The 144,179-nt window shown below is 47.4% G+C and overlaps 1 protein-coding gene and 1 pseudogene across 3 annotated transcripts; one reads left to right on the top strand and one right to left on the bottom strand.

Moving 5' to 3' along the window:
- Positions 1 to 27,312: 27,312 nt before the first annotated feature.
- Positions 27,313 to 132,844, bottom strand: ADAM33 (ADAM metallopeptidase domain 33). 2 transcript variants are annotated; one of them, XM_082236364.1, is made up of 24 exons: positions 132,477 to 132,844; positions 118,591 to 118,673; positions 102,100 to 102,176; positions 83,788 to 83,866; positions 75,094 to 75,170; positions 68,331 to 68,520; positions 67,236 to 67,301; positions 65,420 to 65,491; positions 62,685 to 62,851; positions 61,562 to 61,646; positions 59,537 to 59,679; positions 57,051 to 57,228; positions 55,601 to 55,690; positions 54,770 to 54,965; positions 50,911 to 51,019; positions 49,222 to 49,426; positions 46,847 to 46,924; positions 46,172 to 46,280; positions 42,375 to 42,522; positions 40,923 to 41,040; positions 39,334 to 39,585; positions 35,085 to 35,248; positions 33,601 to 33,618; positions 27,313 to 31,216 (listed from the first exon to the last, which is right to left on the bottom strand). In XM_082236364.1, exons 1-24 carry the CDS (start codon positions 132,607 to 132,609, stop codon positions 31,165 to 31,167), a joined length of 2,889 nt encoding a protein of 962 aa, XP_082092490.1. In that variant the 5' UTR covers positions 132,610 to 132,844; the 3' UTR covers positions 27,313 to 31,164. The 2 variants fall into 2 exon arrangements, with proteins under 2 accessions (XP_082092490.1, XP_082092491.1); XM_082236365.1 differs by having other exon boundaries at positions 83,788 to 83,863.
- LOC309540127 (small nuclear ribonucleoprotein E pseudogene) lies at positions 114,328 to 115,056 on the top strand (annotated as a pseudogene). The gene has a single exon. The product of its transcript is annotated as a small nuclear ribonucleoprotein E pseudogene (transcript).
- Positions 132,845 to 144,179: the final 11,335 nt, after the last annotated feature.

Here is a 144,179-nt window from a genome sequence, read left to right as displayed (position 1 = left end):
AAATCAGCCCTGAGTGCTCACTGGAAGGACAGATCGTGAAGCTGAGGCTCCAATACCTTGGCCACCTCATGAGAAGAGAAGACTCCCTGGAAAAGACCCTGATGTTGGGAAAGATGGAGGGCACAAGGAGAAGGGGACGACAGAGGACGAGATGGTTGGATGGTGTTCTCGAAGCTACCAGCATGAGTTTGACCAAACTGCGGGAGGCAGTGGAAGACAGGAGTGCCTGGCGTTCTCTGGTCCATGGGGTCACGAAGAGTCGGACACGACTAAATGACTAAACAACAACAACAACTTTATTTACATATAAACACACACGGAGCACTGCAACACGGCTCCCTCTCTCTCCAGCATCAGACAGCAAAGAGAAAAAGAACAAAGGACAATAGTCCCACTTAATGGAACACAGGAACACAAACATCCTGCCTCCGTCACTTCCCACTCTGCGGAGTCAAAACATATACCGTCATGTGATAGACAACAATCCCATCACTGCAATCATGGAACAGGAATTGGAACAGCTTCATGGGACTAAATGATCCTCGGGCTCCCTTCCAACTCTATGGTTCTATGAGTCTATGACTCCATTGCCCAAAAGTTCATGAGGTCCAACCCTTTTCAAGGCAGCAAGTGCAGTTAAGAAACCGTAACTGAATTCTGCCTGATGGTTTTCCATGGAGTCTGCAGAACACCTGAATAAGGGTCCATTCACATGTTTGCTTGATCCGTATTTCGACCGTACAATCCCCCCGGTCCAAGATGTTTTCTCGTTGTTCCGTGGCTGTGCCTTGAGAAAATTCTATCTTGCCTGCCGAATCAGATCTCACCAGATGTTCAGGAAATCCAGTGAGAGGTTTTGCTTAGCTTCGATGCAGCAGGTTACAAACAGATTCTTGGAAGACCCAGCTGTGGGCCAATGAAAAATGCTCTCAGATCCTGGGGGAATGAATCGGTACATAATACAATCAAGTAAAACTGTGGATGAGCCTTGTGGCTATTACTGAACAGGAATTAGAATTGATATTCTGTTTTATTGACAGTATTCCTTAAAAACACACACACACAACATCCGCCCTAATGCAAGGAGATTGGGATGCTTGGTAAAAGCTCAGCTTCTGCTGCAGTTGGGGGCATGGCCCAGGAAGTGTCTGCAAATATTAGTTTATCCGTCTCTCTTCCAGAGGCGTCCGCAAGCAGAATCCCATTTTTAAAGTGTTTTAAAGTGTTTGCTGACCCTCCACCCTCCTCTCAAGTGCTGTCTTTGTTCTGCATCCCTTCGCCTCCCATCTCCTCAGCCTCTCTCTCATCTTGGCAGAGCATATAATTTCCTCGAGACTTTCCCGTCCCCCACATTTATTTGAGTTCCCCTCGTTCTCCGTCTCTCTGTTTCCCAGCTCCTGCTCCCTTGGTTTTTGCTCTGCTCAGCTAAAACCAAACCCTTCACAGGTGGTATCCCCTCTCCCACAAGGTCAAACTTTGGGATAAAATTTCCCCTGGAACTGAAAGGAACTCAAGAGAGAGGCGGCTCCTCAGAATTTCAAGGGGAATCAGAACTGTCTGGATAAAACCGATGCGTTTCTGAGGTTCCTCCTCAGGAGAAGGTCTGAGGGATTCTGATGAAAGCCAAAATGAAGGAAGAAGGAAGGAATAAGATGAAGGGAAGGGATGCCAGCTTCACCTCCTCACCTTGGCCTTCCAGAATCCCAAGAACCTTGTTATGTACTGAGTTGAATAGGATCCAAAATGCAGCAGTCTGATTGGTCCTAGAACAATAGGATTCAGAATGCAGCAGTCTGATTGGTCCTAGAACAATAGAATCCAGAATGCAGCAGTCTGATTGGTCCACAGGAGCCACCCAATCCAGCTCCAGGTGGATGTGAATCCGCAACCTGATTGGCCTACAGGAGAATCACGGAAGTAGCCAATCACGTGGGGCCCATTGTGTAAATAATGTATATACATTCTGGGGGAACTTCCATTCCTCCTCACCGCTATGAGCTGAATAAAGAGTATGAAATCCACTCTCAACTCCGAGTATATTTCAAACCTGATCAAGTAGTGCTGGTTTTAGATTTTTATTTTTCTGTATTGATTTATTTCCAGGATTGGTTTTTGGGTGTATATTGTTTTGGGGTACCATGCTCCAGTAGATGCTCTCAAAGTTTCACTGCCTCCAACACTGCCTCCAACACCACTCGCCCGTGGCTGTCTCAATCACTGGCAGAATCCGTCAGTGGGCGTTTCTTGAACTTCTTTCTGCAAAGAAGTTCTTTGATGCCTAGTCTCCGCATAGTCTCCCTGCGCGGAAGCCTTCTGCGCAGGGAGGGTGTGGGCAGCGGAGGACCTGTGCTCTCCCCGCTGGTCCCCGCTGGTCCCCGGTGAAGAGTCATGGAGCCTCCTCGCCGATTCCCCCTTCTCCACTGGTGCTACGCTGATTTCCTTCCCCAGAAGTTGTGCTGCTTCTCTCCCTCCCGGGACGCTCTCCGAAACCCCTCTGGAGCCCTCTCTCTCCCTCTGGCTCCGATGGCAGTTCCCTGACAGGCTCGAACCACCAACCTTCTGGTTAACGCCGATCCATTGTGCCGCCAGAGGGCTTCATCGTGCCATAGGGTCACAGCGTGCGATGGGCAGACACGGCCCTTCCACAAGCCAGGCACCTAATCTAAGACACGACACAGTCCTGGGCCCCATTTGCCCTCCCCGGGGTGGCGAAACCAAATCTGCCCCCCATCTTCCATCAGAGTCTGACAGCTGCCTTGTGGAGTCAGCTCACCATTGGTCCCCTCCTCTCAACTATCATATCCCCATAATTGTTCCAGTTGCCCTTTTCTGAACCTGTCTCAGCTGCTGAAGTGAAGGACATGAGGCAGGAGTTGGTAATGCAGGTGTGGACAGGCAAGCTGCCGGCCAGCTCTGCTGAAGCTCCTTTTATTGGCACAATATGCAAAACCAGAGAGATACATTTTGGACTGTGACCTTTACACATCTTCCAGTCCCAAGATCGTGGGGGTGGTACAAAGTTATTTTGGCACCTGTTTCCACCGCGTCATTTCCCCCTTGAACCATGTATGACGAAGGAGACAAAGGTCACAGACAGGGCATGGCAGACCACTAAGAGAGCAAAAGGTTAGACAGAGGGCAAGATGTTCAGACAGCTGAAAACACAAGAATTACCAACGGTAGAAGAATGGTTGATGAAGATGATGCAGCTTATGGAGCTGGCTGATCTCACCGGGAGAATCCGCGACCGGAAAGAAGAGGAATATCAAGAAGACTGGAAGAAATTTAAAGACTATTTGAATAAATATTGTAATATTAAAGATTTGTAATTACTTGAAAGAACTAATTAGGCCTAGGATTAAATCAGGATTAAATAAATAAATAAGAAATAGTAGGTTAAGAAAAGTTAGGAAAATGGATTATAACTCAAATATTGTTATATGGAATAATGATATTGGAAACTGCTACATTCAATTACAAGGAAATTCAGTTGGAAGAGATTAGAGGAAGTCAAGTAATATGTTTATGAAGTTGGAGTTTAACCAATTAACTAAGTCTTATTTATGTATATGTAGGGTTTGTAGTATTTTATTATCTTCATTTTCTTTTTTCTTTTTTTATTATTGTTTTTTTTCTTTCTTTATTATGTCAAAGTTATGTCTTTGTATGAAACTCAATAAATATCATTGGAAAAAAGATGTTCAGACAGCTGTGGCTTTGTCTGTGGCAGGGAGTGTGCTCCGCACCCGAAAGTCACACGTGCAGACAGCTAAGGCTGCCCGCGGGCAGAAGTGTGCTCCACACCCAGCAATCATTCCTACAAGCTGCTACCTTGACCTTTCTCCACAAATGCTTGTATTGGCTATTGTTTCCAAAAGCCCAACCAACACCACTTTCCCGGCCTCCTCGTCCCCATACGGGTTACACTTATTAGCCTCCAATTTATCTCCATTTGTTCTGGAGCGCGCAGTCTTATTTAACTCAAACAAGGCGCCAAACGTCTCTGAAGCGAAGCCAAGCCAACTTTCCTCCCCCCTCGTCCTCCTTCCTCGTCATCCGCGCCTGCCCTGCCCTTGCATTGGTCACACTTTTTTAAAAAAATGCTTTTTATTGAGTTTTAAAATTATTATTCCTATACATGCTCTATTAATTCTTCAACATATATTGTACACATATATCAGGCATAGGCAAACTCGACCCTCCAGATGTTTCGGGACTACAACTCCCATCATCCCACTGGTCCTGCTAGCTAGGGATCATGGGAGTTGTAGTCCCAAAACGGAGGGCCTAGTTTGCCTAGGCCTGACATATATAAACCAAACAATAACAATATTTCTTCACAAGTGACTTCTCACCACCTCAATGCAACATATTTCTTCCTTCTCTTTTCAACTGTGTTGTTTCTCCTTATTACCCTTCTCTTACACACTTATCTATCTGTTCTTTACTTTGCAAAATTTAGTTGAAACATATCGAGGATTTTATCTGAGAACAATGTTTCCCCATATAATCTTTTACACAATCCCACCCACTCCTTTTTAATTTTTTTGGTTTGGTTGGTTCCTAATTGCCTCTGTCATTTTTGTTGATTCGAAATACTCACACAATTTCATTTGCCATTCTTCCTTTGTCGTGATTAACATTCCTGCTGCTGTTGTAGCATATAAGAACACCCCTTTTTATCATTTGAAATATCAATTCTCATAATGCCCAGAAGAAAGGCTTCAAGCTTCTTCTCAAATGTTTCTCTGAACATTTTTTTGAAACTTGTCATAGACAGTATTCCACACACACACCCCGAACCCTACCACATGTGGTACATCGTTCCTTGCTTTGCTCACACTTTATCCCCTCAGCATCCTGGATAAAGCTGCAGAGATGCTCATAGGAATATCCCATCATGCCTTGAGCCAGACTCTCCTGCCCCCACCAAAGAGAAAGCAGCGAGGAGCTGTAGAACTTGGGGAATTCTCTGCGGGAGGCAAACATTTATCTTCATGCTTGTTTATATAGCTGTTTCAAGTTTAAGAGGGTGTAAAGTACTTCTCAGGTATTCATAAACCTTACACGTGATGCTCTAAGAAAGTTCTGGCCTTCCTTCTTATTATTCCTACATTGCAGAGGCAAGAGGTGACGCTGGAATGGAGAGAGGAAGGTTTAATCCAAGAGTTTGTATTTGTGGCAGAAGGTGAAGGAGGAACTACTTCTGTGCTCGGAGCCTGCAAACACACAACATTTTATTCTAGAATCTGTGGTGACTGTGTGCCTGGCAGTTTTTTCCTTCATAGTCTCTCTACGCAAAATCTAGATTTACTTGCACATATTTTGCCCCTGATGGGCTGCTCCCAGAAACAGGGTTTGCTGATGTTGTTTCCAGTCCACAAATGAGACATCATCAACGACTTTCCAATCGGTTGCATTGTGTTTCCTTTAAATAAAAATAAATTGTGTGGAATAGTATAACAACATCATTCTGGGCACCACAGTTTAAGAAGGATGTTGACAAGCTGGGACATTGGGCAGAGGAGGGCGACCGAGATGATCAAGGGTTTGGAAACCAAGCCTGATGAGGAGTGGTTGAAGGAGCTTGGTATGTTTAGCCTGGAAAAGAAGAGACTGAGAGTATATATGATAATCATCTTCAAATATCTCCAGGTCTGTCACATGGAAGAGGGAACAAGCTTATTTTCTCCTGCTCCAGTTACAAGGAAGGAGATTCCAACTAAACTTCAGGTGATGGATCACATGGTTTTCCTTCCATTGCACAATTTTTCTGCTATGTTGCAGGAAAAAACCCAAGCTCTTCAAGGATAGGGGGGCAGGTTGAGAAGGATCATGCTGGTTTCCAAAGTACCCCCTTACCACTGCAAACCTTCCTTCAATGCTCCTTAGCTTTAAAAACATAGAATTGTAGAGTAGGAAGCAACCCCCGCAAGGGTAAACTAGTCCAACCCCCCGCTATGCAGAAATCTCAACTGAAGCATCCATGACAGATGGCCATCCAATCTCTGCTTAAAAACCTCCATGGAAGGAGAGTTCATCACCTCCCAAGGGAGACTGTTCCACTGTTGGACAGCTCTTACTGTCAGAAAGTTCTTCCTGATGCTTAGTCGGAATCTCCCTTCTTGTCACTTCAAGCCATGGGTTCGAGTCCTACCCCTCCAGAGCAGGAGAAAACAAGCTTGCTTCCTCTTCCATGTGACAGCTCTTCAGATATTTGAAGACAGCTATCAAATCTCTTTATGGTGCTGGAGGAGACTCTGGAAAGTCCCATGGACTGCAAGAAGATCAAACCTAACCATTCTTAAGGAAATCAGCCCTGGGTGCTCACTGGAAGGACAGATCCTGAAGCTGAGGCTCCAAGACATTGGCCACCTCATGAGAAGAGAAGACTCCCTGGAAAAGACCCTGATGTTGGGAAAGATGGAGGGCGCAAGGAGAAGGGGACGGCAGAGGACGAGATGGTTGGACAGTGTTCTCGAAGCTACCAGCATGAGCTTGACCAAACTGCGGGAGGCAGTGGAAGACAGGAGTGCCTGGAGTGCTCTGGTCCATGGGGTCACAAAGAGTCGGACACGACTAAATGACTAAACAACAACAACAACAACATATCTCTTCCCAGTCTTCTCTCATCCAGGCTAAACCAGGCCTCAACCATTCCTCATAAGTCTCAGTTTCCGGACCCTTGATCATCTCAGTTGCCTTCTTCTGCACACCTTCCAGGCTGTCAACATCCTTCTTAATTTGAGGTGTCCAGAATCAAGAACTGTTTGCCCACGTGAAAGCGCAACTTGCCCGCCACGAGGGCTAGGAGCTTGTTTCCAAACGGAAGTTCTCAGGCCATGGAATCCTTCAGCGAAAGTCATCTTTAAAGACTGTTGCATGCGTTCTCCCGGCCCAGCTCTGCACAAAAGCAGCTGATGATCCAGCGAGGTCCGGCGTATCCCAGACGCCAAAGCAAGCGTCCGATTTCCTTTCCGAGAATACCAATTGTGATTATTATACGCTCTGCCAACATGACTTCAAGATAATGGGGGCAGCTGATGGTTCTTTGGGTATCGCCTGTCACTTAACATTCTGCTACGTTTCCCTCCTGTCATTTCTGCCGCGCTAATGGCTCTCCTGCGATTGGCTGCGTCGCGTGACCCCAAGGATGTGCTGCAGCGCTTAATGGAAGGCTTTGTTTTAATAGAATCTAAATGACACCTCTCTGGTTAAGACGAGGAAGGAATTAGACAGGAGGAGAATGGAACCTGTGCATGCCTCAGACATGTTTTTCTGAGTCCTCCCGAAAAGAAAGGTGACCTCTTTTGTCCTTCTGCAGAGATGCATTGCCGCTGGAGATGAGGAGCCATCAAAGCCGAGGCATTCTAGGGTGGGGGATGAGCCTCAAAAAGTTCCCATGTGTGTCGTTTCCTCTAAATTTCTTCTGTGGGTTTGCATTTCTGCACCAAGAAGCTGTGGGGTGTGAAACACAAGAGCAGTCAAGTACAACATTCCTAGAGTGAACATGTTTACACATGGGGAGGAATGTTTGTCCAGCCAACAGGTCAACTTCCTGTTCCCTTCTGGGCTGGGACAGACTTCCTCTGCATGTTACTAGAGGTGGGCGTGGCCTCACCTGTGCAGGTAACAACAAAAGCACAGGGCAGAGCAACGATCTCTCTCTTTGACTACATGCATCGAAGAAGCAACATCTGCTTAGCCAAAGATGCTCTCTTGGCCTCCAGCCAAGAGAGGACAAAGGGACTGTCTCCTTATGAGATAGTTTCCAGGTGTATGTTACTTTTCTAAGCTAAGTCTGCCTTCTGGGATCCAATTGTGAACAGAATGGTGTGCGAGTAAACCTTTTTATGCTTTTATAGAAGACTGTGTCGTGTCTTATCTTTTATGAGGGAATAAGGGGGAAATACCAGAACAGTTATTATAGAGGCTTTAGCGAGCCTGAGCAAATGCATCCTCTGTGAGTTTAAAAGGGGAATGTTACTCTGCTAGATTGTGAAACTTGTTAACACAAGTTGGAAAGGCTATAATCAAATATCCTCTCCTGCATCCCTGAACATTCCCACAGAAGCCAGGCATTTTGGTTTGCGATCTAATCACAAAATGTGCCTTCTCTGCAGATGAAAAGTGGGAACAATCTAATACCTGGGAGTCATGAGTAGGAGCAAAATTCTCCCTGGTTGACAAGCTTGGTTGACAGAAGGGAGAGAAGACGGGATCAATTTCCATTCCAGGAGTCTTCGCTGTTTCTGTTCCTCCGCAGTTTGGCTTCGCTATTCGTCTCATTGGAGGAATTGATATAATTCATAGACTCACAGAATCATCGAGTTGGAAGGGATTTCAAGGGTCTTTTCTTTCTTAAGAATTTTTATTAATATTTTCACATAACAAATTATTTCAACAATTTCAACAATTATATTCCCCCCATTTCCCCCCTCCCACCCCACAAACCCCCCCTCCCCTATGACTTCCCTCAGCTCCTCTCTCTGATTTATCAACACATATTGTTCTCTGCATATTGTCAAAATGTAAAGATCTCTAAAATATCCATCTATTATGTTAACAAATAAATTTATGTATGTTTATTCAAAGCCTGCCAAGGTGTCCAATTCGTTTTGTTGTTTCTTTAAGTACTTTGTAAAGGGTTCCCATTCTTCTTTAAAGTCACAGTTGTCCTTGTCCCATAGTTTATGCATCAATTTAGCCAGTTCCGCATAGCCCATCAATTTTCCTTGCCACTGTTCTTTCATTGGGGTTTCTTCACTCTTCCATCCTTGTGCTATTAAGACTCTTGCTGCCATTGTTGCATACATAAGTATATTTTTCATTTTCCTTGGCAGGTCTTTTCCTACAACAGAAATGCTTCGGGCTTTTTTACAAAAGTTAATTGGAACATTTTCTTCAACTCGTTGTATATCATTTCCCTTTTTTAAAATTTCTCTACAATCCCACCACATATGATAAAAAGTCCCTTCTTTTTCCTTACATTTCCAACATATATTTGAGCCAGTTTTATACATTCTTGCTATCTGTACTGGTGTTATATACCACTAAGGGAGCTGGGCATGTTTAGCCTGGAGAAGAGGAGGTTAAGGGGTGATATGATAGCCATGTTCAAATATATAAAAGGATGTCACATAAAGGAGGGAGAAAGGTTGTTTTCTGCTGCTCCAGAGAAGCGGACACGGAGCAATGGATCCAAACTACAAGAAAGAAGATTCCACCTAAACATTAGGAAGAACTTCCTGACAGTAAGAGCTGTTTGACAGTGGAATTTGCTGCCAAGGAGTGTGGTGGAGTCTCCTACTTTGGAGGTCTTTAAGCAGAGGCTTGACAACCATATGTCAGGAGTGCTCTGATGGTGTTTCCTGCTTGGCAGGGGGTTGGACTCGATGGCCCTTGTGGTCTCTTCCAACTCTATGATTCTATGATTCTGTCTATACCTCATTTTCATGTAATTTTCTTTCTGCAAGGAAGGGGATTTCAAGGGTCTTAAAGGTCAAACAAATGAAGCATCCATGACAGATGGCCATCCAACCTCTGCTTAAAAGCCTGCGATGAAGCACCTCCTGAGTGAGTCTATTTCACTGTCAAACAGCTCTTACCACCAGAACGTTCTTCCTGGTGTTTAGATGAAATCTCCTTCCTTGTAACTTGAAGCCATTGGTTTGAGTCCTACCCTCCAGAGCAGGAGAAAACAAGCATGATCGCTCCTCCTTGTGACAGCCCTTAACATATTTGAAGATGGCTCTCATATTTGATATCAGTCTTCTCTTTCCCAGGCTAAACATACCCAACACTCCTTCAACCATTCCTCATAAGGCTTCATCTCCAGACCCTTGATCATCTTGGTTGCCCTCCTCTGCACACATTCCAGCTTGTCAATATCTTTTTTTAAATTGCGGTGACCACAACTGGGACCCAGTATTCCAGGTGTGGGCTGACTTGCCCCCTTTAAAAAGTGCAGCCCGAAATTGCATGAGATTTTGGCCTCTGTCCTCTCGCATGAAAAAATGGGATGTCCGTTTTCTCTGGTGCAGTTGATGGTCATGGCATAGGCATCCTGGCTGGTAACTGTTAATAGTCTGTCTTCCACAAATTTGTCTAATCCAGGGGTTGGCAAACTTTTTCAGCAGGGGGCCGGTCCACTGTCCCTCAGACCTTGTGGAGGGCCAGACTATATTTTGAAGGGGAAAAAATGAATTCCTATGGCCCACAAATAACCCAGAGTTGCATTTTAAATAAAAGGACATATTCTACTCATGTAAAAACACACTGATTCCTGGACCGTCCGTGGGCCGGATTGAGAAGGTGATTGGGCCGGATCCGGCCCCTGGGCCTTAGTTTGCCTATCCTTGGCACAAGCCCAAGAGACTCAGTGGCTTAGACCACAGCGCCACCTGCATCAACAGACGTTAAATAGACAATAAAACCACAATCAGATCCAACAGAATTTCCAAGGATACATAAAATAGAGGGGAGTTGCATATGGATTGTGCAAGTTGCAGCTCAAAGTCCTATCACCTTGGATGACTTTAAGAGAGGATTGGGCAAATCTATGGCTACATACCCTCCAACATTTAGAATCATAGAATCATAGAGTTGGAAGAGACCACAAGGGCCATCGAGTCCAACCCCCTGCCAAGCAGGAAACACCATCAGAGCACTCCTGACATATGGTTGTCAAGCCTCTGCTTAAAGACCTCCAAAGTAGGAGACTCCACCACACTCCTTAGCAGCAAATTCCACTGTCGAACAGCTCTTACTGTCAGGAAGTTCTTCCTAATGTTTAGGTGGAATCTTCTTTCTTGTAGTTTGGATCCATTGCTCCGTGTCCGCTTCTCTGGAGCAGCAGAAAACAACCTTTCTCCCTCCTCTATGTGACATCCTTTTATATATTTGAACATGGCTATCATATCACCCCTTAACCTCCTCTTCTCCAATGGAAACAGGGATTTCCTATTCCATTATTATTATTATTATTATTATTATTATTATTATTATTATTATTATACACTGCCCATCTGACTGGGTTGCCCCAGCCACCTGGGTGGCTTCCAACACCGGACCATCCACAGGCCGAATTTAGAAGGCAATTGGGCCGGATCTGGCTCCCGGGCCTTAGTTTGCCTACCCATGCTCTAAGCCTTTTTTAAAGCCATCCAAGCTGGCGGTGGCTCATCGAAAGAACGGCAAACTGTCCCCGGTAATGAAGAGCACATTTTGAAAATTAATGAAGCAACAGCTTCCCAATTGATTGTTTGCGACTCCGGGCAGCGGGGCCGACAGCATGTCTGAACCAATAAGTGGTTTTCCAGATGGCTGAGCGGTTCTTTGCGGCGGCCGTGATTTTGCGGTGCGACGTCAAGGCCCGCAGAAGTGATGGCGGGTGAGGCGAAGGTCGAGGAGGAAGGGAACCGAAAGGGCTTGCAAACTGTGCCGTTCATCAGCGCCTCTTCTGATTAAAGACCGCTGGGCGGCCTTTTCCTTCCTCTTGTTTAACTTGATTTCTTTCCGCTTCGTTCCGAGGGAGGCAGAAGAAAAATACAACTCTTTCCGAGCGAGCGCCAAAGATGGCCGAGACTTCGCCTTTCCCCCCTTTTTTTCCCACTCCCCCCACGGTCGTCATTAAAATGAAAAAGTAGCTGTGCGTGTGAGTGCGAGAGGGAAATAGAGTGCCAATAAAACCGCAGGCTAAATGGCTCTGTAGAGACCAGCCTGAGCTTTACCTGTATATCTGTAATAGTAGAGTTCCCAGCTGAGAAATCATACAGGGAGGTAAAGACCCATTTGCAGGCCAATCCTTAGAGCTTGTGGGGCGAGAGGAGGAAATTGCTCCAGCACTACCTGAATCCCGAACAATAACTCAACTCTCATCTTCCGGCGTTGGCTTTCCTTTATTTTCTTCCGGGGGGGAACCAAAAATAGAAGCTGCTATTGCAACGTTCAGGCCCAGTGGAAAATGAGCCCATTTACCAAATTATTGTTCATTTTATATCCATTAAGCCCAACCTCGTGTAGAAAAGCCCCACATGCACTCACCTTGGTGGGAGCCAAATTAAGATCTCTGTTTTCATGCCAAGAGCTGCAGCCACGTTCTTCCCACGGAGGGAGCCGACTCGCCTCTGGGACAACGTGCTGCTACAGGGCCAGCAGTGACACACAGGACCAGATTTTCTTCCAAATAAACAAAAAGCCATCTGCACAGAAAGTTATCATGACATAAGAACACAGGAAGAGCCTGCTGGGTCAAAGCCCAGGACATGTCTTATCTAGCATTCGGGTCTCACATGGATGATAATAATAATAATAATAATAATAATAATAATAATAATAATAATTGTCAGAGCTGCCCGAGGTCCCAGCTCACAAAGGACCAACGCCAGTCCGTTATTATATACAAAAGTCTTTATTGAAGTTCAGTTTCTCTTTCACATCAGCAGCGCGCAGCTCTACGTCTGAGACTCTAGACCGCTGAAGCTCCGTCTGAGTCTCCGCCCCCCATACACCAGTTTAAGACCCTAGCCTTGCTCCACCTCTTCCTTTGCTCTTTCCTCCTCTGGGTCCGCCTGTCAGCTGGGGTCTCGCCCTTCCTAGACTCTTCTGACGCTGAGTCCCCTGAGTCTTCCCCCTGCCTCCGGCGGGCTTTAGGACCTGGTTCCCGATCCGGGCTTTCTGCTGTCCCGCGCGCCTGTACATTTGAACTTGGCGCGCGCGCCCAGCCGGTGACCTTCCTCCTGACCGTTACACTGCTCCTGTCACTGCTTCCCCCTTCGGGGGGGCTAGCTGGACCTGACACCTGAGACTCTTCCCCCCCACTCTGCTCTGGTGGGGAAGCTGGTCCTGATCTCCAGCTGCTGCTTTGGGAGTCCCCGCTGGCCCCCTGTTTCTGGTGTGTCCCCCCTGGGACCCCCCTCGCCCTGACCATCGGCGCCTCCTTCTGGGAATCTTCTGATTCGCTGGAGAAGCTCATGGAATCTCTCGGGTCACTGTCATACTCCCCTATGCTGCCCTCAGATCCCTCCCCTTCGCTCTCCATCTCCTCTCTCCCCTGTGCCTCTGTCCCTGAACCCCTGACAATAATAATAATATTTTTTATTATTTATACCCTGCCCATCTGGCTGGGTTTCCCCAGCCACTCTGGGCAGCTTCCAACAAAAGATTAAAAATACATTAAAACATCAGTCATTAAAAACTTCCCTAAACAGGGCTGCATTCAGATGTCTTCTAAAAGTCAGGTAGTTGTTTATTTCCTTGACATCTGATGGGAGGGTGTTCCACAGGGCAGGAACCACCACCGAGAAGGCCCTCTGCCTGTAAACTCACTTCTCACAGGGAGGGAACTATCAGAAGGCCCTCGGAGCTGGACCTCAGTGTCCAGGCAGAACGATGTGGAGATGCTCCTTCAGGTATACTGGATCGAGGCCATTTAGGGTTTTAAAGGTCAGCACCAACACTTTCAATTGTGCTCGGAAACGTTCTGGGAGCCAATGTAGGTCTTTCAAGACCGATGTTATGTGGTCTTGGCTGCAGCTCCCAGTCACCAGTCTGGCTGCCACATTCTGAATTAGTTGTAGTTTCCGGGTCAACTTCAAAGGTAGCTCCACATACAGCACATTGCAGTAGTCCAAGCGGGAGATAACCAGAGCATGCACCACTCTGGCAAGACAGTCTGCAGGCAGGGAGGGTCTCATCCTGTGTACCAGATGGAGCTGGGAGACAGCTGCCCTAGACTCAGAACTGACCTGCACCTCCATGGACAGCTGTGAGTCCAAAATGACTCCCAGGCTGCGCACCTGGTCCTTCAGGTGCACAGTTACCCCATTCAGGACCAGGGAGTCCTCCACACCTGTCCACTTCCTGTCCCTGAAAAACAGTACTTCTGTCTTGTCAGGATTCAAGCTTCAGTTGAGATTCCTGGATTGCAGGGGGTAGGACTAGATGTCCCTAGGGGGCCCTTCCGACTCTACACTTCTATGATTCTACGAACCAGATGGACCACATGAATCCCAGGACTCTAGCACAAAGCAATTCTTCTCCTATGTTTCTTGTTATTTCTAGTCTTGCATTGTAAGATGCTTTGAGCCACTTTCATGTGAAAAAGAGCAATGATCATAATTGTAATAAAGCTGAGATGATCCAGGGAATTATATTGGCTGAGGACTTCTTTGATTAGGGTCTCCCAGGCTACCTGACTTTCCTAACTCAAGCGATGCTGACACAGCAGGTGATTGCAAACCCAATTTTACCATGCAATGTAGTCAAGAGCTACTTTTCCAAGACCAGGTGGCCATGTTTGGCTAGCTGATTGCAGATGGGGACCTCAAAATACAGCAACAGCTGGCTTTGCGACTTTGGGGGTGCAGGAATATATTTGCAAAAAGCTTTGAGATCTCGATCAGCATGGATAGGTCTATCTCGGTAGTTTTGCCTGACAGACTAATGGGCAGCCGGGGACTTGACAAAGGAATATTAATGGTCCTTAATGATGAGGAATGCTTTCCTTAATGGCCTGGAAATCTCTCTCCCTTGTCTCCTGAATGTGGCATGTTCAACGCTGCTGGGAGGGCCAAGAGAGAGAGTTTGCAGCAAGCTGGAGCACAGAGAAAAGTTTCTCAAACTTTTTTAAAACAACTCTGGGGGAAGTGGGTGTTGGCAAAGTCATTTAGTGATGCAGATGGAGTCCAGAGAGAAAAGTAAGTCCTGATAATACAGTCGTACCTTGGTTGTCGAATGCCCTGGAACTCAGACGTTTTGCTTCCCAAACACTGCAAACCTGGAAGTTACTGTTCCAGTTTGCAAACCCGAACATCCAACGGGGCTTCTGTGGCTTGTGATTGGCTGCAGGAGCTTGCTGCAGTCAATCAGAAGCTGCAATTTGGTTTTTGAATGTTTTGGAAGTAGAACAGACTTCCAGAATGGATTCTGTTCGACTTCAAAGGTATGACTATATGTTACTGAACAAAAACAGCAGTATAATTTGAAGAGTAAGGAACAGAGAGGGTTTTGTCTCTTAGGGGCAGGTCTTGTTGAGAACAGGGTTGCATATACAGCTAAGGGCTTGTCCACACTTCAGCTGGGGCCATGTCTAGAAAGCACGGGGCCTTGCGCCTATTCTTGCACCTCTCCAGAGTGTCTGGAGGCGGTTGGAGGATGGATGGCGGCTAACAGATTGAGGTTGAATCCTGACAAGACAGAAGTACTGTTTTTGGGGAACAGGAGGCGGGCAGGTGTGGAGGATTCCCTGGTCCTGAATGGGGTAACTGTGCCCCTGAAGGACCAGGTGCGCAGCCTGGGAGTCATTTTGGACTCACAGCTGTCCATGGAGGCACAGGTCAAATCTGTGTCCAGGGCAGCTGTCTACCAGCTCCATCTGGTACGTAGGTTGAGACCCTATCTGCCTGCGGACTGTCTCGCCAGAGTGGTGCATGCTCTGGTTATCTCCTGCTTGGACTACTGCAATGCACTCTACGTGGGGCTAGCTTTGAAGGTGATTCGGAAACTACAACTAATCCAGAATGCGGCAGCTAGACTAGTGACTGGGGGCGGCCGCCGAGACCATATAACACCGGTCTTGAAAGACCTGCATTGGCTCCCAGTACGTTTCCGAGCACAATTCAAAGTGTTGGTGCTGACCTTTAAAGCCCTAAACGGCCTCAGTCCAGTATACCTGAAGGAGCGTCTCCACCCCCATTGTTCTGCCCGGACACTGAGGTCCAGCGCCGAGGGCCTTCTGGCGGTTCCCTCATTGCGAGAGGCAAAGCTACAGGGAACCAGGCAGAGGGCCTTCTCGGTAGTGGCGCCCGCCCTGTGGAACGCCCTTCCAGCAGATGTCAAAGCGATAAACAACTACCTGACATTCAGGAGACATCTTAAGGCAGCCCTGTTCAGGGAAGTTTTTAACGTTTGATATTTTATTGTATTTTTGGTTTCTGTGGAAGCCGCCCAGAGTGGCTGGGGAGGCCCAGCCAGATGGGCGGGGTATAAATAAATTATTATTATTATTATTATTATTATTATTATTATTATTATTTCCAAGGGAAAATGCTCTCTTTAGTGATAGAACAAATGGCAATCTGGGGGGAACCCAAATTGCTCCAACTGAGTGCTAAAGAGCCATTTTCCATGGGGTCCACCCAAGTAGAGTCCACCCAAGTAGAAATGGAACCACCGCAAAGCGGTGTCACCCACCCCCAACTCAGACTGCTGCTCCAGAAGACTCTCTTGGTCAGTGGTATCGAAAGTCCCACTTATAAAATACTCTCCCCAGAGAGGCTTGCCTGGTACCTTCATTGCACATCTTTAGGGGCCAAGCAAAACCAGGCCATTTGCTGTTAAACAATCCATGGTCTTTTAAATGTATTTGTGGGAGGGAGGTTACATCTGCATGCAGAGGACCGGGAGGCCAGCTGGCTAGCCCTGGCTGGGCCGTTCCCTTCCAACCATTCCGCTGCGAGAACCATCGCCTCTGCTCCAGCCTAAATCAGCGACCCAGGCTTACTCAGCTAGGGCACACTATCAGCAGATGGAACTGCACACACAGAATAGGTGTGAGGCTTGTGGAAGCGTATTATAACTACAGATTTATTAATCATAAATCAGGACATGTCAACTCTCTCTCATGTTGTCTCAGAGAGAACAGCTAAAAGCAAAAGCTATACACACAACGGAAGTTCCCAGCATACTATGCTGGAATATAAACAGACATGTGACACATAACAATCCCATGTCTGTTCCTTAAGGTGGAATGGAAATGCCAACAGGTTATTGGTTTGGTTTTGGTTTGTTGGTTTTTGTTGGTTAGTAAAGGTTAAGGGACCCCTGACTGTTAGGTCCAGTCACGAACGAATCTGGGGTTGTGGCGCTCATCTCGCTTTATTGGCTGAGGGAGCTGGCGTACAGCTTCCAGGTCATGTGGCCAGCATGACTAAGCCGCTTCTGGCGAACCAGAGCAGTGCACAGAAACGCTGTTTACCTTCCTGCCAGAGCGGTACCTATTTATCTACTTGCACTTTGTGCTTTTGAACTGCTAGGTTGGCAGAGGCAGGGACCGAGCAACGGGAGCTCACCCGTCGCGGGGATTTGAACCACCGACCTTCCGATCAGCAAGCCGAAGAGCCTCAGTGGTTTAGACCACAACGCCACCCACTTCCCACAGCACCATGTAAGTGTTTGTTACATGTTCTCATTTTGCATTTCAATGCTGTGAACCACCCTGTGACATTTGGACGAAGGGCTTGATACAAATTTAACAAATAAAAATAATGACAAATAAATAAATGCAATTATCTCACCATTCTCCACAACAGAATGCTGTCATTGGAGATTCTGACACAGGCCAGCACTACTCTGCATGGCAGCTGAGATAAGATACTCGGAAGCTGCATTCTGGGAAAATAACTTTCCGTACCAACTTACAGAGAATTAACTCATTCCTTAGTACACATGTTATCCTTGAGAAGCCAAACCCCTACAACCTGAGCAACAGGGGAGGAAAAGTGGGAAAAAGCATTTCCTGCACTAATGCTCTCAAAAGGAAGCTATGCGCTAGTTCCCAAAACAAAATTTGGGGCCTTGTTCAGCCTGAGATCTGCATTTCTGTCTGAGCAACGGACTCCCTTGAAAGATGGCAGATTCTCCTTACTCAGAGAGGCTGGATGGCCACCTGCCATGGATGCTTTAGTTGTGATTCCTGCATTTCAGGGGGGTCAGACTAGAGAACCCTTGGGGTAGGGTTACCAGATGTCCCCGGTTCCCAGGGACAGCCCCCGGATTTGCAAATCTGACCCCGGACAAATTCCGTCCCCGCAGTGTCCCCAGATTTGCAAATCTGTCCCCAGGAAACGTGGCAGCGGCAGCCTCAGCAGCCCGCAGCCAGCCTGGTAGCGCAGTTGGCTCTGGCTGGCTTCAGGAGCTGCTTGCTGCCGCCGCCACTGTCGAAGGTGAACTGGGGACATCTGGTGGTACAGATCTCCTGGCCCCTTCCCCCTTTGTTTTGACAGATCGGGGGAGGCTCAGGAGCTGCGGCCGGCCAGCCAGCCGTTGCCCAGGAGGGGCGCAAGGCACACGGTTTCTCCGCCAGGCAAGGTGCAACGCCCTTCTTTTGCACCCTGTGAAACATAAACGGCCTCAGTCCTGTATACCTGAAGGAGTGTCTCCACCCCCATCATTCAGCCCGGACACTGAGATCCAGTGCCGAGGGCCTTCTGGCGGTTCCCTCCCTGCGAGAAGCAAAGTTACAGGGAACCAGGCAGAAGGCCTTCTCGGTAGTGGCGCCCGCCCTGTGGAACGCCCTCCCTTCAGATGTGAAGGAAATAAGCAGCTATCCTATCTTTAAAAGACATCTGAAGGCAGCCCTGTTCAGGGAAGTTTTTAATATTTAATGCTGTATTGTTTTTAACACTCGATTGGGAGCCGCCCAGAGTGGCTGGGGAAACTCAGCCAGATGGGCGGGGTATAAATAATAAATTATTATTATTATTATTATTATTATTATTATTATTATTATTATTATTATTACACAGTTTTTTTAAAAAAAAACTGGGCAATGGCAAGCCGCAACTCCCAAGCCTTTCCCGATCTGTCAAAACAAAGGGAGAAGTGGGCAGGAGATCAGGGAAGGCTTGGGAGTCACGGGCAGGCAGAGTACCGTTGCCCAGTTTTTAAAAAACTGCGCATTTATGTTTCACAGGGTGCGAAAGAAGGGCTTTGCACCTTCCTGATGCTGAGACTCCAATACTTTGGCTACCTCATGAGAAGAGAAGACTCCCTGGAAAAGACCCAGATGCTGGGAAAGATGGAGGGCACAAGGAGAAGGGGATGATGGAGGACGAGATGGTGGGACAGTGTTCTCGAAGCTACCAGCATGAGTTTGACCAAACTGCGGGAGGCAGTGGAAGACAGGATGGCCTGGCGTGCTCTGGTCCATGGGGTCACGAAGAGGCGGACACAACTAAATGACTAAACAACAAACAACAATGTGCATGTGTGCTTGGGCCCAGGGTCTTTTGCCTCACCATCCCCACTACTGACTCCCTGTTGCTACTCAGCTTCAAAAAAACAAAAACGAAGTGTCCCAGGATTCATAGAAAAAAATCTGGTAACCATACCTTGGGGTCCCCTCCAAGTCTGCGATTTTACAATCCTGAAGAAAAGGAGGAGGTAAAACTGTTTCACTCGGCAACCCTGCCATGCGCTCCAAACTTAATCGAGCCAAGGGGTTTCCATTTCCCACATCTCCCGCACATGCACGCACAGATACCTCATTCTGGCACCTCGCAGTGCTGCGAGTTGAAAGGCATTTATAGCATTTATATCTTTGCAATTCTCCCCTCCCGCCTCCTGCTCCCCCCAAGTTAAGGAGACAAGGAAGAAGCTTGAGGCAACACGGGGAGCGACAGCGGCGCTCCGGAGCCATATGTTTGGAGGGCCGTCGTATATTTATGTCTACACGTATATATATTATGTGTCCCTGTTTCCCGTATATTACTTTGAAGGCATGAATTAACTCAAGCTGCGCTTTCAATTCCACCCCCTCCTCTTCTTCAGTTAATGGCAAGCACTGGGGGTGCAGAAGCAGGGATTTTGCTGCTGCCAAAGTCTTTGAAAGAAGCCTGGAAAGCAATTGTACTGTGTGGGAATTTTGGGGTGGGTGGTTTTTGTTTTTTTTTAAAGAAAAGATAAAAAGTGATGAATGGATGAGACGCAGTTTCCTGCAGCAAATCTTTTCTCCATTACCACTTCCAAGCTCTCTGGACTCTTTTATAAGTGACTCTTTTTTTCTTCCCTTCCCTTGGTGGCAAAAAAAACACAAAACAATCGGGGTCTGCAACCAAATTTTGCAGTATGCAGGGCCCTTGGAAGATTCAGGACAGATATTCCTGCATTGCAAGGGGTTGGACTAGATGACTCTACCATAACATATAATTTCCAACAGTCATATAACGTAACTTCTTATCTTATACAACATTTTTGACTTCCGTCAACACCTCTGATGATTTTTCGTTCTTTATCACCTGGAGTACTGTGTCCAGTTCTGGGCACCACAGTTCAAGAAGGACACTGACAAACTGGAACGTGTCCAGAGGAGGGCAACCAAAATGGTCAAAGGCCTGGAAACGATGCCTTATGAGGAACGGCTAAGGGAGCTGGGCATGTTTAGCCTGGAGAAGAGGAGGTTAAGGGGTGATATGATAGCCATGTTCAAATATATAAAAGGATGTCACATAGAGGAGGGAGAAAGGTTGTTTTCTGCTGCTCCAGAGAAGCGGACACGGAGCAATGGATTCAAACTACAAGAAAGAAGATTCCACCTAAACATTAGGAAGAACTTCCTGACAGTAAGCTGTTGGACAGTGGAATTTGCTGCCAAGGAATGTGGTGGAGTCTCCTACTTTGGAGGTCTTTAAGCAGAGGCTTGACAACCATATGTCAGGAGTGCTCTGATGGTGTTTCCTGCTTGGCAGGGGGTTGGACTCGATGGCCCTTGTGGTCTCTTCCAACTCTATGATTCTATGATTCTATCACTTATTCTGCATTTCTTAATTTCCCATTACACTTAATTATCATTAACTAACCCACAAACCTGAGGTTAAGAATACCATGCTCTCCAGACTGAGCTATCCCATGGGGATAATAGTATCATTATCTTATTATCTTAATTGAACCAGATACAGTGGGAGCTCGGGTTGTGAACGGGATCCGTGTGGGATACACGTTCGCAACCTGCAGCATTATCAACCCGCAGCAGTGCATTTGTGCACACGCGGGTTGCGATACAGCGCTTCTGCGCATGCGCAAAGCGTGATTTAGCGCTTCTGTGCATGCATGACCGCCGAAACCCGGAAGTAACCCGTTCCAGTGTTTCCAGGTTTCGGCGCATCCATAACCTGAAAACCCACAACCTTAAGCGTCTCTAACCCGAAGTATGACTGTAGCCTTCAGGTAAATGGAGATGTGTTATTTACACATATCTACAACCTTAGCAGGATGTGGGTGGCGCTGTGGGTTAAACCACAGAGCCTAGGACTTACCGATCAGAAGGTCGGCGGTTCGAATCCCCGCGGCGGGGTGCGCTCCCGTTGCTCTGTCCCTGCTCCTGCCAACCTAGCAGTTCGAAAGCGCGTCAAAGTGCAAGTAGATAAATAGGTACCACTCCGGCGGGAAGGTAAACGGCGTTTCCGTGCGCTGCTCTGGTTCGCCAGAAGCGGCTTAGTCATGCTGGCCACATGACCTAGAAGCTGTACACCGGCTTCCTCGGCCAATAAAGTGAGATGAGCACCGCTACCTCTGAAAGTGGACTCCTGTCAGCAGATTTCTTGTGCCATTTAAGATGCCTCAAGACTCTTGACTGCTTTGGCAGCTGTAGACCAGCAGAGCTACCTTTCTGGAAAATGGGGGAAAGCAAAGTTCTCTTCTGGGGTGAGATGCAGTTGCGCTACTAGATAAGGAATGTGCAGATAGCTTTGACACTGGTAATCTTTGCTCCATCATGTTGTGCGGATGCCTGATTATTGTCTTCCAAAGCAACTACTCTATTCCGAACTTAAAAATGGAAAGAGAAATGCTGGTGGTCAACAAAAGAGGTTTAAAGACTGTCTCAAGACAAAACTTAAAAAATGTAGTATAAACAACAACAAGTGGGAAAGACTGGCCTGCGAGCGCTCCAGTTGGAGAACAGCCTTTACCAAAGGTGTCATGGACTTTGAAGACACTCAGGATGCAAGGGAGAAATGTGCTAACAGGAAGAGGGTTTGGCAAACCCTCACCATGATCAGCTCCCGCTCACAAACCCACTGTGGAATCATAGAATCATAGAGTTGGAAGAGACCACAAGGGCCATCGAGTCCAACCCCCTGCCAAGCAGGAAACACCCTCAGAGCACTCCTGACATATGGTTGTCAAGCCTCTGCTTAAAGACCCCCAAAGTAGGAGACTCCACCACACTCCTTGGCAGCAAATTCCACTGTCGAACAGCTCTTACTGTCAGGAAGCTCTTCCTAATGTTTAGGTGGAATCTTCTTTCATGTAGTTTGGATCCATTGCTCCGTGTCCACTTCTCTGGAGCAGCAGAAAACAACCTTTCTCCCTCCTCTATGTGACATCCTTTTATATATTTGATCATGGCTATCATATCACTCCTTAACCTCCTCTTCTCCAAAGGACGTGTGGAAGGACGTGTGGATCCAGAATTGGCCTCCACAGTCACTTAAAGGTAAAGGTAAAAGGACCCCTGACCATTAGGTCCAGTCATGGCCGACTCTGGGGTTGCGGCACTCATCTCGCTTTACTGGCCGAGGGAGCTGGCATACAGCTTCTGGGTCATGTGGCCAGCATGACTAAGCCGCTTCTGGCGAACCAGAGCAGCGCACGGAAACGCCGTTTACCTTCCCGCCAGAGCAGTACCTATTTATCTACTTGCACTTTGACGTGCTTTCGAACTGCTAAGTGGGCAGGAGCAGGGACCGAGCAACGGGAGCTCACCCCGTCGCGGGGATTTGAACCGCCAACCTTCTGATCGGCAAGTCCTAGGCTCTGTGGTTTAACCCACGGTGCCACCCGCATCCCACCACAGTCACTTACGGACTCACTATTAAAACCGTGTTCATGGAAGACAATCCTACTCGGCTACGAGTGATGGCCAAAGAAGAAAAAAGAAGAATCTGACCATCTTCTTCTCAGCACTTAGGGCCTGATCCAGCCCTGTCGATGGCTTCAGGGAAGAGGGCCAGGCATTTGCAGCACAAGACACAAACACAACTGCCCCTATATTGCTGTGACATCCGCCCGCCAGCTGCTTGGGGTTTTGTGCTGTGCTGCTGCAGCTACAGCCTGACCGCTGGGTGGAGGCCAGAAAGCGAACAATTGAAGGGTTTGGGGGGGAGGGTTGGCAACAGCGCTGGTGGTAATTACTTAATTGCTTAAGCACTGATTAATAAGCAAAACTTGTCTTTCCAGCAACATGCAAATCGCCTCTAATGGGAAATCCAGGAAAAGACTCAGCAGGAGGGCTCCCCTTTCTTTCTTTTTTTTAAGAAAAGGGGGGAATGGTTTATCAAGGAGCCAGACAGGACAGACAGAGGAGGAGGAAGCAAAAGAGCGAAAGGCATAGAATTGTAGAGTGGGAAGGGATATCCAAGAGTCATTTAGTTCAACCCACTGCAGGACATTGGGAGACAAGTCACAGGAGACAAGAGGAATGGAGCTACTCTGTCTCATCCTGATCCATTCCAGTCTACTCTACACATGAGTTCTTGTTGTCGTTAATTCTTTGGGAGCTGCCCAGAGTGGTGGGGGAAACCTAGCCAAATGGAAGGGATTTACATAAATTATTATTATTATTAGGGGTAGATTGAGGTTGAATCCTGATAAGACAGAAGTACTGTTTTGGGGGAACAGGGGGCAGGCAGGTGTGGAGGACTCCCTGATTCTGAATGGGGTCACTGTGCCCCTGAAAGACCAGGTGCGCAGCCTGGGAGTCATTTTGGACTCACAGCTGTCCATGGAGGCACAGGTTAATTCTGTGTCCAGGGCAGCTGTTTACCAGCCCCATCTGGTACGCAGGATGAGACCCTCCCTGCCTGCAGACTGTCTCTCCAGAGTGGTCCGTGCTCTGGTTATCTCGCACTTGGACTACTGAAATGCACTCTGTGTGGGGCTACCTTTGAAGGTGACTCGGAAACTCCAGAACGCGGCAGCTAGACTGGTGACTGGAAGTGGCCACCGAGACCCATATAACACCAGTCCTGAGAGATCTGCATTGGCTCCTAATACATTTCTGAGCACAATTCAAAGTGCTGGTGCTGACCTTTAAAGCCCTAAATGGTCTTGGCCCAGTATGCCTGAAGGAGCGTCTCCACTCCCATCGTTCAGCCCGGACACTGAGGACCAACTCCAAGATCCTTCTGGCGGTTCCCTCATTGCAAGAAGCGAAGTTGCAGGGAACATCTTCCTGCTGTTAGTTGGAATCTCCTTTCTTGTAACTTGAAGCCTTGGGTTCGAGTCTTACCCTCCGGAGCAAGAGAAAGCAGGCCTTGGGATTAATACCCTATTCAACTGTGTTGGGGGGGGGGTTATCGGGCTCTTCTTGTTTTTGTTTTTATTGTGTGTTTTTATATTGCGATTTTATGTTGTAGACCTCCCTGTGAGCTGCAGATATAGGGCGGAATACAAATTAAACAAGCAAACAAATAATGCAGCATTCAGAGGGCGTTGCCCTCATCAAAATGCCATCTCATATTGTGGAAATAATATTGTGGAAATAATAGTGCATTGGTTTTCAACCAGTGCGCTGTCGCACCCTGGGGTGCCTTGAATTCTGGTCAGGGGTGCCACAGGCAACACTCTTTCCTTCTCTCTCTGCTCTGATTTTCTCTCGCATCTCTGCCACCCCAAGGCTTGCACAGCTGTTTGTTGCAGCAGCCCTGGCCATAAGCTCCCCAGGTGAATGACATCTGGTGCTGGCCAGGGGGTGCTTCCCAGGCCCCAGCCCAGTATACCTGAAGGAGCGTCTCCACCCCCATCGTTCAGCCCAGACACTGAGGTCCAGCTCCGAGGGCCTTCTGGTGGTTCCTTCGCTGCGAGAAGGTTACAGAGAACCAGACAGAGGGTCTTCTTGGTGGTGGCGCCCGCCTTGTGGAACGTCCTCCCACCAGATGTCAAAGAGAAGAACAACTTCCAGACTTTTAGAAGACATCTGAAGGCAGCCCTCTTTAGGGAAGCTTTTAATGTTTAACAGACAACTGTATTTTAATAGTCTGTTGGAAGCCGCCCAGAGTGGCTGGGTATAAATAATAAATTCTATTCTATTCTATTCTGTTCTATTCACAAGGGAGGGTATTCAAAAAAGGGTGAGGGTGAGGGGCTGCCAGCTCCGCAGGCAAGGAGTGACCTGACTGGGCTCCTGAGCCCCACAGGGGTGCCACAGAAAGAATGTAGTTGGGCAAGGGAGCCGTGGACCCAAAACGGTTGTAAACCTCTGATCTGGGGCATTGTGCTGTCCCCTAGTGGTAGACAGCTCAAGATCAGCACCTACATTTCATGCAGTGGCAATAGGGCCCTTTGCCCCCTGTATAGGTTGACTCTGGTTGGGATCTGGTCTCCTCCTTTGTCCGCTTTGGGGCAGACAGGGAAGCGGACGCCCCACAGGAAATCTTTCAGCTGCAGCTCCAACCACGGCCTCTTTGTCTCCCTGCAGGCTTTGAAGAAAATTGACTCCGGAGACAGCGACGGTCTCCAGAACTCACCAGAGATGTTCGATTTGTTTCACAACAAAGACCATCTAAATAGGATTTGGAGATGAGACGGGTGGAAAACTGCACACAAAGGGAACCGAGTCCCCGAGGAAGGCTGGCAAACGCTTTGAGACCCAGCCACAGGTTTAAGCGCTCGGCTGGGACGATGGCACTCTGCTGCCATCTGGTGCCAGCTGCACATTAAGATAAGCAAGTGGACAGTGAACTGGACAGTGATCTGGCCGGCCAGGATAGAATCTTAGAATTGTAGACTTGTACATCAGGGGTATGGGAAGTGGGTATTGCTGTGGGTTAAACCACAGAGCCTAGGGCTTGCCGATCAGAAAGTCGGCGGTTTGAATCCCCACTACGGGGTGAGCTCCCGTTGCTCGGTCCCTGCTCCTGCCAACCTAGCAGTTTGAAAGCACGTCAAAGTGCAAGTAGATAAATAGGTACCGCTCTGGCGGGAAGGTAAACGGCATTTCCGTGCGCTGCTCTGGTTCGCCAGAAGCGGCTTAGTCATGCTGGCCACATGACCCGGAAGCTGTACGCCTGCTCCCTCGGCCAATAAAGCGAGATGAGCGCCACAACCCCAGAGTCGTCTGCGATTGGGCCTAATGGTCAGGGGTCCCTTTACCTTTTAGATCAGGGGTCAGCAAACTTTTTTGGGAGGGGGCCGGTTTACCATCCCCCAGATTTTGTGGTGGGTTGTACCGTGTGTGTGTGTGCATGCATGCACACACACCCAGTGGAGGGGGTTTCATTCTGTCCCCCTCTTTTCCCCAGCCCCTTGCCTCCCCCTGCCTACCTATAGTGCTTCCAGCACAAGGGCTGGCTGGCTCCGGAGAGGTGGTGCACTCTCCCAACCGTGGCTCCTGTGCTTGCCCTTGCGAGTGGCAGAGACTAGCGGTGGCGGCAGTGGAGGGACGAGTAGCCCAAAAGGGCTGGCTGGCTCCAGAGAGGCGCTGCTCAAAATGGCACTCAGCCAGCTCAGCCCAGCCCCCCTCCTCCTCTATGCAGGGCAGGGAGAAGCTAGGAGGAGGGAGGGAGGAAACACTGTGGCGTGTAAGAGGGAGGGGGGAAATGGTGCCCCCCAAAAAATGGTGGTGCAAAGAAAAAATTAACAAAAAAAATTAATGAAGGAATCCACACGATCCACGGACTGTCCGCTGGCCAGATCCTGAGGGCAATTGGGCTGGATCTGGCCCACGGTCCGTAGTTTGCCGACCCCTGTTGTAGAGGATGACCTCCAAATGTGGTGGCCTGGGACTCGGCCTCGGAACCAGAGGAGTCTCAGTCTGCACTGCTTCCTTTGCCTCAGGCGGCATTGGAACCAGGTCTGGGGCCTGATTCTGTGAAGCCCCAGTCTGCACAGGTTCCCCTGCAACAAGCACCAGCTGGGCCGAGTCAGGGGCCTGATCCTGCCCTGGCTCCAGATGCGGGGATGACCTCGTTGCCTTCAGCTGGGCCATCACGTACAGCTGCTCCACTACCGGTTGGGTCAGGGGAGACTGAGGCGGCCTCTGGGTCTAGTAACCCACCGACGTCTCCCGAGCTGCAGAGAAGGAGAGACCCGAGTACTCGCAGGTGGAGTGCTCGCCTTCGGGTGAGACAGGGAGGTGAGTCGCCGGGGGATCAGGATCAGCCGTTACTCCGTCAGAGATAAAAGGCTGTCAGACCCCGCCCCAGGTTGCGGGAGCAACATTGCTGTATGCCAGATCCTGTAGCTGTCCTTGTTTCCTGCCCCGTGTCCTGCCTTGGCCCTGTCAGACTCTCTCCCCGTGGAACCTTTGGATTCTGGACCGGTCATGGACCACGTCTCATGGGTTACCCCCGGGCCCAGCACACTAAATATCTTCGCAGAAGATTACAGAAAGCTTGGCTTATTGCTCCATATCCCAAAAAACCAAGCACCAGAAAATGCATTTTGCTTTAAATTAATCTTTCTAATATATAGCGGTAGGATTTAATGTATTGGAACCTGTCGTTATGACTTATGGCACTTAACATTTGATGGTGGTGTAATAACTGTGATTTTAAAACTTTACATAAAAAAAGAGGCACACACGCACCCATCTAGATTTAAATAAGAAAAAGCCCTTTATTTCCTTGTTACCCTTCAGAAGGGAAACGGGGGTTCCAAAGTCCTCATGTTGAAGGCACAAACATTTTGCAGAAAGGTGCATAGCAGAAACGCTGCGGCTTCAGACCTACAGGAGCGCCGAACACAGAGAGAAGGACCACTCGCCATCTTTGAACCACACGTCAAAGGCAAGATCCCGCTTGCTCATCTGAAACGCCAACTGTGGCTAGAGACCACCAGAAGTTGCAACAGAAGGCTGGTGTGCATTGGGGGTGAATGGGGCCTGCCCCACCCAGCTCAGTCCACACTCCGCCAGCCCCCACCTACCTTCCTGCCTTTGTGCTAACCAACACTTGTTCTGCCTGTCATTTGCTCTGACACCTCGAATCCAGGGGTAGAATCTCACCCAACCTTCTCCAACCACAATGCTTGTGAGCCTTCCAATCTTTCAAGTCTCAGAACTGTCCCAATGTCTTCATTCTTTGGCTAGCTCACTGAACGTCAAAAGGAGTTTTGGTGGCATTTGCGTCCAGCTTCTCTTATCCTTCCAGAGCTGTTGGTTTCTTGCTCTCTGCCCTCCAGCACCCAATGTGCACCAGCTGGGTGCAAATTTGGCAGGGCCTCCTGCAGCCCCCTTGGTGCCCACGGAGGAGAACCTCTTTTGGCGAAGGCACCGCAACAGGAACACGAGGGAAAGCCAAACCCTGGGAAGACTGCATTGCTGCCAACAATGCATACTTGCAAAGCCATAATTAAAGAAGAAGAAAGCCTTTGGAGATTTCCAGCAATATGCAAGGCAGTGGGAGGGACGAGGGAAGGATTGTGAGGTCAGGGAGAGGAATCAGGAACTGTGCGAGGCACTGACATCTCACCCCCTGCAAACATTTGAAACACCCTCCCTGACACAGCTGTCAACGTTTCCCTTTTTTAAAGGGAAATTCCCTTATTCCGAATAGGATTCCTCGCAAGAAAAGGGGAAAGTTGACAGCTATGCTCCCTAACCCCATTCTCTGTCTTCTGTGCTCGACTTCCCACCCCAAGCAAGTTCACTGCACAATCTGAGATGCTTGCCTTGGGTTTCCCTAAAAATGCTGCAGAAGAAGCCTTTGGACTGGGATGAGCAGACTGCAGAGTTTCACCAGTAGACATGCAGACCTTGATTATTGATGCTTCTTGGGAGAAAAGCAACGACAAACCTAGACAGCATCTTAAAAAGCAGAGACATCACCTTGCCAACAAAGGTCCGTATAGTTAAAGTTATGGTTTTCCCAGTCGTCATGTATGGAAGTGAGAGCTGGACCATAAAGAAGGCTGATCGCCGAAGAATGGATGCTTTTGAATTCTGGTGTTGGAGGAGACTCTTGAGAGTCCCATGGACTGCAAGAAGATCAAACCTCTCCATTCTGAAGGAAATCAGCCCTGAGTGCTCACTGGAAGGACAGATCCTGAAGCTGAGGCTCCAAGACTTTGGCCACCTCAGGAGAAGAGAAGACTCCCTGGAAAAGACCCTGATGTTGGGAAAGATGGAGGGCACAAGGAGAAGGGGACGGCAGAGGACGAGATGGTGGGACAGTGTTCTCGAAGCTACCAGCATGAGTTTGACCAAACTGCGGGAGGCAGTGGAAGACAGGAGTGCCTGGCGTGCTCTGGTCCAGGGGGTCACAAAGAGTCGGACACGACTAAATGACTAAACAACAACAACAAAATAATAATACATGAGTCATGAGTGGAATCGGTTTTGAATTGCAATCTCCTCCTACGGCATCCTGAGATCCAGAAACTTTCAATTTTTTTAATTAAAAAACCCTGAAGCTCTTACAGGGTTAAGTTTTCTGAGTTCCGCCCTCGTGCACTGAAAGCAGAAATGCAGGCCTTGGCTTAGCAAAGAAGAGGGCAATGTCAAGCTTTGACCAGATGAGTGGTCCAGCCGCAAACTCCAATGGGGAATAACCTCTTCGCAATGCGGCAGAGTCATTCCCCAAAAGAAAAGAAAAACCACCCTCCCACTACGGTTTCACAGGAAAAAAATGTCAGTCCCTGGAGAAGGCATTGCAGCTCCCACCAAGAACTCTGAACACAGAGATGGGTTTCATATTTGTCCAAGAGTCACATTCTCAGGCCCCAACCCTAGGATGTTGGACATTGACTGCGGTTGTTGGTTGGAAGGGGAAAGGCACTCGTCACGGTCTCAGTGAGTCGTCTTTCCTATTTTTGTTACAAGAGGAGTCCTAGGGCTGGAGACAGGCTCAGTGAAGCCCTGAGACTCAGGGATCAGTTCATCCCTTCCAGGGACGGAGGAAACCCCAGAGAGGCAAAGGATGCTTCGTGGAGGAAGATGACCTGGGATCAACTACTTGAGCACCAAAAAAAAAATCACCCATCTTGCGTTTCTCTTTTCTTTTCCATCTTTTCCTTTTTTTCTTTCTTGTTAACTGAAAGGCACCTAAACAGAGGTTGTCTCCAGCTCAGGAAACCAATGTGAGAAACGACCAGGGGTGGGGGAAATGAAATTCTCCTTTCTGGGGAGCACACTGAGCCCCCCAACACTTCCTGAGAAGGCAAGAGGGCAGAGGGTCATCTCTCTGAGCATGGTGCGCACACAACTCCCTCCAAACTGGGGGTCACCCTTGACAGCGTGGGCAGGCTTTGGAGGTGCAGGGCAGCCAGATGGAAGACAGGCCAGCCTTCTCCTGAGCTTGGAGCTGGGGTGTAAGCCAAGATCATCCTTAAATGCCACTACCCCAGGTGACGCTTGTCAGCCCTTTAGCAACTATTTCAGGATGGGCAAGCATGCAGCAAACACATGGTCTGCTCTGGGTCTTAGCATTTGCACTTAGTGGGTTGTGAGATTGCATGGGTTGTCTCTTCTGCGACGGGAGACACACAACTCACCGTTGTCATAAGCGCCACACGTCTCACCACTGCCTGGAACATTGAGAATTGCTCTATACCAGGTCAGATTATAAATCTGTCTGGCTTAGTATTACCGGTTCTGACTGCCAGCAGCAATTCTCCAGGGGCTCAGATAGAGGAGAGTCACATTTTGCCCTGTTCCCTTTTAAAACCCGGAGATGTCCAGGACTGAATTTGGGTCTTTCTGCTTGGAAACTGGACACCCTGGCAGCCAGCTGTGGAACAAAATGGCAGGCGTTGGCACCATGCGCCAGCCGAAACTCAAACCCAGCTCATGAAGCTGGATTATTATTATTTTTAATGTGAGAGCATTTCACCAGCTTTTCCCAACCTGGTGCCCCCATCCAGATGTTTCGGACTACACCTCCCATCAGCCCCAGCTGCTTTGCCCCAAGGGCACCATCCATTTTTTAGAAAACAGTCCCACCAAAGTTTTGTAATGCCAGCTATAAGGGGGACGATGTCCAGCACTCAGATCCCAGCGGTGAGAGAGAGAGAGAGAGGTTGTGCATCCCGTGAGGTTGTGCAAAACACAGAGGTAGCTAACAGCAGTTCACGGCTTGCGGGCAGTTGGTGTGGATTAGAACTAGGCTCAGTGCAAAAACCTGCTTTCCGGAGGTAGGCAGACGTTAAGTCCTTGATGGGCAGCGGTCTGCGAGCACGTCAAAATGAAACTTCTCCCCCAGTCACTTATTTTGTCCCAAATCCCCAAAGCCAGCCATCACACAAAAGTACCATTTTTTTCCCCTGGGCCCAGTCTCCACCCCCTCCCTTCTTCGTTATCGATGAAAACAGTTCCTATTTTCTCTCTTTAAAAAAACAACAAAAACAAACAGTCTTTGGTAGCAAAAATTCCCCGCGTTGGCCGGAGTAGTGCAAATGAGGAAGGAGGAGCCTGACGAGGGTCAGCCGGGACTCTCGTTTCCACAGTTGTCATTTCTTAAAAGGGAAGGACGCTGTCTGGACTTTCAGGCCTGGAACGGGTCTAAAGAAGCAGAAGAAGATGGTCAGCGCAAGTCAGGAGGACATCAGGAGAACAAAGATGAACTGCAGAGTCCCAAGTAAGCCATGTTAGCTCAGCCCAGCACCTAGACTAATAGAGAACAACAAACCCCTGTGTTGCAAACTTAACACAACAAACAATACAAGCAACACGAAGACCAGTATACTAGATAGCGCTGTAATTCTTATGGCATAATATACACGATTTAGTGCAACAAAAACAAAATGTGTACACTTGTAAATTCTCTAATATATTTGAAATCAAATGAACACACGTCTGTCAATCTTTGAAAGTCCGTAGAAGTATAAGTCTATAGTTGAAACAAAGTATTAGATGCTATCCTGTGGGCTAAGCGGTAAAACATTTTAGGCGTTCATGGTGCCGAAGTAGTAAGTGAATAACATATCCTTATGACCATTGCTCCTTGTGCATTTTTCTAATCTATGGGTTGTGCTGAAGAAGATTCCAGCGAAACAGTCAGATTATCCGGGATCACTGTCCTACATTGTTATTCACTTACTACTTACTACCAAATGGCCTCGGTCCAGTATACCTGAAGGAGCGTCTCCACCCCCATCATTCGGACCGGACACTGAGATCCAGTGCTGAGGGCCTTCTGGCGGTTCCCTTGCTGCGAGAAGCGAGGTTACAGGGAGCCAGGCAGAGGGCCTTCTCGGTGGTGGCGCCCATCCTGTGGAATGCCCTCCCAGCAGATGTGAAGGAAGTAAGCAGCTATCTTATCTTTAAAGGGCAGCCCTGTTTAGGGAAGTTTTTAATATTTAATGCTGTATTGTTTTTAACACTCGACTAGGAGCTGCCCAGAGTGGCTGGGGAGACTCAGCCAGATGGGTGGGGTATAAATAATAAAAATTATTATTATTATTATTATTATTATTATTATTATTATTATTATTATTACTACAACCTGTCAGAGGCCCGGTACCTCCTTCCCAAAACCCTAGCTGTTCCCCTACGAAAAATTTCACTGCACACCACTGAGGGTACTTCTGGGTCCACTGCTGTTGCTCGGGTAGCCGCAGTGCAGTGGTCCGGAGTGCCTTCCATCAACTTCAGCTGGTGACTCAGCTGCACCCTTATCTGGACAGGGGTAGCATAACTTCTGTCATCTATGCCCTGGTAATCTCTAGGTTCGATTACTGCAATGGGGCTGCCTCTGAAGGTGGTTCAGAAACTTCAGCCCATACAAAATTCAGCAGCCAGGTTCCTCACCAGGGTTTGAGTATACCACACCTGACTTAAGTGGCTGCCAGTTAATTTCTGGGCCCCAAGGGCTGGATTTGACCTATAAATCCTTAAATGGTTCAGGACCACAATGCCTCAAGGACCGCCTCTCCCCATATGAACTGTCCCAGACCCTGCAATCCTCATTGAAATGAGGCTGTATTTTAATGTTTTAATGTTGTATTTTAATCTTGTATTTAAGTTGTATTTTGATCAATTTGTTTTTATACCAGGTGTTAGCCGTCCTGAGCTCGGTCTTGGCTGGGGAGGGCGGGGTATAAATTATTATTATTATTATTATTATTATTATTATTATTATTATTATTATTTGAGGCCCTTTTTTGTGTGCCTCCTCCATGATAGGTCCAGAGGGTGGCAACACAAGAACAAAAGGCTTTTCTGCAGTCGCTGTATGTGGGAGGGTTCCCTGGCGTCTTTAATATATATATTAAGACATCAGGTGAAAACATTCTTCTTCTCCCAGGCCTTTGGCTAACTGAATAAGCTAGGGCATGGGTAGGCAAACTAAGGCACGGGGGCTGGATCCGGCCTGTGGACGGTCCAGGAATCAGCATGTTTTTACATGAGTAGAATGTGTCCTTTTCTTTAAAATGCATCTCTGGGTTATTTGTGGGGCATAAAAAAAAATATAGTCCGGACCCCCACAAGGTCTGAGGGATAGTGGACCAGCCCCCTGCTCAAAAAGTTTGCTGACCCCTGAGCTAGAGGTTTTTAAACTGTTGGGGAAGTATTGTTTTGTCTGTTATTATGTTAATAAAGGCATTATTATTATTATTATATTATTATTATTATGTCTTTTTGTGTTTTTATCCTGTAAACTGCCTTAGGGTCCTCAAAGGAAGGGTGGTATTGAAACTTAATAAATAAATGAATAGAATAAATTATCAGGGTTGTAGTCCAATGGCGCTGAAGACCTCATCTGCTTTTCCCAGGGTCCCCACCCACCACAGGGCAAGCGACCCCTGGAAGGTTTCACACGAGGGAATTCGACCCTCGTACGGAAAAGACTTCCGTAATGCACAATAAAAGCAGCAGAAGCAAACATCAGGAGGGCAGGAAATGGGGTTTCCCCCCAACAGCAGCAGGGGCAAGGTCCTACTCACCTCTGAGGTGGCACCGGCCTGTGTGGAGGGGAAAAAACAAAGAGTCTTCATTAATGGTTTGGAAACAGATTCTGTTGCTGCTATACCCATATCAGGGGTAGGCACTCTACCAACTTTCCTGGTCTCGAGTTGGAAAATTGCCAGACTTCATAGCTCAAGATCACTCTCTCAGTTATAGGACTTTGCAAGCAAGTGAACCAAGGACTTGGAAGCAAAAGACCCTCTCTGGGCTCAGAGAGAGGAGATGACTTGTAACACCTGCAAATAGTGTGTGCATGGAAAGTGGTCTATGTTGGTATTTGCCTAGTAAAGGCAACTCTGCTAAACAGCTGTTTTCTGTGCAGAGCTTAACCCCAACAGAGTCTCCAACAGACCACAAAAACACAAACTGCCAAGGCGAAAAGCCCACAAGATGCTTTCTTTCAGAATTCCTAAAAATGATACAAGAACTGTTAAGCCCAGACATGGTTCCAGGGAAAACAGTTGGCCAGAACCCCAAGATGATTGCTTGATATTGCAGTTTCTGCCCATCTATATTCTTCCAACGGGACACGGGTGGTGCTGTGGGTTAAACCACAGAGCCTAGGACTTGCCAATCAGAAGGTCGGCGGTTCGAATCCCCGCGACAGGGTGAGCTCCCGTTGCTCGGTCCCTGTTCCTGCCCACCTAGCAGTTCGAAAGCACATCAAAGTGCAAGTAGATAAATAGGTAAGGTATTTCCGTGCACTGCCCTGGTTCCCCAGAAGCAGCTTAGTCATGCTGGCCACATGATCCGGAAGCTGTACGCCGGCTCCCTCGGCCAATAAAGCGAGATGAGCGCCACAACTGCAGAGTCATCCGCGACTGGACTTAATGGTCAGGGGTCCCTTTACCTTGTTGGGAAACTGTGTACGTGCAGCTACTCACACAGAGTCAATTAAGGTTTGGCAGACAGCAAGAAGGCAATCTGAAGGAGTAAGTCTGCCTGGTGATAACAGAGACATGGAGACAGCTCCCTGATTGGTCAAGCTCTTTGAAGAGAGTGATAATTAATGGCTTATTAACTGGAATGTGTTAGTTCAGAGTTCAGTATTTCAGAGTTCTGTGTGTCAGTGTAGGAGTTGTGAGTCGTGTCAGAGAGAGCTAGCTAAAGATCCGTGTTCTGCTCCAGTAAATAGTCCACTGTATATAATAAACACCTAACTACAAGTTCCTGGTTCCTGCTTCGTCTATCCTGTCTGCAGCCAAGTCGCCAATTGCTTCCGTGGATTCTGCGTTTACTCTGCTAGATCTGGCTAAGGTCCTGCAACTAGTCAGAAAGTTGTGAAACACCAATAGGTTTGGCCAATATACCTTTACCTTATATTCTTCCAACAGCAGCCCCCTCCTTGCTCCCGCCACCCCACTTCTGTGGTAACTCGAATCCTTGTTGTCTGGCTTCTTTGGTAACTTAGAGGTACTAATGATCAAATGTGTTAAGCAAATTAATAGATAAACAAACTTACTTCAGCGGTCTGGAGAGGGGGCTCGTGGCATTGAGTCCTGCCGGCTTGGTATTGGCTGGAGGCACCATGACCAGCAAGGCCTGACCCTGAGCTGGCGGCAGTTCTTTAGCCAGGAGAGGGTTCCCCGGGAGCGGCCGGCGTGGCGGCCTCTGCTTTGGATCGACCTAGCAGGGAAGGAAACATGGTCAGAGACTGCCAAATGAAGAGGACAGGATCAGGCCAATGCCCCACCTAGTTCAGAATCCTGTTCTCACAGTGGCCAACCAGAGGCCTTTGGGAAACCAGCAAGCAGGGTTCGACCACAAGAGCAATTCTCCCTTCCTGTGGTTCCCAGCAACGAGTATTCAAAAGCGTTGTTGCTTCTGATTAGGAAGTCAAGGAATAGCCAGCCTGGCCAATAGCTATTAGTAGCCCTCTCCTCATCCATGAATATATCTAACCCTCTTTTAAAGCCATCCAAGTTGGTGACCATCACTGCCTCCTGCAGTGACCTTGCACTGCTGGAATAGCTTAGTCGGTAGAGCATGAAGAAGAAGAAGAAGAAGAGTTTGGATTTGATATCCCGCCTTTCACTCCCCTTCAGGAGTCTCAAAGCGGCTAACATTCTCCTTTCCCTTCCTCCCCCACAACAAACACTCTGTGAGGTGAGTGGGGCTGAGAGACTTCACAGAAGTGTGACTGGCCCAAGGTCACCCAGCAGCTGCATGTGGAGGAGCGGAGATGCGAACCCGGTTCCCCAGATTACGAGACTACCGCTCTTAACCACTACACCACACTGGCTCTCATGAGATTCTTAACCTCAGGTTCATGGGTTCGAATCCCACGTTGGGCAAAAAGATTTCTGCATTTCAAGGGGTTGGACTAAATGAGCTTCGTGGTCCCTTCCTACGCAGCCCTTCTATTACTATGACGCTGTGCGTTTTATCTGTCCTGAGTCTTCCAACTGTCAGCTTCATTAGCTGTCTCGTGTAGTGCAATACGGAGAATCTCTATCCGCCTTCTCCGGGCGGTGCAAATTTTATAAACTTCCATCGTGTCGTGAAAAGTAATCCAAGAAAAAAGCACACCAATAACTCAGGCCAATGTAAGTTTCAATCGTGGGAGTGGTCCCTACTCACAAATCAATAGTAACAAAATCTAATCCATTCAAAAGTATGTATTCTGACAAGGATTACAAACTCAAATAGAGATTACAGACTCCAACAGAGATCACAAACTCATAAAAATATGTATAACACAATAATTCATTACAGAATTAGCGATAAGAGTTTATGAGTAGAGATAAGTTCATGTTAGTCCAGATTCGTCATGGAAGTCTTAGTTTCAATCATTGAGCAGAAGTCAGAAGTCAATTATGGATTAGAAACCAGGACAGGGCCCTGTTTTGATGTATTCACCTTCATCATCTGGAAGTATCAAATATTACATGAAAATACATTTAAATTCTAAATTATCATAAATTATAATTTATAAAACAGTATTATATAACATTTGAAACTATTGAAACTTACATTGGCCTGAGTTAGAATCATAGAATCATGGAATCATAGAGTTGGAAGAGACCACAAGGGCCATCGAGTCCAACCCCCTGCCAAGCAGGAAACACCATCAGAGCACTCCTGACATATGGTTGACAAGCCTCTGCTTAAAGACCTCCAAAGAAGGAGACTCCACCACACTCCTTGGCAGCAAATTCCACTGTCAAACAGCTCTTACTGTCAGGAAGTTCTTCCTAATGTTTAGGTGGAATCTTCTTTCTTGTAGTTTGGATCCATTGCTCCGTGTCCGCTTCTCTGGAGCAGCAGAAAACAACCTTTCTCCCTCCTCCATGTGACATCCCTTTATATATTTGAACATGGCTATCATATCACCCCTTAACCTCCTCTTCTCCAGGCTAAACATGCCCAGCTCCCTTAGCCGTTCCTCATAAGGCATCGTTTCCAGGCCTTTGACCATTTTGGTTGCCCTCCTCTGGACATGTTCCAGTTTGTCAGTGTCCTTCTTGAACTGTGGATGAGGTAGTGGTGGGGGAAGGCAGGAACCCCCGGACCTTCGAGGCCCAGGACCCAGTGTACACAAAGAATTTTGGGGCAGGCCCAGCATGGGTACCCGCCACAGTCACCAGGGTCACTGGCCCCGTGTCATATGAGGTGCTAACGGATGGGGGGCAATGCTGGCGCCGCCACTGCGACCAGATACGGCGACGATTCCCGGGAGAAAACCAGGAGGAGGAAAGGTCAGAGGAGTCCCAAGGGAACAGAGGGGCAGTGAGGCCCATAGAGCAGGAGGGGCCAGCAGGAGAGGCAGAATCAATAAATACAGAGAGGACTCGCGAGGCCGAAAGGACACCGGAACCAGAACCACATCACTGTAGCAGTCAAGTACGGCACTTCCTGTTTGCCCAGAGTGGACACACAGGGGGATGTTATTCCAGCCAGCAGGACTACCTGTCACACCTGTCTGGAGCATCTTCCCCCTGCATGTGACAGGTGGATGGGCGTGACCCCGGGAGACCCCATAAAAGGGCCAGTCTGTTAGTATCTCAGCTTACAGTCAGAGGTAACTGGCCTCCCCCGAGGCAATTAAGCTGGATACTTGATGACCTCTCCGTCTGTGACCCCCGGCAGGCTAGGTCATAACTCCGGCGATTCTTCTCATCAATCAGATGTGAAGAACACACCCTCCGCTACTCTCTTCTTCTCTCCCTCCCTGCATTCTCCCCAGGAAGGGGAAATGAGACAGACAGGAGTCCTTTTTACATGTTTTATTCCTGTCACTCAACAGTACATAGAAATGTGACCGTTCCCTTCAGACTCCATCAGAAGAGACTCAACTCCTCCCCTGTACTTCCAGCACAGGTCACATGACACTCTGAGCTAACATCCGGTGCTCAGTACAGAGAATAGGCTCCACCTTTTCTCCAACAGTACAGTGCAAAACAACAGCATCCTGTTTTGCATTCCAGCCATCTGGAGCTGGCTTTTGCCTTGGTGCTTTTTCCCAACACAGTCATGCAGCCATCTTCCTCTTGTTGCTCTTCTTCTTCACCATTTCTTTCTTGATGTATTTTGCTGTCTGCTGGCTCTCGGCCAGCAGCACATGGGCTCATACCCATATGGGATGAACTCAAACTCTCTTCAGTTGTTGTTGTTTGTTGTCATGTCCGACTCTTCGTGACCCCATGGACCAGAGCACGCCAGGCACTCCTGTCTTCCACTGCCTCCCGCAGTTTGGTCAAACTCATGTTCGTAGCTTCAAGAACACTGTCCCACCATCTCGTCCTCTGTCATCCCCTTCTTGTGCCCTCCATCTTTCCCAACATCAGGGTCTTTTCCAGGGAGTCTTCTCTTCTCAGGAGGTAGCCAAAGTCTTGGAGCCTCAGCTTCAGCATCTGTCCTTCCAGTGAGCACTCAGGGCTGATTTCCTTCAGAATGGATCGGTTTGATCTTCTTGCAGTCCATGGGACTCTCAAGAGCCTCCTCCAGCACCATAATTCAAAAGCATCAATTCTTCAGCGATCAGCCTTCTTTATGGTCCAGCTCTCACTTCCATACATCACTACTGGGAAAACCAGAGCTTTTCTCTTCTGTAGCTACAAGCTAAAGCCTGCCTTCAGGGAACCTACTGTGAACTGAATGTAAGTAAACATCTTATTACAGTGGACGCTCAGGTTGCGAACATGATCCGAGCGGGAGGCACGTTCGCAATCCGCAGCATTCACAACCCGCAGCGCCACATCTGTGCAAGTGCGGGTCACAATTCGGCGCTTCTGCACATGCAGAAAGCACAATTTAGTGTTTTGCGCATTCGCAAGCGCCGAAACCTGGAAGTAACCCATTCTGGTACTTCCGGGTTCATCGTGGTGCGCAACCCAAAAATGTGCAACCTGAAGCGTCTGTAACCCGAGGTATGCCTGTATTTTTAAGAAAAGACTGTTGTGTCTTTATTCTTTTTAAGAGGGGACAGAGGGGATTTATCAGGAACAAATCCAATCTGGACAAGCCAGACTTGATTGCTTAAGTAAAGAGATTCAAACGAATTTACCAACTCGCTTCCTGCTTTATACAAGTGAATGTACTCTGCTACTGATCCACTAGCGTGAGTGAGGAAGGATAATATTTAATCAATATATCCACAACATTCCCACCCCTAGCTAGCAGGACCAGTGGTCAGGGACAAAGGGAACTGTAGTTCAAAAACAGCTGGATCTCGAAAGGGTGGACTCCCCTGAGGCCTGTTCTGGACTCACCAACGCGGTCCTGACGGGGCTGGTGGGAAGCGGCTTCTTCGGCGGAGGGAGTTTGTTTTGCGTGCCGAATTTCGCACCAGCAGCCGCGGCAGGGGATTTGTTGAAAGGCAGTGGAGGCGGCCTGGAAGGCTTGAGGTCTTTCGGGAGAGCGGCAACCGGGGCAGGGGCAGGGCGGAGAGGGCGGACCACGTTGACTGGGTGGGAAGCGCCTTGGAGAGGGTTTGGTTTGGGTGGGAAAACACCCCTTGTTGCCTGTAGAGAGAAGAGAGAGAGAGAAGGCAAAGGTGAATTTCCCCCTCGTTTAAGGCGGAGGCAGTTTCCGCAGTTCCACAGAGCGAAGGTGCAAATGAGCGGACACGATCCTGTCCCCTCCCCTTACGAGCATGTATTTTAAAATCTGCACATTTCTAGCGGTTTCTAAATTAGGGTTGGGCATTGTGGAGGAAGACCGCCTGAGTCGAGAGTCTGATAACCAATCCCCAATTTGCGGCACGGTTTCAAGGTTGCTTGCATGAAGATTTGAGGAGCATACAAACGTTTGTTGAGAAAACAACCTAGAAGCTTTTCTTTTGGGAATTACAGTGGACGCTCGGGTTGTGAACGTGATCCGTGCGGGAGGCATGTTCGAACCTGCAGCATGCGCAACTCGCAGCGCTGCGGGTTGCGATTCGGCACTTCTGCGCAAAGCGTGATTTAATACCTATGCGCATGCGCAAGTGCCGAAACCCAGAAGTAACCCGTTCTGGTACTTCTGGGTTTTGGTGTATCCATAACCTGAAAACACGCAACCTGAAGCATCTGTAACCTGAGATATGACTGTATAGGGATGGAACTACCTAAACTGTATAGAATTCTATTTACGTACGCTACTACAGCAGCAAGAATGTTACTTGCCCCAAAATGGAAAGAAGAAGAAGTCCCAGTAAAGGAAGAACGGAATACAAAAACTTATGGAATATGCGGAAATGGCAAAACTCACCGGAAGAATAATAAATCAAGGTAACAAAATAAAAGAATGGAAATGGTTTATTGAATATATGCAGATAAATTGTAAATAGATAAGAACATTGGCAGGATTATTATAATAACCTTCAGTCTCACAAGAGTATGTATTTAAAGTGGATGAATAAACAAGCAAATCAAGTTGATTTGGATATGCAGAAGATATTAAAAATAAATTTAAGGAACCGAGGAAAGCAGGGGAAGGAAGTCAAGTTTCGAAATGTTAAGGTGATTGTAAATTTGATGAAATGTATTAATCTGAAAAGTACACACACACACACACACACACACACACACACACAGTGGTACCTCTGGTTGCAAACAGGATCCATTCCGGAGGCCCGTTCACAACATGAAAAGAATGCAACCCACAGCGATGCGTCTGCGCACACGCGGGTTGCGATTCACCGCTTCTGCGCATGCATGTGACGTCATTTTACGCTTCTGCACATGCGTGAGTGGTGGAACCCAGAAGTAACCCTTTCTGGTCCAGGTCGCCGAAGGATGCAACCTGAAAACGCTCAACCTGAAGCAAACGTAACAAGAGGTATGACTGTATATATAAAACATTTCAGGAGCATACTCACTTGGCTGGAACTGCTGGCCGCAGTTTTATTGGAGAAGGAAGACAAGGAGGAAATGTCCTGCAAAGTGAAGGCTGAATTTGAGTGTCCCTGATTTGCCTTCCGATTGACAGCTCCATTCCTGCCAGGAAATACCAAAGGGAATGGAAGTTAACTTCTGGCAAATGTGGGGGCTCCCTCCAGATCTGTATGGAGGAGGAAGGGAGAAAAAGAGAGAGGTGGGAGAAGGACAATGGAACCTTCTAACAAGGCCCACCTGAAACTGGGACAAATGCAAACCCTGAGCTCTAGAGTGCCCACCTATGGCCGATTCGCACTGGAGGAATTTGCACTCGCGAGCCATGCAGGACCTCCCCAGAGGCACCAGTGAAAGCTTTCGTGGGCACTGGGTTGACGACCCCCGGTCTATACACTGACTCCCAGCAGCCCTCCGTGTTTTCAAGCAGGGGACATGCCCAGCCCTGCCTGGAGATGCAGGAATCGAACCCAAGACCTTCTGAAGGTAAAGCAGAGCACAGTGGATGCTTGTGTTGCGAACGTGGTCCGTGCAGGAGGCACGTTCGCAACCCGCAGCGTTCGCAACCTGCAGCGCCGCTTCTGCGCACGCGCGGGTTGTGATTCAGGACTTCTGCGCATGCGCAAAGTGCGATTTAGCGCTTCTGCACATGTGCAACAGCCGAAACCCGGAAGTAACCCATTCCAGTATTTCCGGGTTTCGGCACATCCGTAACCCGAAAAAACACAACCTGAAGCGTCTGTAACCCAAGGTATGACTTTATGGCCCTTTCCCAGATGTCTTGGTCTCTGTGCAATGAGAGCCTTCCTGTATTTTTCACTCTATAAGATACACCTGACCATAAGACGTACCTAGTTTTAGAGGAGGAGAACAAGAAAAAAAATATTATTTCCCTCTCTGCTCAGCACCTCTCCAGCAAAGCAGGAGGAGAAACGGAAGGGGCTCCATTTCTCCTCCCGCTTCACTGAATGGGCACTGCATAGAGAGTGAAAGCTGCGCAGTGCCTCTCCAGTGAAGCGAAGCCAAGAGAGCAAGAGGGATCGGTGCACACCGATCCCTCTTGCTCTCCTGGCTTCAGCGAAAGCTGCGCAGTCTGCATTCGCTCCATAAGATGCACACACATTTCCCCTTACTTTTTAGGAGGGGGAAAATGCGTCTTATAGAGCAAAAAATACTGTATTTCTATTACAGAATGGTTTTCTTTGGAAGGAAGGGGCAGCCGAGAGGACGAAGGTGGATGTCCCCTCTAGAGCAGGGTTTCCCAAACTGTTTGGGGGCTACCGTTCCCATCATCCCTGACCACTGCTCCTGCTTGCTAGTGGCGATGGGAGTTGTAGTCCAGAAAAACAGCTGGAGACCTAAGTTTGGAAAACTGATCTAGCGCAAGGCCTAGGAAGTCCTGAGAAAGAGGGGAGGCAGCCTCCTGGGTCTCTGCTCACCTGTAGGTCTCGTGGCTCTTTCTTAAGCCTTTGAACCACTTGTTGAGCAATGAGCTCTCCCTCCGGTAGTACCAATAGAGTCCGAGGGACAAAGCCGGCAGGAACAGGAAGAAAAAGAGCAGCAGGACGATCAGGACGGCTTCGTGATCTGTAGGAAGAGGCACAGGGATAGGAAGCGGTCATGAAACCAAGGCGCATAAAGGGATGGGCTTGGTTTATGACACAGGTTGTCAATCTAAGCCATGCATCGCAGGGGGCTGGGCTAATGATGCTCGGGTCCCTTCCAAGGCTACAATTATAGGATTCTATGTGGCGCTGTGGTCTAAACCACTGAGCCTCTTGGGCTTGCCGGTCAGAAGGTCGGCGGTTCGAATCCCCGCAACGGGGTGAGCTCCCGTTGCTCAGTCCCAGCTCCTGCCAACCTAGCAGTTCAAAAGCACATCAAAGTGCAAGTAGATAAATAGGTACCGCTCTGGCGGGAAGGTAAACGGCGTTTCCGTGCGCTGCTCTGGTTCGCCAGAAGCGGCTTAGTCCTGCTGGCCACATGACCTGGAAGATGTACACCGGCTCCCTCGGCCAGTAAAGCGAGATGAGCGCCGCAACCCCAGAGTCGGTCATGACTGGACCTAACGGTCAGGGGTACCTTTAACTTTATGTGAAACAACTGCAGGCTCAGGAACAGGGGAATCTTGTTGCGGTTGCCCACACAGTATATCACTGGGTACTCAGTAAACCACTGCTCCTATTTATGGAGGCTCTATTCTGCTATCGTCAGAGGAACTTCACTTATTGGGTTGCTTTTATTTTTGTTAGGTATTTCATGGTTTTATATCTTGATTTTATTCTGTGAACCGTCCTGAGACCCCCGGGTATAGGGCGGTATATAAATTCTAATTCTAATACTAATTCTCATTCAAAGAAGAAGAAGAAGATGATTTCACCCTTTGCCCTCCAAGTGTTTTGGACTGAGCTGGTGGGAGTTGTAGTTCAAAACATCTGGAGAGCCCCCCAGTTGGTAAAGGCTGGTTTAGCAGCATAACACGACATCTAAAACTAGTGGCACCCACCAGCTCAAAATTAAATTTGTTGGTTTCACTTGTCAACTGATTCACAAAGCTCATTTGGACCAAATTTTAATAATCTGCCACTTTTTTTCCAAAACATTAATCCAGGGGTGTGGGGGGGTGTTTCATTACTGGAAAGAATGCAAAATAACCATTTAATAACCTCTCGTGGTTAGAAGGGTTTTCCTTTTCCCATAAAAACATCAGAACCAGCACAGCCTAATAAAATTAAACAAGGACACCCTGGATTCTCAGGTTCACGCTTAAAGGAGAGGCATGTGGAGGAAATCCTCCACCTTGGGGCTTTTTGCCCTTACAGAAAACAAGGGGGTTGGAAGTACAGAAGCCCATCATTTTGCAACAGCATGGGATATATTGAAGAGGCTGATGTTCATTTTTATAAATAGGCCATAAAACACAGCAGAAGTATTTTAAAAAAATCTGTGCTCCATCACTCTAACAGGCAAATTACAATTTATAGCCACATTGCACTGGCCAAAATTAATTTACCAATTCCTTCCCTCTCTATAACCAGGCATCACAAGCTATCGTTGTACTATATGTCAATATTTCACTATTTCTTTGTCAAGCAAGAGCTCCATGAAACAGGAACACGGGGCGATTCTTCCCAGTGATTGTGGTATGGCATGAAGAGGAGGGGTCTTTCACAGCCAGAGGGCCAGATTGTCTTCTGGGGAGCCTTCCAGGGGCCAGAAGCAAAAGTAGGTGGAGCCACTCATTTATATTTGGGCTTTGCCAAGTAGGCCGGTTTTCACTCTCACGAACAGAACCCTGTCTATTCTCCTTTCAGGTAAGCAAATCATAGAATAGCAGAGTTGGAAGGAACCCTGAGAGTCATCATGCAAGAATCTCAGCTAAAGCATCCGAGACAGATGGCCATCCCACCTCTGCTTAAAAACCTCCAAGGAAGGAGAGTCCACAACCTCCTGCACTGTCAAGCAGCAGAAAGTTTTTCCTGATGTTTAATCGGAATTAAATGGGCCTTCTCTGCAGTGGCTCCCTGTCTGTGGAATGCTCTCCCCAAGGACGTTCGCCTGGCACCTTCATTATACACCTTAAGGTGTCAGGCAAAAACATCCCTTTATAGCCAGGCCTGTGGTTGACCTGATTGACATCCTAGGTAAAGGTAAATGGACCCCTGACCATTAGGTCCAGCCGTGGCCGACTCTGGGGTTGTGGTGCTCATCTCGCTTTACTGGCCGAAGGAGCCGGCGTACAGCTTCCGGGTCATGTGGCCAGCATGACTAAGCCGCTTCTGGCGAACCAGAGCAGCGCACAGAAACGCCGTTTACCTTCCCGCCGGAGCGGTACCTATTTATCTACTTGAACTTTGACGTGCTTTCGAACTGCTAGGTTGGCAGGAGCAGGAACCGAGCAACGGGAGCTCACCCCGTTGAAGGGATTCGAACTGCCGACCTTCTGATTTAACCACAGCGCCACCCACGTCCTTAGTGATTGACATCCTAGACCCTTTTAAAATGCAGCTCTTTTCTGGGCTGTGTGTGTTATAGGGTTGTTATTTTTATTCTGATTATATATGTTGTGATCTTTTCTGTGAACCGTCCTGAGACCTCCGGGTATAGGACAGTAGATAAACTTATTAATATTAATATTAATCATCATCACTTGAAGCCTTTGGAGCAGGGGGGGAAACCCACTTGTTCCCTCTCCCTTGAGATATTTGAAGATGGCTCTCATATCTCCTGTCTGCCTCCTCTTTTCCAGGCTAAACATAGCCAACTCCCTCAACCCTTCCTCATTAAGCTTAGCTTCCAGACCCTTGATCCGTAGAGTTGGAAGGGACCCCAAGGGTCATCTAGTCCAACCCCCTACAATGCAGAAATCTCAGCTCAAGCATCCAGGACAGATGACCATTCAACCTCTGCTCGAAAACCTCCAAGGAAGGGGAAGTCCACCATCTTCTGAGGGAGACTGTTCCACAGTTGAACAGCTCTTACGGTCAGAAAACTACTCTATTCCAAACTTAAAAATGGAAAGCGTAATGCCGGTGGTCAACAAAAAAGGCTTAAAGACAGTTTCAAGGCAAATCTAACAAAATGTAGTATAAACACCAACAATTGGAAACATTGGCCTACGAGCGCTCCAACTGGAGAACAGCCTTTACCAAAGGTGTCATGGGCTTTGAAGACACTTGAACTCAGGACGCAAGGGAGAAACGTGCTAAGAGGAAGACACACTTGGCAAATCCACACCGTGATCAACTCCTACCCAAAAACCAATATCCCCACTGTGGAAGGACATGTGGATCCAGAATTGGCCTCCACAGTCACTTACGGACTCATTGTTAAAACCGTGTGTTATGGAAAACAATCTTACTCGGCTATGAGGGATCGCCAAAGAAGAGAAACTGTCAGAAAGTTTTTCCTGATGTTTAGTCAGATTCTCCTTCCTTGCCATTGAATCCACTCGTTCTCGTCTTCGGAGAGGCATTGACAGATATCAAGGACACATCCCAGCCAGGAAAACACACTCCAGAAGGGTGCGACTGGGGAGGGTGTGTGTGGCCTGGAAGAGTCCTGAGGGCCACGTAAAGAGGACTGGAGGTCCACATGCAGTCCTCATTGACTGTGGTTCTCCACTCCTGGGGCTCTCAGTCTCTCTGGCTTCCAGAGCATTGTACCCTTTGGATTTGCAATGGCGAGGAGTGGGAGGGATGACACACACACACATACAGCGCCTCCCGGGACTCACTATCGTGTTGCACGGGGCCACTGTCAACGCTGCCTCCCAGACCCGCCTTCTCGCAGAACGGAGGAGCCCACCCTGCGTCACAGTGGCAGTTCCGGTTGCTGTTGCAGACCTGGAAGAGATTTGCGGAGTGAGGCTCAAGCTTGCCAAATTACCGTTTGCAGGCACACCCCCCCCCCCAAAAAAAAAACCTCAACCCACCAAGATGCGCTCAACTTAAAATGAAGAGAGTCTATCAGGCAGGACAAGTCTAGGCTGGGTCAAACCTGGCCTTCCAGCTGTTTTGGGACTACAATTCCCATCATCCATGACCACTGGTCCTGTTAGCTAGGGATGATGGGAGTTGTAGTCCCGAAACAGCTGGAGGGACAAGTTTGGCCATCAGTGGACTAGCATGATGTCCTCACAGCAGTCAAGAAGATTCCTCTGGGAAATCGCCCCTCCTCGCCCGTGCGGTTTCCATAAACTGGTACAGTATTCGAATTCTGCTCAAGGTGCAATTGCGAGCCCTTAATGTTCAGGCAGAATGATCTCCTGACCCAGCCAAAAATGAATAAATGATGCCTTGGAGGGGTTGCCTCATTCTCACTGGTATATTGTGGTTGTTTTTCTTCAACAACACCCCTTACCTAGAGCCCTTTCCCAGAAGAGAAGCTAAGACGGCAGCTGGTGACTCACCCCGTGGCCGTGGCATTTCGAGGTGCACTTGTCCAGGTCATAAAAAGAGGCGTTGAGGCAGCGCTGGTCCTTGCAAACCTGCAATCAAAATGGCCTCCGAGTCAGACAGGCTTGCAATGCCCCAATAGTTCAACACGGCCATTTCATTTCATTTCATTTTCCAAATTAATATTTACATTCACATAATAACATAATGGGACGCTGGTGGTGCTGTGGGTTAAACCACAGAGCCTAGAACTTGCCGATCAGAAGGTCGGCGGTTCGAATCCCCGCGACGGGGTGAGCTCCCGTTGCTCGGTCCCTGCTCCTGCCAACCTAGCAGTTCAAAAGCACATCAAAGTGCAAGTAGATAAATAGGTACCGCTCTGGTGGGAAGGTAAACGGTGTTTCCGTGCGCTGCTCTGGTTTGCCAGAAGCGGCTTAGTCCTGCTGGCCACATGACCTGGAAGCTGTACGCCGGCTCCCTTTGCCAGTAAAGCGAGATGAGCGCCACAACCCCAGAGTCGGCCATGACTGGACCTAATGGTCAGGGGTCCCTTTACCTTTACCTTTAATAACATAATATGTAAAAACAAGATTCGAAAGAATCCCTTGGACTTTCTCCCTCCCCATTGTGGGTCCTTTTGTTAATCCTTTCCTTTTATATGAATCCAAATTTTTGTATCTCCATTATGTCCGTAGTTCTTCATTACATTACAAGTGTTATTCCAATCCCACTAACAATTTTATCTGTTTACAATGGTTTTTAAGATAAATTATATTTTTAAAATTCCCCATTCTTTATTAAAGTCTTGGTCTTCCTGATCAATTTAATCCCCCCCCCCTCTGTATATTAGTCTTTATTACATATATCAGCTGAAAACAAACACTTTCATAACTTGGTGGTCCCCCCAGTTAAAAAAAACAAACCACAGAAAGGAAATATAATAGAACACAGTTCAAGAAACACACAAGAGGGCAAGGTAACGTGCAATTATAGGTGACTACCATATTCATATCCACATCCTAAGTTGCCCCATCAGAAAAGGATAGAAGGACCAATATATTATGAAGAAAACTCAGACATTAATTCATGGTTATCAGATTTTTTTCCATGAATCCAGGAACCCTTTGTTGATATTTTTTTTTGTGTGTGTGTGTTTTGAAGCTGAGTAGCAACAGGGAGTCAGTAGTGGGGATGGTGAGGCAAAAGACCCTGGGCCCAAGCACACATGAATATTGTATAAAGGTGCAAAGCCCTTCTTTCGCACCCTGCAAAAGATAAATGCACAGAGGTTTTTTTAAAAAACTGGGCAACGGCTGCCCGACCACAACTCCTGAGCCTCCCCTGATCAGTCAAAACAAAGGGGGAAGGGGGCAGGAGATCTGTACTGCCAGACGTCCCCGGTTCCCCTTTAGCAGTGGCAGCGGCAGTCAGTAGTCCGGAGCCTGCCTGGTAGAGCAGTTAGCTCTGGTTGGCTTCAGGAGCTGCTCGCTGTTGTGGCACCCACCATTTTTCCTTGCCGGAAGTTCCAGCAAGGAAAAAATGGCGAGCTCCATAGCAGCAGGCAGTGAGCAGCTCCTGAAGCCAGCCAGAGCCAACTGCGCTACCAGACTGGCTCCAGAACTTCAGTACATAACACCACTGCCATGTTTCCTGGGGACAGATTTGCAAATCTGGGGACTGTCCCCGGGGACATCTGGTAACCCTAATTTAATTTAATTCAATTTAATTATTTAGACCTAGGACCCTCGTACCTATGGGACCGCCTCTCCTGGTATGCCCCACAGAGAAACCTACGGTCTGCAAACAATAACATCCTCAAGGTCCCAGGCCTCAGAGAGGTTAGGCTGGCCTCAACCAGAGCCAGGGCTTTTTCGGCTGTGGCCCCGATCTGGTGGGACGCTCTGTCACAAGAGACTAGGGCCCTGCGGGACCTGACATCTTTCCGCAGGGCCTGCAAGACAGAGTTGTTCCACCAGGCCTTTGGTCAGGGCGCAGCCTGATTCCCTCCTCTGGCAACCTGCACAGAATTTTGCGTAATTGGTTGCCATCAATTTGATTTAATTAATTTTTATAATGAAATATTTTTAGATTGTGTGACTATTTGACTGATTATTTGATTGTTGTTAGCAGCCCTGAGCCCGGCTTCGGCTGGGGATGGCGGGATATAAATAAAATTTATTATTATTATTATTATTATTATTATTATTATTATTATTATTAGACCCCCCCCCAATCTGACTGGGTTGCCCTGGCCACTCTGGGCAGCTTCCAACACATGAAAAAACCATAACAAAACATCAAACTTTACACAGCAGCCTTTTGATATTGTGTTATAAAGCGCACCCTTTGGGTTTGGGTGCCTCGGCTGTTTTTCCCGGGAAACCCTCACCATTCCATCTCCGCACTTAGTCCCTGTCATCACCAGCCCCGGGTCGGACATGTCCCCCTCGTCATCCTTGGTGGCGTAAACCAGCGCCCCCCGACACTTGATCTCCTGCCCGTTAAAGCGGATGGTGGTGTCCATGGAAACGGTGTTGGTCCCTTTGGGCTTGGCAGCCGAGCTCTGGCACTGGATCTTCCCGCATTTGGCATCTCTAGAAGGAACGAGAACATCGGAGCTGGGAGAGGACCTGAAGGCTAGCCGCTCATCATCATCATCATCATCATCATTTATTTATTTATACCCCGCCCATCTGGCTGAGTTTCCCCAGCCACTCTGTGCGGCTTCCAACAAAACATTAAAATACAATCATTCATCAGATATTAAAAGCTTCCCTAAACAGGGCTGCCTTCAGATGCCTTCTAAAAGTCAGATAGTTGTTTATTTCTTTGACATCTGACGGGAGGGCGTTCCACAGGGCAGGCACCACTACCGAGAAGGCCCTCTGCCTGGATCCCTGTAACTTTGTCTTCCCTGTCTTTTAAAAATAGGATAGCTGCTTATTTCCTTGACATCTGATGGGAGGGCGTTCCACAGGGTGTGTGCCACTACTGAGAAGGCCCTCTGTCTGGTTCCCTTTAACCTCGCTTCTCGCAGGGAAGGAACTGTCAGAAGGCCCTCGTTACACCATCCCCTTGATGGTATAAACTGCACTGGTAACTTCATCTGAAGTGTGGGGTACAGCTATTTTGGCTTAGATTACCGTATTTTTCACTCTATAGGACGCAGCGGACCATAGGATGCACCAGACCATAGGAGGGGGAGAACGGGGGGGGGATTCTCTCCCCCTCTCTGCTCAGCGCCCCTTCAGCGAAGCGGCAGCAGAAACAGAGCCCTTTCCATTTTTCCTCCCGCTTCGCTGAAGGGGTGCTGCACAGAGAGGGAAAACTGTGCAGCGCCTCTCCAGCGAAGCGAAGCCTGGAGAGCAAGAGGGATCGGTGTGCACCGACCGCTCTCGCTCTCCAGGCTTCAGGCGGCTATCCGCAAGCCTTCAGAGCACAGCGAGAACTCCTGCTGTGCTCTGAAGGCTTGCGGATAGCTGCCTGAAGCCCCCAGAGCGCAGCGGGACTTCCCGCTGCGCTCCGGGGGCTTCAGGCAGCTTCAGCGAAAGCAATGCGAAGCCTCCGGGGTGCGGGGAGACTCTGCACTTCGGAGGCTTCGCGTTGCTATCGCTGAAGCCAAGGAGCCTGCATTCGTTCCATAACACACACACACATTTCCCCTTAATTTTTGAAGGGGGAAAAGTATGTCTTATAGAGCGAAAAATACGGTAGATCAGGGATAGCCAAGTTAGCTCTTTCCAGACGAACTTGGACTCCAGTTCCCATCAGCTCCATCCAAAATGGCCAATGCTCAGGGATGATGATAGAAGTTGCTGTTCAACAACATCTGGCTTCTTCTGGGATTAGATGGACAAGCTTGGGGTGCTGAGAACTGCCCTTTCCACAGTTAGCATCTCAACACCTGGGGTGGCCAATCTTGACGTTGCCGGACCACAATCCCATCATCCCTGATTGCGGGCCATGTTGGGTGCTTTTAAGGGAGACCAACAAGATCTGGAGGTCGCCAGAGTTCAGCTTTGGTCAACTTGAGAACCCCAGAGTCTGCACATTGTGATGCCTTCAGACCAGCACCCACCTCCACGCACACTTGACGTAGTTGCCATGACGGTCCTTCCCACAGTTGCCATACATGTCGCCTGCCCGGTTGACATCCCGGAAGCAAGCATCGGGAGCCGGCCAGGCACCTGCAGGTGGAAGCAGAGTTGAAGTGAGCTCAAGGAGCTGGGGCCACCAAAAGGCACATCTCTCCATTCGCAAGCAACTCCCACAGCCGGGTGCCCAGGAACGTACAAAGACAAGGAAAGTTTCTCACCATCCACTTTTAGTTCGGTACAGTGGTGCCTCGCAAGATGAAAAGAATCCGTTCTGTGAGTCTCTTCATCTAGCGGTTTTTTTCGTCTTGCGAAGCAAGCCCATTGAAGGATTAGCGGATTAGCGCTATTAGAGGCTTTTAGAGGCTTTTAGCGGCTTATCGGCTGATCGGATCAGCTGATAAGCGGCTTAGCGCTATTGCCGCTATTAGCGGCTTATCTGCTGATCGGATCAGCTGATAAGCGGCTTAGCGCTATTAGCGGCCTTTAGCTGCTTTTAGCGGCTTATCTGCTGGTCAGATCAGCTGATAAGCAACTTAGCGGCTTAGAAAAAGGGGGGAGGGGGGAAAACCAGCAGGAACTCACAAGACATTTTCGTCTTGTGAAGCAAGCCCATAGGAGATTCGTTTTGCGAAGCACCTCCAAAACGGAAAACTCTTTCGTCTAGCGAGTTTTCCGTCTTGCGAGGCATTCGTCTTGCGGGGCACCACTGTATTTAGAGAGAGGCTTTGGAACCCAGCCTCTTGGATAATGGAGTTGTCCCAAGTGACTCCCATTTCCTCATTCATCATCAACATCATCTCCTCTATGGGTGCCACTACATGCCCTCTGTCTTTGAGCTCTTTGCTCTCCTACTTTCAAGGCCCGCCAGGTTCTGGGAGAAGGTGTGTGTGTCTGGAATGCTTTCTAATTTATTTATTTTTTATACTTTTCAAATACATGCATTTCACCGATTCTGCAATCATTTTGACATTTCAAAACTTGACTTCCTTCCTCCTTTCTGCAGTTCCTTAAATTTATTTTGAGTATCTTCTGCATATCCAGATTCGCTTAACTTACTTGTTGTTGTTTTTTTAAAAATATTTTTTATTGCTCAATTTCCACATAGCAAATTATCAAACCCTGTAATCACATGCATTATTTTTTCTCACAAAGCCAGCATAACAACACCCCAACTGCAACCCCCAAACTCTCCAGAAGATGGTGCTTGTTCCTTAGCTAAAATAAAATATGTGGACGGTCAGTTCCAACCAAAATGCACAATCTGGTGCCCATAAATACTGTGGTGTGGTCAAGATGTTGTTGAAGTGCTGAACTACTCGGAAGGTGCTTAGCTGAAAGACTAACCACTGCAGTATAATCTGCAAAATCACTTAAGATTACTATCGGGGGAGATTCTGCTCCTTGTACCTCAAGCTGTGGAATAGGTGTCTATCTGTATAACGTGCATATGTTATACAGTGGTACCTTTGGTTGTGAACGGGATCTGTTCCGGAGGCCTGTTCGCAACATAAAAAGCGTGCAACCTGAAGTGCCGTATCTGTGCAGGTGCGCGGCACGATTTGGTGCTTGTGCGCATGCGCGAAGCAAGATTTAGCACTTCTGCGCATTTGCGAGTGGCAAAACCCGGAAGTAACCCTTTACAGTACTTCCAGGACGCAACCTGAAAAAACGTAACATGAAGCAAATGTAACATGAGGGATGACTGTACAGATAATAATATCTGTTGTTGGCACCCATATGTCTCAAGAAGCAATGGAGTGCGCCTCTGTGGGTGACATCAAACTGCTGTGTTAGCAGTGCCAAAGTAACCTCTCTGGGGAACAAGCCTGGGTAGTAAAAAGGTAAAGGTAAAGGACCCCTGGACAATTAAGTCCAGTCAAAGGCAACTATGGGGTTGCGGCACTCATCTCGCTTTCAGGGCAAGGGAGCCGGCATTTGTCCACAGACAGCTTTCTGGGTCATGTGGACAGCAGGACTAAACCACTTCTGGTGCAACGGAACACCGTGATGGAAACCAGAGCGCACAGAAACGCCGTTTACCTTCCCGCTGCAGTGGTACCTATTTATCTACCTGCACTGGCGTGCTTTCGAACTGCTAGGTTGGCAGGAGCTGGGACCAAGCAACGGGAGCTCACCCCGTCATGGGGCTTCTAACCGCCGACCTTCTGATCGGCAAGCCCAAGAGGCTCAGTGGTTTAGACCACAGTGCCACCTGTGTCCCAAGAGCAAGCCTGGGAAGTATGGCCCAAAGGAAAGCAGAGAAGGCAATTGGCGCAGGAGCTGCCAGAAAGAGATATACAGTGGTGCCTCGCAAGACGAAAAGAATCCGTTCTGTGATTCTCTTCGTCTAGCGGTTTTTTCGTCTTGCGAAGCAAGCCCATTGACGGTTTAGAGGATTAGCGCTATTAGCAGCTTTTAGCGGCTTATCTGCTGATCGGATCAGCTGATAAGCGGCTTAGCGGCTTAGAAAAAAGGGGGGAACCCAGCAGGAACTCGCAAGACATTGTTGTCTTGCAAAGCAAGCCCATAGGAAACGGAAAACCCTTTCGTCTAGCGGGTTTTCCGTCTTGCGAGGCATTTGTCTTGCGGGGCACCACTGTACATCCAACTGTCTTAGGGACAGAGTGGATTTGTTTAGAGTTTGCTCCTTACTTTTTCTTCTTCTGAAGATATCCCGCAAATTTAGGGCCAGAGCTTTCCTTTTCCTAGATAGGCTTCCTTCCCAGGTGGACAATCCCCACCTGGGAATCACTTCCCCCTACATCACGTGCAGACACCGCCTTCTTGACCATTGGCCCCACTCTTGGTCTCATCCGCTCAACGTGCCAGAGCCTGTCTTTGCATGCAGAGTCCCTAACTCAACAAGGGTTTGCAACCCAGTGGCTCCCCTCACCTGGTTTAACCGGCCAGTCGAAGCCATTCCCAGGGTGTGGCCCCTGTTGCATGCTGACAGCTTCTAAAAGCCACAGGTGAGAGCTGAGTGCAGGGTGGGGACCAAAGGTTAATAAAAGACCCCAGAGGTAGCGTGATATGCCCCCGACCAGAGGTACTGCCCCTCCCTTAACATCCCTGAAAGAGCATCTCTACCCCCATCGTTCAGCCAGGACCCTGAGGTCCAGCTCTGAGAGCCTTGTGGTGGTTCCCTCCCTGTGAGAAGAAAGGTTTCAGGGAACCAGGCAGAGGGCCTTCTCGGTAGTGGCTCCCGCACTGTGGAACGCCCTCCCATCAGATGTCAAGGAAATAAACAGCTATCTGACTTTTGGAAGACATCTGAAGGCAGCCCTGTTCAGGGAAGTTTAGGGAAGTTTAGGGAAGTGAACATGATTTGAGTTTCTACTGAACTGAGGCTGCATTTTAATGTTGTATTTTAATCTTGTTTTTAAGTTCTATTTTAATCAATTGTTTTTATACCTGGTGTTAGCTGCCCTGAGTCTTGGCTTGGGGCGGGGTATAAATAAAATGTATTATTATTATTATTATTATTATTATTATTATTATTATTATTATTAATGTTTGATAGTGTTTTTTATATTTTGTTGGGAGCCTCCCAGAGTGGCTGGGGAAACCCGGCCAGATGGGTGGGGTATAAATAATAATAATAATAATAATTATTATTATTATTATTATTACCCGTGCATTTAAAAAAGAGATCATTGTATATGTAGCAGAACTGTGGTTTATTTTATAAATAATAATAATCTTGCTTCTCAAGATCAAGGAGGGCATTAGAAAAGGAATCTGTGCCGGTGAGCTTGGCATCACGATTCTCAGAAGATTCCACCCCTGTGTAGGAAAGGTGCAGAGAGGGAAGGATATGTGTGGGGCAGGTGAGGCGCTCACCTGGACCCCACAGCTGGATGCATTGCTGTTCGTGGGTCAAGCACATGCCGTTGTTGCAGTAAGCCTCCCCGTAGGAGCACATTGAGCCATCCAGGAGGTAGACGTTGCTGGGGCAATAGGGGGAAGCCCCTGTGCAGTATTCAGGCAGGTCGCAGGATCCGGCCGGCTCTCGGCACATGGTCCCAGCTGTCTTGAGCTGGAGAACAGATGAAGACAAGAGAGAGAGTTATTGAGTGGTTAAGCTGGATGGCTTTTAAGTTGACGTATTTAGCATCCAAGACCAGTGCTAATTCAATTATTTTTTTAAGGACCCCTGGACAGTTAAGTCCAGTCAAAGGCGACTATAGAGTTGCAGCGCTCATCTCGCTTTCAGGCCGAGGGAGCTGACATTTGTCCACAGACAGCTGTGTCATGTGGCCAGCAGGACTAAGTCGCTTCTGGCGCAACGGGACACCGTGATGGAAACCAGAGCGCATGAAAATACCGTTTACCTTCCCGCTGCAGTGGTACCTACTTATCTACTTGCACTGGTGTGCTTTCGAACTGCTAGGTTGGCAGGAGCTGGGGCAGAGCAATGGGAGCTCACCCTGTCGTGGGGATTCAAACCGCCAACCTTCTGATTGGCAAGCCCAAGAGGCTCAGTGGTTTAGACCACAGCGCCACCCAGTTGAAAAGTAATGGGTTGTGTTGTGGTTTTTCTACAGGTGTGTTTCTTTCTTTCTTCTCTTTCCCCCATCGTTAGCCTGATAAAGAATCGCAGAATTGGGGAGTTGGAAGGGACCCCATCTGGTCCTGGAAATGGGGGAATCACAGCGAGATGGTTTGGCATACCTTGCAGCCTTCGCAGCAGTCGCCGTGCGCACACTCGCTCCCGGCTTTGAGGGTGCAGTTTTGTGGGTTGCAGCAAGGGTTTGTGCATTCCTGGAAAGAGAGAGGGGAAAGAATGATCACTGTGATGATCGCCTGGAATAGCCCTCTTAAAGCCGAGGCTCTTCGAGGGTGTGGCATGCCACACAGTTGTGGCAGCAGAGGGTGGCAAGCTTGAAGGGAAAATTCAAGGACAATCAAAGGAACATTTAAAGCCCTAAACAGCCTCGGTCCAGTACAGTGGTACCCCGCAAGACGAATGCCTCGCAAGACGGAAAACCCGCAAGACGAAAGGGTTTTCTGTTTTGGAGGCGCTTCGCAAGACGAATTTCCCTATGGGCTTGCTTCGCAAGACGAAAGCCCATAGGGAAATCTCCGGGGACCTCTTTTAAATGCTGGTGGTGGGGAGCAAAGCCTTTCCCCCCCCTCCGGCCTTCAGAAGAGGTCCAGGAAGGCCGGCGGGGGCCGAAAGGCTTTGCTCCCCACCGCCAGCATTTTAAAAGCAGTCCGGGATAGCAGGGAAGCGCTTCCCGCTATCGTGGGCGGCTTTTGAAGGCAGGCGGGGGGGAGCAAAGACTTTCGCCCCCCGCCCGCCTTCAGAAGAGGTCCTGGACCTCTTCTGAAGGCGGGCGGGGGGCGAAAGTCTTTGTCCCCCCTGCCTGCCTTCCCAGGGGCTTTTACATCGCCCCGGACAGCGGAGAAGTCCTCTGCTGTCCTGGGCGATTTTAAAATGCCGCCCACCAGCATTTTAGGATCGCCCCGGACAGCGGAGAAGTCCTCCGCTGTCCCGGGGTTTTTTAAAATGCTGGGGGTGGGAAGAAAAGCCCTTGTCCCCCCCCCAGCCTTCAGAAGAGGTTGGGGGACAGACTGTCCCCGGACCTGGTCTGAAGGCGGTTTCCATAGGAACGCATTAATTGATTTTCAATGCATTCCTATGGGAAACCGTGCATCGCAAGACGAAAAACTCACAAGAAGAAAAAACTTGCGGAACGAATTAATTTCGTCTTGCGAGGCACCACTGTATATCTGAAGGAGCGTCTCCACCCCCATCGTTCTGCCTGGACACTGAGGTCCAGCTCCGAGGGCCTTCTGGCGGTTCCCTCACTGCGAGAAGACAAGTTACAGGGAACCAGGCAGAGGGCCTTCTCGGTAGTGGCACCCGCCTGTGGAACGCCCTCCCACCAGATGTCAAAGAGAAAAACAACTACCAGACTTTTAGAAGGCACCTGAAGGCAGCCCTGTTTAGGGAAGCTTTTAATGCTTAATAGACTACTGTATTTTAATATTCTGTTGGAAGCTGCCCAGAGTGGCTGGGGAAACCCATCCAGATGGGTGGGGTATAAATAACAAATTATTATTATTATTTGGCCCCAGCACCTCTCAGTTCAGAAATTCTGATGCCGCGAAGACATACCTCCACCTCCCCGCAGTCGCATTCCTCGCCATCCTCCAGGAATCCATTGCCGCATTTCTTGCCCACCACCAGGTCCTTGGTGTCGGGCATGTTGAAAAGACACATGCCACCCCCTCGGTGGAAGTAGCTCTCCAGTTGCTTCCGACTGCAGGAGCTGAAGACTTTCGGAAAGGGGTGGCTGCAGAGACACAGGCAAAGAGGGGCGACTGTCAATATTGATTAATTGAATTTGCATACCACCTTTCTTCTATAGATCTCAGAAAGATTCACAACTTAAAAACACAAGATGAAAACTAATAATAATAATAATAATAATAATAATAATAATAATAATAAGAAGAAGAAGAAGAAGAAGAAGAAGAAGAAGAAGAAGAAGCAGCAGCAGCAGCAGCAGCAGCAGCAGAGAGGCGCTTGAGGCGTAATGGACTTTCAGATTGCAAAAAGCGGGCATCAATAAATCAAGTTCATGCATTTTATTGAATTAGTTAAACTGTGCAGTTTTAACTGTGCCGTAAATTGTCACTGTTTTACTGTGTTATTAATTTCCGTGGTGGGACGTGCAAACTATATATATTGTTTTTTTTATTTTAAATTGGTTAAAGATTGGAAATTCCTCATAGATTTTTTTGCATGAGAAAGAAAAAGAAATAATGATATCTGGATTTGAGGATTGAAGATAATGTTTGTTTACAGAAAGTGGCTTTGTTGGGTGTTAGATTTGATTGGACAAAGGGAATAGTTTTTTTAAAGCAGACAGGTGAAGAATCGGAAGTTCTTCATTTTCCGAATCTTATTTTGCGATCTTTCTCTTTTAACCTCTTTCTACTCTATTTATCTCCCTCACCCCTTTTTTGTGTTTTTATTGTATCTAGATAAAAGTCTTGGTTTGGTTTTCTTAAAAACAGAGTGGCGATGTTAAGTTTTTGTCTCCACAAACCTTAATAAAATTTGTTTTGAAAAATGAATAATGCTTTTAGGTAGGATGGGCACAGGGGATGAGTTTGTGGAACCGGAAAGTTTGGGACCCACTGCTCTAACCACTACACCCCACTGCCTTGCGCTCAGTCTCCTGGGATGACGCTCTACCTTGGAGCCAGGGCCTCTGCCCAAATGTGCGGCTTGCGCATGAAGAAGCCTTGTCCCACTGCACCCATCCAGCCCAGAACCCTCTCTCCAAAACCGACTTCCTCCGTGTGATTTATTTCGGTGCCCTGAAACGCCTTGAAATCCGAGCCCCGTGGTCTCCTTGACATTTCTCCTTCCCCCTCGACAACGGCTCTTTTGTGCGACAGCTGATCCCGCCGCCAATGTCGGCGGCACGGACACAAGCACTGGGGGCCCCAAACCCTCCGTGTCTTTAAGTCTATAAACAGCCTCGTGCCGGGCGCTTTCCGGAGAGGAGAAAGGCTTCACTGTTTCGTGCTGGCCCCTCTCAACACGTCCAACAGACACGGAACAAGACCCTTGTTTCTCAACATGTGGCTTGCTTCCGAAAGACAACTGCACTCGATTTGCCTCCCCCGCTTCTCCCGCCATTGTACATCTGTCTCCATTTTCACATCCTTGCTGGCTGCAAGAAATCCAGCTTTGATTTCTGGGGCTGGTGGGGCTGTGCCCCTGGCTCCTGGGAAAAGCAGGCATTTGGGATGGCAGCGGGGAAAATAAAGGAAGGGAAATACAGTTCGCAGGGTGGTTTAACAATCAATCCCTCTCCATAGGGAACTCTGGGAATTGTAGCTCTGAGAGGGGAATAGGGGGTTTCCAAAAAACTCTCAGCACTCTTAACAAATTACAGCTTCCAGTGGGGTGGAAGCAATGGCTGTTTAAAGTGGGTATCTAATTAAAAGACGCCTGCTTCTTGGGAGAAAAGCAATGACAAACCTAGACAGCATCTTAAAAAGCAGAGACATCACCTTGCCAACAAAGGTCCATATAGTTAAAGCCATGGTTTTCCCAGTAGTGATGTATGGAAGTGAGAGCTGGACCCAGTAGTGATGTATGGAAGTGAGAGCTGGACCATCAAGAAGGCTGATCGCCAAAGAATTGATGCTTTTGAATTCTGGTGCTGGAGGAGACTCTTGAGAGTCCCATGGACTGCAAGAAGATCAAACCTCTCCATTCTGAAGGAAATCAGCCCTGAGTGCTCACTGGAAGGACAGATTCTGAAGCTGAGGCTCCAAGACTTTGGCCACCTCATGAGAAGAGAAGACTCCCTGGAAACGACCCTGATGTTGGGAAAGATGGAGGGCACAAGGAGAAGGGGACGACAGAGAATGAGATGGTGGGACAGTGTTCTCAAAGCTACCAGCATGAGTCTGACCAAACTGTGGGAGGCCGTGGAAGACAGGAGTGCCTGGCGTACTCTGGTCCATGGGGTCACGAAGAGTCGGACATGACTAAATTAGTAAACAACAACAGCATTGCCCAGTGTGTCATTGAGGCTTTGACAAGCTCGTCTTTGGTTTCCCTGCCCCAAACCTCCTTACCCCGTAGCAGCAGCCATGACGCAACCGCCCTGAGATGCCGTGGCCTCAACGCAGCATCCCTCAGGATCGTGGCTCATGCCGAAGTTGTGGCCAATTTCGTGGGCCATGGTGGCGGCCGCTCCAATGGGCAGTTCCGAATGGTCCTGGGACAGAGGAATGTGGTCATCATTTTCATTATCATCATCGCCTAATTCATGCCCTGCCCTCCGCCAGGAGGTCCCAGGGCTGTGACAATTCAATCAAAACTAAAACAGGTTACAATCCCAGGAAATTTTTTGGGTGGGTTCCCTGAAAACACACAGCGAGGGGGAAAAGGTAGGTCTTCAGCAGGGCTGGATTTAGGTTTGAGGCCCTAAGTTACTGAAGGTAATGGGGCCCTTTATACGTCCAGTTGCCCCTGCCATGCAACCAGTCCATGCAGAATGTAGGCACCCTATATACAGAAATGAGCAAATTAGTGATATCTTAGGGAGCAGGCTAGCAGGTGGGGGTCTGGTTACAGACGCTTCAGGTTGCGTTTTTTTGGATTACGGATGTGCCGAAACCCGGAAGTACCGGAATGGGTTATTTCCGGGTTTCAGCAGCCGCACATGCGCAGAAGCGCTAAATCACACTTTGCGCATGCACAGAAGTGCTGAATCGCAACCCGCATGTGCGCAGACGCGGCGCTGCGGGTTGCGAGCACTGCTGGTTGCGAACGTGCCTCCAGTACGGATCAGGTTCACAACCTGAGTGTCCACTGTTCTTGCATAATAGGAGCCTACACAACACAAAACACTGTTGCTGTATGTGGGTTTCAGTTTATTTGTTTTCTATCTTATATTTTGGAAATGGACGTCCAGGTTTTATTCCCTTTAAAAAACTTTGGGGGGGGGGCCAAGGGAGTGGGGCCCCAAGCTATAGCATGTTTAACTTATACATAAATCTGGCACCGGTCTTCAGCATTTGCCGGAAGCTGTACAGCGAAGGAGCCGGGGGGACGGGACACACATGCAGGGGAAACCTCTTCAGGCTAAAGGAGAGGAGAACATCATAGAATCATAGATTGGGGCCCCCAAAGGTCATCCAGTCCAACCCCCTGAAATGCAAACAAAATCAGGGCCACATTTCAGGGGTTCAGGTTTGGCTGCAGAACCCCTTTTAGACAAACTAAACCAAATCTACCCTGTTCCTGCCCCTAAAACCAAATGATGCTTGTCGATACGTTCAGCGGACTCTCCTTCATTGGCGATTTTTAAGCAGACACTGGAGGGGTTCTTTAGCTTTGATTCTCGCATTGAAGGGGGTTGGACTAGATGACCTTTGCGGTTCCCTTCCAACCCTACAGTTCAAAGATTCTCCAATATCTGGGGCCTTTTCCCTGCAGATTTGGGATGGGAACCCCCAAGACACCGAGACCGGCGGCTAATGGAGGTTGCACCTGGCAGAACCCGACTCTTCCTTCCCCGCCAGGCGAAGCGCCTCTTGCTCCCAAGGAGAAAGAGGATAATTTTGCACAGTTGAAGGAGAAGCTGTTGAGCAGCTTTCACCAACCAACCAGATTGCCATCCTGTCGCTTGAAGCTACAACTCCTGAAATATACTCAGAGTCGAGAGTGGATTTCATGCTCTTTATTCAGCTCATAGTGGTGAGGAGGAATGGAAGTTCCCCCAGAATGTCTGCTTTATATACATTATTTACACAATGGGCCCCGTGTGATTGGCTAATTCCAGGATTCTCCTGTAGGCCAATCAGGTTGTGGATTCACTTCCACCTGGAACTGGATTGGGTGGCTCCTGTGGACCAATCAGACTGCTGCATTCTGGATCCTATTGTTCTAGGACCAATCAGACTGCTGCATTCTGAATCCTATTGTTCTAGGACCAATCAGACTGCTGCATTTTGGATCCTATTCAACTCAATACATAACAACTCCCATCAGCCCCAGCCAGCTGATGGGAGTTGTAGTCCAAAACAGCAACCAGGTTGTGGAAGACAGCTCTAGATAGCAAGCGGAGGATGGAGGAGCCACAATCTTGTCCTTACCATGCTCACCCCGCCAGAGTTTTCCGCACTGCACATGCCCTCCAGCGGCGCCATCCCAATGGTCGTCCCGACAAAGGTCATCCCACTGTGGAGACAGGAGAGGGAAGGGGGAAACAGAGGGAAGAGACCTGGGGTCGGTTTTTTAGGTTTCTTGCAACATGCAGTCAGTAGCAGTGGTTACATAACTTTCTGACTTTCCATAGCTAACTTTCCATAGCTATTATTGTTATACGATTCCATTCACCATATAGATGGAGTATGTACTTTTGATTTTATATTGAATTGGCATTATAGTTCATGCGCAGAAAGGTAAAGGTAAAGGGACCCCTGACCATTAGGTCCAGTCACTGCTGACTCCCACCACTGCGGTGGGAAGGTAAACGGCGTTTCCATGCACTCTGGCTTCCGTCATGGTGTCCCGTTGTGACGGAAGTCAGGAGTGCTCTGATGGTGTTTCCTGCTTGGCAGGGGGTTGGACTCGATGGCCCTTGTGGTCTCTTCCAACTCTATGATTCTATGATTCTATGATTCTATGAAGTGGTATAGTCCTGCTGGCCACATGACCCGGAAAGCTGTCTGTGGACAAACGCTGGCTCCCTCAGCCTGAAAGCAAGATGAGCGCTGCAACCCCATAGTCGCCTTTGACTGGACTTAACCATCCAGGGGTCCTTTACCTTTACCTTTACCTTTACCTTTACCTTTACCTAAACTTACCTCTTCCACCTTAAATGTCAGTATTCCCTGGGAAGGGATGGTTTGAATCTGTGGTGTGGGTGTGCCTCTGAGCCCATTTGCCACCTCAGTGAATACTGGGAACTGTAGTTTGCTAAGGGTGCTAGGGATTTGTAGATCCACAAGGGTTAAGCTACAGTTCCCAGGATAAATGGGAAAACGCAATCAATAACAACACACACTGCGGATGGAAAACTGCATTGCAAAATTCAGAGAAGCGCAAATTCTGGAGGATAGCTGCGTTTTGGTTCACGTACCGGTTTGGAAAAAATAATAACAATGGGTGGATCATTTCATTAAAATGCAGGGGAAATGCCCTACACACACACACACAACCTGCCCCCTAGCATGAGCCAGCTTATCGATGGCTGCTTCTGAAACGACGACTCACGTCAGCAGCTGGGCATTGTCGTGCTTCTTCCGAGCCTTCAGAGACTTTTTCCACTGCAAGAAGGACATGAGCGAGGCGTGAGCGTCGCTGCTCAAGCTGCACTGATCCCTCTCGGTCCAGACCTCAAGGCCGATCAGGGCCACTTTGATATTCAGGGACCTGTAAAACTGGGGAAGAGGAGCAGGAAGAGAGGAGGAGGGTTAATAATAATAATAATAGTCATACCTCGGGTTGAATGTGAATCGGGTTGAGTGCGTTCGAGTTGCGCTCCGTGGCAACCCAGAAATAATGGAGCGCGTTACTTCCGGGTTTCGCCGCATGCACATGCGCAGACGCTCAAAATGATGTCACACGTGTGCGCAGAAGCGGCGAAAAGCGACGCACGCGTGCGCAGACATGCCATCACTAGTTACGTTTGCTTCTAGATGTGAATGGGGCTCCAGAACGGATTCTCCAGAACGGATCTAGAGGTACCACTGTAACAGACCCGTAGTTCACCTGCAAGATCACCTTGCCCACTTGACTACAGTCATATCTCGGGTTACAGACGCTTCAGGTTGCGTTTTTTTGGGTTACAGACCCACCAAAACCCGGAAGTACCGGAACGGGTTACTTCCAGGTTTCAGCGGTCGCGCATGCACAGAAGAGCTAAATCGTGCTTTGTGAATGCGCAGAAGTGCCGCGTCGCAACCCATGTGTGTGCAGATGCGCAGATGTCGGTTGCGAACGCTGCAGGCTGCGAACGTGCATCCCGCACGGATCACGTTCGCAACCCAAGCGTCCACTGTTACTTCAATCTGTAGAGCTGGCCCTGTTACAGGTGCCAGATAATACCCCGCTCTGCATTTGTAAGAAATCAATCTTTCAGTGTGGCAGCACCTCTGGAACTCACCGCCTATTGAGGCAATTTCACTGTACACTTTCTGGACCCTTTTCAAAGGCCTCTTTGTTTCTCAGGCAAGCCTCCCTGGACATTATTAGCATTGCTTTGTATTAAATTTGTATACCACCCTTCGTTCGAAGATCGCAGGGTGGTTCACCACGTAAAAATGCAATATGTATTTTAAAACCAATAACCTCCCCCCCCCCAAAAAAAACCCCACATTTAGAATGTTGGCGTATGTTTTAATCTGCTCTTAGTTTATTGCGGATTTTGTCTTTTGCAAGTTTTAAAGAGTTCATAAGAGTTTGAAGGGACCACTGGGGTCATCTAGTCCAACCCCCTGCAAGGCAGGAGTCTTTTGTCCAGTGTGGAACTCGAACCCATAACCATGAGGTTAAGAGCCTCATGCTCTAACTGACAGATATCCTGGCTTCCAGTTGTTTTTACTGATAGTTTTATTGCCTTGTTCTCTTTGTAAGCTGCTTGGGGGGTTTTGCTTTTTGAAATCAAGCCGTGTATAACTTTACTATACGAAATAAATAAGCGTGCTGTTAGCCCCCCAACACAGTTAAGTCAGGCATAATAATAATAATTAATAATAATAAATTTTTATTTATACCCGGTTCAGAAAACTGGGCTCAGGGCGGCTAACAACAAATTTAAACACTTAATTATAGAAGCAGCAGAAAATACAGTATAAAAACGTGAATAACAATAAAATTCAAAGTTCAGAAATCAATTTGGGGAAAATCCATCTAATAAGCATTAGATAATCCCCAGGGCTAGCTGGCTGAATTAGTCCTACTTGGGCCAGCGAGGAGGCCAGGGGAGAATTAGCTGTGGGGTCTCAGAGCGGGTGATCTTCATAAAAGGGGAGGGGGAGGGAAGGGGAGGGAAATAAAAGAGAAGGCTGAAATCAAATTAAAGGCCAGGCAGAATAGCTCTGTCTTACAGGCCCAACGGAAGGAGGTTAAATCCTGCAGGGCCCTGGTCTCATGGGACAGAGCATCCCACCAGGTCAGAGCCACCACTGAGAAGGCCCTGGCCTGGTGGAGGATAGTCTGACTTCCTTAGGGCCTGGGACCTCTAAACTAAGGTCCTCTGCGGGGCAGACCAGGAGAGGCGGTCCCGTAAATACGAGGGCCCTACGCCTATGGTCCTCCACAACCCCCTGGGACTGGCGGCTGGTCCACTAGGGCAGTTGGGGCCCTGCCCCACTAATCTCAGTGTGCCAGCCCCACCAGCTTAATTTTTCCTTTACATCCAGCCCAGACGGCCAGCTTCCCCTTCCATAGTCTCTGCACTAGCCTTGTAGAACTTAGAAGAGGACTAAACCATAATTTCTTGACTTGGGCTCTCATTGCCTCTGGCGCCACCTAGTGTCGGACTCCCTGCCTCCTGCCCTACCAGGTCTGATTTCCACCAGCCACCACTGCTGTGGACTACCACTCCCAGCAGACCTGACCACCGCTCCCTGATCATTGGTGGGGCTGATGGGAGTCATAGTGCAAAACACCCAGAGGAGACCAGGTTGGGGGCAGCTTGGTCTGCGCTGACTTATAGCACCTCTTCAGGTTTCAGAATGGAGCGGTCCTCAATTAGCTCGGCTGGTAAGAGTGCAGTGCTGATAACGCCAAGGTTGTGGCCTGATCCTGATCAAATCATAGGATGCTGCAATGCTGGAATATGCAGCTGTCCCTTCCGGGATCGAACCTGCAACCTTGGCGTTGTCAGCATCATGCTTTAACCCACCGAGCTATCCAGCTCCAGGGCTCTTTTCATGGGCTTATGTCCTTGATGTTCAGAATAGGTAGCTGTGGATAACCCAAGTTTTGCTGATTGTCTCTATTACCTTGTCTACGTAATTCGCGATCTCCAAGATCCGTTGCTTGGTGTGCCCCAGATTTTGCTTTTGAGATGCAAACTGGGAAGGAGGCAGTGAAAGAGAAAGGGGAAAGGGAGAAAAAGAGAGGCAAAGGAACAAATTTAGGGACATTTCTTAAGCCGAAACTAACACACACTGCTGGATGCTCTTTGAAGAATTACTTCCCCCACGATGCATGGAATATGTGAGAATGACTGCGCTTAAATTCAGAAGGATCTGTCTTCATCCAAACCAGCAGGTCCCAAACTTTATCAAGCCTTTGGTTCCTTAAACTCACCCCCAGTTCCCCCTACCCTAGAAGAAGCATTATTCAGAATAGCAGTTTGCATGACCTGGTAAGAATTATTATTATATTTGTATACCACCTTTCATCTGTAGACCTCAAGAAGGTTCACAACATAAAAATACAAGGTAAAAACACAAAATACATGATGAAAACAAGAACAAAACAATACAGTACAATAACCCCACTTCCTTGGATGAAGGGAAAGTAACAGCAGCAACAACAACAACAACACATTCAAAGCATTCCCCCAAGAATCCTGGATACAAAAAAATTCAAAACACACTTTTAAAATTCAAAGCAGTCACAGCTGATTCACACTTATTCAGAATCTAATTGACACCAATCACTTTAACTCATTCAACAAATTCGATCCAATCCCACTGCCCCATTGGGGGAGAAGTACCTCCCACTTTTGGGAACGACCGTTCCAGACCATCCTTCACGTGCCTGGTGCTTTCCTGGTGTAGTTCTGGACTACAACTCCCATCATCCCCAGCCATCGCTGATGGGAGCTGGCAGCCCAAAACATCTGGCAGGGACCAGATTGGAACAGGTGGACGTCAACAACAGCAGAAGACTTGTCCTGCTTGTGGTCTTGCCAGGGGCATCTGGTCGGGGAAAGAGGACACTGGACCTGACCTGACCTTTGGGCATTCAGGAAGCTTCATGAAGCCCCTGGCTCTCCAATGATCTCCAAGATTCAGTGCAGCATTGAGGACCACCTCTCCTCATTCTCTCCTACCTAGGACCACCGGAAGTCCTGATGTTTCTCCAAGCACAGGAGAGCAGGGATCCTGCTCAATCCTGGGTCATCTCTAGGGGGAAAGACACACTCCCCAGCAGAAAGCTGGAAAATGCATTTGTGGACCCTCGTATCTTGCCACTTCTCATGAAGCATTGTGCACCAGAAAGCCAGGCTAAGGGCACATAGGTTGGCAAGATCTGGGCTGCTGGGAAGGTGGGTTTTGGAGTCTCTGCATGGCTGGACCACTCAGTTCACAGAGGAATTGTACAAAACCCTCTTTCTACCCATGCTAGCTGACAGCAATGTGATGTATGGAAGTGAGAGCTGGACCATAAAGAAGGCTGATTCCCAAAGAATTGATGCTTTTGAATTCTGGTGCTGGAGGAGACTCTTGAGAGTCCCATGGACTGCAAGAAGATCAAACCTCTCCATTCTGAAGGAAATCAGCCCTGAGTGCTCACTGGAAGGACAGATCCTGAAGCTGAGGCTCCAAGACTTTGGCCACCTCATGAGAAGAGAAGACTCCCTGGAAAAGACCCTGATGTTGGGAAAGATGGAGGGCACAAGGAGAAGGGGGCGACAGAGGATGAGATGGTGGGACAGTGTTCTCGAAGCTACCAGCATGAGTTTGACCAAACTGCGGGAGGCAGTGGAAGACAGGAGTGCCTGGCGTGCTCTGGTCCATGGAGTCACGAAGAGTCGGACACAACTAAACGACTAAACAACAACAACCTGACAGCAAAAATTCTCACCAGGGTGTAGTCTGCAACAATGAAGAGCTCCATGTATTTCAGGGTTCTCCAGGCATCTCTCCGTTTCTGAAAGACAAATTTGCTCAGTGTCACCAGGAAGGAAGGTATTAAGGAAGGAAAAGCAACTATTGTTGTGATCCACGCCAGGGCCAGATTAAGACCTTTAGAGGCCCTAAGCACTGAAAAGATTTTGGTGTCCTCAGATATGTCTCATTCAAAATATTAACAAGAAACCGTAAAATAAAATTTTATTTTTCAAAACCTACAGTACAATGGAAAATAATGTTCATTTTGGTATAGGTGGATTTCGGTAGTGCTAACCTAAATTTCTGGTATATGGTTGAATCATTTCCATGAATTACTGGCACAGCCTGGACGCGACTCGCGACCCTGGAGCCAGACCAGGGTTCAAATCCTCGCTCAGTCACGAAGCTTGGTGGGCAACCTTGGCCAGCCACTGCCTCTCAGTCTGACCTACCCCAAAGGGTTGTTGTGGGGTGGGAGAGAGCTAGGGATAGCCACCTTGAGCTCTGGAAAGGTTTCGTTTTTTTAAAAAAATATTTAATCATTTTTTCAATACAAACAACAACCGCAAAAGACACATACAACAAAAACCATAACAACACTAATAACACAATTTGACAATTCAGATTTGAATACACTGATATACCTATGACTACACCTTTTTAATGATATTTCCCCACCTCTCCTCCCCCTACTTCCCACCACTATCCGCCTCTTATCACTTAAATATTCCTTCCAGATTTCTTCATATTTATCCATTCTTAATTTGCAACGAAATGCAATTCATTCGTATGTAGCTAATCTGTCCATATTATCAATCCATGTGTTCAAATGGAATCTTTTTGCGGCTCTTCCAATTCATCAAAACAAGTTTTTTTGCTTCTAATATAGCACGGTACATCCATTTATTTATTTTTGACCACTTGTAATCTCCCACGTTTCCAGAATATAATTTAGAATTCAATTCAATTCCCTTATCCTTCAATTCCCTTATCCTTGAGATGAACAAAAACCTGTTAGCTTCCAAATCTGGGATGCTGCCCTGTCCATTTATCGCGCACAAAGGCTTACCCGCTGATGTGCAGACGGTTTGAAGGACCGGGCGATATCGGCTACGCTGCTTTGCATCTGGTCACCGTGCCCACAGGTCCCGCCTTTGATTGGCAGGTGTTCTGCCCTATAGACGACGTGAGGCTCAGAGTCCGGGCTGGCTGGGGGTTTCAGGTAGTAGCTATCGTTGTGGTTGAGCGTGATCAGGCCACTGGCGGAAGAACAAAGGAGTGCGATTGGAACAACAGCCGCCATCTTTAACAAAGAGTCTGGGGAATTTATAATTCATCTTGGAGACCACTGTAAGCAGATGAAAACATTAGCAGGGTTGCAATAACACTTGTAACTTAGCAAATACTATGGAGATGATGGAGTAATATAAAAGATGGACTACTGGATAATATGCAGTTGAAAAGGTTGATAGTAGGACCCACGGAGGGGAAAGTGGGAAGTCCAGAGATTGGGAGGGATCTGTAAAGATGGATGACTACGGTTGTATTATTATAATTTTATACTTGTAAAACCAAATAAAAATTATTTCAATTCAAAATCATCATCATCATCTTACAATGACATGAAACCTCCTGCAGCTGCTATTATTATTATTATTATTATTATTATTATTATTATTATTATTATTATTATTAAAGTTTTTAATGTTTGATGTTTTATCGTGTTTTTAATATTCTGTTGGGAGCCACCCAGAGTGGCTGGGGAAACCCAGCCAGATGGGCGGGGTATAAATTCTTCTTCCTCCTCTTCTTCTTCTTCTTCTTCTTCTTCTTCTTCACCCACCCCTCACCCTAAGGCCTCTGGGCAGGTTACAACATTAAAACACAATATTAAAAACCGTTTAAAGAAAAGAACAACAGCCGTGATCATGACAGAAACGTCACAAGGTGACTTGTGCAGGTGTTATGCAGCTCCTATAAACAGTGCCGGTTGTGCATATCTAGGTGCATACGGAGCAAGGCAATCTCATAGATAAACAGGTCCAAAGTTGCTAAGGTCCAAACTACAAGAAAGAAGATTCCACCTAAACATTAGGAAGAACTTCCTGACAGTAAGAGCTGTTTGACAGTGGAATTTGCTGCCAAGGAGTGTGGTGGAGTCTCCTTCTTTGGAGGTCTTTAAGCAGAGGCTTGACAACCATATGTCAGGAGTGCTCTGATGGTGTTTCCTGCTTGGCAGGGGGTTGGACTCGATGGCCCTTGTGGTCTCTTCCAACTCTATGATTCTATGACTCTATGATTCTATGACTTTATACCGTGGTACTTTTGGTTACCGACACTTCAGGTTACAGACTCCGCTAACCCAGAAATAGTACCTCGGGTTAAGAACTTTGCTTCAGGATGAGAACAGAAATTGTGTCCGGCGGCACAGCAGCAGCTGGAGGCCCCATTAGCTAAAGTGGTGCTTCAGGTTAAGAACAGTTTCAGGTTAAGAATAGACCTCCAGAACGAATTAAGTCCTTAACCCAAGGTTCCACTGTATATAAGGGACGCGGGTGACGCTGTGGGTTAAACCACAGAGCCTAGGACTTGCTGATTAGAAGGTCGGCGGTTCGAATCCCCGTGACAGGGTCGCACCTGGTCCTTCAGGGGCACAATTACCCCATTCAGGACCAGGGAGTCCCCCACACCCACCTACCCTGTCCCCCCAAAACAGTACTTCTGTCTTGTCAGGATTCAACCTCAATCTGTTAGCCGCCTTCCATCCTCCAACCGCCTCCAGACACTCCACAAGCAATCGTTTCTCCACCGCCTGCAAGCTCACCTGCATTTTTAAACCACAGATGCCCATGAACCTGGAGCTTTCGCCACTGCAAAACAGACCCTGCGTGGCTCGGAATTTTGGTGGGCGAGATGGCAGGAGACAAGACTAAAGAACGGGACTCAAACACGGGGAGACTCAGGACCAAACGCTCAACTCAGCCATGAAGCTGAATGCAAAAGATGCTGCCCAGTCCCCACATCTCAGCCAAGTCCACCTTGCAGGGCTGTTGTGAGCCACACAGAGCCAGGGCTGGTGTTTCTGCGAGGCAGGCGGCAGGGAGAGAGGTCAAGACAAAGCAAATGATGAATACATTCACCCAGCCTGCACATTCCAGTCCTAAAACTTTGTTTCCCCCGAACTATGTTGTTCTGGCTTTCCACAATTACTCCAGGGGAAAGGAATGTCTGTGCTTCTGTTGTGGCTGGCCTGAGTTTACCACTCTGTAAGCCGGACGGGAATGGGCATGTGGTGAAAGCTTGCCGAAGATACCTCAGAGATTTGGTTCTCCCCACAGCTCCCTCTTCCCACGCAAACACCCCAGAATAGGAGGCTGGTCCAGGAGGGCAGTGCCGCATCGACCTTGACTTAAACCTCTCAGTGGGTGGCTCTACCTGTCGTTGCCTCTGGCGCCCCCTACTGCTGGTCTCCATGCCTCTTGCCCAACCGGTCTCAATGAGCCCCAGGCCCCGCCTATGCGCCAGGATCGCATTGCCCCAGTTCAACTCTAGATGGCGATGTTTAAGCTGCTGGGAAGGTGGGCTTTGGAGAGCCCACAACCCTGCGAGGTTGTCCATTCCACAGTCAAGCAGTGTCACAGAGGCAACAAGCTAACCCACTCCCTTCCATCCCACGGACCCGATTTAAATCGCCACAAACACCTTTCTGGTTTTTGAGAAAGAAAAATAGATGAGGAGCGCTGCATCCGAAGCTCTCCTCCCACCAACATGGCACACCTGACGCCTGCAAATTGAGACCAGGCACCCTTTGGAAACCCCAATCCTACAACATGGTAGACAGACAGACAGACAGACCAACCCCCGTTGGGGTGGGGAAACAGACAAAAATAACCCAGATTGTGTTTTTGCTAGGGGATAAATCTTAAGCAGTGTCGGCCAAACTTGGGTCTCCTGCTGTTTTGGGACTACGATTCCCATCATCTCCGACCACTGGTCCTGTTAGCTAGGGACCATGGGAGGTGTAGTCCCAAAACAGCTGGAGGGCCAAGTTTGGCCAACACTGATCTAAAGAATTTCAGGCGTTTTCTAAACATTTAGAAATAAGAAGGGGCTTGTGGAAATCAGGGAGCTTTGCAACAATTTGCAATGCAGCTGGAGAAGAAGCGCAGGAACTGGCTGCAGGTTCAATCCCGGAATGGGACAGCGGAATATTCCGGCATATTGCAGGCATATTGCAGATACTAGATGATTCCCAGTATCTCTTTCCAGGTCTACAATTCTATGATTGAAGAAAGGACAGACAGACAGACAGACAGACAGACAGGACACAAGACTGGGCCTTATAGTGAGCCAGACCATTGAGTCCATTTGGCTCAGTATCATCTACACTGACTTGTGGCTGCTCTCCCAGCCCTGTTTGGAGATGCTAGCAGCAGGAATCGAACCCAAGACCTTCTGCAGGAAAAGCAGGGTCTCTGCTGCTGAGCTGTAGCCCTTCCCCGGGGGGAACAGAGGGATCCTTGCAGGATGCAAGAAATGGGATCTGCAAGAGATTAGACCACCCTCCCAGTTCAGCCGCAGCCTCCAGCAAGGAGGACACAGGGCAGCTAGCGCGGGTCATCTGAGTGTCCGCTGACATCCTGACTCCAGAACGAGTTTTGTGTATGTGTGAGAGAGCGTGTGCGCATAGCTGAGAGATGACCTCACCCGCCGGCATTCCTCAAGATGCTGCTCAGGCCCAGGAGTTATTTTGAGTCACAGAATCCTGGAGTTGTGGAGTTGCAAGGGGCCCCCAGGGATCATCCAGCCCAACCCCCTTGAAATGCAGGGATCTCGGCTCGAGCTCCCATGACGGGTGGCCAACCAAACTGTGCTTCGAAACCTCTAAGGAAGGAGAGCCCTCAGTCTCCCGAGAAGGACCGTTCCCCTGTCAAACAGCTCTCGCGGTTCTTCCTGATATTCAGTTGGAATCTCCTTTCTTGTGAAAGGAACTGTGGGGTTGGGAGTGATAATAATAATAATAATGATGATGATGATGATGATGATGCAGGGGTCATGCCCACAGCCATCCCTGGGTCGACTCGAACCACCAACCTTCTGGTTAACAGCCAGACACCCTGACCCACTGCGCCACAGAGACCTCGGACTACGTTTTCCCGGATGGAGGATGGAGAGGTCTTTGTGGTTTCGTGGCTTTGTGTTTTAGTGCGCATTTTGTATTCCCCTTTTTGTAATTTTCTGCTGCAAACCGCCCCGGCATCTTCAGAGGAAGGGCGGTTTACAAGTTCAACAAGTAAATAAATAAATAAATAAATAAGCGCAGGGGGGTCAGACTAGATATCCCAGGGGGGTCCCTTCCAGTTCTGCAATTATATGTGGCCTGGAATCATAGCCTGCTGGACGGAGGGAGGAGACGCACCGATTGCTCCGCCCACTTTTGTGTCTGGCCACGCCCACCACCGGATTTCCACCACCCTGGAATGGGAATGCATCCCACCGGGGGGGGGGGGGGGTAAAAAGTTGCTTGTTTATTTATCAGTTGGAAGGAATTCAAAATGACTTGCAGTCCTAAAAACAAGGCGAGCCAGGGCAAAGGGGTGAGTCTTCAGCATCCTCCAGAAGCTATGCAATGAAGGTGCCAGGTAGTTCCTCCTTTCTCCTGTTGAAAGCAGTTCTGCAGGTCAGGGGCCACCACAGAGAAGGCCCTCTCCCACGGGGCTGCCTTTGAGCTTGCACTTCCGAGGGTGAAGGAAATAGCAAGAGGACAAAAAAAACAACCCTTCTCCATTTCTGGGACAGAATGACTCTGTGCGGCTGTTCAACTGGCTTTCATGAGATAAGGTTGAATTGCCTGATAGCCTTGGGCCTAATCCTATTCTTCTCCAGATAACATTCCAAATACCCTTATCAAAAGCCATTTGAGGTCATTTCATTCCTCCATCCCAAGGTTTGGGGTTCAGGCAAGGGGGAAAGTCACAGCGGGATTTCCCCCAAACCAGCCAGGATCCAAACACATACCCCCACCCTTTGGGGCCAGTTTGGAAGGGAAATGGTTTACACCCTTATTTCACAAATCACTTCCCATAAAACACCCCAAAGCGATTTAACGATACAATGAAAACGTACAGAAACACGGTTTCCTCCAGTGCAGATACAGAGCAGATTCAAAGTGTCTGCTTGCTGGGAAAAGAAGGAAGGTCTGAAATAATCATTAGAAAGATAGGAGATGGCGTCTGCCTGATATGTCGCAGAAGGGAATTCCAAAGGTAAACAGATGACCAAACCAAAGATCCAACTCTTACACCCTATGTAATTTGGTGCTGGGACTTAGCTATTGAAAAAGTTTGTGTGAGGGGTGATTTTTTTACATAGTAGTAAGTAATAGTAATTTATTATTTGTACCCCGCCCATCTGGCTGGGTTTCCCCAGCTACTTGGGGGGCTTCCAACAAAGATTAAAAATACATTAAAATGTCACACATTAAAAACTTCCCTGAACTGGGCTGCCTTCAGGTGTCTACTAAATGTCAGATAGTTGTTTATTTCCTTGACATCTGGTGGGAGGGTGTTCCACAGGGCAGGCGCCACCACCGAGAAGGCCCTCTGCCTGGTTCCCTATAACTTGGCTTCTCGCAATGAGGGAACCGCCAGAAAGAAGGCCCTCGGAGCTGGACCTCAGTGTCAGGGCAGCACAATGGGAGTGGAGACACTCCTTCGGGTATACATAGCAGCGAGGGGAATGGGCAGTGTGGTGTAGTGGTTAGAGTCCACTGCAGGGGGTTGGACTAGATGACCCTTGGTGTCCCTTCCAACTCTTATAGTTCTAGAATTCTATGTGTCAGCCGAAGACCTGGAAGAGACCAGGGTTTGAATCCCTGTAGAGCCACGAAGCTCACCGGGTGTGACCTCAAGGGCTGGTCACTGCCTCTCAGCCTAAGCTACCTCACAGGGCTGCTGTGTGGAGATTAAAGCGAGGAGAGGGAGAACCATGCACGCCACCTTGGGCTCCTCGGAGGAAAAAGTGAGCTATAAATGTAATTAATAAATACATGGCGATATTGTTAATTAGAGTGCCCAGGTTGCAGGTTCGATTCCCGCATGGAACAGCTGCATATTCCTCCTGCAGGGGGGGTTGGACTGGATGACCCTCAGGGTCCCAACTCCACAATTCTATGATATTTTAAGGCAAAACCACCACGACTAAGAAGTCTTTAAATCGCTCACCCCCCAGAAAAATGAATACAGTGGTGCCTCGCAAGATGAAAAGAATCCATTCTGTGATTCTCTTCGTGTAGCAGTTTTTTTGTCTTGCGAAGCAAGCCCATTGACGGATTAGCGGATTAGCGCTATTAGCGCTAGTAGCGGCTTTTAGCAGCTTTTAGCAGCTTATCGGATCAGCTGATAAGCGGATTAGCGGCTTAGAAAAAGGGGGGGAAATGGGAAAAAACCCGCAGGAACTCGCAAGACATTTTCGTCTTGCGAAGCAAGCCCATAGGAGATTCGTTTTGCGAAGCACCTCCAAAATGGAAAACTCTTTCGTCTAGCGAGTTTTCCGTCTTGCGAGGCATTCGTCTTGTGGGGCACCACTGTACAATCTTCAGGGGCCATTTTCATGCCAAGAGACAAACAAAATTCAGCCGGGCCAAAGATTCCGGATAAACGCTAGACACAATCGCTGGTCAATTCCAAGACTGATATGATGGAAGAGGAAGGAAGCTCTGTCCAAGTCGCCCAGAAGGATTTAGGTATATCAGAAGGTGCAAAAGGACGGCCGTCCTCGCAGGGAGGACCAGTGGCTATTAGAACCCAGTCTCCCTGCATCACCTTTCTTACCTGATTCCAGAGCAGGTACTGAGGACCACCCAGGAGCCCTCGAACCCTCGGACGTGGCCATGGTAGTAGCAGTGTTCCTGGAATCAGAGGGAACAGATTGGAACTGTGGGTTAGGTTGGTAGTTTTCTGCAGGGAAAAGTGTGCGGATTTTATACGCAAATCTGAGAGGCGGTCAGATGAACTGAAACCGGCCAGGGTGTCGAGATTTCGGATTTTGAAAAGCAGCAAAATTCCATCATGGATTTTTTTTTTAAAAATCATTATTATCAGTCTAAATTTTATCCCAACCCCCCTTTACTCTAGTGCAAACCTAACTCTAGAATATACATTTGAGTACCCATTGCAAAACTGAGAGAACGCTGAAGGGTGACTGTGGTTTGCTTTGTGCATCGTTTAGGAAAGTGCAAATTGTGATTGTTAAAAGAAATTTATTGTTTTTAATGCTAGAGTTAGGTTTTTATGCTAAAGTTAGAGCTCAACTGCACTACGGAATTTCAATCAAGAAAGTGCAGGCAGCCCTTCTCTTTAAGATTTTTGCTGTAAGATATGCTGCGTATCTTACGCAGCCCTGTGTTTAGAGGGAGGCCAACATAAGCCAGAGACAGTTGCCTGAACGAGTTTTCTTTTATGTTGGCTAAACATTTGTTTTTCAGCTGACAAAGATACTTTCCTTAGCAAAGTTCCGCCCGACTCCTTCCCTTCCCCAGGGCTACAACTGTTTTGCACAAAGTTACGGCAACTTGGGCTTTCAGAGGATCTCCTGGGTGCTGTGGCTTTTCCAAACTAATCTCAGTAGTGGAAAAAAATATGTTCCCTTCTTTATTTTCAACTCCCTTGGGCGCAGGGATTTAACCCAAATTATCTACAATTTTTGTTTAACCCGCAAGAAAGAAGGGCTTTTTCGCTGGCTAGGTTCAATTCTAATCCTTCTAACCTCCTTTGGGGTAGGTTTGCGGGGATGGCAGAAGGAGATAGGAACTGCCCATGCGATGCTCACCTGGTGGAAACTCTAGCTCACAGGGCCTTTAAATGTAAAACGTATTATGATCTCCCCAACAATTTCTAGACCATCTCTGTATCCCAATATGGAAACCAGAGACAGAGGTTATATCCTTCCTATTACAGGGGAGAGACCAGGAGCCCACCAAGACAGTAGCTAAGTTCCTCTATTTGATTTTTTTGCCGCCGAAATACACTACAGGATCCTGCCCTTGCTGGAGACCCACAGAAGTGAAATTGCTTGCCTCATTTTCTTCCCTTTTAGCAAATGACTGTATTATTGAAACGGCGATAAGATTGCACCGACCTATTTATTCTGAATGTTTGTAAATGATGCCAATTAAGATTTGATGATGGTGATGAATACTAGTTTCTGCAGGGCATCCTTTGCCAACCTGGTGCCCACTGGATGTTTTGGACTACAACTGCCATCAGCCCCAACCACTCCCCAGGTGTTGTTGGACTACAACTCCCATCATGTCTGAGCATTGGTCCTACTAGCGAGGAACAACAGGAGCTGTAATCCAACAACATCTGAGGACCCAAGGTTGAAAATATCGGCTCTAGACTGTGAACTTGTCATCCAGCGGGCATGCAAAACAGGACACACACTCTTTCCCATCCATATTTCCCAGGACTTACCAACAGCTGTCTTTATCAGGCTCTATTGGCCCTTGTCCAGCCCGTTACCAACCCCAGTTCCCGAAATCATGCCATTAGGCCGTGCTTCAGGACACTGTGTATTCTTACAGAGCTTTGAAAATCAATAAATGATCGCAATGAGCCAATTAAGGGCCAACTAAGCCATGTTAAGTGGTCGTGAAAAAATTATGATTGGTTTGCAGGATTAGTCATTCCTTTTTTTTTTATAATATTTTTTATTAGTTTTACAAAAGTTTTTATAACAGACAAACACAAAAAAGAAAACAAACAAACAAACAAGTATAATTTCATAATGTCATTTCATAAACTTCTTTCCTCGGACTTCCCCATACCTCCCCTTTCTGCATCCTCATGTCCAAATTTTATAGCAACTTATAAATGTTTTTTCCAACTCTAATTCGTCATAGTCCTTTCTTATTCTAATCTTATATTACTGCAACCCTTTCTCTCTATAGAATCTCGACATTCTAAACTTCATCAAGTTTATAGTAGTCCTTAAGATAAATCTTGAATTTCTTCCAATCTTCTTCCGCAGTCTCCTTTCCCTGGTCTCGAATTCTGCTCGTCATTTCCGCCAATGTCATATAGTCAATCACTTTCATCTGCCATTCTTCCACGGTGGGTAGATCTTGTGTCTTCCAATACTTTGCGATCAGTATTCTTGCTGCTGTTGTTGCGTACATAAAGAAAGTTCTATCCTTTTTTTGCACCAATTGGCCGACAATGCCCAAGAGAAAGGCCTCTGGTTTCTTAAGAAAGGTATATTTAAATACCTTTTTCATTTCATTATATATCATCTCCCAGAAGACCTTAATCTTCGGGCATGTCCACCAAAGATGATAAAAAGTACCTTCAGTTTCCTTACATTTCCAGCATTTATTGTCAGGCAAATGGTAAATTTTTGCTAGCTTAACTGGGGTCATGTACCACCTGTATACCATTTTCATCACATTTTCCTTTAAGGCACTACATGCCGTAAATTTAATTCCGGTGTTCCACAACCTTTCCCAGTCAGCAGACATAATATTATGACCAATGTCCTGTGCCCACTTAATCATAGCTGATTTAACTATTTCATCTTGTGTGTTCCATTTCAACAGCAAGTTATACATTCTTGACAAATTCTTAGTATTGGGTTCTAGCAATTCTGTCTCGAGTTTTGATTTTTCCACCTGGAAGCCAATTTTCCTGTCTTGTTTAAAAACCTCCGTTATTTGATAATAGTGGAGCCAATCTTGTACTTTGGGTTTTAGTTTTTCATGGCTCTTTAATTTCAGTTTCTCTCCATCCTGTTCTAAAATCTCACAATACTTTGGCCATCCGACCTCCATATTAACTTTCTTATGGGCCTTCGCCTCTAAGGGTGACAACCATCTAGGGGTTTTGTTTTCCAACAGGTCTTTATATCTCATCCAAACATTGAACAACGCTTTCCTTACAATGTGATTTTTAAAGGCACTATGCACTTTGATTTTGTCATACCATAAATATGCATGCCAACCGAATGCGTTATTGAAACCTTCTAAGTCCAAGATATCTGTATTCTCGAGGAGCATCCACTCTTTCAGCCAGCAGAATGCTGCTGCCTCATAGTACAATTTTAAGTCCGGCAGGGCAAATCCCCCTCTTTCTCTTGCATCTGTTAATATTTTATATTTTATTCTGGGCTTTTTGCCCTGCCAGACAAATTTCGCAATATCTTTCTGCCACCTCTTGAAACAGTCCATCTTGTCAATAATCTGCAAAGTTTGAAACAAAAATAACATTCTAGGCAATACATTCATCTTAATTACTGCAATTCGGCCTAACATTGATAATCTCAAATTTGACCATATTTCTAAGTCTTTTTTAATTTCTAACCAACATTTTTCATAATTGTCCTTATATAAATTCAAATTTTTAGATGTTAAATTAACCCCTAGGTATTTCACCTTCTTAACCACCATCAAACCCGTCTCTTCTTGAAACTTATTCTTCTCCATATCTGTCAGGTTTTTCCCTAAGACTTTAGTTTTTTGTTTATTCAATTTAAATCCAGCTACCTGGCCAAATTGTTGAATTATCTCCAACACCTTTTTCGTGCTAGTGTATGGCTCTTGTAAAGTCAGAACTAAGTCATCTGCGAAAGCCCTTAACTTGTAATGTTTTGCTCCGACCTGTACACCTTTAACTTGCTGGTCCTCTCTAATCATGTTCAGCAACACCTCCAGGACCGAAATAAAAAGCAATGGGGAAATTGGGCACCCCTGTCGTGTTCCTTTTTCTATCTTAAGTTCCTCAGTTATTACATTGTTTACAATCAACTTAGCTTTTTGTTCGGAATATATTGCACCCATACCATTCTCAAAACCTTGTCCTACCCCCATCCCATGAAGGTTCTTTTTCATAAAACTCCAAGAAATGTTGTCAAAGGCTTTCTCCGCATCCACAAATATCAAAACTGCTTTAGTATTTATGTTCACCTCTAACTTTTCCAAAATGTCTATTATATTCCTAACATTGTCTGAGAGGTGTCTCTTTGGGAGAAAGCCTGCTTGGTCTCTATGAATCTTTTCCATCAATACTCTTTTAAATCTTTTTGCTAAAATGTCTGCAAAAATTTTGTAATCCACATTGAGTAACGAGATTGGGCGGTAGTTCTTCAATTGAGTCTTTTCAGTCTCTGTCTTTGGTATGAGTGAAATATATGCTTCTTTCCACGATTCAGGTGCCTTTTTTCCCTCTAAGATCTCATTACAGACATCCTTTAACGGTTGTATCAACCATTCCTTTAACGATTTGTAATATCTGGAAGTCAGTCCATCTGGCCCTGGAGATTTGCCCAATTGCATGTCCTGAATGGCACCCTCTATCTCTTGTTCTGTTATTCTCTGGTTTAGATCCACCTTACTTTGAGGAGAGATTTTTTGTAATCCATGTTTATTGAGGAATTTATCTATGTCTTCTTCATTTTGTAATCCTTGGGAATAAAGTTTTTTGAAATAACTCACAAAACAGTTTCTTATCTCATTTGGTTTAGATATGATCCTTCCATCCACTTCCAAACTTGAAACTGTATTTAATTTCTGTCTTTTCTTGAGTTGCCATGCCAAGAGTTTGCCACATTTGTCTGCCGACTCAAATGTCTTTTGTCTCATTTGCTTTATTTTCCACTCTATCTCTTGGTTCATCAATTCCATATATTGTGTTTGATACAATTTAATCTCCCTCAAAATCTCCTGGGACTTTGGTTTTGACCTTAATTTTTTCTCTCCTTCTTTTATCTTTTCCAAAATTTTTTCTCTTTTCTCCTTCTGCTTTCTCTTCTTTATTGAGTTTTGTTGAATCAAAAACCCTCGCATCACAGCTTTACTTGCGTCCCAGATCACTCTTCTTTCCACATCGCCCCTTAGATTGATTTCAAAATAGTCCTTTAAGGTTTTTTGGGCCTTCAAGTGGAACTCTCTATCTCGAAACAGGGTGTCATTCATTCTCCATCTAAACTGACCAGTTGTTGTAAGTTTCATTTCCATCTTCACGGCGTTATGGTCGGAGCAGGTTTTTGGGCAGATTTCTACCTTCTTAATCTTCGGAGCCATTCCACTAGTAATCCAGATTTGGTCGATTCTGGTCCAGGTCATCTTTGCTTGGGAGAAAAAGGTTCCCTCTCTTTCAAGAGGGTTCCTTGTTCTCCAAATGTCTATTAAGTCCATATTTTCAGTCATTTCAAAAAAAGTCTTCGGGAGTCTCCCTTCTTTAGTGAGTATCAGTCTTTGTGTCTTGTCCATGTTTGTAGAAACTACACCATTCATATCTCCCATGATTATCATGTTATATTCCAAATAGTCCATCAGGGTTTCATGAAGTTTTTTGAAGAATTCTGCTTTACCTTCATTTGGTGCATAAATCCCAATTATCAAAAATTTTTCTCCTTGTGCTTGAATCTCCACCGCTAAATATCTTCCTTCTTCATCTTTAAAAATCATTTTTGGGGCCCACTTCTCTTTTACATAAATCACAACTCCTCTTTTTTTCACTTTGTCCGACGAGATAAATTCTTGTCCCAATTTTTTATTCATAAGCAGTCTCCTGTGGGCTCTGGTTATGTGAGTTTCCTGTAGACAAATCACGTCCAGTTGTTCTCTGTACAAAATGTGGAATACTTGTCGTCTCTTCAAAGGCATGTTCATCCCATTACAATTCCAGCTAAGGAATTGCAGGGCCATCTTGTTATTTTTCTGGTATTCCTCCAACTGCTCCCAATTGTTGTTCCTCCTCTGTTGGTGGTGGAAGGTTCTGTCCAAATGAGAGGTTCAAGATATCTATTACACTCCTTTGCTCAGCAATTGGGTCTACAGTTCCTTTCTGTAGATCTTCTTGATTTTTATGCAGGAAGCTGTCTTTATCCTGTGTCGTCTTTATTTTCACCTTCTTCCCCCTATAGTCAAAGGACAGTCCCTGTGGAAATTCCCACCTAAAACGAATGTTGTTCTTCTTGAGCAAGTAAACCAGGTCCTTATAAGAAGCTCTCAAGTCCAGAATATGTTTAGGGATATCTTTAAAGATCTGTATCGGTGAATTCCCAATTTGTAAGGCCTTTTCGAAATGCAGTCTTAATATTTTGTCTCTTTCCTCCTTCGATCTCAAGGTGATCAAGCAGTCTCTCGGTACCTTTCTATTCTGTCTTCTGCCCAGTCTGAATGCCGTTGTGATTTTGATTTCGTCTTCCTCTAAGTCTTCCCAAGCATCAGCAAACTCCTTCGTTAAAAAGTCCGTGAGATTGTCTCCTTCGTCCTCTGGAATTGATCGTAATTTCAGATTCCTTTCTTTTCTTTGTAGTTCCCACAGTGCCAGAGTTGCATCGTGGTCATAGACCTTCCTGGCAATCGGTTCTAATTTTTCCTGAGTCTCTCCAGCAATAGTTCTGGCTTCCTCCGCAATTTGACGTGTGGCAGAGTTCTCTTGCGTAAGCTTATTTATAGATTCTGTATTCAAATCAAGTCTTGCTGTCAAGTCTGTCAATTTCTGTGAGTTCTCTGTCAATTTCTTAGTGTTCTCTGCCGTTTGCTTTGTTAAATTCTCCAGGGATTGATTTATCTTAAGAAGGGCTTGCGATACTGCATCCATGGAGACTGCTGTACCTCTTTCTTGTCCTGTTGTCACTGTAGAAGTTATTCCTGAGATCGAGCCTCTTTTCTTGTGTTGCTGCAGCTGTTGTTGATATTGCCTTGTCTTGGCTCTCGTGCTTATCTCGTCTGCTGGGCCACTCATATCCCAAGGTCGTTTCCCACAAGAGCCTTCTCCTAAGAAAATTCCACTGTCCCAAAGCGTAGCAACTTTTAGTTTACCCTCTAGAGGGAGCAAATCAGAATGTCCGCAAACCGAAATAAAGAGTGTTAAAAAGCAAATTTATCAGGAGGCTTCTATAAGTATAATGCAACACTTTCCCAGTAAATAGAGTCCCAGCCTTCCCTGATATAATGTATCCACAAAGTCCCAAAACTTTGTAACAAATAAACAATAAAGCTTCCACTTTGTTACTTTCACAGGAATCTGAAGTCAGTTCAGTGTTCCTTTGTTTTATGAGCAGTTCGTACCAGGTTGGAGGCTGCAGAAAGTTTCCTTTTCCTTTAAATTAGTCATGCAGCTTATAAAGTCACTTTTTCCTCCCCTCTGCCCTGCAAGCTGGAGGGGATAGTCAAAGTCCAAATGTCGGGTTCAAGCATTTAAAAACGATTTTCCCTTACGGATGCAGCTTAGTAACTTTCGTTGCTTTGATTATCATGCAGTCGGGGGAAGGCAGACTTCCTTAATTTTTGCCTTTCCCGTTTTCAGCCTAATTTCAGGTAGTTTTAATTCGAATAGAGGTTCAGTCTTACTCACGGGTCTTTTTTTGTCCAGATTATTCAGGAAGGGAATCGGCGCTCTCCACCAATGGCGACGCGGCTTCACTCTGCGGGCTGGGTAGCGATTCTCAGCACCGCGCTCCCCCGTTGTCGTTCCGGAGCCTTTAAAAAGGCTCTTTCTGCGGTAAAGAGGGGGCGCTTCGGGTGCCCACCGAATCTCCTTGTTCACAGGATCCGTTCCTGTGATTTTAGGGGTCCCCCGCTTGCCGAAGCGGGTCAGACCCGAACTCGCAGAGCCGTCCTCTCTCCGGAGCTCGGAGAGAGAGCAGCCATTAGCGCTGGCGCCGAACCGGAAGTCCCCAGGATTAGTCATTCCAAAGCAATCTCTTAATTTGCTCCAGCCTGGGGTTTCTGTATCTTCACAACTAAACCCTTTTCACCAAGCACTGAGATGGAGGGACCATCCTGATTTCTGAGGATGGAGTGATGGACAGGCATTGGCTGGCTTCTCGGTTCTCGCATCGTGATTTTTGCTGGCGCCTGCTCTTGGGATTCAGTGCCCACTGCATGAGATTGTTTTGCCTCTCTGTTTTATGCTGGAATTCGTTTACTTATCACTCGTTGTTGTTGTTGTTAAATTTACATACCGCCCTATACCCGGGGGCCTCAGGGTGGTTCACAGAACAAAATCAAAACACAAAGCCACAAAATACACAATCAAAATAAAAACAACCACCCAATAACCAACACCCCCCCCAAAAAACCCCACATTTTAAATTGATACTTGCTGTCTAGCTTTATCTGGTTGCCAATGGTTACTGTTAATTTGATTCTGAATTGATTTTAGAATGTATTTCAATAAATTGACTGTGACTTTATGTAAACTGTGCTATTTTTACTGTTGTTAGCCGCTCTGAGCCCGGCTTTGGCTGGGGAGGGTGGGATATAAATAAATTATTATTATTATTATTATTATCATTATTATTATTATCATTATCATTATCATTATCATCTTCTCTATCAGTTTGGCGGTTTCCTCCTCCTCGAAGCTCATGTTACGGCGTTTCATGTGTTATTCTTTGTAAGCCACCCAGAGAAGGCTGCCATTGGGTGGCACATCAATGCACTTGATAAAGGAATTAAGTGCTGCCCTGGCACTGCACATCTCAACATCACCAATTTCCCCAGCCTGACACAACTTACTTACCGTGAGGTTTGGTGAAACGGTCATGGGCTGACCTCCCTTTTCATAATGGGTTTCCGTATAATCTGGTGACAACAGCCTGCTGGGAAAGAAAGGGAGAGTGAGTTCTCGGATGAAATATGTGTGATGAAGTTCCTGTCCATAACCTTTTATTATTAATCATGTTTCAAATTTGTAGAGTTGGGACCCCACGAGATATCTAGCCTAACCCAGGAATAAGGAAGCATCTCCAAGCATTTTCAACAGAAGGCAACAGAAACCGTGTACAAAACCATTGGGCATATAAAAAGAAAACCGTGGCAAATGCAAAAACAATAGCACGTTGTTATGCACTGAGTTGAATAGGATCCAGAATGCTGCAGTCTGATTGGTCCTAGAACAACAGGATCCAGAATGCAGCAGTCTGATTGGTCCTAGAACAATAGGACCCAGAATGCAGCAGTCTGATTGGTCCTAGAACAATAGGATCCAGAATGCAGCAGTCTGATTGGTCCTAGAACAATAGGATTCAGAATGCAGCAGTCTGATTGGTCCTAGAACAACAGGATTCAGAATGCAGCAGTCTGATTGGTCCTAGAACAATAGGATTCAGAATGCAGCAGTCTGATTGGTCCTAGAACAACAGGATTCAGAATGCAGCAGTCTGATTGGTCCTAGAACAATAGGATCCAGATTGCAGCAGTCTGATTGGTCCACAGGAGCCACCCAATCCAGCTCAGGTGGAAGTGAATCCGCAACCTGATTGGCCTACAGGAGAATCCCGGAATTAGCCAATCACGTGGGTTCCCATCATGTAAATAATGTATATAAAGCAGACATTCTGGGGGAACTTCCATTCCTCCTCACCACTATGAGCTGAATAAAGAGCATGAAATCCACCCTCGACTCCAAGTATATTTCACACGTATAAAACAAATTCAGGTACGGCTCAGCAAACAGGCTGTCCACACAGGAACCCTCGGTTGCATTGAAACGGCATTTATTCCCACCCAAAATCCCACTTGGCTCTGCCTTAAGTAAAGGATTTTTGCAGGTTTCTGAACAGAAGCCTTCACTAAGAGAGAAGGCGCTCCGTTTTCCTTCAATTCGAGAGACCAGAAATTCTTCCCACACCCCAAAACTCAGAACACAAAACACAGCCAAAGGGGTCAGTTGAAGAACTGCCTTAAATGGAGCGATGTGGCAGTTTCTTCGCTAAGCCAGGCACCCGGGAGTCGGAGAGGATCTCTCTCTGATGAATCACAATTCCCCCCACCCCCCAAAAAATACCACTGAGATTAACTCCTCATGCCCTTCCCCCTGGGTTCCTGACTCAGGGCCATCCATCTGGAGGCACAAGAATGGAGAGGGAGGATGATTTCATGAAGCAAAACCTGGGTACTTATTTTGTTTCAAATAACTAAGGCATGATTCCTTTACCCAGGAAAGCTGACTTAAGTGGTTTTCATAGATTAAGGAGATGTGAGTAACGTCGGATGATGTGGCGCAATTCCGGACATCACAGCCCCAGAACTTGGAGACAGGGAGTTGCTCAGAGTGGGCAGGATGGGACCATTTGGCTGATTCACTGTGAGAATCGGTCTGCAGAGGATTGGGTGCAGGAAGTGGGGTTTAGTGGTTAGAGCGTCAGACTACGCTGCGATTCACCCTGAGATCAAAACAGTGGGTTACAAATGTAATAAATAAATAGAAAACTTATTGTGTGAGATTGTACAGGGAAAAACACGGAATAACAGATACAATCTTGCTTAAAATGTATATAGGAAGTGCAGTGTAAGCAATGGAAATCAATCAATGAAATTTTATTATTGAGATATATCTAGAATAAACTTGGGAGAAATTCTTCCAACTTTTCTTCTTCTTCTTTTCTCTTTGTTTTTCTTCTTTTTTCTTTATCTTTTGTTCCTTTTACATGTGTATGTGCTTATTTGAAATATATATGTATGTATTTGCAATATTTTGCAACAATTATGTTAAATAAACAATAAAAATGTCATAAATAAATAAATAGAAAAGAAAAAAATAAACAGGACCTGGGAGAGACCAGGGTTCGAACTGCCATGAAGCTCGCTGGGTGAACTTGGGGGTTCCTCCCTGAACCTGTGGCAGGGAGTTCCACAGGTTAGTTATACACTGTGTGAAGGACTTCCTTTATTCTGTCCTCAATTTCTCAACATTCACTGAATGTCCATGAGATCTAGCATGATGAGAGAGGGATAAAAAAACCTTTCTCCGGCCACTTTCACAATTCCCAGCGGCTCGGCGCCTCCCTTTATCAGATCAAGTAGCAAAGTTGATCCCACGAGCGCCTCTCCAAAGGGCCTGTTTTCTCCCACCATTGATGATCTGAAGGGAAAGTGGGGAGCCAGGCAAGGGAGGGAGAGACTCAGAATTCATCCTGGCCTCTGCTTTTGATTAATGCTCTTGTCTCCATTCCTGGCTTTTTATCATCCTCTCCAACATCGGGAAGTGATTTGTCAGCGGCAAAGCTGGGCTAGATGTCATTCCCTGAGCCTCCCAGCACGGCTGTTGAGAGACGGCGGACAGCTGTGGGAAAAAGGCAGCGATGGGATTCACTGCAAGCTTTTTTGGGGGGGTGGGGGGCTGCCATGGGGCGGGCAGTGGGTGGGGGAGACCCAGCAGATAAGAGCAAGGCCTGCTCTTTTTTCCCAGGCTCTTTCGAGACGGAAAAGTCAAGATGGCTTTGCTCTCCGACGAGGGCTCCCTAGACAACTGGGGTGGGATTGGCGCTGCCTTTTCCGCAAGGAAAGGGTAAAGCGTTCGGGGCTTTTCAGCTTAGCCGGAGGAAAGACTTCCAAGGGGAAAGACATGAAGGAGACTTACAAATCTGAGCAGAGAAAATTTACTTTTCTTCCAGGGCCGATAACGGCAGGGCAAACCAAACGAAGTCTTTCTTCATACAGCATCTTATAGGGCTGCCAAATTTCAAGAAGTAAAAAAACCAGGACACCCCAAAAGCTGCTGAGCTCTTTTTTAGGAAGATCCCCCCCCAAAAAAAACCCGTGATTTTTCAATTGACTTCCCTAAGATCCAGGACAAGTCGCCTGGATTCCCCCAGACACCTATTATTATTACAGTCATACCTCGGGTTACAGATGCTTCAGGTTGCGTTTTTTCGGGTTACGGACATGCCGAAACCTGGATTTACCAGAATGGGTTACTTCCGGGTTTTGGTGGTCGTGTATGCGCAGAAGCGCTAAATTGCACTTTGCTCATGTGCAGAAGCGCTGAATCGCAATCTGAGCATGCGCAGACATGCCACTGTGGGTTGCAGACGCTGCCAGTTGCGAACGTGCATCCTGCACAGATCACGTTCGCAACCCGAGCTTCCACTGTATTATTATTATTATTCATTCATTCAACTTATTTTGTTGTTTAGTTGTTTAGTCATGTCCGACTCTTCATGACCTCATGGACCAGAGCATGCCAGGCACTCCTGTCTTCCACTGCCTCCCGCAGTTTGGTTAGACTCATGCTGGTAGCTTCAGGAACACTGTCCCAGCATCTCGTCCTCTGTCGTCCCCTTCTCCTTGCGCCCTCCATCTTTCCCAACATCAGGGTCTTTTCCAGGGGGTCTTCTCTTCTCATGAGGTGGCCAAAGTCTTGGAGCCTCAGCTTCAGGACCTGTCCTTCCAGTGAGCACTCAGGGCTGATTTCCTTCAGAATGGAGAGGTTTGATCTTCTTGCAGTCCATGGGACTCTCAAGAGTCTCCTCCAGCACCAGAATTCAAAAGCATCCGTTCTTCGGCGATCAGCCTTCTTTATGGTCCAGCTCTCACTTCCATACCTCACTACTGGGAAAACCATAGCTTTAACTATATGGACCTTTCAACTTATACACCGCCCTATACCAGGAGGTCTCAGGCAGTTCACAAGAAGACCACAACATATAAAATCAAACCAAAAGCAATAACCCAATAACCCCAACACACAAAAAGCCACATTCTAAAAGGGTGTTGGGTGTCAATAAGATCAACCAAAGGTCTGGTTTAAAATGAACCTTTTTGCCTGGCACTTAGAGGTATATAATGAAGCACCAGGTGAACTTCCCTAGGGAGAGCATTCCACAGATGGGGAGCCACTGCAGAGAAGGCCCTGTTCTCGTGTTGCCACTCTCCAGACCTCTTGAGGAGGAGGCACACGAAGGAGGACCTCAGAAGACGATCTCAGGGTCTGGGTAGGTTCATATGGAAAGAGGTGGTCCTTGAGGTATTGCAGACCTGAGCCATTTAAGGCTCTATAGGTAAAAACCAGCACTTTGAATTGAGCCCGGAAACCAATTGGTAGCCAGTGCAGTCGGACCAGGATCGGTGTAAGATGCTCAAACCATCTTGCAGTCCGGTGAGCAACCTGGCCACTGAATTCTGCACTAGCTGAAGTTTCCGAACCGTCTTCAGAGGCAGCTCTACATATAACGCATTGCAGTAAACTAACCTTGAGGTTACCAGAGCATAGGCAACAGTAGTTAGGCTATCCCTGTCCAGATAGGGGCGTAGCTGGGCCACCAGCCAAAGCTGATCAATTCTGCCTTTGAAATCCCAGTAATATAGGAAGCTGCCTTACCCTGAGGGTTTCAGGTACGGGTCATTCCTGGCCCTGTGTGGAGATAAAGGTAAAGGGTAAAGGGACCCCTGACCATTAGGTCCAGTCGTGACCGACTCTGGGGTTGCGGCGCTCATCTCGCTTTACTGGCCGAGGAAGCCAGTGTACAGCTTCTGGGTCATGTGCCCCGCATAACTAAGTCACTTCTGGCGAACCAGAGCAACGTACGGAAATGCCGTTTACCTTCCCGCCAGAGCGGTACCTATTTATCTACTTGCACTTTAACATGCTTTCGAACTGCTAGGTTCGCAGGATTTTCAAGGGTGCCCGGTCTCAATTTGCAGGCATCAGATGTGCCGTGTTGGTGGGAGGAGAGCTTCGGATGCAGCGCTCCTCATCTATATTTTTCGCAAAAACCAGAAGGGTGTTTGTGGCAATTTAGATCGGGTCCGTGGGATGGAAGGGAGAGAGTTAGCTTGTTGCCTCTGCGACACGGCTTGACTGCAGAATGGACAACTTCGCAGGGTTGTGGGCTCTCCGAAGACCACCTTCCCAGCAGCTTAAACATCGCCATCTAGAGTTGAACTGGGGCAATGCGATCCTGGCGCATAGGCGGGGCCTTGGACCGCTTGGGCAAGAGGAGTGGAGACCAGCAGTAGGGGGCGCCAGAGTCAACGACAGGTAGAACCACCCACTGAGAGGTTTAAGTCAAGGTCGATGCGGCACTGCCCTCCTGGACCAGCCTCCTATTCTGGGGTGTTTGCGTGGGAAGAGGGAGCTGTGGGGCGGCCCAAATCACTGAGGCATCTTCGGCAAGCTTGCACCCCCCACTCTTCCCCATCCAGCTTGCAGAGGGATAAGCTCAGAAACAGAGGTCATCTAGGGGTCCTGTGATTCTATGGTTCTGTGATCTCCTTCCTCTCTTGTCGTCTCCTGGCTACTTCGGAGAGAGCGAGAGATAGAGCCGCAACAAGCTCTCCAAGCTTGGCAACGCTTTCCAAGCTCAAGTCTATCTCCCAAACACTTCCTGCCTCGGCTTTGCTCCAAGCTAAGCGAGGTTTTTCAGCAGGGGTGCTGGCAGCCGCCTTGAGCATTAGCAGAGTCTCGACTCTGTTTGTTTTTCTCTGCTTTCCTCCTCGCCTCTCCCTCCGTGACAAACCGCCCCCCCCACCCAGCCCGTCGACAAATCCATTTATGTATAAAAGAAATGAAATAACATTCCAGAATGTGCAGCGAGTGGAGGTTGTCGGGAACCAAAGGACACTGCGGTCCAGGAGAGAGCAGCATCTTTGGCTGCAGGGCAAGACCCAAAACACCTCCAGAAATTGTTTCAGAGGGGCAGAAGTGATCACAAGCGTGAAAACTGCGCAAAGACCTCACTCGGATCAGAAGGTGCTAGGTTTGGAAACGGAAGTTTAGGCTTAGAATTTTGTTGCTATTAATTTCACCTCCCTGGTAATGTTTTTTTCTAAACATTCGTATTGATGGTTACTGGAAACTGGCCTAGAAAGCTCAGCTAGAAATTATGATGATTATTAGTCCTCACAAAAGCGATCAAAAACATGCACCACTTGAAACACCACAAGCAATTGCAACAAATCTATCCAATAAAAACCGTTGGGGGGGAAACCCCACACCCATACAAACAAAACACAGATCTCTAAAAGAGGCCACAAATACCTGACACCCTTCAAGTGAAAAGCCAAAATCCTGTGTAAAAAGGAGAGCTTTTCCCTTGCACCAAAAAGACAGGGAAAGATATCCTCTATGGGGAAAGCATTCCATAAGCAGGGAGCTACCACTGAAAAGGCCCTGTTCTTGTGTTGCCAGCCTCTGGGCACACAGAGAAGGACCTCAGGGGACAAGTGCAGGGTCTGGGTCAATTCCTGGGGGGGAAGGCAGTCCTTGAAATATTGGGGTCCTGGTCCGCCAAAGGCTTCAGAGGTCACAGCCAGCACTTTGAATGGAGCCCAGAAATCAAGGTTTTCATCCACATTCCTGCTTGCCCTGTGCCTAGAAAAGCACGGGGTCAAAGCGGTTTCGCCTTTGCTCTGCCGCTTTCCCCTGGGGGAACCCGTGGTGGAGTGCTGAATTGGAACAAACGGCAGGGGTTTTCCTTGGATTGCTGTTTGTTCCGATTTAGTGCTAAAGAGCAGGTTTTCTAGGGGAAAGCGACAGAGCAAAGACGAAACCCGCTCTTTACACTAAATCGGAACAAACAGCAATCCACTCTGCCACTTGTTCCAATTCAGCACTCCCCCGCAGGTTCCCCCAGAGGAAAGTGGAGGGGCAAACATCAGTGTCTAGTTTTAGCCCAAAAACTAAGAAAACTGTGAGATGAACCACTCTGTGAGTTTGGCAGCTCCTTCTCAGATAACAGAGAGCTAAGGTCTTGCAAAGGGCAGCAAGCAGGGCAGAGTCATCCAACGGGGAGAAAGGAAAGGAAGGAGATGCACAATTGTTCTATTGGGAAGCTGAACAGTATTCCTGGGCTGTTAGCACTTTGCACAAGATAGATCGAAGCTATGCATAATAGTCCAGGATGGAAGTGAGAGCTGGACCATAAAGAAGGCTGATCGCCGAAGAATTGATGCTTTTGAATTCTGGTGCTGGAGGAGACTCTTGAGAGTCCCATGGACTGCAAGAAGATCCAACCTCTCCATTCTGAAGGAAATCATCCCTGAGTGCTCACTGGAAGGACAGATCCTGAAGCTGAGGCTCCAAGACTTTGGCCACCTCATGAGAAGAGAAGACTCCCTGGAAAAGACCCTGATGTTGGGAAAGATGGTGGGCGCAAGGAGAAGGGGACGACAGAGGACGAGATGGTGGGACAGTGTTCTCGAAGCTATCAGCATGAGTTTGACCAAACTGCGGGAGGCAGTGGAAGACAGGAGTGCCTGGCGTGCTCTGGTCCAGGGGGTCACAAAGAGTCAGACACGACTAAACAACTAAACAACAACAAATACCTGAAGGAGCGTCTCCACCCACATCGTTCTACCCAGACATTGAGGTCCAGCTCTGAGGGCCTTCTGGTGGTTCCCTCCCTGCGAGAAGTGAAGTTACAGGGAACCAGGCAGAGGGCCTTCTCAGTGGTGGCGCCCGCTCTGTGGAACACCCTCCCACCAGATGTCAAGGAAATAAACAACTAACTGACTTTTAGAAGGCATTTGAAGGCAGCCCTGTTTAAGGAAGCTTTTAATGTTTGATGTTTTGTTGTATTATTAATCTTTTGTTGGAAGCCGATGGGCAGGATATTGTTGTTGTTGTTGTTGTTGTTGTTGTTGTTGTTGTTGTTGTTGTTGCATATTTAAATTGGCAAAAGGATGGTGAATCTGTTCTTGCTCATCTGGTCTTTGTTGCAATGGTGCTGCGATTACAGGGTTGCGTCGTTCGAGCTGCAGATTTTAAGACCTGCCGTTTGCTGTGTCGCCAAAACTGTTTGCTGTGGTTGTCCTGTTTGCAAAGAAAAGCTTGGACAGGCTGACCACAATGTTTGTGAGCAAGAACTGCGTTGCTGGTGTTTCCAGCTCAACTGCTGGTGTTTAGTCTGATTATGACTCCAGCTCAAGAAAATGTGTTTACTTTAACTCTTGGCACGTTTCGTCCCATCTAAGTCCCGTAGGACCCAAACAGCAGAGGTTGCACAAGCCGCCCTTAGATTTGGGAAAAGAATTCCCGCCAGCCCCTCTGTAACGAAAGCAGGAACCCAAATGCCCGGGTGCATGGAGGGAAGCCATTTGAGGGAACACCGGGAGCGAACTGGCGCCCACGGTCGGCAGCAGCCATTTTGAAAAAAGCTCTCATAAGAGACTCCCCATGCCAAGCGTAATAAACGAAAATCTGCCCTTATTCCCTTATGGGGGACACAAGAGCCCTTACAGAGACCTTTGCAGGTTCTCCATCGGTCGGAGAAAAGAACAGAGGCCAACCAGAGAATATTGAGAAGCAAAGCAGCTCGTAAGCCTGATCTTTCTTGAACTGTTGCAACAGGGTGCCCCCTTCACACGCAGGAAAGGAAGAGGACCCCAAACAAAGGTGTGCCTGCCCTTATATAGACATTTTAAATTGCCCGCCCTGGAGTCCAAGACCACCCCAAGACACATCATACCTACATCACAGAAAGGGGTGGTCTACAACAGAAATCTGAGTGCATTGTTTATCTCCTGTCTGGCAGGTTACCTGTTAATGCTTACTTGATTGGATACCCTGGGGATCCTGGCCAGTCTTTTGTAGTGACAAATACTTAGTTCCTGAGCCAGGTCACAGGCTCACCCTATTCATACACAGACATACCCTTAAGACAGGATTTTTGAAGGAAAAAGACAATACAATGGGGAGGCTTTTCCATTTTCTTCGACCTTGCAGAGAAAACATTTGGTCAGTTTGGGAGTCAAAGTGGTTTCAGTGCGGTCCTCCTGTGCTGCTCCAGACATGTGGTCCACATATCTATGTATGCACTTGATTGGTACATTTATAAACATTTATTTTATAGATAGATAGATAGATAGATAGATAGATATAGATAGATAGATAGATAGATAGATAGATGAGACCTTAATTCTTTTTATTTCACAAGCAAAGTTTGGACACCTTTAAAAGAGGACAGGACAAATTCATGGAAAGGAGAGCTATCGATGGCTACTAGCCAGGATGACTGTGCTCTGCTTCCACGGAGGCCTAGAAGAAACTTCGGATCAGGCCCATGGCACATCTGCTCCAAGATCCTGTTCTTGCAGTGGCCAATTGGATGCCCCAGTGAAAAGCCTGCAACCAGGATTCGAACACAAGACCCCTTTCCCTTCCTGTGGTTTCCAGAAACTGCTCTTCAGAAGCATCACTGCCTCTGACTGTTGGAGGGACAACATAGCTGCTGGAAACCACAAAAGCGGGGAGAGGGCTCTTGTATTCGAATCCTGTTTGCTGGTTTCCAAACTGGAGCATCCGATTGGCCCCCGTGAGAACCGGATCCTGGACTACATTGGCCTTTGGCCTGATCCAGCAAGGCTCGTCTTAGGTTCCTTGTTTCGTTCCACCCATCAAGTCTCCTGGGTTTTCATTTATGCAGCAATCCTTATATTGCAGTTCTTGGAACACAAAAGCCATTTTATGGTGCATTTCAAAGCCAAAAATCTAATCACATAGTCAGAGAACCCATGCATTTAATGGGGGGTTGGGGGGGGTCAGGCTGGGATCTCAGCAACAGCCTTGGGCTGAAATCCTAGGCACATCTGGGGCTGGGAGTAGGTCCATTGAACTCAGTAATTCTTACTTCCTAGAAGACATGAATTGGAGTGCTCTGTTGCTGTTGTTTTCTGAATAGAAGGGAGGGGTATTTTTTGGGGGGGGAGACCTAGATCTTACGATTTTATCGTTTTTACAACCTTGTCAGATGACCCCTTTTGTGAGTTTGCATTTCTGTTTCGTTAAAAGTCTTCTGCTTGATTTTATTTGTTACGCTATTTTTGGTTTTAATCAGGATTCCGTACACCGCACAGATATGTATTTGAGTTTGCAGCATAGAAATTAATCAATACCAATAGGAAAAGCTACAACGGCAGCTATACAGGGCTGGCCCAAGCCAAACAGCTGGATTTGGATTTGGGAATGGGTGTAATTTCATCCCTGGAGGCAGAAAAGTCTGGGGAGGGCCAAGGAATGGAAACAAAACCTCATTGTAATGTAATTAGTCACTTCTCTTTGTCTCTCTATGCTTTTTAAAAAAACTCTTTTATAACTTGGTTCCTCCCTTTCTATCTGTTTAACTCTTGTCACCCAGAGCCCTGTGTCTTTATTATCCCCATTTTACAGAAGGGCTACTCCATGGGTAGGCAAAGTAAGGTCCAGAGGCTGGATCCGGCCCAATTGCCTTCTCAATCCGGCCCGCGGATGGTCCGGGAATCAGTGTGCTTTTACATGAGTAGAATGTGTGCTTTTATTTAAAATGCATCTCTGGGTTATTTGTGCGGCATAGGAATTTGTTCATTTCCCCCCAAAAAAATATAGTCCGGCCCACCACAAGGTCTGAGTGACAGTGAACCGGCCCCCTGCTGAAAAAGTTTGCTGACCTCTGGCTACTCAAACAGACTCGGAAGATGACTTGCTATCAACTGTGAAGATCGATTATGCACATTTCCGAAGATTGCTGATGTTTGCATATCTTAAAATCATAGATTTGTGGGGTTGGAAGGGACCCTATAGATCATCTAGTCCAACCCTCCGCAATGCAGGAAAATGCAGCTGTTGCCCATGAGCCAGGGCCGGATTTAGGTTTGATGAGGCCCTCAGCTCCTGAAGGTAACGGGGCCCTTTATATGCCCAGCTATCCTTTGTCAGCAACAAGCTGTCGCTGTTTTCTGTGTTGAAAATATGCTATATGGTAATTTATGGACCTAAGAGGTATCTAAAGCAATTTGCACACGTTGCCATGCAACCAGTCCATGCAGAATGTAGGCACCCTATATATAGAAATGAGCAAACCAGTGATATTTTAGGGAGCAGGCGAGGCCCATTACTTACATCATAGGAGCCTACACAATACAAAACACTGTTGCTGTATGTAGATTTTGTTTGTTTTTTATCTTATATTTTGGAAATGTACATCCAGGTTTTTTCCTTTTAATTTTTTGGGGGCCCCCAAGAGAGTGGGGCCATAAGCTATAGCTTGTTTAAAATGATAAAGGGACCCCTGACCATTAGGTCCAGTCATGGCCAACTCTGGGGTTGCGGCGCTCATCTCACTTTATTGGCCGAGGGAGCCGGCGTACAGCTTCCGGGTCATGTGGCCAGCATGACTAAGCCACTTCTGGCGAACCAGAGCAGCGCATGGAAATGCCGTTTACCTTCCTATTTATCTACTTGCACTTTGACGTGCTTTCGAACTGCTAGGTTGGCAGGAGCAGGGACCGAGCAACGGGAGCTCACCCTGTCGCGGGGATTCGAACCGCCGACCTTCTGATCATCAAGTCCTAGGCTCTGTGGTTTAACCCACAGAGCCACCCGTGTCCCTTGTTTAGCTTATACCTAAATCTGGCACTGCCTACGGGGTTTGAACCTGCAACCTTGGCATTATCACCCTCATGCTTGAACCGGATGATCTATCCATCTGAGCTTGATCACGCAGTGGTTACGATTTCCATAGCAAGCCCCACTGTTCTTCATCTTAGGAGCCGGCATCCGAAAATGTGTTGAAAGGGAGCATTCTTAAAAAAAACCTCTAGGCCTAACCTGGGGTCCCCTTGATTTGCAATACAGCTCCTGTCAGCTCCCGCTAGCATGGATATAGTCAAAGCACAGATGCAGACTGACCACAGAAAAGCAACAAGTTGATTCATTGCTGCTTCCTTTCCTCAGAAGAGAAAACCACATTCTTTTCCAATGGCACATACTGCCACTTCTTCAAGTTCCACCTGGTCCTGGTTCTCTCCCTGCCGTGGCACACTAAGAGAACCCCCTTTTCCCCGAATGCAAATTCCCCCGTTTGCAGGACCTGGCCGCGCCCCGACGGCAGAAACTCAAGCGAGCCTGTCAAACTCTCTCTCTCCTTGTGAGCTCAACAAATCAAAACCAGCTCCGTTTTTGTATGTTTTCACAACCGTTTGTTTCGACGGGGCTGCAGTTGGCGGCCAAAAGGGAAGGTGATCCGGGGCGGCGGTGGCAAGGCGGGTTCCGGGCAGATTCCAGTTCAGATGGTTAATCTTGCAAATCAAGGCTTTGCAGCAGGTTGGGGGAGGCAACTGCAATGTCTCTCTTCATTTCACACCCTAGTGATTACAGTGGTACCTCGGGTTAAGTACTTAATTCGTTCCGGAGGTCCGTTCTTAACCTGAATCTGTTCTTAACCTGAAGCACCACTTTAGCTAATGGGGCCTCCTGCTGCCGCCGCGCTGCCGGAGCACGATTTCTGTTCTCATCCTGAAGCAAAGTTCTTAACCCGATGCACTATTTCTGGGTTACCTGAGTCTGTAACCTGAAGCGTATGTAACCTGAAGCATATGTAGCCCAAGGTACCACTGTAATCTGTTACGTCTTTTAAGTGCCCAGCGATGCTCTTATGTCCTGGTAACTGCCTTGGCAAGACATAGAATCATAGAATCATAGAGTTGGAAGAGACCACAAGGGCCATCGAGTCCAACCCCCTGCCAAGCAGGAAACACCATCAGAGCACTCCTGACATATGGTTGTCAAGCCTCTGCTTAAAGACCTCCAAAGGAGGAGACTCCACCACACTCCTTGGCAGCAAATTCCACTGTCGAACAGCTCTTACTGTCAGGAAGTTCTTCCTAATGTTTAGGTGGAATCTTCTTTCTTGTAGTTTGGAACCATATGTCAGGAGTGCTCTGATGGTGTTTCCTGCTTGGCAGGGGGTTGGACTCGATGGCCCTTGTGGTCTCTTCCAACTCTATGATTCTATGATATGCATCAGGCCCAAATGGCCCATCTAGTCCAGGGTCCCGTTCTCACTGTGGCCAATCAGATGCCCGTTATGTGAAAGCAGCAAACATGGTCCAAGCCCCAAAGCAACACTCCACTCCTGTGATTTCCAGTCCCTGGCATTCAGAAACACTGCTGCCATCCAACCTCTGCCTCCTTTGAGAGGAGATCCCACAGTTTCACGCCGCATTATGGGAAGACAATAATGCCCACTTACACCATAAAGAACTCATAACCCACCTATTTTCCGCAGCCAGAAGCATCATAACCAGACACTGGAGAGACCTGTCAGGAGGAAGCATGGACCAGTGGTACCAAATAGTATGGGGAACAACCCTACTAGAAAAATTAACCAATATAATGAATGTTAGAAGGATGTTGGATAGAAACTAAGGGGTTTCCAGCTGTAATGCTTTAGGAGATACGAAAAAAAAAGGTTTATAAATGGGTAGAAGTTTAATGGTAAGGATTTGCTGAACTAACAAATTGAAGTGGAATACAAAGAAGGGAGGTATGAGGAGGTCTGGGGAAATAAGCGTAAGGAAGATATGTTATGGAAAATTATTTGTTTTTTAACTGTTTTTATGTTGAATTTTGTATTTTATTTTTTAAATTTTTTTAACTGTTATATTTTAAAAAACTTTAATAAATATCTTTTGGGGGGGGAAATAATAGAAAAATTAACCAATAAACTGAAACTGACACGAGGTCAAATAGAAGAAGACACCTTCACCCTGGTATGGCTCCCCTTTATCACATACACAGCCCAACAAGACAATGACAAGAATCCACCAACAGCATACAAATCATTATGGCTAACCTGATCCAAAACACCCACCCACCCCACTCACACATGAAAACAAAGACCACCACAGCCAACCAGAAATGAACAACCACACCCTAGGCCAACCCCAACCTCTCTCACCACCAAAGGAACACAAGCGAACAGCAAAGAACCTGCACAAGCAACGCTGACACCAAACCCTACATATATTGAGTAAAATAGAAACATCGCCACCCGACCCCACCCATCTTCCACCCCTCCACCTCTTTCCCCCTTTTCTTCCTAATGTCTCAACAAATGAAACTGATTTGTAAAAATGTTACATGGGGGGGGGGAAATACGAGAGAGAGACATTGCAAACACTTTTGCAAATCAAGAAAATCTTTAATAAAAAATAATTAAACAAAAAAAAACAACAACACTGCATTATGGGGGCAAAGTTTGTGTCGTCTGCCGCGGAAGCTCCAAAATTCAAGCGTGTTACGACAGAAGGGAGAGAAACTTCTCCTTATCCATCATTTTGCAAGCTTCTATCATGCTTTAGTTGAGATCACCCTCAGGGTCTCTTCCACCACGATGATTCTAGGATTCTCCTCTTAACTTGCAGTTTCTCTAAGCCAGGGGTTGGCAAAGTTTTTGTGGCTTGGGCCGGTTCACGGTCCCGCAGGCAAACGCTATTTCCGGCACGGAGGAGGCGTGCGCAACTTCTCGTTGGCTGCAGGAGTTTCCTGCAGCCAATGGGAAGCCGGCCAGCGTCCCGGAAGGCGGTGCACAGGAACCGACCGAGCAGGTGGAGGGGGTCCGTGGGCCGGTTAAACGACCCCCATGGGTCGCTTGTGGCCCACGGGCCTTAGGTTGCCAACCCCTGCTCTAAACTTAAAAGGGCCCCAACGCGTCAGTGCTTTCCTCAAAGGGGATTCGCTCCATCCACTGCAGCAACGCAACCCGTGGCTCCGCCCTCGTTTCCCTCTAGCCCCGCTGTAGTAACGGTTCCACTCGCCCACACTACCCCTCCATCCCCTGACTCTGCTCTCCGGCCAATTCAGGTTTCTGGAATAGGTTGGCGAGGGAAGTTACTTTTCAAACACAGACTGAAATCACACCGGTAAGGCTGCCACCACTCCCTTTAGTTCAGGGAATCCCAGAGACACAACCCAGGGAGAAGAGTGTGTCCAATTAACCTGGCAATCCCCACTCCTTACAAGCTGCATCCACAAGCTTGCAGGCAGAAGTTCACTCGGTATAGCGTGACTAAGCAGAAGGCTTGGATTTAGCTGTTCCCCGGAAAAGGCACCAACACACCAACAGGTTCTAAATTAAAAGTTTATTTTAAAAAGAAAACTGAAAACTTGTGGAAAAACCACAGGCACTTCTTAAGAGTCTTACAAACATGAAAACAAGAACATTGTACATTATAACTAGCTCGTACATACTCACAAAGAGAACACGGTTAGAATAGTCAAGAGTCCTTTCAAGTTGTTATATAATGGAGCTGTTAGAGGATTTCCATTTCAAAAGGACGAAACGGCTGTTAACGATGGAGCTTACAGCCGGGCATCTTTGCGGAATGCAGAGCAATGGCATAGAGCAAGCAATGGCATCTAGCCATGAACAAAACATCCCTTGATCTTTTATTCACAATTCTGACTTTGCGTCGTAACTTTTGGCCAATCAAGGGTCTTAATTTGATCAGCTCATTCTTTTGCAGCTGGGTCAATTTAGGCTTGAACCCTTAATCAAAGAATCTTCCTCCCACCTGTGGAAATTAACCAGATCCCCAATTCTCAGCAATTTGAAAACAAACAACCGGAGGGGAGGAAGAAGTGATTCACACCCACAACCCAGGTGTTAAACCTTCCATTAATCAGGGACCCCTTTCCTCCCATAAACCTCTCATGGCAAGGAGCCAGAAAGTCTGGGTTTTAAAGATACACAACTCCCTTTCCCAGGGTCCTTGCGGCTGACAGAATACCCACAAGGCCACATTCTTCTTCTTGACCAAGGAATGATTTTTCTAACAATGATAACTTCACTACACCCGCCCAAAACCAACATGGCGGAGCAAAGGACAATATGGCAATATGAGTGGACTCTCTGTGCCCTCATCAAAGCAAAAAGACTGATACTGATGAACTGGAAAAATAAAAATGTGACTCCCTTCTGCAGTTTTGAAGACATACAAACTCACAACATACAAACAACTTGCACAGAAAGACAGACTTGCCACAGACAAATTCAATGATATTTGGAATCCATTCTTACAAATACAGTAATGGGTTAAGATCTGGTGAAGTACAATAACAATCTTGTAAAATATACAGTTTTGGGGGTTTTCCCCCTTCCCCCTTCATTTTCCCTTCTACACGGGTTCTTTCTCTCCTTTTTTTCCTCTCAGTTTTTGTTTACGTTGCAAAATGTTTAGTGCACACATAGTCATGTACTTTTTGAACTTTCAATAAAGATGTTTTTTAAAAAATTTAAAACCACGGCGGAAGCCCCTGAGAAGTTAGTCCATGAGGAATTGGATCCATTGGGGTGAAAAGGATCCCCATCCTCAGTTTGGAAAAATGGGCATTGACTACATTATTACATGAGCACTGTTCCACAGCATTCGATATTTTCATTGACATACATTCATTCAAAATAAGATGGGCTTATGAAGCAATTCTATATCCTCCCACCACACTGATGAAGAATTCTACCAAACAGTAGTCAATATCCAGAATCACCGTTCAGTGTTGAACATCGTATTTGCTGAATACACAAAGCTTCACAGCTTGTCTTTCATCGTATAAAGTCTGGTACCTCGCTTCATTTAGAGATTTTCAGAGACTTTGGGACTAAAGATTTCATTTTGTACTTCTTATGGTCTGAAGGAATTCTATAAAGATTGTCTATTGTGTATGTACATGGTCATCGTGTTGCCCAGACATTGCTGGTGGAAAATGGGCATGTCTACCACCTGTGAATTTGTCAGGGGTTAAACTGTGGAACTGCCAAGCTAGTAAAAATCTACCATTTGCCTGATAATAAGTGTTGGAAATGTAAAGGAATTGAAGGTACTTTTTATCACCTTTGGTGGACGTGCCCGAAGATTAAGGCTTTCTGGGAAATGATATATAATGAAATGAAAAAGGTACTTAAATATACTTTTCCCAAGAAACCAGAAGCCTTTCTCTTGGGCATTGTCGGTCAATTGGTGCCAAAGAAAGACAGGACTTTTTTATGTATGCTACAACAGCAGCAAGAATACTCATCGCAAAGTATTGGAAGACACAAGACCTACCCACTCTGGAAGAATGGCAGATGAAGGTGATAGACTATATGGGACTGGCCGAAATGACTGGCAGAATCCGAGACCAGGGGAAAGAGACAGTGGAAGAAGATTGGAAGAAATTCAAAATTTATCTTAAGAAATATTGTAAAATTAATGAATGCTAAAATGTTGAGGTTATAGAAAAAAGGGGACTACAGCTGTAAAAGATTAAGTAAAAGAAAAGAATAAGGGAAAATTAGATAAAATCAAGGGGGAGAATTTGCTGAATCAAATTTGGAAATTGGGATGCAGAAAGGGGAGGTATGGGGAAGTCGGTGAAGTAAGGTTTAAGAAAAAAGGATTTGAAATTATACATGTTTGTTTATGTGTTTGTTTGTCTGTATTGTGCATTGTTTGTGTTTATATAAATTGTGAAAAACCAATAAAAATTTTATATAAAAAAAATAAACTGTGGAACTGCCTGCCACAGGATGCAGCGATGGGCATCAGGCTGAAGGGCTGGAAAAAGCATTTGACAGATTTATGGAAGAGAGGAGGCAGGAATGCTTCTGAATAACAGCTGCTGGAAGCCGCAGGAGGAGAAAGGGGTCTTGTGTTCGAATCCTGCTTGTTGGTTTCCCTTTGGCCACTGTGGGAACAGGATTCGGCACCAGGTGGGCCCTTGGTCTGATCTTATCCTTTCAGGAAGCCAGAGAAACTTGCCTGGCAAAGCCCACCAATGTCCCAGCCCAGACGCAGCAGGAATTCATCTCTGCTACAGCCGAGGGCTCAACTTTCTGCAAGGAACATGCTGAGAGCTCTGAGCCGTGGCTCAAATCAAAAGGAGCTGGTGTTTTTGCAACAGGGTGTTACAGCAAGGTATGTCGGGCGAGCCAGCCATTTCTGGAAGCTCTGGTGTCACGTCCTGGGCCGGAACACTTAAAAAAATATATACCAACTTTGCATTCCCCGAAACACACCCTCGGCAGCACATTTTTAAGACTGCAAGAAGGGCCTTTGCTGGATCAGGCCAATGGCCCACCTAGTCCAGATCCTGTTCTCACAGTGGCCATCCAGATGTCTGCAAGCAGGATTCGAACACAGGAGCACTCGGCTCTCGGCCCCTTTCATGCCCGGCAAGGAGCAGAACAAATTCCGCAAGGTACACAACTCCTCTCCCGTTGGCACAATGTATTCAGAGCTCTGGAATTTCTGGGTGCAGGATCTTGACCCTCTGGGAGTTCCTAGTAAGTGGGCTCTTCGACAGGCACGTGATACTTACTGGTTTCTTTCCAGCACCAAAAGAAGATCCTTGCCTTCCACGGTCACCGCTATCTCTCCACGGGCAGGAAATGGAGGCTGCAGAAGAGAGAGAGAAGGAGAGATCAGCTCACACTGGTCACCTTTTCTGATGCCAGCTTCCAGCAAGTTCCCCAACTCTGGGCAAAGGATGGGAAACTTCTACCAGGCAGGTAGCCTCCTGATGCCAGCACACCTGACACAGAAAGAAAGGAGGAAGAGATTTGGGTGTCAGCTGCCCGGCACAGACAGCGCCCCCCCAATCTCTAGATAACCTCCGCTAGCATAACAAATGCAGACAACTGCTGGAGATGTGGAAGTAAAAATGCAAACTTAGTACAGTGGTGCCTCGCAAGACGAAAAGAATCCGTTCTGTGATTCTCTTCGTCTAGTGGTTTTTTCGTCTTGCGAAGCAAGCCCATTGAAGGATTAGCGGATTAGCGCTATTAGCGCTATTAGCGGCTTTTAGCGGCTTATCTGCTGATCGGATCAGCTGATAAGCGGCTTAGCGGCTTAGAAAAAGGGGGAGGGGAAAAAACCAGCAGGAACTCGCAAGACATTTTCGTCTTGTGAAGCAAGCCCATAGGAATTTTGTTTTGCGAAGCACCTCCAAAACGGAAAACCCTTTCGTCTAGCGAGTTTTCCGTCTAGCGAGGCATTCGTCTTGCAGGGCAGCACTGTACATATGATGATTTACTGCCCGGTGATAAGGTCATTTTGGTGCGAGGTAAGGATATATATAGCAAGAGTAATAAAAAGAAACAGTTATTTAGGGGATTTGAATCTAATTCTAAATTATATACCAGAAACGTGGGAGATTACAAGGGGTCAAAAAAAATAATGGGTATACCGTGCCATATTAGAAGCAAAAAAACTTGTTTTGATGAATTGGAAGAGCCGCAAAAAGATGCCATTGAGCACATGGATTGACAACATGGACAGACTAGTTACATACAAACGAATTGCATATCGACACAAATTAAGAATGGATAAATATGAAGAAATCTGGAAGGAATACTTAAGCAATAAGGCGGAAAGTGGTGGGAAGTAGGGGGGGAGAGGTGGGGAAATAGTGTTAAAACGGTGTAATTCTGGGTATATCAGTACTCAAATCTGAATTGTTAAATTGTATTATTAGTGTTATTGTGGTTTTTGTTGTATGTGTTTTTTGTGGCTGATGTCTGTATTGAAAAAACGATTAAATAAATTTGAAAAAATAAATGAAGGAATCTCAGCTAAAGCAGCCATGCGGGGCTGTCTTAAGCATATGTGGTGCCAGGGTGCAAAGATCCACCCAGCACACACGCACCCAAGTTGCCCAGTCCCAGGCGGGCAGGAGGGCGGAGTCGGCCACCCACCCCAGCATCTTCCTGTCTCAGTCGCCTCCGAACTGGTGGCGCAAGGCTGCCCACTGCAGAAGAGCCCGCTGCGGCGCTCCGACCAATGGGTGGGCTCTTCCCCAGACTCAACTCTCAGGCCCCGGACTCTCGGCCTGGCGCCCCTGAGAGCCCAGTGTCTGGGTGCCCCACACCCCTAGCGCCTATGGGTAAGACGCCCCTGCATCCATGACAGAGGACCATCCAAGCTCTGCTGAAAAACCCCCAAGGAAGGAGAGTCCACCATCTTCCGAGGGAGAAGGATAAACATGCCCAGCTCCTTCAACCGTTCCTCATATGGCCTGGTTTCCAGACCTTTGATCATCTTGGTCGCCCTCCTCTGCACACCTTCCAGCTTGTCAACTTCCTTCTTAAATTGTGGTGCCCAGAACTGGACACAGTATTCCGGGTGCGGTCTGACCATGGCAGAAAAGAGTGGTACTATTACAGTGGTCCCCGCAAGACGAATGCCTCGCAAGACGGAAAACTCGCTAGACGAAAGGGTTTTCCGTTTTTGAGCTGCTTCGCAAGACGAATTTCCCTATGGGCTTGCTTCGCAAGACGAAAATGTCTTGCAAGTTTGTTTCCTTTTTCTTAACACCGTTAATACAGTTGCGACTTGACTTTGAGGAGCAACTCATAGAACGCAGTGTACATAGTAGCCTTTTTTGATGTTTTTTAAGACTTTGGTAATTTTTGAAGCTTTTCCAAAACTTCTTTTGCAGCCATTTGGTAAGTTAAGCTTTGAAAACTTTTTTTTGGGGGGGTTGGATTTTGGGTTGGGGTGTTTGGAATTCAAGGACTTGGTGTTGGGAAGGGGTTTGCAAGAATCTGGAAGCTTGTGTTTTTTTCCTGCATTTTTATGATTTTCTGTGACCATTAGGCCACTCTGCTGTTTTTTTTAAAAAAATCTGGATTTGAATTTCTGTGTGCTGGGTGGCTGGGGGAACAGTTGGGGAGGGGTTTGCAAGAATCTGGAAGCTTGTGGATTTTTTCCTGCATTTTTATGATTTTCTGTGACCATTGGGCCACTCTGCTGTTTTTTTAAAAAAAATCTGGGTTTGAATTTTGAAATGCTCTTTACAGTATGTGTGACTTTAAAGAGCACTTAATAAACTCTTGTTGTACCAAATTTGGCTTTGTTTGGCCTTTTTTTGACCATAGGAACGCATTAATTGATATTCAATGCATTCCTATGGGAAACCGTGCTTCGCAAGACGAAAAATTCGCTAGATGAAAAAATTCGCGGAATGAATTAATTTCGTCTTGCGAGGCACCACTGTACTTCCCTCAATCTGGAACTATACTTCTGTTGATGCGGCCTAGAATAATGTCAGCTGTTTTTGCTGCTTCATCACAAACTGTTGACTCGTGTTAAGCTTGTGCTCCACCAAGACCCCAGAGCAGGCATGGAGGTGAATATTCATACAGTGGTACCTCGGGTTACATACGCTTCAGGTTACATATGCCTCAGGTTGCAGACTCCGCTAACCCAGAAATAGTACCTTGGGTTAAGAACTTTGCTTCAGGATGAGAACAGAAATTGCGCGGCGGCAGCGGGAGGACCCATTAGCTAAAGTGGTGCTTCAGGTTAAGAACAGTTTCAATTTAAGTATGGACCTCCAGAACGAATTAAGTTCTTAACCCAAGGTACCACTGTACCTGCCAAAGTTAGACAGTTATGCTTTGCGAGAAAAGAGAGGGCACAAATTTGCATAGGAACTATGTATAAACACCAGTTGCAAGAAGTCCCCTGCAAAGTGACAGCACGCGGGCTTTTTTTCAGTTTAGAGCAGGGGTCAGCAACGTGTGGCCCATGAGCCAGATGCGGCCCACGAAGACTGTTTTACCAGCCCACGAGCCACCCCTGAACCGAGCCACCTGTTCAGGGAGTCCCCTGCACGCTGCGCTAAACCAGTGCAGCACAGCACTGGGACTCGCCAAGCGGTGCCAGAAATCACGTCTGCACACATGCAGATACCGGAAATCACATTTGCACATGTCCAGACACCGAAAATCACTTCTGCGCAGGCACCATCTTTGGTGTCTGGGTGTAATGGCTATGAGTTACTCGTGCGTAAACTGGTGCCTCTCTAGGCTAATTTGCCTTGTTAAACCTTTCTGACTGCACAGCCCTTGCTCATCGCGGCTGCCTCAGTCGCTGGCAGAACCCGTCAGTGGGCGTTTCTTGAACCTCTTCCAACATAAAAGTTGTTTGACACCCAGTCTCCTCCTCCTCTCACTGCGCGGGAGTCTTCTGCGCAGGGAGGGCGTGGGCAGCGGAGGACCTGGGCTCTCCTCACTGATATCCAGTGAAGAGTCCTGGAGCCCTCTCTCCGCTTCCCCCATCTGCCCCCCTTTCTCCCTGGTGTTGCGCTGATTAGCTTCCCCCTCCACTGAGCTGTTTCTCTCCCTGCTGCTGGGTCCTTCGCCAGCATCATCTGTGAGCCTCCCCTTAGCCTCTCGCTCTGATGTCAGTTCCCTGATACTGGGCATGCACAGAAGCTATTTGCGGCGCCACGGACATGCGCAGACACAATTTACGACATCACGCTGCACCAGTCCGGCCCACGGATGATCTCTGTGGGAGTGATCCGGCCCATGGCCTATAAACCTTGCCGACCCCTGGTTTAGAGGGAAGGCAAGTAACAGGTGGGAGAAGTATAGAAAATGATGCACCGTGTAGACAGAGTGCCTTTTTCTCCCTTTCTCAATACAGTGGTACCTTTGGTAGCCAATGGGATCCGTTCCGGAGGCCCGTTCGCAAACTGAAAAGAACGCAACCCGTGCCTGCGCACGCGCGGGTCACGATTCGCAGCTTCTGCACATGCGTGTCACATCATTTTGCGCGTCTGCGTATGCGGGAGCGGCAAAACCCGGAAGTAACCCTTTCCGGTACTTCCGGGTCACCGCGGGACGCAACCTGAAAATGCGCAACCTGAAGCAAACGTAACATGAGCTATGACTGTATATGACAACTCAGGGGCATGCATGTTTATTGCATGTTGCTTTAACAGACCCTGATTTGGGACAGAGGGGCTGCCGTGCACCTAACAGGTCGCCATGCAAATCCAGAATGCTGCAATTTGGGGAGAGAGGATGCATTCCCATGTTTTTCACTGAAGATCAACAGGAGCTACTCGTCGAAGGTCATGCAAGGTCAGTGTGTTGGAAAGAAACAAGCGAGTCTCTCTCTTTCTCTCTCTCTCTCTCTCTCTCTCTCTCTCTCTCTCTCTCTTGTGCACCCGCACACTTCTCTAATGAAAGGGGTGCCCAACCCTTCGCGGCTTCCTGCGCTACCTCCGGGTGACTGCAAAATGCATCACCCCAGCCGAGACTGAAAACAGGCCCTTCGGCTTCCAGGCACCAGATGACAAACAGGTGTTTAAAAATAAAAAATAACCGCAAGAGGAGAAAGGACTGAGTCAGCCTCGCAAGGCATGCCAAGCGTCTGGCAGCCCAGGCTGGCCTGCGGAAGAGTTTTCACAGGAAAGAGAGAGGGGAAGAGGGAGAAGGCCCAGGAGCAAGGTTTCTGCAGTGCAGAGAAAGAGCCAATATGGTTTTATCACGGCCTAGGAACCTCGTAGCTCCGGGACCGCCTCTCCCGGTCTGCCCCACAAAGGACCTTAAGGTCCATAAACAGCAACACCCTAGAGGTCCCGGGCCCTAAGGAAGTCAGATTAGCCTCAACCAGAGGCAGGGCCTTTTCAACACTGGCCCCGGCCTGGTGGAATGCTCTGTCTCATGAGACTAGGGCCCTGCGGGATCTGATTTCTTTCCGCAGGGCCTGGAAGACAGAGTTGTTCCGCCTGGCCTTTGGCTTGGAATCAACTTGATCCCCTTCCCCTCTTTTCCTTTTTCCTTCTGTGATGGAACTCCTATTTGGGGACTTCCCTGGCTTTTTTCTGGCCCACATAGGACAAGTCTGGATAGTTGGCCTTGGTGAAGATTTGACGTTTTCATCCCCAAAAAGTTTTTGATTTGAGTTTCTACTGAATTGAGGCTGCATTTTAATGTTGTGTTTTAATCTTGTTTTAGCTGCCCTGAGCCCGGTCTTGGCTGGGGAGGGCGGGGTATAAATAAAATTATTATTATTATTATTATTATTATTATTATTATTATTATTATTATACTGTGCATCCCTTGCGAAGAAAGCCCTTCTTCATGCAGTACGGTTAAACTACGGAACTCACTTCCTCAGGAGGCAATGATGACCACTAAGTTAGATGGTTTTACAAGGGGATTCGATCAATTAATGGTTATTGATGGCTATCAGACATGACGGCTCGGCTCTGTCTCCCTAGCCGAAGACAGCAATATTCCGATTACCAATTGCTGGAAATCTTAGCAGGAGGAGGAGGGGCTAAGAGGCAATGACTGAGATCAGGGTCAACCCCATGGCTGAGTGAGGTTCCAGACCAGGGGTCAGCAAACTTTTTCAGCAGGGGGCCGGTCCACTGTCCCTCAAACCTTGTGGGGGGGCCGGACTATATTTTGAAAATAAAAATACAGTGGTGCCTCGCAAGACGAAAAGAATCCGTTCTGTGATTCTCTTCGTCTAGCGGTTTTTTCGTCTTGCGAAGCAAGCCCATTGACGGATTAGCGGATTAGCGCTATTAGTGGCTTTTAGCAGCTTATCTGCTGATCGGATCAGCTGATAAGCGGTTTAGCGGCTTAGAAAAAGGGGTGGAGGAAAAAAAAACAGCAGGAACTCGCAAGACATTGTCGTCTTGTGAAGCAAGCCCATAGGAAATTTGTTTTGCGAAGCACCTCCAAAACGGAAAACTCTTTCGTCTAGCGAGTTTTCCGTCTTGCGAGGCATTCGTCTTGCGGGGCACCACTGTAAAAGTGAATTCCTATGCCCCACAAATAACCCAGAGATGCATTTTAAATAAAAGGACACAGTCTACTCATGTAAAAACACACTGATTCCCGGACTGTCCGCGGGCGGATTGAGAAGGCGATTGGGCCAGATCCGGCCCCCGGGCCTTACTTTGCCTACCCATGTTCCAGACCCTGGTCGCTCCCAGGTCCAAGTCGGAAACTCCAACCACTGCATGGCGCTGCCTCTCAAAATGCCAGCCACTCGGTAAGGATGGGCTTGCCAAGGTTTCAAAATGCACGCACACAAATACACATTGCACAAACACACACAGAGAGACGGAGAAAGCCACTGAGCCCTGCCCATCGGAATCAGATGTGCCACAGAAAACGACACTGAATTCGCTCTCGCCACCCCATTCCTGGCATAGCACAGCCCTCCATGTCACCCTTGGCATTTAGCCCTGCTGGCGACGTTCCACTCCTGTCCCTTACGGCAGTGCGAGTCCTGCAACCGCCCTAGATCTCCACCACCAACGCTGGGGATTTTTCACACCTCCAAGAGTTAAATCCGTCCCTGGCAGAAGGCGGCCCCTTTGCCGCAGGGTCAAGCCAAAGAAAAGCAAAAAAGGAAGCAATTATTGGTCACTTATCTAAGCCCTGAGCTCAAGGCCAAGCCAAGCTGACCTTGAGACTGCAAGGGAGAGGGAAGCATTTGCACACACACACTCGCACAGTCTCACTCGTGCGCGCACACTGATTTCCCAGAATCCTCTGGGCTCTCGCGCTCTGAGACGTGAATTGCAGAGAGCCTAGGGAAACAGTGTTCAGGACTTTTTAGTTTAGAGGGAAAGGCGAGGAAGAGATGACAAGGTCAACGTTTATAAAGTTTCCACAACATGGAAAAAGCAGAGAGAGAAAGGTTTTCCTCCTTCTCTCTTAACGTTACAACTTGTGGACCCTGGGGACTCAGCTACATTAGTCAAAAAGGTGTTTTAAATGTGTTGTAAACATGAAAGGGACGCGGGTGGCGCTGTGGGTAAAACCTCAGCGCCTAGGACTTGACGATCGTATGGTCGGCGGTTCGAATCCCCGCGGCGGGGTGAGCTCCCGTCGTTCGGTCCCAGCTCCTGCCCACCTAGCAGTTCAAAAGCACCCTTAAGTGCAAGTAGATAAATAGGTACCGCTTTATAGCGGGAAGGTAAACGGCGTTTCCGTGTGCTGCGCTGGTGCTGGCTCGCCAGAGCAGCTTTGTCACGCTGGCCACGTGACCCGGAAGTGTCTGCAGACAGCGCTGGCCCCCGGCCTCTTAAGCGAGATGGGCGCGCAACCCCAGAGTCGGTCACGACTGGCCCGTACGGGCAGGGGTAAAGGTAAAGGTAAAGGTACCCCTGCCCGAACGGGCCAGTCTTGACAGACTCTGGGGTTTGTGCGCCCATCTCACTCAAGAGGCCGGGGGCCAGCGCTGTCCGGAGACACTTCCGGGTCACGTGGCCAGCGTGACAAAGCTGCATCTGGCGAGCCAGCGCAGCACACGGGACGCCGTTTACCTTCCCGCTGGTAAGCGGTACCTATTTATCTACTTGCACCCGGGGGTGCTTTCAAACTGCTAGGTTGGCAGGCGCTGGGACCGAGCAGCGGGAGCGCACCCCGCCGCGGGGATTCGAACCGCCGACCTTTCGATCGGCAAGCCCTAGGCGCTGAGGCTTTTACCCACAGCGCCACCCGCGTCCCGCGTTGGCAGGGGTACCTTTACCTTAAACATGCAACAGCAGATGGCGCTGGAGAGCCCAAAAAAATTGTGCAATTTTCCCATATCGTTTTTTTTCTTCTTTTGTTATAATGGTTTAATTTCTGACTTATTTACAGCATGTGTTTTTTCTGCATGTAAATCCACCCTTGGTAAAGCTGATTGCTGAAATATTCAGGAAAGAAGACTTAAACTATGAGTTAAACCAGGCCTAGGCAACCTTCGGCCCTCCAGATGTTTTGGCCTACAACTCCCATGATCCCTAGCTAGCAGGACCAGTGGTCAGGGATGATGGGAATTGAAGTCTAAAACATCTGGAGGGCCGAAGGTTGCTTAGGCTTGAGTTAAACTATGGAACTTCCTGCCACTGGAGGCAGTGGCGAACATCAACTTGGACGGCTTTAAAAGGAAATTCATGGAGGACAGAGGTATTGATGGTGACTAGACATGATGGCTCCGTTCTGCCTCCACAGGCAGTGATGCTTCTGAATACTAGTTGCGGGAGGGGAGAGGGCTCCTGTGTTCGAATTCTGCTCACGGGTTTCCCACTGGGGCATCTCTTGGCCACTGTGAGAACAGGATGCTGGATTCCTGAATTGCAGGGGGTTGGACTACATGACCCTCGGGGTCCCTTGCCACTCCACAATTCTATGGTTCTAGGAAAATATGCTTGTGCTGGAGGAGACTCATGAGAGTCCCAAGGACTGCAAGAAGATCAAACTGATCCATTCTGAAGGAAATCAGCCCTGAGTGCTCACTGGAAGGACAGATCCTGAAGCTGAGGCTCCAAGACTTTGGCCACCTCAGGAGAAGAGAAGACTCCCTGGAAAAGACCCTGATGTTGAGAAAGATGGAGGGCACAAGGAGAAGGGGACGACGGAGGACGAGATGGTTGGACAGTGTTCTTGAAGCTACCAGCATGAGTTTGACCAAACTGCGGGAGGCAGTGGAAGACAGGAGTGCCTGGCCTGCTCTGGTACAGGGGGTCACAAAGAGGCGGATACGACTAAACAACAACAACATGAAAATATGCACCAAACGTCCTATTTATCACATGATACATATGTATTTCATCTCATCGTATGTATCTCTAAGTGTACTTTATCCTAAAATACTCATTTCAAAGACAACTAATTTATTTTAATGCATCTAGAGATCGTGGGGTGCAATGCTGAGAATGTCTAACTAGGACCTGAGAGACCAGGGTTCAAATCTTCCCATTAAGCCCTGAAACTCACTGAGTGACCTGGGGCTGGCCACAGTGTCTGAGCCAGCCTTCCTCACAGGACTGTTGTGAGGATGATGTGCATAGCTGTCAACGTTTCCCTTTTTTTAAGGGAAATTCCCTTATTCCGAATAGGATTCCTCGCAAGTAAAGGGAAAAGTTGACAGCTATGATGATGTGTGGAGGAGTGTTTGTACAGCATCTCAAGCTCCTTTGAGGAGAGATGCAAATGGCATAATTTAATGCCTTGGCACGTCTTTTCAGACTGAAAACTGTAGTGCAAAATGTGAACAAGTGTGAATTGCAGGCTCTTCTGCTGAAAAGGCTAAAAATGGCAAGGAAATGCTAAAGGGGGCTTTAAAAGACTCACCCGCCCAGCAGATCCTACCCATGGACTGACTCAGTTTCCCTTCCTGTCACACCTGTGTGGTGGTTGAGCCGCCCCTGCAGCTGCTGTGAAAAATGAGGTGGCAGCTTCCGCCACAATCTCACCACTTCCTCATCTGGTTTCATGAACAGAGAGGAGGAGGAGGAGGAGGAGGAGGAGGAGGAGGAGGAGGAGGAGAAGAAGAAGAAGAAGAAGAAGAAGAAGAAGAAGAAGAAGGGAAGAAGGGGGCAAGGGGGGGACAGAGAGAGAAAAGAAGAAGATGATGATGGAGGAGGAGGAGGAGGAGGGAAGGAGGAAGGGAGGGAGGGAGAAAGAGAAGAGAGAGAGAGAAGAAGAAGAAGAGGAGGAGGAGGAGGAGGAGAGGGAGAGAGGGAGAGAGAGAGAGAAATAAAAGACGAGGAGGGAGAGGGAGAGGGAGAGGGAGAGAGAGAGGGAGAGAGAGAAAGAAAGAAAGAAAGAAAGAAAGAAAGAAAGAAAGAAAGAAAGAAAGAAAAGGAGGAGGAGAGGGAGAGGGAGGGAGGGAGGGAGGGAGGGAGAGAGAGAGAGAGAGAGAGAGAGAGAGAGAGAGAGAGAGAGAGAGAGAGAAAGAAAGAAAGAAAGAAAGAAAGAAAGAAAGAAAGAAAGAAAGAAAGAAAGAAAGAAAGAAAAGGAGGAGAGGGAGAGGGAGGGAGAGAGAGGGGGGGGAAGAAAGAAAGAAAGAAAGAAAGAAAGAAAGAAAGAAAGAAAGAAAGAAAGAAAGAAAGAAAGACTCTCTATTCTCGGAAACCCCAAGGCCTTGCTAAACTGTACAGCAAACATATCACCACCTTCAGGGCAATGCATTCTCTGGGCCTCCCCTGGATGCTCAGTCCTGCCATGGAAATGCACGTCTGTGCTTAGAGAGGCAGGGAGAAATGTGTTCAGTTCACATTTTCAAGCGAAGCTCATTTGCCCTCCATGATTCACACACTTGGGGTGGAACTCAGCCAACCCTCAAAAGGTGCCCTTCTCTGAATTTTGTGGTGCAGTCTTCCAGGCAAAAATAAAAATGTATACAAAACAAGCGACATGGCTCCCCCAATCTCTTTTCTGATGAGAGCAGCTTTTGCATCTCATTTGGTAACCAAAGACCCAGAATCTGGAGGAAGACTGGGGGGGGGCACACAATGCCAGATGCTTGAAGTCCAGTGTGAAGTTTCCACAGTCTGTGTTGATTTGGGGAGCCATGGCATCAGCTGGTGTTGGTCCACTGTGCTTCATGAAGTCCAGGGTCAACGCAGCCGTCTACCAGGAGATTTTGGAGCACTTCATGCTTCCTTCCGCAGATGAGCTTTATGGGGATGCTGACTTCATTTTCCAGCAGGACTTGGGCACCTGCCCACGCTGCCAAAGGTACCAAAACCTGGTTCAATGCCCATGGGATTACTGTGCTTGATTGGCCAGCAAACTCGCCAGACCTGAACCCCATAGAGAATCTATGGGGCATTGCCAAGAGAAAGATGAGAGACATGAGACCGAGCAATGCAGAAGAGCTGAAGGCTGCTATTGAAGCTTCCTGGTCTTCCATAACACCTCAGCAGTGCCACAGGCTGATAGCATCCATGCCACACCGCATTGAGGCAGTAACTGATGCAAAAGGGGCCCAAACCAAGTACTGAGTACATATGCATGCTTCTACTTCTCAGAGGTCCAATATCGCTCTATTCGCAGTCCTTGTTTTGCTGATTTCATTTAATATTCTAATTTTCTGAGATTGTTAATTTGGGGTTTTCATCAGCTGTATGCCATAAACATCACAATTATAACAAATAAAGGCTTGACATATCTCGCTTTGCATGTCATGAGTCTATCTCATATATTAGTTTCACCTTTTAAGTTGAATTACTGAAATAAATGAACTTTTCCACGATATTCTAATTTCCGAGTTTCACCTGTACATCCATCTGCAACGGTTAAATGAGGCCTGTTTTTAACTTTCTTGTGGTATTTATTGTCTTATATTTTATGCCGTAAGCCACTTTGGTACATTTTTTGAATGACGCAGGGGCGTGCAATTATTTTTGCAAATGAATAAACAATGCAGCACCAACAAATATCTGCAGAAATCAAATTCTTTCTAAATTCTGGAAGAAAAAATCAGATCTAGGCCTGGCCTCAGCCCTCCTTCTCCCTTCTTTGGTTTGCTGAAACCACCCCTAAATGTTCAGCGCATGCAATTTCACCTACAGGGATTTAACAGCTGCAAGAATACTAGGGTTACAAAATAGCTTAGGACAGCCTTTGCCAACCCGGCAGCTCCAGAGGCTTTGGACGACGGGAATTGTAGTCCTGGGGTTGGGAGTTCAAAGCCTTTGGAGGGCACTAGGTTGACGAAGGCTGCCCTGCGCAGCTGGAGGCCGATCAGATTCCTAGAAAGGAACCAGGGGCCTGACCCTCCTTCGTTGTAATTCCTCTGAACGGCCGAGGGATTTGCAACCGGCCTTTGGGCGCTGCGAGTAAGAACAACACGGCAGCCAGAATATTCGTCCCAAAATTATACCCTCGCTGCGGCCTTCCCAAAGAACGCCAAGTCCCGGGGGAGGAGAAGAGGGTGAAAATAAAATTTTAAAAAAACCTGGAGCTGCTTGGCCTACATTCCCCTCTGGCAACCGCACTTGGGACTATATATAGCTGCGGAAACCGACAGCCTCTCTCCGTGTCATGACTGAAACGGACAGAGGACAGAGCAGGGCAATAAAAGACACACCAACGGGTTGTTTTGAGGTTTTTCTGCTCTCTGTGTGTGTGTGTCAGTCACATCAGACATGTTAGAAGTTTGTGGGACTGTGGGACTCCCTGCCACATGAGGCAGCGAGGGCCAGCAGCTTCGCCAGCTTCAAAAGACGACCAGGCGAAAGATGAAAGAGTCCCTACCAGAGAGGAAGGGCAAACTAAGCTGATGGACTACGCCGAAACGCCAAAGCTGACTGGAAAGCTCAGGAACCAAGAAGACAAAAACTTTTTAAAAGAATGGGGGAAAGGGCTGCCCCGTCCCGCCTAAGTCAGCTCATCCTGTCGGGGGTCGTTCCCAGCCCAGCTGCCGGCCAGAAGGTGCAGAAAGTGATGGTGCAACCCATCAACCTCATCTTCAGATACCTACAGAATAGGTCCAGAATTCAGGTGTGGCTGTATGAACAGGGATTTGCTGAATATATGAACTTGGTTCTGGATGATGCTGAGGAGATTCACTCCAAGACAAAATCAAGGAAACAGCTGGGTCAAATCGTGTTAAAAGGAGACAATATTGCTCTTCTACAGAGTGTTTCTAACTAGTGTTTAGAGGTAGCCTTTCAAATCAGAACCAGTGAAGACGGTGAAGGTCCTGTGTGAGTGTCTGGAGGCGGTTGGAGGATGGATGGCGACTACCACACTGAGGTTGAATCCTGACAAGACAGAAGTACTGTTTTTGGGAGACAGGAAGCGGGTGGGTGTGGGGGACTCCCTGGTCCTGAATGGGGTAACTGTGCCCCTGAAGGACCAGGTGTGCAGCCTGGGAGTCATTCTGGACTCACAGCTATCCATGGAGGCGTGGGTCAGTTCTGTATCCAGGGTGGCTGTCTGCCAGCTCCATCTGGTATGCAGGCTGAGACCCTCCCTGCCCGCGGACTGTCTCGCCAGAGTGGCACATGCTCTGGTTATCTCTCGCTTGGACTACAGTGGTGCCCCGCAAGACGAATGCCTCGCAAGATGGAAAACTCGCTAGACGAATGAGTTTTCCGTTTTGGAGGTGCTTCGCAAAACGAATCTCCTATGGGCTTGCTTCGCAAGACGAAAATGTCTTGCGAGTTCTGCTGGTTTTTTTTCCTCCCCCCCCCCTTTTTCTAAGCCGCTAAGCCGCTTATCAGCTGATCCGATCAGCAGATAAGCCGCTAAAAGCCGCTAATAGCGCTAATCCGCTAATCCTTCAATGGGCTTGCTCCCAAGACGAAAAAAACACTAGACGAAGAGAATCACAGAACGGATTCTTTTCGTTTTGCGAGGCACCACTGTACTGCAACACACTCTACGTGGGGCTACCTTTGAAGGTGACCCGGAAACTACAACTAATCCAGAATGCAGGAGTTAGACCGGTGACTGGGAGACCATATAACACCGGTCTTGAAAGACCTACATTGGCTCCCAGTACGTTTCCGAGCACAATTCAAAGTGTTGGTGCTGACCTTGAAAGCCCTAAACAGCCTCGGTCCTGTATACCTGAAGGAGCATCTCTACCCCCATAGTTTAGCCCGGACACTGAGATCTAGCGCCAAGGGCCCTCTGGCGGTTCCCTTGCTATAAGAAGCCAAGTTACAGGGAACCAGGCAGAGGGCCTTCTCGGTGGTGGCACCCGCCCTGTGGAACGCCCTCCCACCAGATGTCAAAGAGGAAAATAACTACCAAACTTTTAGAAAACACCTGAATGCAGCCCTGTTTAGGGAAGCTTTTAATGTTTAATAGGTTATTGTATTGTATTTTTATAGTGTTCTGTTGGAAGCCGCCCAGAGTGGCTGGGGAAACCCAGCCAGATGGGCGGGGTATAAATAATAATAATAATAATAATAATAATAATAATAATAATAATAAGGGGGGTGGAGGGGTATGAGGGGAAAATGGGAGGGGGGAAATGGGGGAAAACACAATTGTTGGAATAATTTGTTGTGTAAAAATAGTCAATAAAAAACTTTTAAAAAAAGAAACATGCATCCGTCACCGACGATTACCCCTAAGTAGAGCTTCCATGTTCAGGAGAATTCTACCTCAGAATTCCAGGCGCTACATGGCAAACTACTGATTCAGAGTCAGACCCTGACAGCAAACAGGACATGAATCAGGGCAATAATGAAAGCAATACGCCTAAGTGCAGAAACGGGTTTAATCATTTCCTGAGCCCATGGCAGGGTGGATGACACAGCAAGTGATGCACGATGTTGCTGGTGTTGCTATGGTAACCCCCTGCACCTGGCATCCTTATCTCTAAGCATCCAGGCACGGGGATGTGGTCTTCGAGACCTGAGCCCAAGCGCTGTGCAATTTAACCCGTTGTTCACATTGCACCAACAAGATACTAAAAGCCTGTCATCGTGCAACAAGCAAACACATTTCTCCACATCGGTTTTCGCATTCACCTGCTTCTCTGTATCTTTTCACAAGCCCTCTGATTTCCCACCTCGCCCCTCTTTCTTGCACGGCACTTTTAGACTTATTAATGGAACCCTTCAACAGCCAATACTCATCCTGCTTTCCTTGCTCTTAAAAAAAAGAAAAGGGAAAAAGCTCATTTATGCTTAATTGCTTCTGGCCTTCGCCAAACACACACAGAAATCAGTTCCGTTTATTCTTGTTCCTTTTCTAAATAAGATTGCGAGCCCCACAGCGCAGCGTTTGCCTTGTTATGAGTTTTACGCAAGTGCCTGATGTTTTCCGGCGCCAGACGAATCATCGTAGTTGTCATAAATATCATTTTAGAGAAAATCACTGCTGTCTGGCAGGAACAAAGCAGCTGGGTTCAGAGGCACTGTACCCTTGGACTATATATCTATCTGCATTCGCAAATGCACATCGATTCTTGTTTTGAGCAAGAGATAGCTAGAGAGAGGTTTATAAAATTAAACTTTGCATACAGAGAGTGGAGAGAGAGAAATGCTTCTCAGTACCAGTTGCTGGAAGCCACTGGAAATGGCTCCATGAATTTCTCCCGTCCTCTTTTAAAGCCCTCCAGGTTGCTGGCCATCACTGCCTCCTGTAGCAGGGAGTTCCATAGTCTGACTCTTGCATCGTTTTAACAGTCATGCAGAATCCTAGAAACCGTGGTTTGCTAAGGTCATGCGCCCTGAACAAACTACAATTCCCATGATTCTTTGAGGTAAGGCACCACTCTTAAAGTGATACAAGGGTGCTTAATTTAATAAATAAACAGAAAGCCTTTTAAATGTGTTTGTCGGAGGGGGATAATTGTTTGTGCTCCCCCCCCCACTCGCCTTTATTATGAATTTTGTGTTTTCATCTTGTACAGTCATACCTCAGATTACTTTTGTTTCATGTTACGTTCTTTCAGGTTACGTTCCGCCGTGACCCGGAAGTACCGGAAAGGGTTACTTCCAGGTTTCGCCGCTCGCGCATGCGCAGAAGTGCAAAATGACATAACGCGCATACGCAGAAGTGACGAATCGCAACCTGCGCATACGCAGACGTGATGCTGTGGGTTGTGCTCTTTTCATGTTGCGAACGGGCCTCCGGAATGGATCCCGTTCACAACCAGAGGTACCACTGTATTTTGATGTTGTGAACTGAGTTCTACGGATGAAGCGCAGTACAGTGGTACCCCAGGTTAATTACTTAATTTGTTCCGGAGGTCCGTTCTTAACCTGAAACTGTTCTTAACCTGAAGCACCACTTTAGCTAATGGGGCCTCCTGCTGCTGCCACGCTGGCGGAGCACGATTTCTGTTCTTATCCTGAAGCAAAGTTCTTAACCTGAAGCACTATTTTTGGGTTAGCGGAGTCTGTAACCTGAAGCGTATGTAACCTGGGGTACCACTGTATACAAATTTAAGACAGAAAGAAAGAAATTGTGATATATGCTGCAGAAGTGACCCTAGCAACTTTATCAAGACCTGCTTGTCATATCCTGAGAGAACTTACGTCTTCTTCATTGGAACAGGATGTCCTCGCTCCCCCTCCGAAGTCTGAAATGCTATTTATTATTATCTATTTAAAATGCTAAAAATCCCTTCATCTGGATGGATCTGAGGGCAGCACACAATAAACTCAACAGTCACAAAGTGCAATAAAACATAATAAACCCCCTATAACACCAAAAGCAGAAACAATTATAAAACAATAAAACACCCATCAAGGCAACGAAGAAAAGAAATAGGGAATCGGCAGGAATCAAAACAGAGGAAGGCAAGATCCGACCTTTTCCGCCTCGCCAACATCCCGCCGGTTGCGTCCTCCTGAGATCCATCGCGGCCGGACAAACTCTCCCTGCGGTGACAGTCCTGAAGGTAGAAAACAGACTCTCAATCGTCCAGTTAAGTGAAACAAAATCTTCCACCCCGATCCCTTGCCAGAATCATTTAAACCTCTGCACCTGCCCAGAGAGAGAATGGACCATTTTAGGGATGGCAAAACTGAGCTACAGGAAAACCAGCAAGAAGGGCCCCCCCAAAAAAGTAGTTTGGGGAACAGAGCAGGAACAGAGATTTATCTGGAAACCAAAGGCGAACTCAAAACTCAGCTCTCTTCCCCTTTGGGGTTGTTTTTTCTGCGAAATACCTGCGGGGGGGGGACCCACAAGAAAAACAGGGGAAGGGGACCGAAAGCAGGAAAGAAAACCGTTCTTGCGGCAGAGCGATGGCATCTAGATCTGTTGCTCAGATAGCAGAAGCTGAAACAGTTAAAGGGAACTCGGAAAGCTGCCGTGAAGCACCGACTTGAGAAGTCTCCAAAACAACCAGAAAACAACTTGGATTACTCAACGGCAGAGGGGAGAGCAGGGTGCTTTGAGACATAACGAAAACTCTTAAATAGTTTTACCTTGGATCCCAAACACCTTGCGAGTCGAACATTTTGGCTCCTTAATGCCGCAAACCCGGAAGTGAGTGTTCTGGTTTGCGAACTTTCTTTGGAACCTGAACATCTGACGGGGCTTCCGATTGGATGCAGGAGTTTCCTGCAGCCAATTGGAAGCTGAGCCTTGGTTTCCAAATGTTTTGGAAGTCGAACGGACTTCCAGAACAGATTCCGTTCGACTTCCAAGGTACGACTATGTATATATATATAGATAGATAGATTACAGATAGATGATAGATAGATAGATAGATAGATAGATAGATGATAGATAGATGATAGATAGATAGATAGATAGATGATAGATAGATAGATAGATAGATAGATAGATAGATAGATAGATAGATAGATAGAGATAGACAGACATTTGATGAACATGTGTCCATTGAGAGGGGAGACTAATCTACTGTACAAAAGGAACACAGACATTTATTGATCCATCCACTTTTGTCCCTAGTCCTTCCCTCCCCTGGTATTTGGCATTTGGGAGATTCTCCAGGAGGGAAAGCAACTCTCAGGCTAGAGAGATTACTGTTTGCACAACCTTGCAGCCCCTAAACACCTGAAAAAACTGTTTGGGTGCGCTCACACCTCTGCTCTCCTTGTTAACAGAAAAATCTGAGGACTCCCTTGGACAAAAAACAAGGAACAAAGGTACATTTATTGTCTTTGCTGGCCAGACAGAAAGGCTCAGAGGATTTACATCCAAAGGACTTTCTTTTGAAAGAAAATTACAGTGGTGCCCCGCAAGACGAATGCCTCGCAAGACGGAAAACTCGCTAGACGAAAGAGTTTTCCATTTTGGAGGTGCTTCGCAAAACGAATTTCCTATGGGCTTGCTTCGCAAGACGAAAATGTCTTGCGAGTTCCTGTGGGTTTTTTCCCTCCCCCACCCCTTTTTCTAAGCCGCTAAGCCGCTTATCAGCTGATCCGATAAGCTGCTAAAAGCCGCTAAAAGCCGCTAATCCGCTAATCTGTCAATGGGCTTGCTTCGCAAGACGAAAAAACCGCTAGACAAAGAGAATCACAGAACGGATTCTTTTCATCTTGCGAGGCACCACTGTATATGAAAATGATGTGTAGATGGTATATGACACCAGTACAGATAGGAAGAATGTATAAAACTGGGTCAAATGCATGTTGGAAATGCAAAGAAAAAGAAGGGACTTTTTACCATACGTGGTGGGAATGTAGAGAAATAAAAAAAAGGGAAATGATATATAATGAGCTGAAGAAAATGTTTAAATTAACATTTGTAAAAAACCCAGAAGCATTCTTGTTAGGGATTGTAGGAAAAGACCTGCCAAGGAAAATAAAGAATTTATTTATGTATGTGACAACGGTGGCAAGAGTCTTAATAGCACAAGGATGGAAGAATGAGGAAATCCCGACAAAAGAACAGTGGCAAGAGAAGTTGATGGTCTATGCAGAACTGGCGAAATTGACATACAAATTGCGAGACAAGGACAACTGTGACTTTAAATAAGAATGGGAACTTTTTACAAATTACTTTAAAAAAAACCAAAATGAAATGGACTCCTTGGCAAGTTCTGAATAAACATACACAAATTTATTGTTAACATAATAGACAGATAATTTAAGGATCTTTACAATTCTAAAATATGCAGAGAACAGGTGTTGAAAAATCAGAGAGAGGAGCTGAGGGAAGTTTTTTGGGGGGAGAGAGGGTTTTTCTTGGAGGGGGAGGGGGAAATGGAAGGAGTGAAGATGATATGTTTTGATAATTTATGTTAAAATTCTTAATAAAAATTATTTTTTAAAAAAAAACATCCAAAGGACTGAGCACCCTCCCAAAGAAGTGGGCTTCGCAATATACTGTTCCCTTATCAGTTAAGATGATACATATGCATGGAGTACCTTCTAATCATTTGGGATAACGCCCTACTATGATTCCATATAAGGATTCTGGTTAATTGCATATTAATTAAGCAAGCAAACAAAGGACTCTCTGAGCACCTTCATGCAGCACGTGGTCCTCTTCTGTATTATGCACATACTTTGGTATGTGATATGAAGATAAGAGAGACATCGCCTTGCCAACAAAGGTCCGTATAGTTAAAGCTCCGGTTTTCCCAGTAGTGATGTATGGAAGTGAGAGCTGGACCATAAAGAAGGCTGATCGCCGAAGAATTGATGCTTTTGAATTCTGGTGCTGGAGGAGACTCTTGAGAGTCCCATGGACTGCAAGAAGATCAAACCTCTCCATTCTGAAGGAAATCAGCCCTGAGTGCTCACTGGAAGGACAGATCCTGAAGCTGAGGCTCCAAGACTTTGGCCACCTCATGAGAAGAGAAGACTCCCTGGAAAAGACCCTGATGTTGGGAAAGATGGAGGGCACAAGGAGAAGGGGACGACAGAGGACGAGATGGTAGGACAGTGTTCTCGAAGTTACTAATATGAGTTTGACCAAGCTGCGGGAGGCAGTGGAAGACAGGAGTGCCTGGCATGCTCTGGTCCATGGGGTCACGAAGAGTCGGACACGACTAAACGACTAAACAGCAACAACAAAGAAGATAAGGAGTAAGGCCGGTCCTGGTACATTTAGGACAGAATGTCTCCTGATACAATGGGGCAACTCTTTGGTGCAAGATTAGCTGCCAGTCTCTAATGGCCACAGCACCTCCTTTCTACAGAACTGCAAGTTGCAAGCCACTTTGAGCATCAAGCTGGTGGAAAGGCAGAAGGTATGCACAAGGTATGGGATGTGGGTAGCGCTGTGGGTTAAACCACAGAGCCTAGGACTTGCCAATCAGAAGGTCGGCAGTTCGAATCCCTGCGACGGGGTGAGCTCCTGTTGCTCGGTCCCTGCTCCTGCCAACCTAGCAGTTTGAAAGCACCTCAAAGTGCAAGTAGATACCAACTGCACTGGGTCCCGGTGGAGTACAGGGTCAGGTTTAAGGTGCTGGTTTTGACCTTTAAACTCTATGCGGCCTAGGACCCTCGTACCTACGGGACCGCCTCTCCTGGTATGCCCAGCGGAGGACCTTAAGGTCCACAAATAACAACACTTTGGAGGTCCCGGGCCTCAAGGAGGTTAGATTCGTCTCAGCTAGGGCCAGGGCCTTTTCAGCACTGGCCCCGACGTGGTGGAACGCTCTGTCACAAGAGACTAGGGCCCTGCAGGACTTGACATCTTTCCGCAGGGCCTGCAAGACAGAGATGTTCCGCCTGGCCTTTGGTTTGGACTCAGTCTGACCCTTATGTTTCCCTCCCCTTATGGTTTTGATGTATGGGCGACTTTAAAAATGAGGCTGCATTTTAAATTGCATTTTAACCTGTATTTCAAATTGGGGTTTTTTCCCCCTCCCTCTCTTTCCCCCCTATTATGTTTTACTGTGATTTTATTTTATTGGTGTTAGCCGCCCTGAGCCCGGCTCTGGCTGGGGAGGGCGGGGTATAAATAAAATTTATTATTATTATTAGAGTGTGGTGCTGATAGTGCCAAGGCTGCAGGTTCGTTTCCCGCAAGGGAGAGCTGCAAATTCCCGCACTGCAGGGGGCTGGACTAGATGTTCCTCAGGAGCCCTTCCAACTCTGCCATCCCATGTTTCCAAAGAAGCCCAGCTCTGCCCTGAACAGAAAGGCAGACAAAATCTTGAGACCCCATTAACCTTGACTGACCCAGCATCCTAGAGGAAGCTAACTGCCAAGGAAATTAGTCTGGGATTGGTCCCCCGAAATAGAACAGCCTGCCCATCAACCTCACATCTGTGGTCAGGAGGACAGAAAGTGAATACACAGCCACTCTGTGAAATTCAATGGGATAACGCGCTAAAGGGCTTTTTAAAAATAGGCTTAAGAAATGTATCTCCCTTGCCAACGCCAACGCCTCCCCAATTTCCTGCCACCGCTCAATTAAACATTCTCTCGGTGACTTGAAAAGCCTATTAAGGATAAGTAGATCTCAAAGGACCGTAAGCACCAAAGCACAGGAGCCCAGACGTCGGTTCAAACGGCTACGCTGTACCTTGTTCACGATCCCATGGGAGACATTTTCCTTTGCAAGCTCTACTTAAATGAGTAAGATTTGCAAGAGGTCATGCACTGGTTAATTTAACCAGAGAAAGGAAGTTTGCGGGGGGGGGGGAGCTGCCTGGGACTCACCCCACAGTGTATCATCTTATAATTTTAATCCGTTCTAGTATTTAATATTTGAATGCTGCAAGGTAGGCTTGTAATTATTTCTTGATTTTACTCTCTATCCTTTGTAAGCTGCTTTGGGGGTTTGTTTGTTTTTACAGTCATAGACTTGTAGAGTTGGACGGGACCTCCAAGGTCACCTACAACCCCCTGCAGTGCAGGGATCTTTTGCCCAATGTGGGATTCGAACCCACGACCCTGGGATTAAGAGACTCCTGCTCTACCAACTGAGCTAACCCCTGAGATTCAAGCCTTGTGTAAATTTTATGAATAACAGCTCAGGTACGGTAGTTTGAGCATGGTGTTGATAATGCCAAGGTTGCAGGTTCAATCCCCGCATATGGGACAGCTGCAGATTGTATTGGCAAAACCTATTTGGTGTTTTGCTGCTTTCCAACTAGTTGCAGGACCTTAGCCAGACCTAGCAGAGTAAATGCAGAATCCACGGAAGCAATTGGCGACTTGGCTGCAGACAGGATAGACAAAGCAGGAAGCAGGAACTTGTAGTTAGGTGTTTATTACATACAGTGGACTATTTACAGGAACAGAACACGGATCTTTAGCTTGCTCTCTCTGACACGACTCACAACTCCTACACTGACACACAGAACTACTGAACTCCTGAACTATGAACTGACACATTCCAGTTAGTAGGCCATTAATTATCACTCTCTTTAAAGAGCTTGACCAATCAGGGAGCTGTCTCCATGTCTCTGTTATCACCAGGCAGACTTACTCCTTCACATTACCTTTTGGCTGTCTGCCAAACCTTAATTGATTCTGTGTGAGTAGCTGCACGTACACAGTTTCCCAACAGATTGCAGGGGGTTGGACTAGATGACCCTCAGGGTCCCTTCCACCTCTATAATTCTATGGTTCTGTGAAATAACAAATATTGTACGCAATGGCCTGCCACACAACGAAGGCAGCTTTTGCCCACATGGCCACAACGCTCTGCCTAAAAGTTTGTTTAAAGTGGCCCATTTTTGCTACCTTCAGACAACTCATTTACCAAGCATTTGTCCTGATTTGCTTCCACAAAGCTCTTGCAGTGATTAGACTAGATCTGTATCTATATCGGTATATTGATGGAGGAGAAAAAGCTATTGAGGACTGTGGGAATGTTCAGGGATGCAAGAGAGGATATATTGTCTGATTATAGCCTTTCCAACTCGTGTTAACAAGGTCACAATTTAGCAGAGTAACATTCCCCTTTTTAAACTCACAGCGGATGCATTTGCTCAGGCTCACTAAAGCCTCTATAACAACTGTTCTGGTATTTTCCCCTTATTCCCTCATAAAAGATAAGACAAGACACAGCCTTCTATAAAAGTATAAAAAGGTTTACTCACACATCATTCTGTTCACAATCGGATCCCAGAAGGCAGACTTAGCTTAGAAAAGTAACATACACCTGGAAACTATCTCATAAGAAGACAGTCCCTTTGTCCTCTCTTGGCTGGAGGCCAAGAGAGCATCTTTGGCTAAGCAGATGTTGCTTCTTCGGTGCATGTAGTCAAAGAGAGAGAGATGGCTGCCCTGCCCTGTGCTTTTGTCGTTACCTGCACAGGTGAGGCCACGCCCACCTCTAGTCACACGCAGAGAAAGTCTGTCCCAGCCCAGAAGGGAACAGGAAATTGACCTGCTGGCTGAACAAACATTCCTCCCTGTGTGTAAACATGTTCACTCTAGGAAGGTTGTACTTGACTACTCTTGTGTTTCACATCCCACAATGACTGCTGTCCATGAAGCTCTGCCTGTATGAGCAGAGCCAGCAATGCTTCTGAATGCCAGGGACTGGAAATCACAGGAACGGAGAGTTGCTTTTGGGCTTGGACCACTGAGAGCCAGTGTGGTGTGGTGGTTAAGAGCGGTAGTCTCGTAATCTGGGGAACCGGGTTTGCTTCCCTGCTCCTCCACATGCAGCTGCTGGGTGACCTTGGGCCAGTCACACTTCTCTGAAGTCTCTCAGCCCCACTCACCTCATAGAGTGTTTGTTGTGGGGGAGGAAGGGAAAGGAGAATGTTAGCCGCTTTGCGACTCCTTAAAGGGAGTGAAAGGCAGGATATCAAATCCAAACTCTTCTTCTTCTTCCCATAATGGGCATCTGATTGGCCGTAGTGAGAACAGGACCCTGGAGTAGATGGGCCATTGGCCTGATGCCTATCAGTGTTTTTAAAAAGAAAAAGTCTTCCTCTAATAACTCTCGGGAGTGTCTTGCCCAGGACATCAGGGCATCGCTCAGCACCTAAAAGACTACTGTCCATGAAGCTGTGCCTCTATAGTCAGAAGCAGCAATGCTGAGGGATGCAGGTGGCGCTGTGGTCTAAACCACTGAGCCTCTTGGGCTTGCCAATCAAAAGGTCGGCAGTTCAATTCCTCTCGATGGAGGATGCAGCCTCATTTCAGTAGAAACTCAAATCAAATCAAACCTAGCAGTTCGAAAGCACGCCTGTGCAAGTAGATAAATAGGTACCACTCCAGCGGGAAAGTAAACAGTGTTTCCATGCACTCTGGTTTCCATCACAGTGTCCCGTTGCACCAGAAGCAGTTTAGCCATGCTGGCCACGTGTCCCGGAAAGCTGTCTGTGGACAAACACCAGATCCCTCGGCCTGAAAAATGAGATGAGCGCCACACCCCATAGTCGCCTTTAAATGGACTTAACCGTCCAGGGGTTCCTGACCTTTTACCTTACCTGCTGGAAACCACAGGAGGGGAGAGCGCTCTTGGGCTCAGATCCTGCTTGTGGGTTTCACACAGGTATCTGGTTGGCCACTGTGGGAACAGTTCCGGTGACTATACAGTCATACCTCGGGTTACAGACGCTTCAGGTTGTGTTTTTTCAGGTTACGGACCACTAAAACCCGGAAGTACCAGAATGGGTTACTTCCGGGTTTCGGCAGTCACGCATGCACAGAAGCGCCGAATTGCAACCCACGTGTGCGCAGATGCGCCACTGCAGGTTGCAAACCCTACGGGTTGTGAACGTCCATCCTGCACAGATCGCGTCTGCAACCTGAGCATCCACTGTATCTAGTATTTATTAAGAATTTAGAATCATAGAATCATAGCATTGTAAAGTTGGAAGGGACCCTGAGAATCATCTGGGGAGACCCAGCCAGATGGGCAGGGTACAAATAATAAGTTGTTGTTGTTGTTGTTGTTAACTGGTTCAACCCCCTGCAACGCAGTGGTCCCGGACGGGGATCGAACCTGCAACCTTGCCGTGATCAGCGCCATGCTCTCAACAACTGACCTATCCTATTTAGTCTGATTCATTTGCAGGTAAAGAAATGCAATTGCAACACACTTCATTATCGGCACCAAGCTCACCCTGCAGCTCCCCACAAATGGCTGATTGGAAGAGGAAAGGGGAAGCTGGGAAGAGGAGGAGAGAGAAGAGCTTAGCCCACCCTCTGCCAGTCTGGTCTCTCTCATTCAAAAAGGAAGGGAAGAGGGAGAGGAGACTCTTCCGAAACACCTGTTCGTTCAGCATCCATCCTGCTTTGCTGGCACAAAGCTGACACAGTTGTCCCGTTATATCCAGCCCTTACTGAGCATCTGTTCTGATTTCTGTGCAAGGGAGGCTTATATGACAATGAGTGTTTGTTCGGCTGTCATCTTGATTTCCTTGCATTGTGCTGACACCGCTTCATAATAAGATTATAAGAACGTAAGGATCCTGTTCTCACAGGGGCCAACAAGAGGCCTGTAGAAAACCCTCAAGCAGGATTCGAACTCAAGGGCCCTCCGCCCTCCTGTGGTCTCCAGCAACTGGGGCTGAAACATCAGAGAAGGATTTCAGTTTAAAGCATTGTAAATTTAAACAGGGAAAACAGGTAGGAAAAAAATGGGACTCCATGTTGCCATCTGGTGGCACAACATCATATCGCACATACTATACAGTAAATCACTTTTTCTTTACCAGTCTAGCTGAGTCTTGGGATTCAGACGCACTGCTGCCTCTAACTGTGGCAATCCATAGCCCTCTCCTCCACGAATCTGCCTCATCCTCTTTTGAAAACCTTCCAGGTTGGTGGCCATCACTGCCTCTTGTGGCAGGTAGTTCCATCGTTTAACTGGGTGCTGCAATAATAAATCGGCCCACTATACCTGAAGGAGCGTCTCCACCCCCATCGTCCAGCCCGGACACTGAGGTCCTCCTCCAAGGGCCTTCTGGCAGTTCCCTCCCTACAAGAAGTGAGGTTACAGGGAACAAGGCAGAGGGCCTTCTCAGTAGTGGCACCCACCCTGTGGAACGCCCTGCCATCAGATGTCAAGGAGATAAACAACTATCTGACTTTTAGAAGACATCTGAAGGCAGCCCTGTTTAGGGAAGTTTTTAATTTGTGATGTTTTATTCTGTTTTTAATCTCTTGGCAGCCGCCCAGAGTGGCTGGGAAACCTAGCCAGATGGGTGGGGTACAAATAATAAATTATTATTATTATTATTATTATTATTATTATTATTATTATTATTTCTTTTACATGCCCTGAATCTTCTAATATTTAGCTTCATTGAGTGTCCAGGAGTTCTGGCATTGTGAGAAAGGTAGGAAAGTTGTTGTTTTTAAATTTTATTTAACATAATTACTACAAAATATAAGCAAAATATTGCAAATACATACATATATATTTCAGATATGCACACACATATAAAAAAGAACAATAAAGGAAAAAGTTAGAAAATAAAAAAGAAAAAGGAATAGGAAAAATAAGGAGAAAAAGAAGAAGAAGAAAAGTTGGAAGAGTTTCTTTCAAATTTATTCTACAAATATCTCAATAATAAAACTCTAGTAAAGGTCCCTGCCCTGTTTTGCCTGTCCACGGATCTAAGCGACTTCCCTGTCCAACATCACAAAGACAGAGAGGGAGACTCTGGGCTGGACAGATACTTCTGAATCTGTCCCAGACTAGACCATATAGAGTCATAATGGAGCGTAACTAAACTCTGGCAATCCCAAGCCAGAAGAAAGGAATTTCCCCCAGAAACACATCTACAGAAGCTGAAACATCAGCAGCTGCACAGCATCACAGCCAACAAGGCACACCAGCGCATGGGCGTCTGTCCTCGTCCCCCAAGAACACCCAATGCTCTTCGCGTAAGAATTGGCCCAAACCACATTTGCACCATGCGCTTAAAGCACCATGGCGCCACTTTGAACAGTTGTGGTTCCCTCTTCTGCATACAGTGGTGCCTCGCAAGACGAAAAGAATCCGTTCTGTGATTCTCTTCGTCTAGCGGTTTTTTCGTCTTGCGAAGCAAGCCCATTGACGGATTAGCGGCTTAGCGCTATTAGCGGCTTATCGGATCAGCTGATAAGCGGCTTAGCAGCTTAGAAAAAGGGGGAGGGGAAAAAACCCCGCAGGAACTCGCAAGACACTGTCGTCTTGCGAAGCAAGCCCATAGGAAATTTGTTTTGCGAAGCACCTCCAAAACGGAAAACTCTTTCGTCTAGCGAGTTTTCCGTCTTGCGAGGCATTTGTCTTGCGGGGCGCCCACTGTATTGGGAGCTGTGGTTTCCTAAGGGTGCTAAGAGTTGAGAAGAGACCCCCAGAGAACTAGAGTTCCCAGAACTCCCTGGGAAAAGGGGGTTGATTGTTAAAACGCTCTGGGAACCGGCACCCTTAACAAACTACAGCTCCCAAAGGAACATAAGAGAAGCTGCTGGATCAGGCCAGTTTGCCCATCTAGTCCAGGATCCTGTTCTCATAATGGCCAGGCAAATGAGCCCCATTACCTTTCTACCTTACCTGCCTGCAGGAAACCCACAAGCAGGATTCGGCCACAAGAGCACTCTGCAAATCTGTGATTTCCAGGAACTGGTGTTTGGAAGCATCACTGCCTCATGGCTAATAGCTATCTTCCAGATTCTGCTTAAAGTGATAATGTTGTACTTTAGATGAACTGTGTGAATGTGCCAAGTGTTAGAAACTCAGATATGTCAGCTAGGCACTGAGCGACTCTTTAAACCAGGATTACAGCTGCAAAAACTGAATGCCCAGTTGCCAGTTTGGGGCCAGGCAGCTTGAAAGTCGTATTTTTCAGTACAGTGGTGCCTCGCAAGACGAAAAGAATCCGTTCTGTGATTCTCTTCGTCTAGTGGTTTTTTCGTCTTGCGAAGCAAGCCCATTGAGGGATTAGCGGATTAGCGCTATTAGCGGCTTTTAGCGGCTTATCGGATCAGCTGATAAGCGGCTTAGCGGCTTAGAAAAAGGGGGGAAGGGGGGGAAACGCAGGAACTCGCAATACATTTTCGTCTTGCGAAGCAAGCCCATAGGAGATTCGTTTTGCGAAGCACCTCCAAAACAGAAAACTCTTTCGTCTAGCAAGTTTTCCGTCTTGCGAGGCATTTGTCTTGCGGGGCACCACTGTACAGTCATATCTCATGTTACGTTTGCTTCATGTTGCGTTTTTTCAGGTTGTGTCCCGTGGCGACCCAAAAGTACCGGAAAGGGTTACTTCCAAGTTTTGCCGCTCACGCATGCGCAGAAGCTCCAAATATCGCCGTGCACCTGCACAGGTTGCGGGCTTTTCATTTTGGAATGGGCCTCCGGAACGGATCCCATTCACAACCAGGGGTACCACTATACAACTTTTTGCTTCCCGAAAATTAATTGTGATTGTGCAGATAAAATATAACGGATAGAATTCTGCAGGATGTGTTGCTAGTGTATGAAAACAGTCAAGATCCAAGGATCCCCAGGCATGCGTCTCCAGATGGTGGAGACGTCGGGTGCCATCCTGACACCCGGGCATCCTCACTTGGTCACAAGAGGTTAATAGCCAGGTGCAAACTGCGGCCAACACCTGGTGAATTTCTAACGCTGAATGTGCCCCTGGTGTTTTCCCTCTTTGGGCAAATCCTTCCTCCAAGCTGTGCCACTGACAAATCCTTATACAAAATGGAACTCTGGAGAACCACTATCCAAAATCCCAAGGAAGGGGAGAGTGCTACTGGACTCAGGGTCTGTTTGTGGGCTTCCCATTGTGGTACCCCCTTGATCACTGTAAGAACACTGTGTCCAGGGCAGCTGACTGCCAGCTCCATCTGGTACGCAAGGTGAGACCCTACCTGCCACAGACTGTCTCGCCAGAGTGGTGCATGCTCTGGTTATCTCCCGCTTGGACTACTGCAATGCGCTCTATGTGGGGCTACCTTTGAAGGTGACCCAGAAACTGCAACTAATCCAGAATGCAGCAGCTAGACTGGGCGTAGCTGCCAAGACCATATAACACCTGTCCTTATATTGGCCCGCAGTATGTTTCCAGGCACAATTCAAAGTGTTGGTGCTGACCTTTAAAGCCCTAAATGGCCTCAGTCCTGTATACCTGAAGGAGTGTCTCCACCCCCATCGTTCTGCCCAGACACTGAGGTCCAGCGCTGAGGGCCTTCTGGCGGTTCCCTCTCTGCAAGAAGTGAGGTTACAGGGAACCAGGAAGAGGGCCTTCTCAGTGGTGGTGCCCGTCCTGTGGAACACCCTCCCATCTGATGTCAAGGAAATAAACAACTATCTGACTTTTAGAAGGCATCTGAAGGCAGCCCTGTACAGGGAAGTTTTTAATGTTTGATGTTTTATCGTGTTTTTAATATTCTATTGGGAACCGCCCAGAGTGGCTGGGGAGGCTCATCCAGATGGACAGGGTATAAGTAATAAGTTGTTGTTGTTGTTGTTGTTGTTGTTGTAACACACAGCTGGACTAGAATGACCCCCTTTGGCCTCATCCAGCAGCCAAGCTTTTCTCTGATTCTTATGCACCACCTTTTGCCATCATTCAAGCCACCCAATCTGCCAACGGGCACAGAGAGGTAACCAATTCTCCAATGCACCTCCGAGTGGAGGGGCTCCCCAGACGAACTGAAGATTGCACCCTCCCTACCAGCAATGAATCATGGAGCTACTCCTAATTCAGGAGCACATAGGAGTGTGGGTACATTTCAAAGCTGCCAACTAGAATTGCCAAAGTTTTGCCTAAACTCTTAAAACACGGCACCCAAACTTGAAGCCTGGTGGTGAATGGGACTGATCCTGCACACTGGTAATTTGGGGTGTAATTCCTTCCTGCTCACTGTTCGTAGTGCCCAGATACAGAGGTGGGGGCCTCCAGCAAGTGAAGATCTCTCTCCAAACCCAGAAATAGCCCTTCACCAGATCCATCTGGATAGTTAGCCTTGGTGAAGACTTGACGTTTCCATCCCCAAAAAAGTTTTTGAGTTTCTGCTGAAATGAGGCTGCATTTTAACATTGTATTTTAATCTTGTTTTTAAAGTTGTATTTCAATCAATTGTTTTATATCTGCTGTTAGCCGCCCTGAGCCCGGTCTTGGCTGGGGAGGGTGGGGTATAAATAAAATTTATTATTATTATTTATTATTATTATCTGCACCCAGCATCTCCTAAGAGCCACACCTTGAGCTCTCTCTCCTCTCGCCCTCCAGGTATCAACGTGAGTGGCCCCCACCCCATTAGCCAGGAACACTCTCCCTACAGAAGCCAGGGGTCTCTCTGCCCCCTCTCTCCAAAAACAACCAGACCTGTTAAGCCTTCCTCCTGTGCTCACATTCACCCCAAAGAGCTCCTATCCGTCCAAACTCAGATGTCGGGGTGAGGGGTGCCTATTCACCCCAAATCCCTCAACCTCACACCCCACCCCCGACACAAAACGAAACAAAACAAGAGCGAAGACCTGTTTCCATGCCCAGCCAGGAAGACTCACCCTTCACAGCCAACACCCCGGGGGGGGGAAAACCCACATGCCCAAAATATCCCTTAATATGACGGATCCATAATCCCAACGCGCAACGGCAGCGTGGAAGCTCGTTCTTTCGCCCCCTCCCAGATGCCAGGGTGAGAGGCACCCGCTCCCCACAACCAGAAATCTCTCTGCTCTCTTGTTTCTCCTCCAACCTCGGCTAAGCGCTGCCCTTTTAAGCCACCAGCGCCTGCTAACCTCCTCCTACTGCGGAGACAACCGGCTGAAATCCCCTCTTTCTTTAACCGGGGAGGGGAAGGAAGAGGGGGAAGCCCCATACTAACCCCCCAACCCAGCCACCAGCTGTTCTTTTTACCGTGCACTTTGGAGATGTCAGCGTCGCTGGAGAGAAGCAGCAGCAGAGGGAGGGTGGAGAGAAAGCGCTGCCCGCTGAGAAGACCCCGGAGCGCCCCGCGCGCCCAGCTCCCTCTCTGCGCTCCCGTCTCCATGCCAGACGGCTCCCCGGTCCGTCTCCTTCGAGCCTCTCCTGCCCTCTCAACTCTCTTCCTCTCCTTCCCTCCGCTCAGTCATCACATCCCTCTCTCTGCTGCCCTCTCGCTCCCCTCTTCCCCTCCTGCAGAAGCCTCTCTCTCTCTCTCTCTTGCGCGCGCGCGCTCTGGTTTGGTCTCTCCAGCTCGGAGTTCCTTGGCTGCCGACTCTAATGAGAACCACATGGGCTGGGAAGAGCCCACCTCGCTTGGAGGAGCCCTCCTCCTCCTCCTCCTCCTCCTCCTCCTCCTCCTCTCCTGCCCCAACAACCCCACCCTGCAAGGAGATCTCAGCTCCGGGATCCTTTCTCTCCCTTGCAGACGCAGGCGTGCGCTTTCCAAGAACGCGCGCATGTCCAGGCGCACGCAGGCAACACCCTGCTCCCGAGAAGCCCGACGCGCCCCGGCGATCTTGGCAGGACAAAAGTTCAAAGCGAAGGTGGCCAAAGCTCTTGGATAGAGACAGGCAGCTGTTGCAAAGCGCGGAGAGCTCTGGCGCAGCCCCAGAAGCAGCTGCGAAACGCCGGGTCTCAGGGCCCGCACCCACACATGCCCCAAGGCCCGACATATTTAGCAAATCAATAGGCTGCTTGTTTCTCCTGTTCCGTTTTGTTTTTGAACTCCTTCGTGCAGAGTGGCGTTAAGGGGCCCGCGTGAGGATGGTTGTTTGTGCAGCTCTGCCACTACAAAGCCCATGATCCAGCGCCAGCACAACCGAAACATAATAAAAACCCACCCTCTGAGCTCGCACAGAGTTCTTTTCTCTCGTCTGGTCCCCAGCTAGCAGAAGGACAAGGCTTCAGGAATAAACTAAGCCAGCATTTGTCATCCTCCCCCTGCAAAAAAACCCACATTCCTAAGTTTACATTTTGGACACAGTTCAATATAAAGCAAAACTCCGTTCAATGTCTCTGGGACTGAATGGGCTTAAGCATGCCTAATTCTGCTTTTTGTATTTAAAGTTTGCACTTGGTATAATTGAATGAGTTTTTCTTGCCACCCTAAGCAACAAAGAAGGGAAGTAAAATCAAGCTTAGCTCTATTTATTGCGTGTATATTGCACCTTTCTCCAAGAATCTCAAGGTGTCTTGTGTGGTTTTCTCCCCACCCTCATTTAATCCACAGAACACCCCTGCAAGGTAGAGTTGGATTAGAGACATTGATTGTTGCATGGTCACCCAGTGAACTTACCGTAATGGCCAAGCAGGGATTTGAAACCTGTTCTCCTAGGCCAGGGGTCAGCAAACCTTTTCAGCTGTCCACTGTCCCTCAGACCTTGTGGGGGGCCAGACTATATGTTGGGGGGGGGAATGAACAAATTCAGACCTTGTGGGGGGCCTGATTATATTTTTTTTGGGGGGTGAACAAATTCCTATGCCCCATAAATAACCCAGAGATGCATTCTAAATAAAAGGGCAAATTCTACTTATGTAAAAACAAACTGATTCCTGGACCGTCCGCGGGCCGGATTTAGAAGGTGATTGGGCTGGATCCGGCCCCTGGGTCTTAGTTTGCCTACCCATATCCTTGGCAGTGGTTAGAGCAGGCATAGGCAAACTCGGCCCTCCAGATGTTTTGAAACTACGATTCCCATCATCCCAGACCACTGGTCCTGTTAGCTGGGGATGGTGGGAGTTGTAGTCCCAAAACATCTGGAGGGCCACGTTTGCCTATGCCTGGGTTAGAGCATCACCATGACACCATACTGCCACTTATAAAACCAGATGTAATAAACTGATACATTTAACCTAATAAGCTGATACAGACTCTCATAAGAGGCTGTTCTTCCTTGGAGGTATTTAAGCAGAGACCGGATGGCCAACTTTCACGTACAGTTGTACCTTGGTTATAGAATCATAGAATCCTAGAGTTGGAAGAGACCACAAGGGCCATCGAGTCCAACCCCCTGCCAAGCAGGAAACACCATCAGAGCACTCCTGACATATGGTTGTCAAGCCTCTGCTTAAAGACCTCCAAAGTAGGAGACTCCACCACACTCCTTGGCAGCAAATTCCACTGTCCAACAGCTCTTACTGTCAGGAAGTTCTTCCTAATGTTTAGGTGGAATCTTCTTTCTTGTAGTTTGGATCCATTGCTCCGTGTCCGCTTCTCTGGAGCAGCAGAAAACAACCTTTCTCCCTCCTCTATGTGACATCCTTTTATATATTTGAACATGGCTATCATATCACCCCTTAACCTCCTCTTCTCCAGGCTAAACATGCCCAGCTCCCTTAGCCGTTCCTCATAAGGCATCGTTTCCAGGCCTTTGACCATTTTGGTTGCCCTCCTCTGGACACGTTCCAGTTTGTCAGTGTCCTTCTTGAACTGTGGTGCCCAGAACTGGACACAGTACTCCAGGTGAGGTCTGACCAGAGCAGAATACAGTGGCACTATTACTTCCCTTGATCTAGATGCTATACTCCTATTGATGCAGCCCAGAATTGCATTGGCTTTTTTAGCTGCCGCGTCACACTGTTGGCTCATGTCAAATTTGTGGTCAAAACACGTTTCGGGAGTTCTGTTCGACTCCTGGAGACGTTTGAAAACCAAGGTGTGGCTATCCTGCAGCCATTCGGAAGCCACGCCAGACGTTCGGCTTCCAAAAATCGTTTGAAAACTGGAACACTCACGAGTTTCAATCGTTCAAGAGCCAAATTGTTTGGGAGCCGAGGGGTTTGAGATCCAAGGTACGACTGTATGATTTAGTTGAGATTTCTGAGATTGCAGCGGGTTGGACTAGATGACCCTTGGGGGTCCCTTCCAACTCTACAATTCTGTGATTCTATCCTGCTTTTTATAAACATGAGGCCACATCCACACCATAAATTTCAAGCAGTCTTAAACACCGCTTTTAACACCCGTGTGTGTTCCCTCAAAGAATCATGGGAACTGTAGTTTGTTAGGGTGCAGCCGTGTGAGGGGCCTCCGAAGGACACTTTGCCTCCTTAGCAAACTACAGTTCCCATGATGCTTTGAGGGAAGCCATGACACTCAAAAAAGCCATGACTTTAAATGCTTGGTGTGAGTGTGGCCCTGATGGGTTACTGGTAAAACAACAGGATTTTTAAATTAAAAAACACAAGCTAATAAAATCATTAAACTTTCCAGAGCTGAAGATGTTTTTGTTCTCTCAGGCTTTCCCAGCTGGGTAAATGGGTCTTCATGACAAATATCCGCTTGTTAGCGTTTCAGTTTTGCTTCTGGTGTATTGCTTGTTTGTTTATGTGTGTGTACTTAACAGTTTTTAATTATCTCATGTACAAATCACCTTGAAACAGTCGTTTAGAAGGTAAATATTATTACTAATATTATTACAGGTAATGCTTTATTATTATTACCACTAAATAAATATTATTGTGAAGTAAAAATATGATTACTAAGGATGCCTTATTATTACTACTAACAACATTGCAATGCCTCACTTTTTGCTCTTTCTCTGTTGTGGGGAAAGGTTTGACTGCGTGAGCTTTGAACTCAGCACTGGCCTTCTCCCCGGAAAAGATTTAGAGCAGAATTTAAACCGAAATTCGGTGTTCCCTCGCTTCCTCATTCTCGTTCCACTGGGTTTTCTGACGATGTGCTTCAGCTCCAAAGCTTTCGCGAACGAGCATCGTGGATCCTTGCAATATCCTTATTCTTGCAATGCCGTTTGGACCTTCCCATGCCGATTCGCCTCCTTTTCCCACGATCATTTAACCTTCGGGAGGCAAGACCTTTTTGCTTCTCATGCTGTCTTAACCCTCGCTCTACTGCAGCCCTGAACGGAAAGCGTAAGGCATCAAGTGTTCAGGCCGACGAAGAACCAGTAATAGGGACTGGTCCATGGGGGCAAGGGGGGCACTGCCTTACCAACCCCCATCTGCCCACAGCCAGTCCCCACCTGCCTGCCTTCCTCCCTAAAACCAGCCAGGGTAGGGCTCTGCCCATCACTGGCCCCTGCTCTACTTATTGCTGGCCTCCAAGCCTTCTGCCCTAGTAGTCTCTATGGGTACCAGCCACAGTCGTTAAGACTACAAATCCCATGGTGCTGTGTGGCTGCACTACAAACATGCCTGCACACAGAGACATTAAATAAGTTGGCGTTCTTGTTATTAAACGCACCAAGAAAAAAGCACACCAAGAACTCCGGCCAATGTAAGTTTCAGTAGTGGGAGTGGTCCCTTTTCGCAAATCAAGAGTCAACTGTAACAAAACACCCCAGAGGACAGGATCACACTTCAAAACGACCTTGACAGATTAGAGAACTGGGCAAAAACAAACAAGATGAATTTTAACAGGGAGAAATGTAAAGTATTGCACTTGGGCAAAAAAAATGAGAGGCACAAATACAAGATGGGTGACACCTGGCTTGAGAGCAGTACATGTGAAAAGGATCTAGGAGTCTTGGTTGACCACAAACTTGACATGAGCCAACAGTGTGACGCGGCAGCTAAAAAAGCCAATGCAATTCTGGGCTGCATCAATAGGAGTATAGCATCTAGATCAAGGGAAGTAATAGTGCCACTGTATTCTGCTCTGGTCAGACCACACCTGGAGTACTGTGTCCAGTTCTGGGCACCACAATTCAAGAAGGACACTGACAAACTGGAACGTGTCCAGAGGAGGGCAACCAAAATGGTCAAAGGCCTGGAAACGATGCCTTATGAGGAATGGCTAAGGGAGCTGGGCATGTTTAGCCTGGAGAAGAGGAGGTTAAGGGGTGATATGATAGCCATGTTCCAATATATAAAAGGATGTCACATAGAGGAGGGAGAAAGGTTGTTTTCTGCTGCTCCAGAGAAGCGGACACGGAGCAATGGATCCAAACTACAAGAAAGAAGATTCCACCTAAACATTAGGAAGAACTTCCTGACAGTAAGAGCTGTTCGACAGTGGAATTTGCTGCCAAGGAGTGTGGTGGAGTCTCCTACTTTGGAGGTCTTTAAGCAGAGGCTTGACAACCATATGTCAGGAGTGCTCTGATGGTGTTTCCTGCTTGGCAGGGGGTTGGACTCGATGGCCCTTGTGGTCTCTTCCAACTCTATGATTCTATGATTCTATTCTATGAAAAACTAATCCATTCAAAAGTGTGTATTCTGACAAGGATTACAAACTCAAATAGAGATTACAAACTCTAACAGAGATTGCAAACTCATGAGAATATGTATAACACAATAATTTGTTACAGAATTAGAAATAAGAGTTAGAAATCACTAACATGATCTTTACCCATAAACTCTTATTTCTAATTCTGTAACGAATTAGCTCAGTTTCATCAGCAACTGGGACTCATCTGCTCTTCCCTGCCCTGAAGTAGCAACAGGCTGGGGAAAACAATGGCCACAAAATGTGCAAGATTGGGGGGTTGGGGGGGGAGAGTTATGAACATGTATTCTTCCAGTTCCCCCTCCAAAGCAGACCAGGGCATAGATGCTCAAAATTACATTTCTCCTTAGAAAGGGTCTGCATATGCCTATTGCCATGTATAAAAAGGTAAAGGGACCCCTGACCATTAGGTCCAGTTGTGGCCGACTCTGGGGTTGTGGCGCTCATCTCACATTATTGACAGAGGGAGCCGGCGTACAGCTTCCGGGTCATGTGCCGAGCATGACTAAGCCGCTTCTGGCGAACCAGAGCAGTGCACGGAAACGCCGTTTACCTTCCCGCCAGAGCAGTACCTATTTATCTACTTGCACTTTGAGGTGCTTTCAAACTGCTAGGTGGACAGGAGCAGGGACTGAGTAACGGGAGCTCACTCCGTTGTGGGGATTCAAACCGCTGACCTTCTGATCGGCAAGCAAGCCCTAGGCTCAGTGGTTTAGACCGCAGCGCCACCCGCACCCTCATCATGGCTTTATGAAGGGGCAAAAACATAAATTCCAGGAGTTTTGCTTTCTGAAGGGAAACCTACTGATTCCTCAGTAGGTTTCAGCACCCTCAGAAAAAGCAATTCCTGGGGTACATTGGGGGTAAATGAGGAAAGCAACAGTGTATTATAGTTTGTTCTAAAGGCTGGTATCAAAGCCTGTAATTTTAATTAAGTCCACAATGCCGGGTAGCAGACTTTTCTTAAGGATTGCAGTCTGAACCTTCTACTTCTTCCTAATAGCTGAAGTACTTTATGGACAAATGGTTATGTTCATAGGTGCCACAACAGCAGTTTGACTGGCTAAATCAGCTGTGGGGAACATTTGACCCTCCAGATGTTGCTTGCCTTCCAACTCCCTTCATCCCTGGCCATGTTCAGCAACATCTGGAGGGTCAAAGATTCCCCACACTTGGACTAACCCCCACTCCCAAGTGTTAGTAGCTATCAAAAACCCTCTCCTCCATCAATATCTCCAATCCTCTTTTAAAGAAAGAACATAATTTATTCCCACAAATATTGGGGAGGGGGGAGGGAATACCCTTTACTCTCCCATTCTTTTCAAGCCACCTCTATTTCTTGCTTCTTCGCTGTCTTTCTCCGTTCCTAAAATCTCCTGAATTTCCTTCTTTCGCTCCTATTCCCCCCTCCTATTCGCTTCCTGCCTGCCTCTTTCTCTGTGATTCTCTTCCCTTCTTCGTGTTCTTTCAGTTGCAAGAATTTCTGGGGGCGGCCAAAGCTGCTGTACTTCTGCAGAAGGGGAAGGGAAGTTTAAAATACATCCTGGCCACTCCCCCCCATCTATCTCCCACCCCATACAGTGGTACCTCGGGTTAAGAACTTAATTCGTTCTGGAGGTCTGAAACTGTTCTTAACCTGAAGCACCACTTTAGCTAATGGGGCCTCCTGCTGCTGCTGCGCCACCAGAGCACAATTTCTGTTCTCATCCAGAAGCAAAGTTCTTAACCCGAGGTACTATTTCTGGGTTTGCGGAGTCTGTAACCTGAAGCGTATGTAACCTGAAGCGTATGTAACCCGAGGTACCACTGTATATAGAAATGAGCAAACCAGTGATATTTTAGGGAGCAGGCTAGCAGGCAAGGCCCATTACTTGGATAATAGGAGCCTACACAACACAAAACACTGTTGCTGTATGTAGGCTTTATTTTATTTGTTTTTTATCTTATATTCTGGAAATGTCTGTAACCAGAAGCATCTGTAACCCAAAGCATCTGTAACCCAAGGTACCACTGTATGTGATTCCTGCACCCTGGGTCAAAGTCCTCCTCCGTGCTTCTCCTAGCTGGTGCCAGGGGGTGTGTACGTTTAGAAGAGGTTTCAGGAAGCATTTAAACCAGTGCCCTATTTTCCTTTCCAAGTGTGCCGTCCAAAAAACACACATCGCCTTTGCCAGCTCCTTCCTTGCCACAAGCCAGCTGACCTCTCCGGCGGGCTTGCAATTCTTCCTTCCTCGCAAACCATCATTATCATCAACTCTTTATTGCAGTCGGTGGACCAGAAATAAACGGAACACGCCACCACAAAACCTTAAATGCAAAAAAAGGAGGAAAAAGTTCTAATGTAGAAACAAGCAGCCGGATTTATTATCTACCGTTTTTTGCTGAGAGATGGAGAATGGAAAGGCAGTTCGTACCACACAGCCTCACCCATTTCCTGAGCTGATACACTGATGGTCAGAACAGTGATTCAGCGGCTGTTACAATGATCTCATCTCACTGTACCAAAAAAAAAAAAAAAGTGTATGGAGCACTCAGCAGGATCAGACCCTAACTGTTGGTCTGCCCGGCCCACCCAGTATCCTGTTTCCAACCCAGTGGGTCAGATGCCTCTGGGAAGCTCATCACACGTGCAGATTTCTCGGCAACAGATCTGGGATCAGCACAAAGAAACAGACCTTTGCACAAGCAAAAAAAAGCCACAAGGAACAAGAACACCACACTGCTCTGGTTAACTGGCCGAGAAGAGGCCGCAACCATTGGCTCAGAGCTCTTAAGGAGTACCCACCCATTGTGAAAGGGCAGGAAAATTGCCACAGCATGCATGGTTAAATCCAGTGCTATTTTTCTTTTTAAAATGTTTGTGGGTACTCTCATTTTGACTCAAGAAAAATCACCATTTTATAGTTCATATTGGGGAAAATAAATACAGTAAAGGGACAAAAGTATGCTGTCTAGGTTTGTCATTGCTTTTCTTGGGAGAAAAGCAATGACAAACCTAGACAGCATCTGAAAAAAGCAGAGACATCACCTTGCCGACAAAGGTCCGTATAGTTAAAGCTATGGTTTTCCCAGTAGTGATGTATAGAAGTGAGAGCTGGACCATAAAGAAGGCTGAAGAATGGATGCTTTTGAATTCTGGTGCTGGAGGAGACTCTTGAGAGTCCCATGGACTGCAAGAAGATCAAACCTCTCCATTCTGAAGGAAATCAGCCCTGAGTGCTCACTGGAAGGACAGATCCTGAAGCTGAGGCTCCAAGACTTTGGCCACCTCATGAGAAGAGAAGACTCCCTGGAAAAGACCCTGATGTTGGGAAAGATAGAGGGCACAAGGAGAAGGGGACGACAGAGGACGAGATGGTGGGACAGTGTTCTCGAAGCTACCAGCATGAGTTTGACCAAACTGCGGGTGGCAGTGGAAGACAGGAGTGCCTGGCGTGCTCTGGTCCAGGGGGTCACGAAGAGTCGGACACGACTAAACGACTAAACAACAACAACAAAGATTCACAAAATGTTTAGGGGTATGTGTACCCCCAGAAAAAAGCACTGGGTAAATCATGTACAGTTGTACCTTGATTCCTGAACACCTTGGGAGTCGAATGTTCCAGCTCCTGAACGATCGAAAACCGGAAGTGAGTGTTCCAGTTTTCGAACATTCTTTTGGAAGCCGAATGTCTGACGGGGCTTCTGATTGGCTGCAGGAGCTTCCTGCAGCCAATCAGAAACCGAGCTTTGGTTTCCAAACGTTTCAGAAGTCGAACGGACTTCCAGAATGGATTCCATTTGACTTCCAAGGTACAACTGTACTAATTTTTGTTTCCCATTAACCGAACTGATGGGCCGAATGATGGAGAGACTTGTGATTCCTGGTGGGGGAATCAAGCCATGTTTGCCTTGCCAAGGAGAGGAAGGAGATTAGCAGGCAGCAAGTCCAGCAGCTTCGCCAAGAGCGAGAAATGTCAAGATGTACGGAATTGCACAGTGTGCCTTCCCAGATCTATTTATTTGCTGGGCTTGCGCATTCGCACGCTCCCAGTTTTCCGCTCAATTCATTTTTCTCAGGTGCAGTTCCAGCCAGTATTCACAAAGGCCCGAAAGCTGCCAAAACCTCACATTCTTCTGTTTGGCGTTTCCGCTGTGATATTTCACACCGCCGGTGGGAAGGTTCTCCTTCAAAGCCCAAGTGTTTTCCTAGGCACATTTACCTGGGAAAGAGCCCCATTTGCAAGCCTCACATCTGCACCCATCTGCACATTTCTTGGTGTCGCTCCCTTGTTTTGATTTTCACAGAGGGCCTTCTGGCGGTCCCCCCCCCGCGAGAAGCGAAGCTACAGGGAACCAGGCAGAGGGCCTTCTCGGTAGTGGCGCCTGCCCTGTGGAATGCCCTCCCATCAGATGTCAAGGAAATAACTATCTGACTTTCAAAAGACATCTGAAGGCAGCCCTGTTCAGGGACGTTTTTGATGTCTCACTGTGTTTTAATTTGCTGGGGCAACCCCATCAGATGGGTGGCATAATAATAATAATAATAATAATAATAATAATAATAATAATAATAATAATAATAGCATTTATATCTTACCCTCTTTCTCCAAGATGGCATACATTGTTTCCCCCCTCCTCCTTTCATTCCCACAACAACTTTGTGAGGTACGATAGGTTGAGAGTGAACAACTGGCTTAAAGTCCCTCTGTGGGCTTCAGTTTAAAGAATTAAGATACTTAGTCTTTGTTCAATTGAAAAGGACGCAGCATCTAGTGTTGTGCATTACGATTACCACCAGAGACAGAAAAATCATTAAGTGATCCACCTGATTTTTCTGATGAAAAAGAAGTTGTTAAAAATAAACAACAACAACAATAAGAAGAATAAGAATAATACTTTATTATTTACACCCCGCCCATCTAGCTGGGTTTCCCCAGCCACTCTGGGCAGCTCCCAACTGAATATTAAAAACATGAAACAACATTAAACATTAAAAACTTCCCTAAACAGGGCTGCCTTCAGATGTCTTCTAAAAGTCAGAGAGTTGTTTATTTCCTTGACATCTGATGGGAGGGCATTCCGCAGGGTGGGCGCCACCACCAAGAAGGCCCTCTGCCTGGTTCCCTGTAACCTCACTTCTCGCAATGAGGGAACCGCCAGAAGGCCCTTGGAGCTGGATCTCAGTATCCAGGCTGAACGATGGAGATGGAGACGCTCCTTCAGGTATACAGGACTGAGGTCGTTTAGGGCTTTAAAGGTCAGCACCAACACTTTAAATTGTACTCGGAAACGTACTGGGAGCCAATATAGATCTTTCAGGACCGGTGTTATGTGGTCTCAGCGGCCACTCCCAGTCACCAGTCCAGCTGCCGCATTCTGAATTAGTTGCAGTTTCCAAGTCACCTTCAAAGGTAGCCCCACGTAGAGCGCATTGCAGTAGTCCAAGCGGGAAACAACTTAAGAGAACCACTGCTCAAGATGCAGTATTAGATATCTCCTGGCCCCTGCCCATAAGAGCTAGAAATTAGATATTTTCAAAAAAATAATAAAAGGAATAATAAAAAGATTCTGCAAGGTGCTAAATTTTGCTGAAGCCAAACCCCATGCATGTGTTGTGTAGCACATAAGCCATTTGGGGAGATTTAGGAGGTGGGAAGGGATGTGGGTGGCGCTGTGGGTAAAACCTCAGTGCCTAGGACTTGCCGATCGCATGGTTGGTGGTTCGAATCCCCACGGCGGGGTGAGCTCCTGTCTTTCGGTTCCAGCTCCTGCCCACCTAGCAGTTCGAAAGCACCCCTAAGTGCAAGTAGATAAATAGGTACTGCTTTATAGCGGGAAGGTAAACAGCGTTTCCATGTGCTGCGCTGGTGCCGGTTCGCCAGAGCAGCTTTGTCACGCTGGCCACGTGACCCGGAAGTGTCTCTGGACAGCGCTGGCCCCCGGCCTCTTAAGTGAGATGGGCGCACAACCCTAGAGTCAGACACGACTGGCCTGTACGGGCAGGGGTACCTTTACCTTTACCTTTACCTTTAGGAGGTGGGAAGAGCAGCAGAGATGGATATGTGCAGTCTCCTATATCACCACTTTAAGGGCCACAGAAAGGTCTGATTGAAAATTCAATTATTTTTTGTTGCTTCTCAGGGCAGAAGTTACCCTTTCACGCTTTCTCTCAACCCCACCCTCGGAAGTGGACATCCTGCAAATATGATGAAAAACAGCAGCAGCTAGAGAACGGAAAGAGGGATGATGCAGATGAAAAGAAGAAACACTGACATATTTTCAGAAAGCTGGTGAGTCAGTGGCTCATCACCACCGGAAGGGAAGTGGTTATCTCCAGAAAAGAGGTCAATTTCATCTGCAGGCCGAGTTTTGAAATAGCTGCATAAGCTTTTGAAGATACAGGTGGGATTCCTCCATGCTGCTGGGCAGGCCCAGCAATGCTATAATAAATTAAGGACCGCAAA

The sequence above is a fragment of the Podarcis vaucheri genome, assembly GCF_965113315.1.
Source record: "Podarcis vaucheri genome assembly, chromosome: 9".
NCBI lineage: Eukaryota > Metazoa > Chordata > Lepidosauria > Squamata > Lacertidae > Podarcis > Podarcis vaucheri.
The sequence above is the reverse complement of the archived record's forward strand: the minus strand, read 5'-3'. Positions and strand labels throughout refer to the sequence as shown.

Coding starts and splice junctions, on each gene's coding strand:
- ADAM33 (XM_082236364.1), bottom strand. CDS start 132,609: ATGGAGACGGGAGCGCAGAGAGGGAGCTGGGCGCGCGGGGCGCTCCGG. Junction 118,674..132,476: donor TGACATCTCCAAAGTGCACG/GTAAAAAGAACA, acceptor TTCTACCTTCAG/GACTGTCACCGCAGGGAGAG. Junction 61,647..62,684: donor GACAATGCCCAGCTGCTGAC/GTGAGTCGTCGT, acceptor CTGTCTCCACAG/TGGGATGACCTTTGTCGGGA.